The sequence below is a fragment of the Myripristis murdjan genome, chromosome 14, assembly GCF_902150065.1.
Source record: "Myripristis murdjan chromosome 14, fMyrMur1.1, whole genome shotgun sequence".
In the NCBI taxonomy this organism is placed as follows: domain Eukaryota; kingdom Metazoa; phylum Chordata; class Actinopteri; order Holocentriformes; family Holocentridae; genus Myripristis; species Myripristis murdjan.
In genome coordinates, this window is record NC_043993.1 from 15082672 (window position 1) to 15212855 (window position 130184).

Genomic DNA, 130184 nt, shown 5'->3' on the forward strand with positions numbered 1-130184 from the left:
ACTTTCTTTCATTTTCTGTCCGTCTTTTTGTTTGTTTGTGTTGTTTTGTTTTGTTATTATATTGCATTGGCTTCATCCATGAATGATGGATGCAAACTAACTAAAAACTACTATTTTGTTGAGATTATCTTGGTTCGAGGGGAAAAATAACTCTCAAGAATGATGACCAAAGTTGAGTAGAGGCCGTTCTAAGCAAACGAGTGACTCATCTTCACCAACATAGACGATCTTCGGTTACAAAAAAAAAATGGCAGCGCACATGTGAAAGTCATGCCATTCCAATGTATCGCATGAACACGCTGACAATTGAGTGAGTAAATAACTAGATCTTGTAGCTGGTATGTAAATGACACGATTATGTTTACGTACAGCTCAGACAGAAGGCGGTAAAGAGCTGTGTACTCCTCTTCTCTGACAGCTTAGCAGAAAGTGCTAACGTTACTCTTAATATTAGCCTGTTAGCTAACCTTGGACTGCTCACTTGTGATGGAGCCCGACCAACAACTGCGAAATGTAAGTACACTTCACCACGCTAACTTACACACAAAGACGATACTTACAGCCCCCTGTGGTTCTGTTGTTTGGGTTTTAATGCAATGATCGTTTCTCGTAGCTGCGGGATTTTCTCCTGGTTTACAACCGCATGACGGAAATTTGCTTCCAGAGATGCACCAGCAACTTCAATTACAGAAACCTCACCATGGACGAGGTGAGAGAAACTGCAAATCATGGTCTCCTGACGTGTATAGCTGTAGGATAGAAACATTTGAGGGTTGTTGATAACCGTCTCCTATTGTTCTGAATGCTACATCTATCATTTCTCATTCAGTCTCATAATCTGTCGTTCAATTTTTTGTGCCATGAGTGTATTAGACGTTATTAACTCGTTATGATCAATGTTATTTCCCCCCAGGAGCGCTGTGTGGATAGCTGTGCTGGGAAGCTGATTCGCTCCAATCACCGCCTGATGGGAACTTATGTGCAGCTGATGCCTCGAATGGTGCAGCGTCGAATGGAGGAGATGGAGAGCAAAGCGGCAGAGAGCGCTAAGGCAGCTGAGGCCGCAGCGTCTGCGCCCGTGGGGTCTGCTACCTCCACCGAGGGTTTACCAGTAGCTCAGCCTCCCATCAATCCACCTGCGCTCTTACCTCCAGCAGGGACTGATGTCGGATTAGATCAGACACCCACCGTGGCTGGTCAGTCAGCTGATAAACTTGTAGCATCCACCTTTCCCCCTGTCTCAGGTGAAGCCACTGTGATGCCAGAAGTGCATGGCTCAGTCTTAAAGCCAGCAGTGTTAGGTGGTCCACTTGAGCCAGATGCTGCAGCCACATCAGTCTCAGGAATCAAAATGGCAGCTGCCACGTCATTCACGCCCTCAACAGAAACAGCAAGTCCGTTGTTGCTTGACAAAGCTGCCAATGGACCATCTTATCCAGCAGTCTTACCTGAGTCACCCGTAGCTGGTGCCCAAATTGAGTTAGCAAACTCTATACCGGTATCTGCTCAGCCTCTGTCTGCACCATCAAGACCAGTTACACTATCAGAAGACATGCCTGTGTCAACAGTAGCAGCTCCTGCTGTGTCTAAAGCCACAGAGAGCCTACCAGGCCAACAGAAAGCACCAGAGGTTCCTCCGCTGTCAAGCCAGTAATGAAGCTTAGTCTTGGTCTGTCAGAGGCAGTCAGGCTCTTCACTGATCTCGCCCCGACTTCCCTGTTATGCCTTTTCCACCAAAAAAGTTCTGGTTCGGCTCAGGATTCATGGAACCAGGGTGCAAACTAAGGAACTGGCCCGCATTTCGGCTGGTTTTTGGAGTGGAGCCACTAAATCATTGATCGTGGGCGTGCACAACAGAAGTAAATACTGCAGTGCAGAGTCTGTCCCATCATATGTGTTGGAATAATTAGCCTACATAATCTGTGCCTGATAGGGTTCAGATTGAGAATTATAAAAAGTGAATAATTTGTTTTGTTTTTTATGTCATGTTTATATTAGCAGTTGTGTACAAAGTGTCAGGAAACCTGGAAAGGAAATCACAAAGTTTTCTTGGTTGTTGTTTCAATCTTTCCTTGTAGAATAATACACCCCCCCTCAGTTCCCTGCTATTCTCTGGTTCCAGCTGAGAGAACCAAATTTGCCGTTTGGAAACTAGTCTGTATATGGTGGAAAAGGCATATGAGAGTACAGACCATCAGTAGCTCAGCTCCAAACAGCGGTAATAACCCATCACTGGGTAGTCCTAAATGTGGCACCATCCAGTGTGACTCACATGGAAATCCTGTTAAAATGAGATAGCCTGCTGTGCCAAGAAATCAGGGTTTATCATACGTTTCAGTCGTATTAAGAGCAGCAATCTTCATTTACATAGCAATTTTCGACACAATGTTGTTTCAACACAAAGTGTTTAAGAAATGATAATAACAAACCCAATAAATGGATCATTAAAAACCTCATTTGTAAAACTGAAAACACGATTATGTGATAATAAGGGAGTCTAAAACAAGAACGAAAATGTTAAAACGTTACATAAACAAGCCTGTCTGTTATATGGCATTTGAGAAGTGATGCCAGCCCAAGCTCCACAGGGATGTTTCCAAAGCCTGCAGGCCTGGATGGCAGCAGCCTGATCCCATTTGGACTGGAGCCTGCACTTTGCAATAGCCAGGAGGGCTCTGTCTGATGATGTCCTTGATGCCTCAGCAGAATCAATCCAGATTCTTGGCTTGTATTGATGTGTGGTGTCACCTTGTATAAGATTATCTTTAACAATAAAGATGAGAATGTTAATTTCTTTGTTAATGCTTTCCTTCATTGGCTGTGGTTTAGCACCAACATGGCGTTCCGTGCTCATTTTGAAAATCAAAGGCTATCGTGCCGAGGGTCCCATCCTTGAAATGTTGTGGGAACAAATCCAGTCTGTGATTTTTGTTTCCCAGTCATTTCCTCTCATTCCACTGTGCTTGAGCAAAGCCATAACAAGCGAACATATTAAACACATTAACATTCCTAGTGGCTTTATGCCACAATATTTGTTATCCTGATGGGAGGTGCTGCTTGTTCAATTTTCACCTCAGCTGACTATATATTAAGCCAGCAGCTAAGGGTTGTGAAAGAAATACCCAATCCGTGTTAGGCTGAATACCAAAGTGTATGGGTTAACTCAAACCACTGGTGTTGCCATTTGAATATTATGGTCATGTTATTGTCAGGCATATTTAACCATTCTGTGGCGGTGGAGCCAGAGCCAAATCTATCAATCAGCTTTACAGTCCCTGTCAGAGAGGAACATAACTCGAGCTATGAAAATGTCAGTGGAGGCTCCCTGGGATATATTTATCTATCCTCAAGGTGTCAAAAAGGCAGTGGAGTGTGATTTTGCTTATAATAATGCCACATAGACTATGGCAGGGTGATCATTCTTCTAGAAATCATTTTGCAAAGTTACCGCAAAGTGTTCCTAATGGAATGACTGATCTGTGTGTTGTCTGAAGTAGTGGAGAAAAAACAGTAACCTTTGAGCTTTCAGTAAACAATTTTACAATTAGTATTTAGTTATTTAGTCATTTGTTTGTTTGTTTGTTTCTCTGTGAGCTCAAAGGTTAGTCTTCTAAGTGTCCAGATTAAATCACAATTACATTAAGGGAAGAAAAAAACCTAAAAAAAAAAAAAAAAATGAATAATACATTTTAGCACCTATACCCACGCTCATATGTGCATGATCATATAGACACATATCTACATATATGTATAAAATATATACTATAATTGCTATAATAATATTCTTATAAAAGCCACATTAAAGGGTGTGATTAAAAATCGAATGAATGAGTTGATTTTTAGAGCATTATTGTAATGAATTCCATAGTTGAAATGTGATAACATAATAATTATAATTATAATAAAATAGTTTTACAACATTTAAAAGTAGGAGGAAAAGTTAATTGATTTTTTTGTTAGGTTTTTCATTGATGTACACTTTTTCCCCCTGGACAAACACTAGCAATTATGCAATTTACTATGATGTGCACTGTAAATTTACCTCAGGTAAAATGTCAAGCCCATAAAGGCAGGTAAACTGCGATCTCGAAATAAAAATGTGGATAAAGTGGGCTGATACTGATTCACCTTCCAATTAATATTAACCCCAGTGGCTGATTTACAGAGAAACTTGTCAGGTCCATCTTTCCCCTGAAGGAGTTGGACTGGCGAAGAAGTAGCTGCAGTAACAAATGTGTCCATCAGGTGTCAGTATTGTGCCAACGTCCCGGGCCACATATGGCTGCTAGTGGGCTCCTAACAGAGCTCCAAACTTCTCAGCAGTAGCCTTCATCAAACCAGAGGAGCGGGGCGTGGACACAGACCGGCCTCTCTGCTCTTATGAGGAAAAATTCAGGAGACGGACGACTGATCGGGAAGGGGGAAAAAACGGACCTTTATCGCTTTGCAACTGGTAAGATTTTTTCAGAAAGGGTTAATGTATTGAATTGTTCTGGGTTTGTCCCGGTGCGCTTTTGCTGTGGAAGTCCCACTTGATGGCTTCTTGACAATAGATTTCAAAGAGCGGTCGATAGGCCAACCCATCCGAGTTCACCAACTGGGAAAATGTGGGAATGTGCTGAACTATTTATAGTATTCAACTTGATAAACGCATTTCACTGCGCTCTTTTGGAAGTTTGTTTCTTCATGTAACACCCAGTGGAAACGCAACTTGACTTTCTAACGAGGAGGAAGAATTACAGTAATGCTGCAATTAAGTTTAGGGTGGTAAATAAATATTACAGTTCTACATGAATTTTATAGGAATACTATACCTTACTGATAGAGAAGCCAAAAAACAAACTAACAAACACAAAAAAGTATTTTTTTTTCATTAATTCACACAGTACCACAGTCTTACTATAATTCTCAATAGTGAAAATTATAGGGTGTGTATTTGTTTGTTTGTTTGTTTGTTTGTTTGTTTATCAAGAGCAGCAAATATTGATCCCACTCAGTTTAATAGTTCAAATGACTGAGTGAGGCAGGCTTACCCAGACCCATTGGGCCCTTGTATAGACTATACAGTGCCAAAATGAAAGCATTAAAATTAATTACTTTTGGTAGGGAAAAAAAATAAAAGAAATAAAAAGCTGGTGTGTGAGGATGACAAGAAACTGTCTTCCTTTGATACTTGAATAAGGAGTCTTTGTTCAACTCTTTCTCTAGGCTACTCGTCCCTGATTTCATAAGGGACAGGGGGGTAGATTGAGTAAAAAGAAAAAAAAAAATAAACCTGAAAGAGGACTACAACCATGGATGACATCTTCACTCAGTGTCGTGAGGGCAACTCTGTGGCTGTTCGTCTGTGGTTAGACAACACAGAGAATGACCTCAACCTGGGGTAAGTGGACTTCCTGTCCAACACACAAACACAGACACACACACACACACACTCGCTGCAATGTGCACTTCATCCAACTATTCAAACATTGGACGTCCCTTTAAAGGAGAAGATGCTGAGCTGTATCCAACAGAATGTGAAGACTGCATTAGCAGATGTGTGACTCAGTGGCTCCACTTTTTCCCAAGTCTGTAGTGATGAGGGTTGACTTCATTGCATCTGGTGTGGTAGGTGAGCAGTTCTGAGTGTGTGTGTGTGTGTGTGTGTGTGTGTGTGTATACAGAGAGATCCCTGGCACATCAGAGGTGATCAAATAGTTTCCATATTGTGCATTCCCTGGATCTCCAGGTTCTGCTGAGGATCAGCCGGCTTTTGTAAATGCAGTCCAACTCCTTTCCTTTTCCCCCCTCCCTATTCTATTCAGTTTTTTCTCCATATGATGTCATCCCCCAAACATTTATGTGTGTGCATGTAAAAGCAGTGACGTATTTGGAGCAGGTTATGCGACGCTCAAACCAGAATATAACTCAAGATTCATTTGACAGCAGAAAAGGCAGATCCATGTTATCTCTGTAGATTTATAAATCAGAGCCATGCTGTTGGCTATATGAAGCAGTTCTGCTGGTTGAGATCAGTTCTTAGAAAGAACAGTTTCCACTACTTCAGACAGTGGTTACCTCATTCTTGGGCCAGACCATATATGTGCAATTTGTTGACTTTTGTTGACGTTGAGGCGCGCAGAGCTCCCAGCCAACCACGCAACAGCCAGGGCCATTTCCTCTGTTCAGCTCCTTACAGGGCTGGGCCCAGGCTGACTGAGCTTCACAGGCCACTAGCTGCAGTCCCACATAAACATCTGAGAGACCAGTCATTATGCTACAGGCCTGGTGCTTTGGCTGCTTCCCTAAACAACCTTAAGTTTGCAGATCAGCCCTTTCCTCCTCATTCTGAATGTCTAATAATGTGTAATAAGTGAAAAACTGTGTTTTTAACTTAGAGATTAAATGCTTTTCCTGTGCAAAAGTGCTGGAGACCAAGTCCAATGAGACAAACACAAATGCCATTCCAGATCTCCCCATGGAATTGTGCATACACAAGCAAGTGACATAGAGACACAGAGAGAGAGAGAGAGAGAGAGAGAGAGAGAGAGAGAGAGAGAGAATGTTTGGCTGAGGATTCCACTGTGTATTTTCCTCTCTGTCATTCCTGAGTTTTTTTTCCCCTGACTACTTTTTTTAGCACCCGGAGCTGGTCAGAGGAAGAGCTGTCTGTCTGTCTGTCCGTCCGTCCATATATTAGACACAGAATGCAGCAGCTATTTTACTACAATGTGAGCTAACACCGTAGCTATTGCCTGCATTATTAGAAATACGTGCAGTCCTCTTGAGTTTTATTGTCCGACAATGTGTAGTTTGCGGCTTGGCAGAGGATTGTGAGAAGCACCAACAGCTGCCTCGGGATCAACTAAAGTAATTGACTTTTGGGTGAAGGGGGCAGTCACATGTAGGTGATAGGTCTGGCTCTTGGTAGGCTGTAGTAGTGCCATGTGAACTGTCTATGTTTGAGCCTTTGCATGTGGCCCTAACTGCATTCACAAGCATATTTAACACTTGATCGGAAATCAGATGGAAAATAGGTGACAGGCCGCACGAGGACTACATGCTTATGTCTAAATAAAGATAAGTAGGAAGGGGCAGCAGGACTGTGTGTGTGTGCGTGTGTGTGTGTGTGTGTGTGTGTGTGTGAGCAAGAGAGACAGCGGGAACTACACTGTTAGTATTTTGTCAGCGGATATATGCACTGGGTTGTTAGATGAAACTGAAACTGGGGGTCTCAGCTCGATGACCCAGACAGGCAGCCGGCCACCATCACTAACCCGAGCGCACCCTCCACATTTCAGAGGACGCTGCCAGGTTCCTAAATTATCTCCAGCTCCTACTGTTTGCCCCCAAAAACATCATCACTGTAGACATTCCATATACTTTTGCATATGGAATGTGTTACAAACTAAGTTTTTCTCTGTGTGAATATGAGATGATCTTATTTTTTTCAGATTTTTTTCTCTTTAATTTCTAATTATCTGTTACAAAATACAGTTTACGCCAGTCTTAGCTCTTAGGCTTGGCAATACCAACAGAATCAAACATCACAATATATTTGATATCAATATTGTGACAATGTTGTGGGGATGACTATTGGTGCTTTAATGAGATATTTACACTCAAGAGATTTTGATCAGCAATCATGAGTAATGTGAATATGATGATTTAACAGCTAGGAAATGACTACTTTAATGCTAAATCAGAATATTATGATATCCAAAATCCCAGAAGATATTTAGCTTCATATCATGGCATTGATATAATATTGATAAATCACCCAGGGCTACTCAGTATATGAAGATACTGGACTGAGAGACATCATAACTGGGTTGTTGAGGTTCTTGTACTGTAGTATTTCTGATAAAGAGAAGATATCCATATAATGGAAGTGGGGTGCCAGATCATTAAAAAACTCATATTTATTTTTCAGAATTCATCTAATCTTCTCAAGAGGAATACATGCATTCATCTCTGACAACCATTCTATAAAGAGGATGAGGAGTCTGACTTTTATATCATTACTATACACTTTCTAGCCAGACCAAGAACCACTGTGAACTTTATTATTTTTGGCTTCTTTACAAATAAACTAATACTAGTGAGGGTTCCTGAAAACATCAGCAAAAACAGTGGCACTTCAACAATAATAGAAATGGTGAACCCGTGTTTTGATCATTTTGTGATCATTTTATTTTCAGCCACGAGCTTGAGTGTGTCAGCATAAAGATTTCATTAAAGCAGGAGGTTTTCTAAGGTGCAAATTTCTGGATCTAGAGGAGAATGATTGCAAATATCATGTCAGCATGTGTATACCTTTATACATTGCTATGTACAATGTAGAAATGAACCTTAATTTGTACCGCATGAAAAGTACATGTCTGACTTTTCAGGTTTATGTTTGTGTAACCCCTGAGGTGTAAGGTAGAGCAGGTGGAGAATATAATAATAAGCCAATCTAAATCTGGAGTCAATTTTAGCAGAGAGACTATACAAAACTGATCACAGCCTTTCCTTAACTGTGACATCAGACTTTCACCTCTCTCCCTAGATTTTTGTATATTTGGTTTTGGATACAGCTTCAGTTAATGTGCATCAGTCTGTCCCATCTTGCACAGCTGTGCATAGCTAGAAGGCTTGTGAGCATCTTAAGTTTATTTTGAATTTGACCTTCCTCACCCTGTCTTCCTTTCTCCTCTTTCTGTTTCTCTATGTGATTTAGTGATGACCATGGCTTCAGCCCCCTTCACTGGGCATGCAGAGAAGGGAGGAGTGGTGTTGTCGACATGCTCATCATGAGAGGTGCTCGTATTAATGTGATGAACAGGGGGGATGATACCCCCTTACATCTTGCTGCCAGTCATGGACACAGAGACATAGTGGCTAAGGTATGCAGGTATACTCTGTGCTGTTTGATGGTGGGGAGTTTTTAAATTCTTTTTAATTGATGCTTTTTGTTTTTTAACTTATTCTGAATGTCAGTCTGCTAACAAATTTTTCTTCATGCTGAATGCCAGCTCATCCAGTGCAAAGCAGACCCCAACACAGTCAACGAGCACGGAAACACGCCACTCCACTATGCCTGCTTCTGGGGACAGGACCAAGTAGCAGAGGTAGAAAATACACCCACAGACACTCCAGTTACCAGTGCTGGGGAGTAAAATCACTACACGTACTGAAACTATTAGTTGAACTACATTTTGCAGTACTTTGGTGGCAAGTAGTGCAATTGCTCCTTGCCATTTTTGGTGTGGTACTGAAACTACAAAGAATTTTGGTTGATAAAATATTGGCGAAAAAAATCCAGATGTTGAAAAAAACCCAGATTTGTTTTAAGTTTACATACAAGAAAAATACAACCTTTCCTACCGCCCCACCCTCCTTCCGGGAAGAACCCAGATGGGATTGTTTGGTTTGGGACAAGTTTAGTTTTTCATGTGTTGAATCTGAATTTGTAAAGCTGAAATTATGAGATGTTAGTTAGTCCTATTTGTTGATAATTTTTTATCAATTAACAAGTATTAATGATATCTTTTGACATACGTGGCTAACTCTGTCATCCACCTTGTGACTTAATTTTGTATGATATGTTGTTATAATTTGTCAAAATAGTTTCAGCTATTTTTTCTCAGTTGGTCAAGTTCAGCAAGCTATATTTCTCCTGGTGGTAGTTTTGTTCTGGTTCAACTTCTTCTGGTGTAAAGTAAGAGACAGCCTGGAAAAACGTGCTTTCAGAGTAGCTTTCCCTCCACTGAGCTGTGATCTGTTGGCTGAAATGGCCCTCTTCTGGGCAGAAACAGTTACTACAGAGGACTCTCTTTCTTAGCTGGAAGTCTGACTGCATCCAGTGTCCTTCCCCTTTAATCCTAAATAAATCCTGTTTAAAGATAATCAAGTTTTCTGATTGGCTGATCTGTAAATGATTTTGTATTGCCTCGTCTTCAGGACCTGGTAACCAGTGGTGCCCAGGTGTGTATATGTAACAGGTATGGGCAGACACCTCTGGACAAGGCCAAGCCTCACCTCAGCCAGCTGCTTCAAGGTCAGGGGTCATTTTAAGGCTGTCGTTATCATCCTCTTAATCATCACACCTTTTGCACACTCACAGGTTACATCATGTTTTTCATTTTTCATTCATTCTTGTTGTCATTATCACTCTGATGTTAGAAAAAGCAGAGAAAATGGGCCAGAGTATGACCAAAGTCCCCTATAAAGAAACCTTCTGGAAGGGCACCATGCGAACGCGGCCTCGTGAGTAAAATTCATTCATTAAAACAAGAAAACATTTTAAATCTGTAGAATTTTATGACTAATTATATATATATTTTTTTCTCTCCCAGGTAATGGTACTCTCAACAAGCAGGCTGGTATTGATTATAAGCAGCTGTCTCTCCTCGCCAAGATCAATGACAACCATTCTGGAGAGGTTAGTGCCACTTGGTGTTCACTGCTCTGCTGATTTTTTCAATAATCAATGCCGCTCGTCATCTTCTACACTTCGCACTCTTGTCTGTAGTTATGGCAGGGTCGCTGGCAGGGGGATGAGATTGTAGTGAAGGTGCTGCAGGTGAGAGACTGGACCACCAGGAAGAGCAGAGACTTCAATGAGGAGCATCCCAAACTCAGGTGATTTACACATGAGCATTCGGTGTAAATTAATCCATCTGCAAGCTGTTGGAAGGTAGATGTAAAAGACATAGCACAAAAGAAAATCAAATACACAATTAAAAACACAGAATTCAACACATGCAATCGCATCCATGACTACCCACACAGCAACCAAACATCCCATTGAAAAACAGCAGTAAACAATTTGATTTTCAGTTTCACTGTTATTTCCGCATTCCTGAGATGAATACTCCTATTAATGCACTCATTATATTATGTTCCGCTGACTGTCAATCACCTGACAGTCACAGGAAGAAATCAAAGTGTCTGCCTGAAAATTATCCCTCAAAACATATTATCCACAAACATCACTGTTACATTCATGTCCTTTTATTTATTGCATCTTTGTTAGCTGGAGCAGCAACAACAGCTATTGACAGCTATTTTCTAAAAGACACCGGTATTCTCCTTTAACAGATCCCCAGACACTGACATAATCACTTATTTGCCAAACTGTCTCACAACATGCTCCACTATCAACATATTAACTCCGATCATGCACTGATAAAGAGGAAATGTAAAGTAGATGCAGGCAGAATCAAGTGGGATAGTTTCTAAACGGCACTGGTGTTCCCCTTTAACAGATCTCCAGTTACACATGCAGTTTTTTTACCACGGTCTCTGGCCACATAGTACTGTCTACTCATGGACTACTTTGAACTCAAACAACGACTAGCTCTGATAACACAACAGTTAAAGAGTGTGCTGTACCGCTGTTGGAAATGACATGCACAACAAAAAGTGTGTGTTTAGAGCAGCTAAATCAAGCAAATCAAGCATCAAGACAGGGTCATGAAGGAATACACTGAGCCTCATTCACAAAACATTTGTCCTTGAAAAGTGTCTACAATAAACCAACATAGGTTCATGCGATATGTGTAGCCCCTCGATTTTGTGCATGCCCTCAAGCATGTCTGATGATGAATGCTACTTCTTTGTAAAGCGGATGCACAAGCCTTTTGACGATGATTAACTTAGGTAGCTGCCCTGGCAACCTCATAAAGGCATGTTGACCCAAAAAAATTGCTTTTGGTCATCTAAAGCAGACCATGACCCATTCATTGCTCTCAGGTGTTTGCACATGGTTTCTTAAAATGTACTCTCTCCACAAGGCTGCTCCTGTAGCAGCCAAAAATGTGTTTGTTTTGTGAATGTGGTCGTATATTCTCAGTGGCCCTTTTAGGCTTACAAATGCATTGATACTCCTTTTGTGATGTTACTACGAGGCCTACAACTGCTTAGAGTGCATAAGGTCGAATATTTTTAGAAAACTCTTCTTCCGCCCTCACATGTTCCCAAATATGCATCTTAACAAAGAACAAATTCAGATGAGAAAAAAAAAGATCAAATCTGATTATACACGCATTTCATGAATGAGGCACTGACTTTTTTTTTTTTTTTTTTTTTTTTTTTTTTTGCAGATAATGAAGTTTTCCATTCTATGATGAGCTTTTCATCATGTCTAAGTTTTCACAATTTGGTGTGCTGCAGTGCTTTTTAGTCATTTTTTTTGTTTGTTTGTTTTTTTAGATTACTTGTATTATCCTCTGTACAATGTGTTAAATGTGAACATGCACACAGTGAACTAAATGAAGAGCAGGCACATAGGGGTCAGTCAGGCTCCACTCTTCTCATTGCACAACATTTATCTGAAAAGGCTTCATTATCACAGCGTCAGTTTATTTCTCTTATCAGTCTGAAATTGTGCTGCATGGCTGAAGGATCTCTCTCTCTCTCTCTCTCTCTCTCTCTCTCTCTCTCTCTCTCTCTCTCTCTCTCTCTCTCTCTCTCTCTCTCCTCTGTAGGATCTTTTCCCACCCAAACATTCTGCCTGTTCTTGGTGCCTGTCAGTCACCTCCCTCCCCTCACCCCATTATCATTACTCACTACATGCCATACGGATCTCTCTACAACATCCTGCACCAGGGCACCAGTGAGTACGCTCTGTATGTTTGCATTAAGGACTTGCATCCCAAAACATTATCAGCAAATATAATTCTGTTTGATGATTCATGCACATGAACAAGTCTTTCTCAAGGCTCAAAGTGAGAGGTAGCATCTAACTCCCATCTTTACTCCTCCGCTCCTCTCCTCTCTTCTTCCTTAGCTTTGGTGGTGGACCAGACCCAAGCAGTAAAGTTTGCCCTGGACATTGCCAGTGGCATGGCTTTCCTCCACACTCTCGAGCCAATGGTTTCGCGGCTTTTCCTCAACAGTAAGCACATCATGGTAAGACACTATGCCGCAGCTTTTGGAATCAATATTGCTATCAGTAGGCCTATAGTAACTCAAAATCAGTTTCATGTCCCCTTCTTTTCCTGGGGATACATTCACTTACCTGGTCTTGGATCACTAACCAGCTGATGTGATTAACTGGCAGATAGATGAAGACATGACAGCCAGGATAAGCATGGCAGATGCCAAGTTCTCCTTCCAGTGTCCTGGTCGTATGTACTCTCCAGCATGGATGGCCCCTGAAGGTATTTTTCTCCCCTCGCCTCCTCCCATCTCCCACTTGCTGCCAGCCTATCATTTTGCCTCCTCTTTAGACTTCATGAGTCAGACTCCAGTCATTCCGTGACAAACACGCCATACTGTCTGTTTTACTTCCAGCAGTTCGGAAGTAGTCACACTTTGTTCATCTTGTGTCTCACTCATGTTGGCACAACCAAGACAAAGCCACTGTGTAATTCTTTCTATTTTTGCTCTTGCTTTCCCCTCTTACTTTTTTTTTTTTTTTTTTAAAACCGTCTCCCCTTATCTCTCAGCCCTCCAGAAGAGACCTGAGGACATCAACAGGAGATCAGCTGATATGTGGAGCTTTGCCGTGTTACTGTGGGAGCTGGTTACCAGAGAGGTCCCCTTTGCTGACCTCTCACACATGGAAATAGGCATGAAAGTGAGTGTGTGTGAGGGTGCAAGTATTCATGTGTATTCACCTATCTATCCATAGATCGATATGTTCCCATGCGCATATCCTTTGGAAATGTCCCACCAAATACACTCATAATACCTTGGAAATGTCCCAAGGCATTTGCACATTAATGTTTATACGTGGACTGCAATGACAAATTTATACCTACACTCATCATCTCCAACTTTTCCCATTGTTCAGGTGGCTCTTGAGGGTCTTCGGCCCACCATTCCACCAGGGATCTCGCCTCATATTTGTAAGCTAATGAGGCTCTGCATGAATGAGGACCCAGCCAAGAGGCCCAAGTTTGACATGATCGTCCCCATCCTGGAGAAGATGCAAGACAAATGAATCCCACCGCAGCAGTCCATCCAGCTCTGCCTGTTGTTTTTTTTTTTTTTTTTTACCGTCAAGATTATCATCCAACCACTTTTTCTGTATGTTTCTGTAACTTCACTTAAATCATTTATCTGCTAAGCCACTGTAAATATTGTCAGAGAAACCACTTCAGCCACTTGTTTCAAACAACAACAGGTATAATATTACTTTTGTCGCTTAATTTAAACTGGCTTCTTTTTTGGCCTGTGTTGCTCTATTATTATGGTTGAAATTGTTCAGAGTATCGGCAGACTTCCTAATCTGATGTAATTCATGTTGGGATATACTGAGTGAAGACTTGGACAGAAATGCTGACAAACAAATCCAAAGAAATGTGTATGAAAAAACAAAAAACAAAAAACAAATACCAATGCAATAAATGTTTTATATTTATGACAAATCCCTGTTCTTATTTTTCAGACAGACACCATCTGACTTCTGCAGAACAATTATTGCTCAGTTGTGGTTAAAGATTTCTCAGAGCACCACTTATTTTATGTCTTTATAACATAAAGACTTTTTACTGACACATCACTGGCCTATTTTACATCAGGAAGTTAGATGTTTTTTTTTTTTTTAGCCTCTTTCCTTACACCTTGCATTTAGGCTTTATTTTTAATCAACCTCACAGCAAAGTGGAAATTTACACTTCTGACGTTAAACCATTTATGCATTTTATGGCAGCCTTAATATTGTTTACAGAAATGAAAAGCTCAAACTATTTTCTAGATTGGGTGTGATTTTTACATACATGAGTCAATATCAGTATAGAGTGCCATTGAGACTTCCCAATGACACAAAAAAAAAGATGAGATTTTCCACTGAACTCCATATCCATTGTATAAAGTAGACCTTAAGCTGTTAGAAATGCATGTTGGTCAAGCTCCTGCACCTTTTATAAATTGACTGCAAGAATAGAAAGTACAAGCGAATTGCAAAATGTGTCCACCCTGTCATGGGACAATTTCTAAATACAGTAAATATGTTCTAATCATATTGATTACAAAATGTACATTTTCAGAAAGGTATTTGGTCCCTCGTTCAGGAATATATTTTAGTTTCTGGAAAACATCTCTCAAAAATACAGAAATTATGGAAAAATATGTTTGTATATGTAAAATCTGTGAAAGTTGTACTTTCTTTTCTGAATAAACTCTATAAATAAAGGTATCTGGTCAAACTTTGAAATAATACTGTTTGGCCCTAATCTCTTCAGAGCAAAATCACACAAAAGGTTTTGATAACTTGTGAAAATAATTATTTATTCACATAAAACATGAACATGACAGGGTGGACAATGACATGACGGGGTGGACAATGTTATGGTTTTGTCAACAATGTTTTTTTTATCAAAACATGACTTTTTTCACCTACTGTATTTTGAATTGTGCACAGGTAGGCTACATTTGGAAATGACACTCAACAACAGCAAATTAAATAAATAAAACCTTCAACTAGAGGAACAAACAAGATTGATATAAACAAAACAAAAACATGTTGGTCCCTAAATGTAGGCCTAACACAAAAAGTATAAACATAGGTATCCTTTCAAATGGTTTCTTTCTCTGCATATGTTTTGTCCTCCACTTGACTTCTGAAACACTGAAAAACTTATAAAACTGTTATAAAACTAGACTTGATGACGGGGTGGACAATGACAGGGTGGACGTTTTTGGCTGAAGTTTGCATTTAATGAGCACATGGTGGGCCATTAGCTATCAACATGTATCAGTTAGGAAGGGGACTCTGTATACTTTAACAAACATATTTTGAATTTCTGAAAAGCATTTATATAGATTCATATTTTGCAATGACAGGGTGGACACATTAAGATTGAACACATTCAAGTTCAATCATAAAATGATGAAAATGTCAAAATATAAATGTTGATATGTACTCTCTCTGCAGGAGCTATTCTTCACTCTATTTGAAAAGACAAAGCAGTGGTAGTGATGTCACTGATTACAGCAGGTGGTTTCTTACAGTGGCAGTAACCACCTAATGACGGGGTGGACAGCAAATCCAGGGACACATGCAAAACGTTTATTATTATTATGAAATTAGACCATAAATGATCCAATTGACTCATTTTATTCAAGTACTTGATGAGAGCAACAAGAGCATGTAAAAGGTTTGTACATTGTATATCATTTATCTACTTATTATACTCAGTGAAGTTAGTAGAGAGGAGTTTGGGACATGGCAAAATCACATGCATCTAATCATAGAAAATTTTTTTAAATATGAAAAACACCCTTTTAAAGATGTATCTCTGTACCAATGTGTGTTTAAATGTTTGGCCATTTATAATAAACCCTCAGAGTTTTGTTATTTTGCAAATTTTTCATGAAAAGTGAGTGATTTCTGCCTGGGACACCAAATGGTACCCTATATGATATTGACTCACATGTGAAATCAGTATAATCTAAGTGTTGGTTGTAATCTAAGGGGGGGGTCGAGAGACTAATAGGGGTCCTTGAAATAGTGCCATGAGGTGCCAAAAAAAAAAAAAAAAAAAAAAAAAAAAAAAAAAATTAGGAGGACTTCAGATTCACAAAATCACTTCTTAATATTAATTCAATTCCTGTGTGGGAACTGAAAGTGCAGACATTATGATTCTGTGGTGAAATAACATCAATCCCCAGTGATTGTGAGACTGTTTGTCACGCACGTTTATCATAACTTAGGGGAATTTTGATATGAGGAGTTGTGAGAACAATACCGGGAGGGCGGTGGGGTGGGGGTCACCATGCAGTTGCCATCAGTCAGCTGCAAAGTTTTCATAACAATCAGCAGGGAGTAAAAGGACACCCCCTGCACGTGACTAGTCAGCTGACCTCCAGTTACATTTACAAGACTCGAGCCGTCTGCGAGACACAGCGGCCAGTGCGGCACTGCGGCTGGCTGAAGCGCGGCGGGCAAGGAAGGAAGGAAGAAGACGACTTCGGCCTGATAAACAGTGTCAAAGGGGAACTAGCTGTCTCGGTTGTCCTGCGCTTGTTTACCACACACACACACTCAGTGAAGGCGACATCCTTCCGGCATTTTTTGGTGAAGGTACAGTGACGGACTCATTGCTAGCGGCTAACGTTAGCTGCTTGTAATGTGTTTTTAATAGACACGCATGTGCACCACTGACACTTTTTCCATGTTTGTTTGTGTTTGTATGTGAGTGTGTGTGTGTGTGTTAGCCATTACACGTTACTTTGAACAAAGTTTATAAGCCGACCGCACTTGCTCCATTTTCCTGACGTCCGCTTTTGTCTATTTTTGTTTATGTGCTGTGTATAGGCTTGCAAAAGGGTCCTGGAGGACACCTGTTATCAGGACAATGGGACTCCCCGCGGTGTCGTCCACCTTCAGGCTGTTAACCCTCGCCCTGTTCCTGGTGCTGCCTCTGTTTGGGACGTCGCACCCCGTCCAGACCAAAGAGCGGCCCAGCCTGGTGTTTATGGAGCAGTTTAGCCGGCAAGCGGTCGGATTGAACTGGAAAAACATCACATGTCCCGTGTGCAAAGCAGTTTTCGCCATCCTTGATATCGCCCTGCTGGTAACTGTTTTGATCTCTCTTTGATAGCCTATCTAAGATACACAGAAGGCCTCTTAATGCGCATGTAGTGTGTAGCCTTTAGCAGACTGGCCCCAGCGGTCTACAGCCTAATAGCTTCCTCCTCCATCCTAATAACTTTACAAATTGGCAACACTGCACGAGGCATTTAAAACCCATTTCAAAAGCAGATGTGTGAATGTGCATACTGTGGTAATCATTCTGAGTATGGCTTAACACTCATTTGGACCTAATTTAATCAGTGTGCTACGGTTACTTCTGTTCATGAACATTTTAAAAGTTAAGTTTTTATGAACTTACAACAGACCTTTTTTCTCCCTTTTCCATTGTTTTTAATGGTGATTTGGCACAAAAGCTTCAAGTGAGGTGGTTGAAATGTATGGTCTTTTGTTGGTACGATTGAGCAATAGCTATATCAGCTGTATTTCAAAACAACACTGTCTTGTCACTGCTCAGCTTCCTTATATGACCAATTTAATTTACTAAAAACTCTTGCTTGTGCAATTTGTGCTTTCCCAGCTTTTAAATTACAACTGGTTTTGTAGTTGTGTAGGTAGTGTTGCATTCATATGATGTACACTAGTACAATTTGTTCCTTTCTCGTGGAGTTTATGGCTTTTATGTGAGCCACTTCAATATTAGTCACAAAATTTATTCAACATTTCTTCACAAAATGCCTTTCAACATCCTAGGCTAAGATTTTTATTATGTGTTCATTTGTCCCAAATCTCATCCCCTTCTACTCTTCTTTTATTCTTTCACAGAGTGATGCAAATGAAGAGCGAGTAGCCTATATGGTAGGGGAGGCATGCATCCGTCTCCATCTGGCTGATGAGCGAGTATGTCGGGAGATAACGGAGCTGTTCAGGTCTGACTTCATCCGAGCCCTCCAGGAGTCGCTGCTGTGGCCCTCTGAAGCATGCGCTGTGTTGGTGGGCTCCTCCTGTGGAAAATTTGACATCTACGCTCCCTGGAACATCACCTTGCCCAAGGTCCCTAAGCCCCCAGTCACTCCTCCTTCTCCACCCAAACCTGGCATGCCACAGAGCCGGGTCTTGTTTCTCACAGACGTCCACTGGGATCAGGTGAGTGGTGTCTGGCAGTGCTGGTGAGCTTCTTAATTATGCTTAATTATGGGCAGGCTAGCGTTGGTAAAGTTTGGTTAAGTTACTCAAACTGAAAACTTTTTTTTGGTTTAAGTTAATATGCTATTTTTTAATAATAAAAATAAAGTGGACATCATCAATGTAAGGAAAATGGTATTTTATTTAAGGTTCTATGTTCTGACGAAACATCAGTTTAAAATTATTTACTTACTATGAATCGACAAATTTTCCCAGGAAACTGGAAAACGGTATGGACACTTTAGTCCTTCAAGTTGGATCTGTATCAGTTCCTGCTTTTGACATAATCTTTTTCCACTAACAGGAGTACACAGTGGGCAGCAGCGCAGATTGTAAGGACCCTCTTTGTTGTCGTAATGACTCAGGCTCTCCCATCTGGCGGCGGAGGGAGGCTGGCTACTGGGGAACCTACAGTAAGTGTGACCTGCCACTGTGGACCGTGGAAAACCTCCTTGAGCATGCTGCCAGATCTGGACCATGGGACTGGGTCTACTGGACTGGAGACATACCAGCGCACAATGTTTGGTCTCAAACAAGGAAACAACAGCTGTCTGAGCTTACAGTCATCTCCAGGCTCATCCACAAGTAATTTTTTCTCAGTTATTTATTCATTCATTCATTCATTCATTTATTTGGCATAAGACAAACATTTTAAACATAACAAACTCACAAAAAACAGAAAAAAACCTAACCATAATTTGAAGATTAGAACAGTGATTGAATCAGTTTTATCCAGTAAATACATGTGTACTTTTTGCACAAAAATGTTGATCCACAAGTAAAAAGATGATGAGCTCTTTATTTACTAAGAGGGGGGGATGTTCTGCTTTACTAGACAGGCACAGTGGAAAAAGGGTAGACAGGGTAGAGAGTAGAGAGAGGTGATGACAGGCAGCAAAGGGCCTAGACCTGACTGGAACCCAGGCCCCTGCAGCTAAGTTAGTCTCAGCAGTACATGGTACATGCTCTGCATGGTGAACTCACTGAGGTTATGAAACTTGGTCAAGCCACCAGGGAATTGTGCTTTCAAATTCAGTTCTTTCTTTATAGTAGTCAGAGTAGCTTTTCAAATGCAGTCAGACATGGGGAAATAAAACAATAAGAAACCAAAAAAACATGGGGAAATGGCTCCAGAAGTTGAAATGAAAATGACAGACATGCCACCCACAGACAAAATGTACAAGCAAGTTACTCATAACAGCTGAAATTGGATTTCCTGAATTTCTCCAATTTATCCTCAAAATGTTGGTCTCTGGCTCGAAATATGTGGATGAAGTTAAAAATGTTTTTGCTCTCTCTTTCTTGGATGTGAGTCACGTGTTTCCTGTAATTGATCTACACAGATATTGATTCCTTGTATTTTCTGTTGTTTGCAGGCATCTGGGACCTAATGTGACGGTGTACCCTGCTGTAGGGAACCATGAGAGTACACCTGTGAATAGCTTCCCTCCACCCTTTGTTCGCGGTAACAGGTCCTCAGCCTGGCTCTATAATACTATGGCAAAGGAATGGGCGCCATGGTTACCGGAGCAAGCCCTGAACACTCTGAGGTTATTGATTTTATTTTATTATCATTATTAGTAACATTATTGATATTATTTAAGTCTAAATGTAAAATGTTTGACGTTTTGTGTGTGTGTGTTTGCAGACTGTTTACTTTTTTCTTAAAGATAAAGGTGTTGATGCTAAACAAAATCATTTTAAAAATCGGCCTGGGTTTAAATGAATATTAGAAGCTGTTTGATCTTGCAGTTTTGCTTTGACATTGATGTCACATTGTTTGCAAGTAATCACGCTTCAGGAATTATTGTCTCTGCAAACTCCTCTTGGGATTTTAATTGCCTCAGAGTGGGTTCTTTTTCTGACCACAATTTATTATTCAGTTCCTCTCTAATGTTTTTGTGTGCAATTCCAGATATGGAGGATTTTACACTGTGGAGATTCAGCCTGGCTTGAGAGTGGTCTCTCTCAACATGAACTTTTGTGCTCGAGAAAACTTCTGGCTGATGGTGAACTCTACTGATCCTGCCAACCAGCTACAGTGGCTGGTTCACATTCTCCAGGCCAGTGAGGACAAGGGGGAGAAGGTGAGTAGAGGAGCATGATTAGTGAACAAGACAGAAAATCACAATGAGAGAGGTAAAACCAATATGGACAAAATGGTAGGGGATTTTTTTAAATTTGATGTCATGAAACTGATAGAATGCTATTTTAGACTCTTTGCCTTAGTTGGGTTCATGCTCTCTGTCTTTGTGCAGCCACACTAGTTTCATACCGGATGTGGGCAATGACCTCCCCCTGTACTTCCCAGCAGTCACTTGTCTTAGAGGCTCAAGATTAATGCTGCATTCATGAGACTTTGGTCATCAGTGTAATATGTAATCTGTCCTCTTGTTTGTTTTGTTTTTCCTCCTTTGTGTCAGGTACACATCATTGGTCACATCCCACCTGGCCTATGTCTTGGCAGCTGGAGCTGGAACTACTATCACATTGTCAACAGGTAGCCAGCTACAAAACAGTGGTTAAAGGCACAGTCTGCCTGAACACTATAATTGTAGAATAAGAGGATTCAGATGCCCCACTGTTTCAGTTGAGAAGAATTTATAGAGAAAAAGTTAAAAAAAATGCTGAACAAGGGAGAAGGTCAAACCTGTCAGCTGATCGACTCTAAAGACATCACAAATGGTGCTTGTCATGTTTACTTGAGGTCACTGAGGACGCTGCACAAAGTTCTGTACACTTAAGAGATTGTGCCTGGTTTATGTTTTGATAAGTTTCTGTGGCATTGCTCCTTTCATATAGTCAGACTTTGGTTGTGAAAACTTAATGTACCCACAAATTTAGTTTACTCTCACCGCTGCTGTGTCTGCCATCTACTTTAACCAAGGGCTGATGTGATCATTCAAGGTGTTAGAGTTCAGCTTGTTGGCACTGCTCACACTGCAGTTATCTGATGCCATTTATTTAGCTAACTTCAGTTAATTGAACGTTCAGTTGACTTATCTTAACCTTATCTTATTTCACTTCTCTATTTTACTTCTTTTTTGTTTTGAAATTGGCCTGTGCCCTCATTACATGTCCCCTGTGGCTGCAAGTCTGCTTTAGAAAATGAAGTAGTTGGGCATTTGGGAGTTCAGTGTCCAATGGCTGATCTTTGTTAATGATTTCAAGTAGCATCATGTGATGGCTCCCTGTTTACACACCAAGGATTATCATTCTTCTTCTTTTTTTTTTTTTTAAATAGATCCTTGTGCCTTGTTTTTTTTCCTGCAGATATGAAAGCACTATTACTGGACAGTTTTTTGGCCACACACACTTGGATGAGTTCCAGGTGTTTTACGATGAGGCGACAATGACCCGCCCACTGGGAGTTGCCTTCATTGCTCCCAGTGTCACCACCTACATCAACCTCAACCCAGGTGAGGGCATGAGCTAGTTAAGGAATCAAATCTGACCTGAAAGAGGACAGTATTACTTGAATAGTGATGCACAGGGTGTATTTTACATTGATGTAACTGTGGTGATACCCCCACCACTCACACACGCATAGTTGGAAAATTTCCCCAACATGAAGAACATTTTTAAATAGACTGAGAATTCATCATTTTTCATCGTCAAGGTAATTTTATTTGTCCTGAGGGAAAGTTGTCTGGGATATAAAGGCTACCACATAAGACATACAGACAGTGCATTCATAGACATAAGTGAACAAACAGAACATTAATACATAATGTTACAAAGCATCCATACATAAAGTGCATCAGTAATGGAGTGTGTGATACGACACCCACATATCCTATTCTACTTTTCTGAGTTTAGCAATTTATGGACAGTAGGACAAAAGAGTTCTTGATGGCTCATACTACATTTGAATGTTTATTCTCTCTCCAGGCTACCGCGTGTACTTGGTTGATGGGGATTATCGGGGCAGCTCTCGGCTGGTGCTTGATCACGAAACCTACATCCTTAACCTCACCGAGGCCAACCACAGTCCAGAGGCTCGGGGTCATCCAGAACCAAATCCTAAGTGGACCCTTCTGTACCGCGCCACTGAGGCCTACGGTGTGTCCAGTGTGTTCCCCTCCGACTGGGATGGGCTGATCCGTACCTTCCTTAGTGATGACCGGGTCTTCCAGAAGTTCTGGTACTTGAGACATAAAGGACACGTGTCGGAGCCCTGCAAAGAGACCTGCAAAACCTCTTTGTTGTGCTTCTTGCGCAGTGGGCGCTACAGTGAGTTGGAGCAGTGTGACCTCCTCAATGGTTTTGATGGAAACTTGGCCAGAGCTGCCAGGAAGACCCTCTGTTGATCTAATTTCCTTAAGACTGAATGTGACCAAACATCATCTGAAAATCATCCAAAAATTGTGAAAATGTTGAACAGCTGTCATGTTACTTTTTAGGGAGGGATGGGAGCCTTTTGTCTTGTCCGGTCAGGGTACTAGCTGGATTTTCAGTTCAACAAGAATTGTATTATAACATGAATCCACCTCAGGGCCCTTACTCCAAGAGAAAGGTTATGTGGATTTCTTAAACCTTACATTGAGGTCAAATTCAAAGTGTTGTAGTACAGTGACTTCTCTTATCACTGATAAAAGAAATCAACCACATCTTTGGAAAAAACATTACTGATTAAAGAAGTTTGCTGTGTTGTGTGTAGCAATAAGACATGGATTTGTCAACTGCTGTTTTGAAATAGCCGTTATGTGTCAAAACTATTGACCTGATTTGCCTGAAATGCGTCCTCTGGTAACTTGAGATACGCAGAAGGGCAGGAGTTAGAAGGTAGAACTGATTGAGAATTGTCCGTGAGCTGGGCAGCAGAATGATGTGTAGAGGCAGTTCTACCATACTGGAGGCATTTTATTGTTAAAAAAAAATCCCATGTGTCTGTAAGACTCCTGGAAACATTTTTAAAGCATACATTTTTCCTCCTACGCATAAAGTGCATCAGCTTCATGTTGGTATTTCTCTAAATCTCCAGGGAATGACTCAATTTATGTAAATATCACATTAAGACCTGCTCAAAGACCTGTATAGCTTAATCTTAGTATTACTACTCTACAGTCAGCGAGGATAGCTGGGGATCCAATTTTGAGATTTTCTTTATTCCTTTTTCATGAATAACATAAGAGTAGGTAGTGATCAGAACGATAGGCCTCTGTAAATCCTAAAGAGTTACTGTAAAGCATTTTGGTCTTGGATTAGAATGACAATATCTTCATCTGCCATCTTTGTGGACAATTGTGACATGAATCGAATTTGGATGAAAAACGGTGGCCTTATTGATTTGACCCCCCCCTTTATTTATTTTTTTTTTTTTTAAATATATATAGATTTGTCCTTGACCATTCCCACAATGGAGTATGAGAACTTGTAGTATTTGCTGCACTGTTTCTTTGCAGTTGAAACAGATTAGCAGATGTTGTGTTTGAGACACTTTGCACTTTGCTGTAGAAGATAGTATCATTGATGTGGTCATTTATCACTTGTGGACATCATGATTTTGTGTGTTTGTGTGTGCTCAGTTATGAGCTTTGCTTGATTGCCTCGCAGGAAGAATTTTGATTGTAGTTTTGCGTATCTTGACTCAGTGCATGACATACGTCCCCCTAGCACCACTGTGGGGATTTACCAGTTTGTGAAGCAACTAACTTGTATAGCACCGTCTGCCTCAGCCAAAGAAGTGCTCAGACCTAAATGAGGAAAAATCTTTCACGTCAAGGTTTACTTCTTTCTTTGTCTGCACTTTAATTCCTGTTACATGGTTAATTTAGAGGAATAGAATGAGTTTGACAAGCATGAGTGGAAGCTGTGACATTTTGATCTCAGATCTTGGTCTATAGTGTGTGTGTGTGTGTGTGTGTGTGTGTGTGTGTGTGTGTGTGTGATGTTTAAAAAAAAAAAAAAAACGTGAAAGCAATGCACACTGTAAAATAAGCAATAATAAAAAAGATTAAATCATGAACAAAATCAAGTCTAATACTCCTGTCCACATGTTTTGTTTTCTGTGAAAGAATAACACTGAATACAATCTTGAGGATCACTTTATTTTTTTGGCAATACACTGGTTGCTCAAAACTGAAAGTGAAATGTATTTGCATTTATTTCATTTCATTTATAATCAGAATTATCAAGCTCATTCACTGCCAGGCCAGCAATTTCTTTAGTGTCAGCATCCTTCATATTAAGCTGTTCCCTTTTTATTAAAGAAAAATAGCATACACCTGATATAAAAAAGAAATGTAGGACATACAAGTTTACAACTCAGTGCAACATGTACATTATAGAATGGCAATACTTAAGAGGAGTGTCGCATGATTTACAATCAACTGGAGTACGATGTGTTGGAGGCACAGAACTGGGTTTTCCAAAATTCATAATATTTAGTAAAGGCATGAGTCAGAGTGAACTTCACTGATCTCCCAGTTTCTGTGGTTTTTACCTTTTTGTGTGTGTGTGTGTGTGTGTGTATGGGTGGAGGTAATATTACACAATAACTGGCCTCATTCAGGACATTTAAATTCTGAACCGATACTCTTTGCTCATACATAGTTCAGTACTTGGAGCAGTATCTAGAGGCAGTACATGAAAATAGGCAGTTTCACATTGACTTCAAAAGGAATGCATTCATAATGATCTTTGAGCAGTTTTTGACTCAAGAAATGGATGAGGTCTGACCACACACACAAAAAAAAAAAAAAAATACAAAATCCAAATTTCTCAATAGCACCAAGCTAGAACATGGCTCAACCTTCCATTATAATGCTTTCATCAAGGGCAACTGGTTGTTTATCGGACATGTTAATCTCTTCAGGCATACAACGGAGTCACCAATCACACTTGCATCCCGTGGTTAATTGGCAGTAGTTAACAATTTTGGAAAGTCATTCTTCCAATTTTTCTACTTCTCTAATTTTTCCTCTTCTCTACTGTGTCATTTCTCAGTGCATATTGACACAGTTTCATTTTTAATTCATTTTAATTTGTTTTCATAAACAATTTTTTTTTCTTACTTCTGAAATGATACCATTAGGTTCTGCAGAGTGAAATGTGCATGTATAGATACACTACATAATTTGTCAATGATTCCCTGAATCAATAGCGTGGTTACATACTACGAAGTATCTAGCTATAGAAAAATTAATGCCCGTATTCATTTTCTTACAGATTTCGTATGGATTTGCCTGTGTAGGATAATCACACAGATGCTGTCCTACTGACTCCTTTTGTTGTGATGTGGTCTTTCAATTTCAGCATCTACCATCCACACCTAACTAATTTTCAAGTTCCTTTCCCTTTTAGGCACAAAAAGCAGTGGTTCTTCTAAATATGTACCAACTGAAATGACAGTTAAACGCTGGGCTATTTCCAGCGTCACACTGTTAGAGAAAACATTTATTATATCCATATATATAGATATAGATTTAGATAGATAGATATAAGTATGCAGCCCTTGTTCATTTCTTGAGTTCTTCATCTACAAGCTTCCTTTCATTGGCCATCATTAAATTTAGAACTGTAACAAGCCATTTTACCTTGTGAAGATGTGTACTTTGATAATAATTTTTATATTTCTAAAGGATTTTATTTATTCGGGGTCTGAGAAGAACATGGTGATGCCAAAATCCTGCTTGTAGATGTCCCAGGTCTTGGCTTTGTGTGGGTTGTCCAGCTCCTCCCTGGGTAGAAACAGCCTGCAGAGAGTTTGGAGAGGATTCAGAGAGAAAAATAAGTACACTTTACAATCAATATAATGAAATCTCTTAGAGTTGTATACAAAATAACAACACAGCTTTGACAGTGGAGAGAGAGAAATATCTATTTTAAGTCTACAACTGAGAAAACAGTGGTGATGCTGTACTAGACACATACTTGTTATCCTGTATGAAGGAGGTGTTAAACCAGAAGTAAAAGGGACAGTCCTCATATCCTTTTGGCAGACCCTGGTCATGATCAAAACACACGACAGACAGAATCACGTAAGAGGGGCAATCACGCTGAATACAAGCTTCCTCTTCCGTAAGTCAGGCGTGTGAATGCAAATGCAAGAGCTCACCGCACTCGACTCAAACATGACTTTCACATCCCCTTGAACAACAGGCCCATTCTGTAGGCTGATCACTGCTGCATTACTGCCAACATCAGGAAATACCTGTGCAACAATCAATCAATCAATCAGCCAACCAACCAGAGCCTCAACCAACACATGAGAAACGAGTGTGTGCACCTGTATATCTAACACCTACTGTGCAATTCTCTTGTTTGGCACACACGCATTGAAATACCAGCTCTTTCCTGACTATTATCTTCACTTTGAGGTCACTGCCATCACCTCTGCCCACTCCTGAGAAGCAAGAAAAAGAAACAATTAACAACAGCACAAGTGAACTCTACAGAGAAAAAGCTGCATGGCAGAGTCTACAGCAGTGTTTACCTGCTATAGAGTGGATGCGGATGCTTTTGATCCTGAGGCTCTGAGGAGGAGGCAGCTGCCTGTTGAACTTAGTCTTCATGATCTCGTAGTACCCCACGTACCTGCTCTGGGGTTCGCACAGACACAACGGACATGAAACGCTCTCATATACACTATATTGCCAAAAGTATTCGCTCGGCTGCCTTCACACACATATGAACATGAGTGACATCCCATTCTTAAACCATAGGATTTAATATGATGTGGGCCCATCCTTTGCAGCTATAACAGCTTCAACTCTTCTAGGAAGGCTTTCCACAAGGTTTAGGAGTGTGTTTATGGGAATTTTTGACCATTCTTCCAGAAGTGCATTTGTGAGGTCAAACACTGATGTTGGACAAGAAGGCCTGGCTCGCAGTCTCCGCTCTAATTCATCCCAAAGGTGTTCTCTCGGGTTGAGGTCAGGACTCTGTGCAGGCCAGTCAAGTTCTTCCACACCAAACTCGCTCATCCATGTCTTTATGGACCTTGCTTTGTGCACTGGTGCGCAGTCGTGTTGGAACAGGAAGGGCCATCTCCAAACTGTTCCCACAAAGTTGGGAGCATGAAATTGTCCAAAATGTCTTTGTATGCTGAAGCATTAAGAATTCCTTTCACTGGAACTAAGGGGCCGAGCCCAACGTCCGAAAAACAACCCCACACCATAATCCCCCCTCCACCAAACTTTACACTTGGCACAATGCAGTCAGACAAGTACCGTTCTCTTGGCAACCACCAAACCCAGACTCGTCCATCAGATTGCCAGACGGAGAAGCGTGACTCGTCACTGCAGAGAACACGTGTCCACTGCTCTAGAGTCCAGTGGCGGTGTGCTTTACACCATTGCATCCGACGCTTTGCATTGTGCTTGGTGATGTAAGGCTTGGATGCAGCTACTCGGCCATGGAAACCCATTCCATGAAGCTCTCTACGCACTGCTCTTGAGCTAATCTGAAGATCACATGAAGTTTGGAGGTCTGTAGCTATTGACTCTGCAGAAAGTTGGCGTCCTCTGCGCACTATGCGTCTCAGCATCCGCTGACCCCGCTCTGTGATTTTATGTGGCCTACCACTCCGTGGCTGAGTTGCTGTCGTTCCCAATCGCTTCTACTTTGTTATAGTACCACTAACAGTTGATTGTGGAATATTTAGTAGCGAGGAAGTTTCACGACTGGACTTACTGCACAGGTGGCATCCTATTACATTACTATTACAGCACCATGCTGGAATTCACTGAGCTCCTGAGAGCGACCCATTCTTTCACAAATGTTTGTAGAAGTAGTCTGCATGCCTAGGTGCTTGATTTTATACACCTGTGGTCATGGAAGTGATTGGAACACCTGAATTCAATGATTTGGATAGATGAGCGAATACTTTTGGCAATATAGTGTATTTGTGTGTGTGTGTGTTTGTGTGTGTGTACTCACATCTCGAGAGAGAGAGAGGGGTAGATACAGATATAGATATGTATAAAGGCAAGTGTACACAACTGTGTATGGGAATGAAAAAAGAATGAAAAATTGCACAACTGATTGCTTTGCCCTCATTACCAACAGTAACACTACATAATATGCCAATTTTGATTGATTAACTGATCTGTAATCCATAAAAAATACTCATTTTGACAGTGAAATCAAAATAGGGCAGCATCAATCCCAGGTAAACAAACAATTTTGGAGCGGGTGACATTTCTGTGGTAACAGCCACCTCACTAAATGGTGGGGGAACTCATTAATGTTAGTAGGAAAGTGTATTTTGAAGAAAAACAACAACAACAACAACAACAACAACAACAACAACAACAACCTCAGAAATAAAACATGATTTCTTAGCAGTGGAGCTTAATTTAAACGGAATGATGACCTCTACTGGAGCATAGTCAGTTTACAGCCTGATAGCTCATGGAAAGTGGCAAATCAAATGTAAACATATGGACAAATGGAAGATGTACTTTCTGAGGCTCAATTCAGCATTTCACTTGTGTCAAAATGGGATAATTTGTAATTAAATACTGCTCTTAAAAATGTCTTATGTGTAAAATTTGCCTCCTTAGAACTTGTTTTTACCTGAGAGGGGGTCTCCACTCCCTGAAACTTGGAGCTACGACTCTTGTCTGTCCTCCTCTCACCAAAATATTCCAGACTGTCCTGGTAGACAAATGGAAATGAACACACAACCAAATTCAAAAGGTTTTACTTAATAATTAAAACCTTTATTACCCCTATCAGAATTCCTCTTGCAATAGCAACATTAAAATATTAGAACAACAAACATCTATAACTCAATGTGTTGTGGTTGAACATTGCTTGAAGTGAGTCATGGACCAACTGAGAGACTTACCTGTGCACTCTCAAACTGGTCACTGTCAATCAGCCATGTGCACACCAGAGTACCTGTACGTCCTGTCAAACAGAGCAGCAGCATTGTGCAACTGGTGAGTTATTAAGTATATTATTCAGCCAGTAGAGGGCAAACTGAGCCTTAAAATCATACCACTTTGAAAAGTGGGCGTGATCAAGCTGCAGTAGTTTTCTCAATAGCCATGACACATTTATAAGATGTTAGACATTACCTTTGCCTCCTTTACAGTGAATGGCAATGATGTTTTTAGGATCGGCAGACATCCACTCCCTCACGCTGGCTGTGTACTTCAGCATGTCCCTGAGGCAGATCGTCCAGTATAGAAATACACAATGAGACAGAAACAGTGCACAACCAACTGTACAAAAGCCATAGTGCCTTTGAGGACCTGTATTGTGATTATGGATTATGCCAACTAGGGCCAAACTGAAATTTTTACTGAAATCACACGTGGCCAAGTGCAACATCAGCATCACAGAAGCTGTATTTCTTTTTTTCTCTTTTCTTTTTTTTTGAGAGATGTAAAATATGTGACAAAATGACATTTTTTGATGTACTGTGGTGACACAGAGATGCCTTGGCCTTCAAATTGTATGATTCACAGCAAAAATCAAACCATCATTTTGGTTTTTTTCAGTGAAAAGGAAAACAATGAGGCAAAAATTAGTCTATTCACAGAAATTGAGAATCACATCACGATCACAGTATCTGTCAAAATAACTGCACTACAATTTGGACTTATTATAGTCCCCATTACTCTAGTGATGAACACCTTGTCACATATTATGTTAATCTCAGAGGTGCTTCAGTCCCTTTTCAAGCAACAAGAATCAGCCTCACAGGAAATGACACGTCATGACAGTCAATGTTACTCACTCTAAGGAAGGCACGTTGTGGTCGTCTATAAACACTCGTTCCACCCTGTAGTGGAAAAACTTAGGGTCATAGCCTTTCTCACCTGGGAACAAAAGATGACAGAGAGTTGTTGTGTGCACTCATATTGAGAGGAAAAAATACATATATATGATGAGAGGGAGAGCCAACTTACTGCAGAGGTTGTAAACTTTATAGCGGCCTTCATGTTTAGTGTCTAAGAACCTCGCCACCTCCTAAACAGAGAGAAGAAAGATAAGCAAAAGCTGCTGTGGAGGTGTGTGTGTGCGTGTGTGCGTGCGTGCATTTGTGTATTTTCGTTGTTTTTCACCTAACTGCTGGCTTATTTGTGAAAACTGCCAATAAACATCATTATAAGGATTGTGATTGCTATATAATTGGTTTGCAAACAGCTGCAAAAGTGATGAGCTACTGCATACTGTGACAGGGAACCATCGTTTGTTCGTGTGTGTGTGTGTGTGTCCAAGTTGTGCTCTGCTTACCCTGATTGGATTCCTGTAGAAAGACTGCTTCCCGGATGAGGGGAAAGACATGGCGATGACACGGTCTAGAGTTGTAATGAAGACGCAGTCGCTTGTTTATCACTTGTTTTATTATTCTCAGTACTATGTTCTCGCTGAACATTTACATCTAGTGTGCTTGTTGTGTGGTGCAGGTAACTTTGCTTACCTACCTGTGACATAGGTGAGGTCCAGGTCAAATCCATCCCTCTGATAACGCCGCTTATTCTCAGAGACCTGACAAAAGTCAAGAGGCAGTGATTAGGAAGTGGTATGAGTCTCGAATCCTGCACTGAAGGTGACCATTGTCCTAGACAGGATCAGTAATGTTACATCTGATTTTACTGAATTAGCTATTCAGTTTTATGGATTTCCATGGGAATGACCTCACCATTCGCCTTGTGACCTTCTCCAACTCTTTCTTCTGCGATGCCAGTCTGAAGACTCTCACCAGGATTATTATTCTCAGAAAACGCAGAAATGACACCAGCCTGGTGATGAATGAATTAACAAACATATGAATGAATTATTTACTGAAAAATAATGCACATACATATCAAGAGGGATAGGCACACTACAAAGGAGACAGCTAAAATATACTTGAATGCCAGGCGACATGTTTATGTAAGCACAACTCTGATGGAAAAGGAATCTCTAACCATGTAATTTTAACAAAGTGGATCCCAAAATCTGGGGGTGTACTAACAGGACTTTAGGCCACATGCTATTTGCTTAACCCTCCTATTCTGTTCATTTTGGGCTAACACTCATGAGGTTCCCGGTCACATGTGACCGGTAACATTGTATTTGATTATAAATCCACTATGATATGTATTATCACCTGATGTTGTGTTAGATCTTTTTATCAACTTCTGCTCTTGTGAAAATGACAAGTTTTGAACTTCTATTTGCTATGTATGTGCTGTAGGCCTAATTTACCTGAGATCATACCATTCGTTTTTTAGGGAAAAAAACATTATATAGATATTATTTTGACTATAACAAATACTCAGATGAAACATATTGTAGTATTTATCACAGAGTACTTCATTTCAATGTTTTCCAAGGACACTGTTTGAAGACATTTCAATTTTCTAAATAGTGGCAAAAAAATATCATCTTTTGTGTTCCCGTCAGCATTGACCACTATGATTTAGCTAGTCATCCTCATGACATTTTCACATGGAAGCTGACCGTTCCTCTCAGGTGGGGATGAGGTCCAGGAAAAATGACCATTTTTGGACCGAAAGGTGACCACAACTTCAGCTGGGTCTTCTTCCTGACACCTGTCAGATGTCAGGTGTCAGGTGTCAGGTGACAGGTGTTGGCAGTTCCCGTGGTAGGTTCCCGTGAGGGTTGCCATGGAAGCCAAAAAGGGGCAAAGTTGTGTGTGTCTGTGTGTGTCTGTGTCCATGTGTGTGTGTGTGTGTGTGTTTGTGTGTGTGTGTGCCTGCTCAAAGACACCTACATGTTGGGGCGTGGGAAAGAAGTCTGAGAGATACTTGCCCGTGGGGGTTGCCATGGAAGCCAGAAAGGGGTATAAGGTGTGTGTGTGTGTGTGTGTGTGTGTGTGTGTGTGTGTGTGTGTGTGTGTGTGTGTGTGCGTGCCTGCTCAAAGACACCTACATGTTGGGGTGTGGGAAAGAAATCTGAGAGATACTTTCCCGTGGGGGTTGCCATGGAAGCCAGAAAGGGGTATAAGGTGTGTGTGTGTGTGTGTGTGTGTGTGTGTGCCTGCTCATTACTTTTTTCACGTGTACATTTTTGATGGTTTGAACTCCACAAAACAATGCCCATTCAGCCCTGTGGAAAAGAGGTGCAGGGAGACTGCACAGACTGGAAACCCCGTCAAATCACACGGAAACTATCTGGATGGGCAGGGGTGTCAAACTGGTGCCATGGAGGGCCGAGAGGCTGCAGGTTTTCACTCCAACCGAAACTCTGCCAGGTCATTTCACTGATCACCCCACCTCCAAACAGAGAGAAGGAACTAATCATTGAAACCACCTGGTGGAGTTTTCGGTTGAAATGAAAACCTGCAGCCTCTTGGCCCTCCATGGCACCAGTTTGACACCCCTGCTCTAAGGTGTACTTGCATTTGGGGTGAACTGTTCCTTTAACAATAGACCTGGGTATCCTGCACACACATTTGAAGGTAATCTGTACAACCTGTGGATTTAGATATCAACTTAATGTCATGCCCAAATGCAAATCTCCCTCTAGACTCCACACAGCTCTCTGTTTACCTCTGCTGTGCATTCACTGCAAAAGAAACTCCATGTATTCTGTGATTGTATGAATTATTATTAGTAACACCGTGCGGTTAATAGTAGAGAAGGCAGTTGAAGCCAGTACCTGGGAAAGAGGACGGGTCCTGACATGTCAGAGAAGGTGTAGATCATGGTGACCACCAGCGTGAGAACCACAACACTGGCATCTACGATGTTCAGTTTGGAGCTGAAATACACCTTGAATCTGAAAGGCAGTCAAGACAGGACATTTACATCCTGCAGCTAGCAGCATGTACCCAGACCTCTGCCAGCATGGGGGAATTATGTATCAGGATTGTAGTAACATTAGCTGAAGGCACAATAGATAGGACTGTTCAAAATAATTAGTAAAGGCGAGCTACAGTTATCTGGTGACAAAAGTGCCATGCAGCAAGTGAGTCAGTGCGGCTTTTCGGGGACGAGCCCGATACATACCACACCATTTCCTGTCCAACATCCTGTTCATGTCCTGTTCAACAGCTAATCACAGCTGAAAACTCTCTTTCTGCTGACATGGCTTTCTGGGAGTGTTTGCATCACTCTTTCACACATCTCTTGCTTTCCCTCTCAAGTTAGCCCATCCTTTCCACTCACCCCTCCACATAGACCCGCAGGAGAACGTCGACGAGGAAGAAGAAGGAGATGGTGAGGGACACGGCCTCTAAGGTGTTTCCGACCTCTCGGTTCTTCTCTGCCAGAGCTAGGTCCACGATCACCAGCACAAAGTCCACGATGATGAGCACCACACCAAAGATGCTGGAGATAAAAAACAGAGATTTGCTCCATCTTCATCAGCATCAACGCTTGCACCAGGCAAGGAAAGAGTCTCTGTTGGTAAGAGTTCCCCAAGAATACTCACCGAAACCCGAAGGACATAACAAAAGGTGTTATTTTCCTCCGGACCTTACTACAGAAGAGAAAGAAGGGACATGTTAGTCAGTAAGTGGGCCTCAAAGTAAAATAGGCTGAATGCAAATATGAGCTCTGTAATGCAAGCCATATGAACTTACTAGTACAGAGTATCTGGTTCATCATCCTCCACCTTCCCATCGTCAATCTCCACTGTAGCATCCTCCATCTTATCAATATTTCTTTGGTTCAGATAGGTAGATATACAGATAGATAAATACCACATGCCATCTTCAAAAGAGCACTGCAGTATTTGTGCACATGATTTAGCAAATGCAGACACATTTATAGATGCTGCAGTAAAAAACTATAGAATTCACATAAAAGTCCACAAAGAGTAAAGGTTGACGGTCTCATCCTTGTTAGTCATGTTGCTGGTAATATTTATTTATTTATTTATTTATTTTTTACTCACCCATTAACACCTGTGGAATCCGACCCTGGAGTGAAATGGATAGTGGTCATGGTCGCCTCACTTTGGTCTTACTGTCTTTTCTCTGGATTTAAAAAATAGAATGAGTAAAAAAAAATGCTTATCTTCCCTCTTAGGCACGCTGCTGGTTACAATGTAAAAAGGAAGACGGAGGACACCAACAACAACAGTGTATCATGCCCTGTTGAGGATATTTGAGGAAGTCCATTTCTCTCAGAAACTCTCTCAGAAAGAGAGACACATACTTATAATCAGCTTCCTTATCAGCATGCAGGAGTTTATGTTCAGCAGCAGCTGATAAAGCAACTACACAGCAATCAGAGCTCTGATAACGAAGCTGAGCATGAACTGATTTTTTTCGGGGGGTTTGGTGGTGGAGGGGTGCAAACAGCTGAGGCAGGCTAGAAAATTAGAAAGCACCATCAGAAAGAAAGAAACAATCAAACAAGACAGAGAGAAAGAGACCACGAGGGGAGAAAAGTAAAGTATCCAGTTGTAAAGAAAGAAAGTTATGACCCAGAAATGAAGTATGCACGATTCATCACTGCAAGCAAACATGCAGACGACAAATCGGATTAAATAATACTAACCGTGCAATGTTGAGCTCATCTGGGCCACGCACAGCTCCTCGGTCCGCTCCTCGCCTGGGTCTGTTTGTTTGGTTTATTCAGTTGAGACGCTGTTGATTGCCCCAAAAACTCAATGAATCGCCTCTCGTACCGCCTGCCCACTGTTACGATTGTCATCCGTGATATTATACGAGGGACTGTCTTGTGACTCTTTCTTGTGAAGACAGAGGGAACACGGTTCAAGGTTAACTGGGTAGTGTTTTTTTTTTTTTTTTTTTTTTTTAATCCATCCACTATTCCTCCTCTGTTTTGCAAACGTAGCGGTTTCGGACTTCCTGGACCGCAAGAAAAAAGCTCAGCCCTTTCCTCTTGCATTACTTTCCCTCAGTTTGCTTTCACATCAAGCCGAAGCCAGCACGGCCAGCTTGTTCCCTGTTTCTCGCCGAGAATTAAAAAGATAAAAAAAAAAAAAATAATAATAATAATAATAATACAAAACTTGTTTTTAAAATACCACACCAAAAGCACATCTCACTCCTCCTCCTCCTTGGTGACATCTGGTTTTAATAACTGTGCCTGCATTCCCAAGTTGAACGCGGGATGGTCCCATCTTTGTAAACTGCATAACTTTTTTAAGACTGTTTTGAGAGTACACCATCTCTTTTGAATGATCTGGAATTATGTGAGATTACGGTAATTAGGGCAACATGAGTCCAGGTTTGTACTAACCTCTGATTAAAACAAAGAAAAAAAAAGTTTTTAATTCTAACAATCTCACAGGATCCTTGAGAAAATGGAAATTCATGAACATGTCCTGCAGCTAATACAGTGTTTACAAGCAGGACAAATGGTTGGAAAAGGGTCTTTTGGCTCAACCTGGTGTAAGGTGGGGGTGGGCTGTGCATAAAGGTCAAGTTGATCATGCCCTAAGGTGTGAAATGTTACACAGCATTAGGGTTAAAGTGTCATCTCAGCTACATAGTAGTTATGGTGAAAGTTTTGGTGAAAGGATGGTGAAAGTTTTTATTGTGCTGCACTGGCAGGTCTATTACACTGACACAGAAGAAAACAGTGTTAAGATCTTAGTACTTTAATGCCAACAAACCACTGATTAAAAAGGAAGCAACTGTGGGATAATGGGATTCCTGACTTATCTTAATTACTTCTTAAAGATTGTAACTCTAATTAGATTGAAATAAGTTGAGCCACTGCTTAGCTTGCCCTGGGGCAAGTAACACATTTTACTCCAACCACAACTTATCAGGCCTGCAATTATGTTAACACACCATATCACAATATGACCTCATGTTTCACTCTCCCACCACTTCATTCATAATCTCTCTTCATCACCAACTTTTGTAAATTTGTTATGTGTTATCTAAATTGGCAATCCCATGATTATTTTTGATTAATTTTAGGTATGGTCAAGATAGGCTAACAAGGCGTGACTCCTGTCATCCAGCATTTCAACCTATCCCTGTCTCCCATATTATAGTATATATTTAAACTGATAATGGTTACATGAATTTTAGGATAGGTTCTGGTAGAGAAAAACAAAAGTGTAAAACAAAATACACATCAATGCCTACTTTTAGCAAAATGTGATAAATCTTTGCTCAGACTGGTTATATTAATAAACAACCAAAAAAGCACCACTTTATGGTTGATTATGATTGATTTTCCAATGGACAATGCCTCTGGTATGTTAAGAATGGGGTGAACTTAACACTCTCCGCAGAAAACATGGTCTGCAGGGGCTGTGCAGCTCAGGCATCAGCTACCCTTTCCATATCCTTGTAAGTGAAACAGCGGGGGAAAGCGTAAAACTGGCCTGAGTTCAGTGTTGGCATCACTGGATCCAGTGAATCATACCTGGCTCTAATGTGGACATGCAGAACCATCCAAACCTATAAATATACCACCGATTTTTACGGGAGAGAAACACACTGAACCTGGACAAAACAAGAGGAAGAGCCATGAAATGAAGGTAGGAATGTGGCGCAGAGATATTTAAAATAAGGATTTTTTCCCATATACTGTACAATATTGAATATAGTTTTTGTACTTTCAGACTGATATAGCACAAGAGAGACTCTGTAACAGTCATGGGATTGTTGCTGTATGCTGGCACTGGTGTGCAGCCTGACATAACTTCATTTACACAGCTCCCCGTATGGTATTCTTCTTTCTTATGGGCCTTGGATTTTTTTTTTTTCTTCTTTTTTTTTCTTTGTAATGTGGACTAAAATTTGTAACTCAGGTGAAAAATGCGTCCTGATTTGTTTTATTCTGTGGTTATTTCAAGGATACATTTTCATGTGATTGGCAACCATTAGCATGATATTGGATCCATGAATGCTAAGTAGAAATAACACAATTCTTTTGACTTTGGTTTAACTTGCATAAGGCTGTGTACTCGTGCGGAGCGGAGCATGCAGCCCTCAAGCGCAGCATTAGGAGCCTGGAGAACAAACTCTTGATTGGGGCTTGGCAGATTGATTACTTGCAAAGGCATAAATACTTCCGTCCTTTGCAATCCACTGTGTCTGACCCGGACACGGACCCTGACATAACCCCAAACAGCAATATAACTGACAGCTCTAATACGGCATTGGTGAATCCTCTTCCACCGGCAGGCAACGTCATTGTACATGACAAAGGTAAGGTCTTTTTTGAAGCCTCAACATGACAACAACATGAGCTATAACATGATTTACAGTGCATTCAGAAAGTATTCAAACCCCCTTCACTTTTTTTCACTTTTGTTATGTTGCAGCCTGATGCTAAAATCATTTAAATTCATTTTTTCTCATTAATCTGCACTCAGTACCCCATAATGACAAAGTGAAAATAGAATTGTAGATTTTTTTTGTAAATTTATTAAAAAGAAAACAAAATGAAATATCACATTGACATAAGTATTCAGACCTTTTACTCAATACGTAGTTGAAGCATCTTTGGCAGCAATTTCAGCTTCGAGTCTTTTTGGGTATGACGCAACAAGCTTGGCACACCTGGATTGGAGGATTTTTTGCCATTCTTCTTTGCAAATCCTCTCAAGCTCAGTCAGGTTGGATGGGGACCATCGGTGGACAGCCATTTTCAGGTCTCTCGAGAGATGTTGGATAGGGTTCAAGTCAGGGCTCTGGCTGGGCCACTTTAGGACATTCACAGAGCTGTCACTAAGCCACTCCTATGTTGTCTTGGCTGTGTGCTTAGGGTCACTGTCATGTTGGAAGGTGAACCTTCGGCCCAGTCTCAGGTCCTGTGCAATGTGGAACAGGTTTTCATTGAGGATATCTCTGCTCCATTCAGCTTTCCCTCAACCCTGACCAATCTCCCAGTCCCTGCTGCTGAAAAACTCCCCACACCATGATGCTGCCAGTGTGATATTTCAGTTTTTCCTTTTTAATAAATTTACAAAAATTTCTACAATTCTTTTTTTACTTTGTCATTATGGGGTACTGAGTGTAGATTAATGAGAGAAAAAAAATAATTTAAATGATTGTAGCATCAGGCTGCAACATAACAAAAGTGGAAAAAAATGAAGGGGGTCTGAATACTTCCTGAATGCACTGTAGATTTTGCTGAGCGATCTTTAATGCCTCTACTTTTAAATACCATCTTTCTAGATTGCTCTGAGCTGTATGACAGACTGAGACCACCCAGTGGTTTCTACCGGATCAAACCCAGACCAGACCAGGAGCCATTTTTGGTCTACTGTGATATGGAGGACGGGGGAGGCTGGACGGTGTTTCAGAGACGACGACATGGAAGGGTGGACTTTTACAGGTGATTTATTATACTCCCATACAAAAGGTAGCAAAAGTATGAAATAAAATTAGTAGATGTCACACAGCCCTTGCACAAAGGCAAGCATCAGGCTGTACTGTAGAGGCTGATAGAGATTACATTATGTGAGGTAATATGATGTCTACCTAATAGCTTATCTCATTTTATTTTAGGGACTGGGTGGACTACAGAGACGGCTTCGGTGACTTTAAAATGTGGAATGATGAGTTTTGGTTGGGGAATGAGCACATTCATTCTCTACTCTTAGAAGGTCGGGTTCACATTCCCAGCAAATCCAAATCTTTGTCACCTAGAATTAATTTAATCATTAAATCCTACATTTATAATAAGTTAACAAACCCCTCTTTCATGTGTGGTTTAATATACCACAGTCAGATCCAGGTCAAATGGTACTATTTTAACCTGCTAGGATACTAGGAATTGACAACATTATGACAAATCATATCGTGTCAGGTAATATTATCAAACACAGAAAGATACACAAAAAAGTTTTTCCTGGTCTAAACCTTCTGTCAGCACATTGCATGCATTATGCCCACCCTCCAAAGTAGGACATAACAAACCACTCAAAGTATTTTCAGACACTATTTGACCTGAATCTGACCACAACACAATACAACAGATCCCTCACTCTGTGTCTGGTTTTGTCTGAAGGTAAGAATTTGGTGAAGATAGATCTAATGGACTGGAATGGCCAGAGAACTCATGCATTTTATGAGAACTTCAGAATCACTGATGAGCAGGTCAGAAAAAATAGTTTTACAAAACTCATCTAAGTCTCTAGAAATAACTGTGATCCCCCACAAACATTGCCTGTTCTAACGTTATTTTCAGGATAAGTATCGTCTCCAATATGGACAGTACAGTGGGCAAGCCGGTGACGCTCTGACTGGAGGCGGGGGCATGGTGGAGCAGTGGTCTACCTGCCTCAGTGGCATGCAGTTCAGCACCAGGGATCAGGTGAGTCCCCCCTGACATTATATAATGTTTTCATGTAGTCTATGGTTGTAACATTAAGGAAAACATTATTGATGGTGATAGTCCAATTGATGACAAGGATAGCTCTAATGATTATGCTGGAAATTGACAGGACAATGACCGCTACCTTCAGGGCAACTGTGCTCAGGAGAATAAAGCAGGCTGGTGGTTCAACAGGTGAGTCACTTCAACTGGAGTCTAGTGTAAGAGTAGCAGTGCTGTTTCTGTGATGCCCTCATCCTGCTTTGAGGTGGTGTATTTTTTTATTGTATTAAAATGTTGGCAAGACCTTTGGTGCTAAGCAGTTTTAGCTACTGTTGCACTGCACATCCCAGAGATCACTTGGAAACTGCTATTATTTGACATATTCTTTCCTTTCATGTGATATAAATAAAGCTTGCATCTCTGCAGGTACAAATCTTATTTGTCTGTTCAACCACAGTGACTAATGCTGTTCATGCTGACTAGCAAGTTCTATCCATTATGAAAAAAAAAATGCATTTGCTGCTGCTGAAGACACATCACTGTTTGTATGGCCACAAAAAATCCCCAGTAAATAGTTACTCATCTATTTAGAGCAGCAAGTGTAACCAATGTAAACGTTTCCATGACCTGTCTGCTGGTGGAATCATGACTGTTATTTCAATCAGCAATAGATAGTAGTAAAACATATTTATTTTAAAACTATGAAAATGTGCCACATCATTACAAGAACTATGACACCTGAGTGCTGTGCCAACTTTCAGATGTCATGCAGCCAACCTGAATGGAAAGTTCTACCGTCGAGGGAAGTACACGGCCCAGAATGACAACGGTGTGGTATGGGGGACCTGGAAAGGCCTTTGGTATTCCCTTAGACACACAACCATGAAGGTTCGGCCCCTGCTTTTCTTGGACAGCATGGGCAGTGGAGCAGGGGTAAATTGATAACACAAGGGTCCAGATTCCTTAATGTAATATGAACAAAAAGAGCAATGAGTGAGCAAAAGAAATAATAGCCAACAAAGGAGGAAATCATACTTTTGTGCCATGTTTTAAGTCTTTTTGTTATCCTTGCCCTGCTTGCTTCGTTATTTTAAGATGATATTAAAAGTAGATGGCTTGTAATCTTGTATTTCATTGTAAGCATGTGCTATCCATAAATGGTTAGGATTTATATCAAACAATAAAACAAACAGCATTTTAATAATGATGTCTCCCTGCTATTCATATTTGATTGCCCTCAAAAATGATTACAGATGGATACTGTAGCTCTGTCTCATAACTTATGTGCTCTGCAGGAAAAAAAAATGTGAAAAATGTTTGAAATTGTTTATGATTCAAAGTAAAAGGTGGAGGATTTTATAGTCCAAACTACACATTCAAAATGTCCCTTAACAGTAAACCACATCAAAATGAGAACAGCGGTCATCATAGTACAGCACTGTACAGTAGTACTGCACGGCATGGTAAAAATAACATATTCAACAGTGTAGGACAATCACACAATCTTCCCTTTTGTTTGTTTGCTCATCTAAACATACAGAAATAATATTGTCTTCACTGACACAAAACCATTGTTATAAGTAGTGCTGATTTTTGTAGGCCCATGATGTCACAACACATACAGATACAGAACACCATATTAAATATGACTTAAAGCATATGATGCGCGATGTCAACCAGTAATCAATATGCAAAGAAACTTGGACTTGGATTTCCAAAAGTGTCTGAGGTGTAAGAGCATTTTGGCTTCAGCATGAAGCAGTGGCCAAGTGGCCAAGTGGCCAAGTGCTGAGATAATTTTAGAAAATTAAAAGAAGCCTTATTCTGCACACTGGTATACCAGTGAACTGATATGGCAAGTAAACATGTTCATTCGGTAATGTCTTACAAACCCTGAAATACAAAACATAATTGCAATAGAAAAAAAAAAAAAAATAGGTATAGTTAGGAATATAAATCTGTGTGTTTGTGACCTATTTCTCCTCCACTACATATGCTGGGGACAGGTCTAAGTCCAGCATCCTCTGCTCTGCCTCACTCAGCCTGTAGGCAGAGCCGTCACTGCTACTATAGTCTCCAGACATTGGCAGAGAGCGGCAGCGACCTTTCCTCTGCTCTGAGCTGGAAGCACTAAAGGTTGAGCTGCGCTGCCGCGCCTTGTGGCCAGAGGAAGACTGTGCCTCCTTTAATTTCCGGGCCAACATGTTCCTCTGGATAGGCGACGGACCACGGCGGTTCCAATTTTGTTCTGCCCGTTCTAAACCCAGGCGATCCCCACTATTAGAACTGACAGACCCCTGTGCTGGTCCACCAATCCCTGAGATTCCTCTTCCTCCTCCTGTCCCACCACTCCTCTGCCTCTCTCTTTCCCCTGTGCCATTGACATCTGTTTTACTGGACATGTCAGGTGCTGAAATGGCATTAGTGTTGGTCCCTGTGTGTTTGAGCTCACTTTTGTTAGAAGAAACAGCTGTCTCTATCCAGGGTGTCCTCTGGTCACTTCCATAGGGTCGGGACTTGGTCCAGTCTGACGCCCCATGCTCTGGAATGGGGTAAGAGGAGAAAGAGGGGTATGGCTGACTCTCCCTGGCAACTTTGGTCCAACAGCTTCCCTCAGGAAGGGTGCGGGAGCCCACCTGGAAACAACAACATAGATGAATTTATTTTGTAGTAATTCTTAAACTTGCTAAAGTTCTTAACAGACCCACACTGATGCAAACTGTCATATACAGTTTAAGGCATTAATAAAATCGGATAGGTAACCTGGGTCATGCTTCTTTCTCTGAAGTGTCCAGAGTGTGTGGCAGGTGGAGGCTGGGGTTTGGTGTCATTAAAACTGGAAGTCCGGCGGAAATGGGGATTCTTCTGATATGAGTTTCCTCCTCCTGCGTCCCCTCCATTTCGGAGTCCTGCCAACCCACTCCTCTCGACCATCTCAACCCAGTCAGCAGTGCGGTCACGCCATTTTGAGCTGCCCCCACCTGCATAACCAGAAACAGGAGGCCCTAGGACCAGCTCCACTCTGGGACTCAGTCTGTCTGGCATGGTCTTAGAAGTCTGCAGCTGGGGTCTGGGCTCAGAAAAGGGAGCTGCGATACGGAAGTGGCTGAGGTTCGCCTCCTCCTGGAGGCCAAGAGGGACAGAGCCGGTGGTAAGCCCAGATTGAATGAACCCTGTGGGTGTAGGAGTGGGTGAGTTCGTAGGTGAAGCAGATGTCTCCAGCAAGGTATCATGGACTGGGCTTGAGGAGACATGGTATAGCTGAGTGGCCTCCTTCAGCCCTTTCTTTTTCATTTCTTTCAACTGCTGCTGAGCCAGGCGATACCTGAAAAGACATCAACATTTTTTTTAACACAACAACTGACAGAACGAGTCCAACATAATTTATTTGAATGTACAGAATGCTCTATGCTAGCTGAAAGTAAAACTAAGGATATGTCTCATTTGTAAGGAAGCAATCAAGCCTCTTAGCTATTCTAGGCACATTATGTTATGATATAACCAACGTTTTTGGCTTAGCCTAATGCAAAGGCCTTGTGGAATATTCTGTGCAGTAAATGAATCTCTTTCCTGTTTCCCCATAACAAAGGGATGTATCCTGTACTTCCTACTTTAATGAGCCTGTAATGAGATGGGAGGCAGCCATATTTCCCCCAAAATGCTACTTAACCATTAAGCTTCCTTGCAAATGAGAAATACACAATGTTTTATTCATACCCAAATATAGGCGGCAGCATCTTTTGACCTGATGGAGACAGCCTCTCTGGATCCTGTGGCAGAGGAACCACCAGGGGCTGTGAAAGAGGCTGACTGCCCAAGGGAGGCCTGTCTTTCTGGCCAACACCCATCCCAAGGCCCCCTGGTGGGCCCTGGCTCTCTGACAAGCTGGGCCTTTGGAGGCTGTGCCCACATATGGAGGCCTCATCAGAGAGCTTGCGTCCCCCAGGGGAATGCATGGAGCCTCGCCGCACAGAGCTGCACTGAGGGGCCCGGCAAAGCTTTCTCCACACAGTGACTACAACAGTTGCCAAAATAACAGCCAGGCAAAGGCAGATACCAGCCACCACAACAAGGTTACCACCTAGAGGTGCAACTCCTACTGGTGCAGGGGGGAGGGATGGGGATGGGGCAGGCAATGCTGAGGAAGGAAAGAAGACAATAATGTAAAAAGCATGCAATAGTGCTCATTCTGCACTGCTACTCCATCTGTAAGAACATTTTCTAGAAAGAGGAGTGAACTTCTTCCAAACATCCAAATGCTCTTTCATTTTTGAATGGGGGAAACAAAACAGGTATTAGAGTGATAATGACGGAGCGAAAAGAGTGCAATGCTAGAAATAGAATAAACTAGGCAAGGACTTGGATGATAGAAGAATAAAGTAGAAATGATGGACAATGAACAGAAAAGAGAAAGGAGAGAAGGCAGCAAGGAAACTGACCGACACAGTCCTCCAGTGAGCAGAGGGACTGTTCCTTCACCATGCCGGTGCACTGCAGCCCTCCCGCACTGGATGGCAGCAGACAATCACGGACACGTTCCCTCACCCCCTCTCCACAGCTCACACTGCACACACTCCATGGCTGCCAGGGACCCCATGACTCTGCAGCAAGACACATGACAAAAGCATGTCATATCCAAGATCAATAAGTGACTTTATAAGCCGTGCCTAGATTCTTCCTAGCTTCTTTCCAAATACAGCACAGTGTTGACTTTGTAATATAGGTTGTAATCTCCATATGTCTGGTCTTGCAATAACTATATGGAATACAGTAATATTTGAGGGGAACAAAAGGGCAGTGTACACGAGACGATGGTAAAGACAGAAGAAACCGAAAATACCCTTCAAAATTATGCATTTCTGTAATAATAACAGAAGACATTTGAAAAGTAATTTCTGTAAATAACATGATCCATTTCCACAAACCACTATCAAATTGCATATCCATCCTGTCATGTGGCATCAACCACTTACTTGTTTATTCCCAAAGTAGCTGTCATCTTAAAAAAAAAAAAAAAGCCAGGATAAAGCATAATGATTATCTCAAGTATGATGATTATCTCAGTTGTGACTAATATAAATCCACTCTGGTCAAACATTACTATAACTGGTTAAGTACTGAGGGTGTCAAAATTATGAACTTTATTTGCATGTAATTTGGTAAGCATGCTTCTTACTGAGATTATAATAACTGTAATCATCTAGTATGCTATTATGAATTTGACATGCCAGCACACCAGTACAGTAACCCATCTATCAAATTATATGAGACAAATTAGGCCATTTATGCATCACAGTCCTAAAATGCGCGGTGCTGCTGGAATTTTAACTGAGTAAGATGACTATCAAATAAGTGGTAGTTTATTGGACATATTGTGGCCTATTTATGTAATATCTATGATGATCTAGTATGCTTTTATTAATTTGAACATGCCAGTAACCTATGTATCATACTATATGAGACAAATTAGGTTATTAATGTATCTCAGTCCTAAAATGCTTGGTGCTGCTGCTATTTGTACCATGACTATCAGATAAGTGATAGTTACTGGATATATCATGGCCTACGTATGTATGTATGTATGTATGTATGTGTATGTATGAGTTTGACTTTTGATTACAATGCCACCATTAGGCCAGTTAGGATAACCTTCAATGTGGGTCTGTGAAACTGACAAGGCTGCTATCCTTATTCTTGATGCAAAGTTTGTTCTTACCAGCATATTAAATTTCACAAGAGTTTGCACCACAGTATCTGACTGACACTGCATCCCAACCAGAGGGCAAAATGATAATTTTCCCCTTGGGAGAACAAAGTACATCCAAACAAAATTCAATCAACCTAGCTTGGATCTACTGGAGAGGATAAGTGGCCTGTTTATGTGCATACAAATTCTGTAGGTGTGTTCAACAGTCTGGGAAAATCTGGCAGGGAAAGTGAGTGAGTCTTTTCCCTAACTCAAAAATCAGCATCAATGTTGTTTGCAAAAAAGGCACTTCAGGCCTACTCCAGTGAAGCCACCAAGTGTGTATGTGTGTAACTCCATAAATGTGAAGCAGGGAGGTGCAGGGAGGGCATGTATGCAAACCCTCCTTGGGTTTGGATGAATGTAAGTTTGAGAAATTTTAAGAAAAACAGAAATCATTAGATTGCATTATACTGCAAATCTATCATATGGTACATCTCACCTGTACTTCTGTGAACCACCAAGCAGGTCTGTGCTGGACTCGGGGAGCGACTGAAGTTGAACACAAAGCGAAAGCAATATTTATTCCTCCCTGGGTAAAACACAGAACAGTTGAATTCGGTCTCATTCTCTCCCTGAGTCAGCCAGTTGAAGGCCAGTGGAGGAGACGATGGCTCCTCTGGTCCAAACCCCATCAACGCTGTTCCCCCTGCCCCTATCCCAGAACCAGCAACACTGCTCCCAACCCCTCCATCCTTATACAGCAATACTTTCCCATTGATGTGAGCACAGGGTGGGGTAACCAACTTAACAGTCATAGCTCCCTCACAACCAGTCCTGTAGGCATTGGCATTGTCCACCAGTAGCTTATAAGAGAAGATCCGGGACAAGTAGAGTGGCCCAGAGCTCTTGACTTCCTGCGTTGTATGAGGAGAACGCACAGCCACCCGTATGAAGTCTTTGTCTGTGAAGGGGAAGGCACATGGCAACTCGACGCTCTGGGAACGCAGTGCTTGGATTGGGTGGCGTGTACGGGCTCGGACCTTGTCGATACTGTTTCGCCCAATCTGATTGTACTCCATGTAGCTAACTTCCAGAGAGAGGGCAGAGCTGAGGCTGCTGGAGCAGGCCTGGAAGTATTCATTTGTGGATATCCCTACCTGGTGAGAGACCAAGAAGACAGAAGACGAGTGAAGCTCTTGATCAGGATGAGGATGATGATGATGATGAAGAAGGCTTCAAAACACACCTCTTCATCATTCTATTTTACAATGAACGGCCTTGTTATGTAAAGCACGACATCATATTTGTCTTACCAAGAAAGATCCTGAGTGGTTACCGGCCCTCTCCACAGCGATGTGAAAGGTGGGCCACTGCACCTGCAGTTCAGAGCTCCACCACCAGGTCGTGCCCTCCATGATACAGCCATCCGTTCCATTTGCACGAGAACCGGCGATGATGCTGGTCTGCCTCAACAGGAACCGGAACGTCCCAGCATACAGGAAGCAAGAGCAGTTGAACTCTATCCTCCCTTCCGATTGGCCGTTGGGAAGGGTTCTGGTCAGAAGGGTAGTGTTGGTTTCCATGTCAACCAGAGAGAGGGTGGTGTTGCGAGTGGTGCTACAGTTGGATTCGGTGCTGAAGTCCACAAACACACTGGCGTTGCTAAGGGCCACATGGAGGGAGGGCCAGAGGTGGAGCCCCGCCATCGCTACAAGAGAGGAGGCAGAGGGGTGAAAGATAACAGAAATAAAGATATCATCAAAAAGATGACAGTAGAAATAACAATTCAGCTCTTCGCCATGTACCTTGTAAAACAAATTGTCTAAATTTAGCCTTAATGGATAAAAACATGTCTATTACTACTTATTCAATTTTGCTCCAGCCTGTTTTTGCTTAAAATAAATGACCTAGTCTGGTATGAGATCTTAATATTTCAGTCTGCTCTAACTTTGCAAGCTGTCAATTATAGGCTATGTATTCACCTGCAGCATTAAGCCCACATTTATGATCATTTCTTTTTATTGTTCCCAAAACACTGTTTAAGACAATATTTTATGGACCAGTGTACTTTTATTGATGTGCACTTTGAAAGTATGGCTGCCACACAAATGAAAGGAAAACATAAATGAGTTAAGTGATGTTAGAAGAGACTCCGAATGTTAGTGGTCTGACTGCTCCGGAACACCTTCTAAAAATGTTTTTTTTCAAACGTTCTCCCACAGTGGCATATCGTTTTAAGAGCTATTGTGCTGTGTAGATCCTGTTGTGCATAGCTCACATCCTTACAAAGCAATGCTCGCAAAGGAAGGAGGGTGTGGGGAGAGGAAGAAACTGACCCTCCATTTACCCCCCTCCTTCTCCTTTCCTTTGACGACTTAGCTTCTCTCACCCGTTGCTTGATTAATTGTCGTGAAAATGAATTACCCTGCTAGACATTTGAAACTTGCATTTAGGTTAGTATGAGTGGGTGACAGATGTTTGGCTTTGCTCACCATATCCCAAGAGTGCCAGCAGAAATGGCAACAGTGAGACAGAAGCCTGTGGCATTCCGATGGCCGTGCCTCTGTTTCCTCCTACACAACATGACCGTCCTCTTTCACCATCCCGAACCTCTACAAATGAAAATCCAAGAAAGATACCAAGAAAGTAATCAGCAACCAAGTGTTTGCGGAGGTGACCAGACAGTCGTGGGCATGGTAAAAGTGTGCACTCATCTGAGATAAGAAAACTAGAAGGAAACAGGAAAATGAGAACACCAAGTTTTGAGACTTTGAGGCTGTGGAGATTTCTGATTTACAGTGGCATCTTCCTCTGCCTTTCATCTTCACCGTGGGAATGGGAACAGTTGCACCAGTGTTAGAAGCTACAAGAGGTCTTTTGTCCATCATATGCAGGACAACCTAGAGCAAAACCCTTGATTTAATTGTTTGACTCTTGTTGCAAAAGCACGAGATGGAAAAGTTTTTTTCAAACTTTTTTTTTTTTTTTTTTTTTTTTTTAAATAAAAAATAAAAGTCAGAAACTACATACTGTAACCATCTGCCAGTTCCTGAGCTTCTCTATTTTCTCCTCACAAACTAGCTCATCTTTTACATGTTTTCAGAAAAATCAAGGGAATTAACCACCTTGGGATTTTGGACACCAGCCTGGTGCTTTGGAATCAAATGTCCCACACTGGTTTCATGTTTTTCCACGTGAAAAACAAAAACACACTGCCTCTTTCATTAAAGTGACATGATGACAGACCGGAGCCTATATTACAGATCCAATCATGATTCCAAGTTCCCAAACGTATTAAACTGGAATAAAAAATATTATGTCCTGATTTTTTTTTTAACCTCTCTGTAATGACCCTTTCATAAAACATTTATTCATTTCTTAATTAACATTTATTAAGTGTGAAACTTTTCAAATGTGTGGTATCATTCTAAACTCAAGCCTACGCTGCGTTGTTTTCAATCACATTGCCAGCTAATGGTCAAAATCCTTCATTTTCTCATAGGCGAAAAAAAAAAAAAAAACACTTACTTGTATCCTACTCACATCTTGTGTTGACTCAGTAGCATTAATCCACTTTTACACCGCAACGGCATCACCCCTCTCTTATCATGATGACCGACTGATAAAACGCACGAGATCTTCTTATTAATTTCTATGACATTTAAAGCTTGAAGGACCTCGCGGCTGCGTCCGCAGGAGGAGCGTCCCTAGTAGAGCGCGCGTCAAAGTAGCGGGAACGCGCATTTTCGGGATCCGCTCCCTTCGACCGTCAATTTGTGAAGTGGCACGCGGATTTATCTGCCTGCCAGCTGCTTCCAAAATAAAGACACACACAAATAAACAGCGATTGTAGCTAACAAGATAAGTAAACTGTTGTGATCATGAGGCAAATGTCGACAACTATGACATTCAATTAAGTTTTGAGAGGTTTTTAGTGTATTGAGTCTTACCATGATACAATTTTAATTTCAATAATTTTATATACAATTTTGCAGCATTAAAATGTGGGTCAGATGAGATAGCAACTGCATCATAAATGAAATTCAACTTTACTGCTGAATAAAAGAGGAAAGAGGAAACAAAAGAAAGCATTCTTATTGCTGACAAAGGTTTTTGATTCTTATAGGCTTCCTCATTAAAGCTCTGTGCGAAGGAGGTGATCATTTTGTAATTCATAATAACTTGTTGAATGACGGGGTTTCTCAAATTGTCAGCCCTGCTCTTTGAGGTCAAGTGCAGGTTCATGAAGGCAAAGTAATGTATGAAGTCTGGATACAAGCAAAGGGCTGTTCATTTCAACAGAATGGCACAAATGAAAGAGCCACTTGAAGTGCTGCATTATAGTGTGGTGAATCACTGAGAAGAATACGTTTACTATCTGTTTGAGGAGCAGTAACAGGCACCTGGTTCATCAAAAGGTTACAGCACAGGTGCCTGGGGAAAGTGACTACATAGGGAAACATTTGAGGTACAACAGATGGCCCTATAATTCACTGCGGCAAGTGGCAGACGTGCAGAAATCATAACTCTTTAGAGTGGTCGTTAAAAGATTACATACAAGCAGAAAGTCATGATAGATTAATGAAGAGGCTAGAAAGAATAGCATGCAACTCAATTGGCCTACACAGACAGGAGGGGGACTCGGGCAAAAAGGCACATCAAGATGGGAAGTGTTAACATTGGAGGTTAAAAAGACTGCACTTATCTCACACACTCAAATTACCTCTCACATATATAACCTGACTGACAAGTCATTCTTCTATAATCCACTAATGAAAACAAACATTCTCAAGATTTAAACAGATGACACTCAGCTATCCAGGGCATGAATTAACTTGAAATGCACCGTTGAGTAAATCTGTCCATCTCAGCATGCAAGAACAGGACCCATTTTGTGTGGAAAACGTTCACCAGAAGTTCAGTGTTGTGCGTGAATCCCTAACTGTTATCAGCAGGCCTGCCTCAGCTCAGTTCTCTAGGTTTCCAGGACAAATTCGAGTTCATCCACAATTAATGAGTGGGCCACATGTTAGGGTAATCTAATCAGACACAGAGCTCTGCACATGCTCATGTTTTATCCGGAGGGGGCCTGCAGAAAACAGGAAGCCGCTCTGAGGCAATGGAGTCAAGACAGTTTACTGACTCTCAATAGGAACAAAGACCTCTGCTAATTGTAGGTTAAATCTGAGATAAATGATAACACTTCCAGTAAGCACAGAGTCGGGATGAAATGATTGAGACCACATGGTGTTCATTCTAAAATTTGCTTATATTTTACTTATTACTGTAATTTACATTATTACATTATTACTAGATATGGTAACTTGATAGCATTTGCTTGATTGGATAATTTTTTTTGTACCACTGCAGTAATTATTGTGGGGGCCTCATTTTAGAGCCCTTGAAGACAGACATTTTATACATGTTGTCATCAAGACTGACACTGGGTTTGAGTTCTTCCTTGGGTCAGGCTCATTATACTTGCCTTGTATAGCATAAATTCATACAAGATAAGATGTCTATTTGGTTGGAGAGTAGACATGTTTCTTAAACTTAGTTATTAATGGCAAGTCTGAAAGACAATCAATGGGGCAAAGAGCAGAACATGTTCTTGTTTTTCTTTTATTACACAAATTTATACTTTATTTTGGGAAAAAACAATATGTTTTATAATGCATATGAACCTGTTATCAGTGGCTATGGTTATCTCAGCAATAGAGCACACTACTGGTGACAACTGATGTTTAAGCTGTGTGACTTGAGGATGTCATAGGTGAAATAAAAAAAAAAAAAAAACGAGTAGTTCAAAAAAGGGGAAAAAAAAAAAAAAAGTATGTTCCCTCACATGAATTTCTAAAACCCATTGATCAATTAACATGCAAAATGTACTCCCTTGCAGTATATTGAAGAATCTTTGGAAAATTCTCTGCACAAAATACTTTGAAGACACAGACCAGCTCTTGCATCAACACAGAGGAGCAGGTGCTGCAGAACCTACCCAGGATTTGTGGTGTCCTGCCACCACCAGGACACCAATTATTCGGTTACCATAATTGTTACCAGATACAAAATTGGATGAGTACATTGTTATGCAGGAAGTACAGGAGGCAATCTGTAGCGCCGCATGAGCAGACAGAGCTGTAGCACAACTATACGACATCAGTCTATCAACGCAAAGTTTATCTCGACCAAGATGAGTGTCAACAGGTCAGAAGAGGTTGGGGTAGAATCTCAGACCCTCAACAGAGTCGTCTCTACACAGGTGGCCCATTTTCTCAGCGAGCAGCAACCTGGAGATGAGGAGGGAAGAGACAGATGGAGACAGTAAGTAAACATGAGGGAATATCATGTGCAGCAACAGAGGAGCTGAAAAAACTGAGATACGGCAAAGGAGCATGTGCTTTTCATATCGTCTTTCTCACAATAATGAGCACTAACATGTTATGGCATTTCAACGGTATACTGTTTGTTTAATTGTCCTTCAGTAGTAACTACAGACAATATTAAAAATCTTTTTTTTTTTTTTTTATAAAAGGAACGACAGAATAACCTCCTTTATACTGGAAGGAAGACATGAACAGGCCAAAATCCAGTATTCAAAAAAAGGCACATATTGGCCAATTTATCAATAAAGCAATAAACTGGTCTAATCCTACAACATACCGCTCTTTGGATAGAAGGACAGAGAGACCCAATAGCTTTGCAAACTCCTCCGCCGTCAATGAGCCTTTCTCTGATACCTGTAGAAAGAGACAGATAGAAAGAGAGAGAGAAACTAAGACCTCAGGCACCACCTGTGGCTCATCTTTTCGAATTTTCCGGAGATATGTGTCCAAGATAACCAAATATGTTGTTTGATCAAACCGAGGCATGACCACATGACTGTCAGTGTAATGTTTGTAATGTTAGAGCTTACATTGTCCAAGGCTGAGGCTATCATTTCCTCCTCACTGTGAGACTGCAGCTGGACCACCATCACACCGCTGTCAAACACACGCAACCTGCGAAGACAACAAGACAAATGGAGAGGGAGTGAGGGGGTGGTGGTGGGAATGATAGAGGCCAAAAAGTGGGGGGATTTAAAATGGAGTGACAACTTTTTTGTTCGATTGGAATTGATTTTACCCTGGACAGCCTGGTTTGAAAAGATATTTTGGAATGTATTAGGAATGTATTATGTACTAAATGACATACCTGAACACTGACACATAGATTCAGAGAGATGAGATTAAAATATAATTTTAAAATAATCACTCATGCATTTTTGTATTATCATGTCTAGTAAATCAACTGTAGTGAAATTAAACTATTCTTTGTTTTGCTGTGGAATAAGACCCTCAAAGACCCCTGGAAGTCACCGGAGCCCACTTTGAAAACTGCACTTGACTACGCCGGCACAGTAAGGACAGTAACCAGTTTAGGGGGGGTAACAGGACCAGCTTGGTAGGGAAACAGGGAAGCAGGCCAGTGTTTCTTTTGAAACTCTGGAAAGTGACAGGAAATGACACAGCTGCAGCGGGTTAGACACCACCTCCAACAACAGGAAGTCAGGCAGGAAGCGCCTGACCGATTCCTCTGTAAAGCAGTCGCCAACCCGGCCCTTAACTGTATTCCTCTAAAATCCGCACATACACTGGCCTACACGCAAACGCACGCATATAAGCATTTATCCGCATGCACAGCAAAATCAAAGGTGCACCCACCTCAGTGGCAGCTTCAGTGACTCAAACATCTTGCACGCGTTCACCAAATCTTCTGGAGATAATAGCTGAGGAGGGGGAGAGGGTGGGGAAATGATTAGAAAATGCTAGACTAACAGCATCTGTATGAAAAAAAAAGCAACCTCAGTATCTGACAGGACACTAAAAACACTCATGTGCAATGTGATTACACAAATGGCAGACACTTTGTGCTGAGTTCCATGCCAGTTTGAATAAACACGCAGAGACATGCTCATTAAAGCATGTGTGTTTGTGTGTGTGTGTGTGTGTGTGTGTGTGTGTGTGTGTGTGTGTGTGTGCCTTACTTCCATCCCTCTGGCTCGGTTGACAAGACAGTACACTTCTGTGAGAGCCATCATGCCCCCACGCTCCTGACAGACAATAACAGAAAGTGAGAATACAAAAAAAGAAAATTAGGTGGTGACTGAGAGGAGTGTATTATCTTTGTGAGTATAAATTTAACAGCTGAGTAGATGAAGAGATACTCAAAATCATGTACTCAAAGCAGACATAATACACACAATTTCTTTCTTTTGTTTTTAAAGATTTCTTTTGGGGGTAATTTCTGCTTTTTGCTTGACATTGATAATTTCAATCATGAAAACATACACTGACACAGGCACACACACACACACACACACCTCCAGAGGGGCCTGTAGCATATCTCCCAGTTGTTTGGCCAGTTGCATGTGGTAGTGTGTGCCGGAGCCATGTGTTTCCCTGGTCACAGGGTTAGCAATACCCATGCTCAGCAGGTAGGACTTAAACCGGATTGTCTATAAGGGAGGATGATCTTGTTAATAATAAAAACAAACAAACAAACAAAAACACATGAAAACCAAGATATGGGGATTTGAGGGGAGAGATTACATTGCCTAAGGGCAGCACTGTCGTCTACTTTGTAATGTTTCTTTCAGCAGTAAACCAAATATGTGCTCAGGACGTTAGCTAGTCACATCCAACATTATTCCATTCTAATGTGGACCGAAATAGGAGGCAGCGTGCAGATACTAAAACAGACCATCCTCTACTCTGCAAAGACCTTTATATGGAGTCTTGTTCTGGAAATCACATGAACCAAGTGTGGAGAAACAGCATTGACAGCCTGTGAAGTAGTCGCTACTTTGGTCACAGATTAGTCACAGATTATGCTGTTTGGAGTAATTTCATGGTCATTTGCCCTATTTGGAATTTAAAAACAAACAAACAACAAAAAAAACAGTTGCAGGTCACCTCAAGTCTTTTGGAAAAGAGTAATATGACACAGTGCAAGCAAACTGGCCATAAGAATGGGCAGATAATGACCAAATTTTCATTTCTGGGTGAATTAACTAATGACCCTTGACCCTGGATGTGAAAGGTGGTAGGTGATGGTCCAGTGGGGCTGAAGAGGATTACTTGGGTTTTTTTTACCATTAAGTGCAGGTATTGTTATGTGTAATGGCAAAGTTTGCTCACTGCTTTCCTGATAACACAGACAAAGTTCTTACCTCATCCTCTGTGATGTCCCCCTGCTTGTCTTTGATCTTGTTCGCTATGGATCTGGACAGCTCCACCATCTCTTTAGCCTGTTGGAGAGGACACTCACTCAGAGGACTTCAGGGTAAGAGGAACCCAGAGAGGTCATTCAGTGCTTTGTAAATCAACAATTATGCCAAAATGTTAAAAGATGACAGAGCAAGTGTTTTTTTTTTTACCTTCACCATCAGCTTACTGAGGTCCTCAAAGGCCTAAAGAAGAGAAACCAAATGAGAAATAGAGCAAATATTTTCAAAATCAAAATAACCCACAAAAACTTCTGTCATTCCATAAACTCCCTGCTCCTCCCTCTTTTCTGTGGCTTATGTCAAAATTACACATTTTCCCCTCTCCTCCCCTTTTTGCTATTCATGAAGCCAAATATGTGGAGAATTTGATTCAATTTCACTGATATTACAGACAGACAATAAATTATCTACTAATTACTATCTCATAAGACAACCTTGTTATTCCTTTTATGGTGTTTTCATGTGTTTTCATGTTTTCACGTGTCTTGTATTATATAAGCTCATAGACAACTTTAAGTTCAACACAACATTTATCTAAACGTTTACTAACTACTTTTATTGAGAGTGTTATGTTTTATGAAGTAATTTACTCTTTACGCATAACCTTGCAGACATCCCTGACCCCATATGGAAATGAAATGACACTGAGTGATTATTTGTTGGTATATTTCCATTGTAATAAGCAGTTACTAAACTATGGCACAACTGACATCACAAGATTCTGTATTCTCACTGAGACAGTCTCTTCCCAATTAATTTTAGTTATAAGAGCTCTGGAGCAAAAGAAATAGCTTGCCATTTTCTTAAGAGTGGTAAAAAAATAAATAAATATTCATCACAGGTCCAACACACACACAAAACCAGGAAGCCTTTGAATGGCACATCACTCAGATGTCTACAAACAGAGCCTCCCATGGAGCAGAAAGGGAAAAAAACAGGTTCTGTGGAGGCTGAGGTAAGGGTTGGAACACAGCCGTGTTTTTAATTTACTTGCTATAATAATTCATAACATGCTGTGTTAAAACATTACCGCCCAAACTGACCGCTCCATCAATATCAAACTGACCACCCAAACTGACCGCTCTCATTTTCAGGCATTGTCTGTTTGCATTACCTCAGAAATGTTTTTGTCTGTTTCTTTCCTCCTCTCTTCTATCTTCCTCTCAATGCCGACAATCCCAACTGCACGTGTCCTTCCTGCCTGTATGACCACGGAGGGAGGGAAAACATGTATTTCAAGTACAGCTCTATTGAAGCAACACAAAAGATATACAAACATGACTCTGTCCTAGCACACACACACACACATAAACATAAGTCAGAAAAATTACACTGACTCAAACATATACAAAAGTTTGAATAGGGTAAGAAGGGCAAGGAAAGACAAACAGGATGGAAGGAAAAAATATGGTCAACTGTGGCCAAGCTGCACATAAACTGATAACCATCTTAGCAACCATCAACAAAACAGAGTTGTAAGCTATTTGGAGGCATACAATCTAACCTGGGTGAATTATCTATGCAGAAAAAAGACTACACAGTGACTTGTAATGTCTTAGCTGCAGATTATTTTACACTTGGTGTGAGTGTTGTACTCCACCAATTGAGCTGAACATGTTTGTGGAATTAGATATCAAGGACTGCGGTGGAAAGACAAACAATACATGTACTGATGTTGTATCTTTTTTGAGAAACCCTGGGGGGAAAAAATCACAATGGAGGCTTATATATAGGTCTATTATCCTGTTAACTGCTAAGTTTGATTATACAGTAGCAATACTGCCATCGTGTGGACACAACTCACAAAACTTGCTGAAAACAGAATCTACTGATTCCCCATGAAGCAGTGGAACGGCAAAAGTTTGAGCTGGATGTGGATGATGTGCTTCTAACCTGAGCTCCTGTTGCTGTGGGAATGGGCTGTGACACCGGTGTGTTCTCCCATCTCTTCTGTGTCATCTCCTCTGTTAGCCTCCTGAAGAACTGCAAACATATGACGCCACATTGGCTCCGGGCAAAAAAAGACACAAAGGCAATACTCTATCTGGATTCATTATAGTCTACACAACACTATACAAAAGTTAATGATGCACTACTGTTAGTACAAAAGAGGAATGGAAAAAGTTTATTTGTCTATGAAAGTGATTACCTCAATCTGCCCATGTTCTTTGAAGGATAGTTTGATGTAGGAGAACTTGCTCTGCTGGTATGGACCTGGCTCCTTGTTGGCAGGTGCTGGGTGCAGGTGAATAACTATCTTTGCGCTAAAGAGTGACAAATGGTAACAATGAGTTTATTTTTTCCCTCTGCAGCCAGCAAAATTATGTCTATCATGGGAGATTTAATACAAGTGTAGGGCAGGAATGTACTCCAAGGTTAGTGAGGTGCCTATTCCAAAAGAAACACAGTGTATTGTAGGCCTACTCGCTGACACTGACCTCTTTCCTATTCCTGCAGCCTGCTCCTCGAAGAAGATGATCTGTGACAGCGGTATGGCAATGCAGCATTCCTACAGACAGCAGGAGAAACACAGAAAAGCGCAGAGAGTTTACCAGTTTAGCAGAGTTATTGCATTTGGTTTAAAGACTTTGTGTAAATGTTCTTGGTTGCTGCAGCGGCTCTGTAGCGTCTTCTCGAGGACAGGTTTATGAATTCTTTCAAGAGGGGATGAACAGGATCGGCCAAAACTTGTCTGGCTTTTTGTTTCACCAGCATTTGATATATACAACCCAAGTGTCTCTGCTCTTTCCCAATAATTTTACCGACCATGTTTCCTGATTAGATACAAACGCTGCAAGGCTTTTTGAAAGATGTGTTTTGCGTTGGCTATAAAACTTAAAATGCCATCAAAAAAGGTTCATAGACATTTAAACTCCTCTACTGCTTCAACAAAATTTACCAATCATATATCAAATTAGTAAACTAAGACGCCACCTCTCATAATCAGAATCAGACTCAGAAATTGATCTCCATGGGGAAACTGGATCAGCTGCAGTTGCTGTAATTCTCAAAAGAAGAGTTAAACTCATACTAGAAAAAGAAATAAGAAATATAAACATATGTGCCTTAGAAATTAGTTTAAAAAAAGAAAGAAAGAAAGAAAGAAAAGAAGAACTATAAGAATGTGCATTATACATAAATATGTGCATTAGTACTCCTTGTGCATTAATCATAGTCATAAAAAAATGTGCATTATGTTTAAATATGTGCATTACTGCTAAAAATGATGACAACAAATACTGCAGAAATAAGAAACTAAGCATCACGGTCGCTGCCTCTTACATGATTCTTGAGGTCCCTCCAGATGAGCCGGTGTGTGCTCAGCAAAGCGACTCCAACGTCCAGCTTGGCCTGGTGCAGGGACACAAACTTCTGTTATGTTTTACATCTCCAAACCTGCAAGGCACTCTACACTTCCTGTGTTGTTGTTGTTTTAGCTTACGCTTTACCTTTAGCGCCACAGTCTGTTGGTGGAGATTCTCTATTTGAATTTTACTTTATAGTTGGCATACAGTGGAGTGGTTTTGTTGTTAATATGTCTACAGTGACAGTGTAGTGCTAGCTTAGCTGTTAGCAAACACAGTTGTACCTTATCGTCGCCGTCATACAGTTTGACACCTCGCTGCTGGATCACTAATGTTTCGTTTATCTCCAGGAGTCCGTTTGACCATGAAAACCGGTCCATTTTTTACTGTTCCGAGGATTTACTCCTTATTCTCATTTCCTCCTCCTCCTTCTCCTACTTCTTCCTCTTCTTCTTTAGTGTTTATTGGCGGTTGGCGAGCATTATTCCCATTTCCTGCTGCGGTGACACATTTTATGTTTACTTCCTGTACAGTGTCCAAATATGAGCCTGATGCTGCCTGCAGAAAAATACCAAAATGGAATGGTAAAGAATGAAAACAGAGACAAATCAATTAATCGTTCAGTTTAATAAAATGAATGGTCTGAACTATAACATTCACCCAAGCAAACTGTAATTTAGTCATAGCAAGAATGGTGGTGTTTTTTTGTTTGTTTTTTGTTAACCAGCAGCCCCGGTGGGGTCCTGTCCACCAGTGTTGACGTTACCAGCGCCAGCTGTCAGTGGAAGCTAGCCGCCTTGCTATTTTTCCTCGCGTGTTATTTTTCGACTTTCATGTAGTTTTACATTTTTCGATTTTCTGTAGTAATCTTCACTAGTATTGAATGTGCTCTCTGCTCAAATGAACCGATTTCCAAATATTTCCGCGTTTATTCCAGTCTCCCTTTGTTAGGATGGATGTCAAACTTAGCTAACTTAGCTGTAGCTCGCTAGCTTGTTGTTAGCTGCACACAGCAATCTGGTGCAGCCACTTTTTGCATTGCAGTCTAACAGCCTCTCTTGTGTGGAAGTCCTTGTTCACGGAAGTAAAAGTTTTAAACTGCAGATACAAAGGGCTCAAACACAGAACATGCTGCTTTTTTGTCCACATGACCGTGTACTGCCAACAAGCCGGTTTACAACGTTATGCCTCTGCAGCATTATAACGTTAGAGCAGTAGGTCTCTGTCCGCTTTAGAGCAACCTGCATGAAGTGTGTCTCAAACATCTAGCTAATTCATTGTACTAACAAGATATTTACCAAGTACACTCTATTATAGTTGTATTATTTGCCGGAGGGCAGCGTTAGCTCAGAGCTAGTCTTCAAACATGGATAAGAAATCATTTGACATCGTCTTGGACGAAATCAGAAAGGTGAGAAATGTGTCATTCTGGATTTTGACTTAGCTTCCTGTTTGCTTCAGCCTCAACCATTTTGGTGATCATTCTGAGGTGATATTTGTTTTGTGTTGCAGTGTGTGCTGACCGATCAGCGGATCAAAGCCATAGAGCAGGTGCACGGCTATTTCTCCAGCGAGCAGGTAAACCTGAACATCAGCACCCTAATGTACTGTTTTGATATGTATTAGATTCTTAAGTATTGTGATTGTAAAGGTATCGTGATCTGATATTACAATTTATTGCAATTTTTGTTTTTTGAATTATTCTCCAGTTTGTGGATATAAAGTTTCAAGAAGCTCTGATTATCCGAAAAGTCACAGTGGGTCATTTTACACAGTGATGTCAAGTTAAGACAATGGTCTCACTACAATTAATGAAATGGGAAATATCAGGGCTGGGCAATAAATGATCTGATAAGTTTAACAATAAAATATTCCACGATAACGATGATATCCTTAGGAGATTTATTTTTGCTATAGTGAGCCTGTTTCCCCCCACGACACGAACAGCCAATTGTACAGCAGAGAAACCAAAATATGGTGTGACTGGTTGAAGTGTGTTTACAGGCCCTCCCCCACTACCTGTATGGAGTAGCCTAACATTACTCAGCAAAAAATGAGCTGCAGGAGCGAATCTGAGTCCAGGGAAACTGACACCAAAGATGAAGGAATTGTACCAAAGGAAGGACATTCCACTTTGGTTATTTGGAAATGGTGCGGCTGCAGAACACAGGCCAGCATTAGGTGCAGATTATGTCGGCGACCAGAACTGCATGGGATTAGCATGAGGTGGGCATGTCTGCAAAGAGGAGACCCCTGGGTGTCAGAGGTCAAGGGACCCCGATGAAAATGGCAGTTTTTCCCTTATTTTTCCTTTGGTACCAACAGAAATGCGATACTGAAGTGAATCATTTTTTATCCCACCCAAGGAGTTTGCCAGTCTGAGTGTTTTCTGAGAACAATTGCAAACCCTTCAACTGTAATACATCAGCGGACACCTTGGACAATGCATGAATGCATGGCCTTGAAAGTATTATTTATTAAAAAAGAAAAAACAAATCCAGATTAAGCAGTACATCTTGGAATGTCTTATGTCAATACTTCATATCCTGAAGAAAATTAGGATGGAAACAGATTTAAAATGTGCTGATTTCACCATGACACCATGACTTGCCATGATTGTGCATAAAGTTAGACATCAAGTTATACCAGTGTCATGTTTTACCCGACAACATGACAATTAATATCGTGAAATGTTAATCAGAGTTCTCTGTGACTAATGAGTGAACACATTTTTAATGATGTAATTCTCTGGATTTTTTTTGTTTGTTTGTTTGTTTTTTCCTTGTTAATAGTGTTGTCAAGCCAGACAAAGGTGTGCTTATAAAATTTCAAGGAGCGAGATCAAATGGTGCAGGGGGTGCTTTTTAAAATTTGGCTGAAAACAAGTTTCACTCCTCAAGATCTTACATCTTGAGATCAGTGCCTCTGTGTAGTGTGACTGTGAGGTGTAACCCCATATCTGATGTCTGCAGGTGATAGAAATACTCAAGTACTTCTCATGGGCAGAGCCTCAAATCAAAGCAGTAAAGGCGCTTCAACATGTGAGTAACAGCTGCTCCCATTATTGGTGGATGAATCTCTCTATTTTACATTGTTTTATTTATCTATGTTGTGTTTCAAAATCAGTAAAATAAATAGAAGCTATAAAAACAGAATAAAGCTACTGAATAATAACTTAATGTTTGCAATCTAACATACCATTGGCAACAAAACTGTCCAAAATACAGTAATGGGCTAATTTATTAATATCTCCTTAATGCTTTTTCTTCTTTTACCCAAGAAAATGGTTGCAATCCCTACAACCAAAGTTGCCAATATCCTGAACTGCTTCACCTTCTCGAAGGACAGACTGGTTGTCTTGGAATTAATAGCTCTGTAAGTAAATTTTACAACTTGTCTTAGCTCACTGGAATATTCTCCAGATGTTTGAACTCAAAATCTCTACACTTGGATCTTGACTCATTCAGTTAGCAGATTTTTGGAGTAATTGGTTGCCTGATGATTGATGGATCTTCTTTTTTTTTTTTTTTTTTTTTTTAAACAAACAGCAATATCTCAGATGCTCAAAATTACCGTCCTGTGGAGGATCTGTTCCGCATTCACTTGTCTGAGAAGAAGCGAGCCCGTCGGATACTGGAGCAGGTAAATAAAATGCACACAGGCACAAGTCAGGTTATCAGTTATTTGTTACAACCCCCTTAACCCTCCTATTATGTTTGGGGTCAATTTGACCCCAGCCAATGTTTGACGTCTCTAAATGAATGATTAACATATTTTTTTTTTGCTTCATATTTAATGAGTGTTCCTAATGTAATGGGCACTACCTGGTAAAGATGAAATTGACATGATGATATGTTTTCAATGTCCTGTTCACACTTTGTAACGCATTGGTTATAAATAACAAAAATCTGTACTTAGAAATAATATAAAGCCACTAAAACACCAAAAATCAATATTTCTTTCCAATTTCAGATCAATCAGTGAGATTTTATGGTGATTTGCATATTTTTCCATCGTTGCATAATAGGAATTCTGGGTGTATAAATGGGGGTGGTGGGGAGTTATGTTTTATTCAAAGGGCTATTTAGGTCGTCAACAAAGAAACAAAGTACCTGACACATAAACTTTGGTAACAATTTTAGTTATAATAATTTTGTGGAAGTTTAAACTGCAGGGGTCAAATTGACCCCAAACATTAAAGATGTTCAAAAATGTGAACATAACAGGAGGGTTAATGCAAACCTGATTTAAATAATGAATGGATGAATGATAACTTAAACATTTCTCAGTTTGCCGTTATTGGCATTTTCAATTATTACTGTCTAACAAAGGTTATTTGTTATTATAAGTGATCAATAGACTGCACCTCTTCTTATTTATCAGTGCATGGACAGAATAAACCATTATCAATCAATAATCATTTGAATAAAAGTTATACAGCAACAGAGTGGAAACTGGGTGTCATCCAAAAATATTGAACCTATACCTGTATACATTGTGAAATACAGCTAAACATTTGATGTTTTTTTTTTTATTATTATTTTTAGTATTCAAAGTTGTTGCATTACATTTCTGTAGCTCACAGCATGTTTCCATTTTGAATTGCTTGTTTTTTTTAGGGAATTTGTGTTGGTGTGCATTTATTTGCATTGATAGAATAATGCTGATCATGAAAAAGTGAATTTTGAATTGCTGAATGCAGATATTTTCTAATTAGTAGCACAGGGCAACAGATTTAAAATGTGTGCTATTGTTAACAGTGTCTCTATATCTTAAATTCTGATGACATTTCAGATTTGTGTCCTCAGCCTGAATTGTGAATACTCTGAACATGCATGCATACATACACTCACACACACACAAACACACCTATCTACATACAGCGTTTCTTAAACCATACTACTGATGGCCACTGTGTTTGTCTCACCAGGTGTGTAAGGTTGGCTGCAAGGCTCCTGTAGCTATGATCTCCTCCTGTGGTATGATACCAGGGAATCCTTACCCCAAAGGCAGACCCAGCCTGGTTACTGGCACATTCCCTGTAAGTGTGTGTTTGTGCACAGACCTTTTTTCAAAGTATTGCAATCTAAAACTGCAGGATCTAACATTAGGGGCACACGTCAGAATGAAAGACCCCAATAAGTGAAAAAAAAAAAAAAAAAAAAAGAAAGAAAACTTTGATCTCGTTCAGTAAGTAGTATCTTAGATCAATGTCCCATCATGTAGATCTAGAACTGAATATTTCAAGAACAAAATCCATATCACACTGAGTAATGTTTATAGAAAAGTATGCTCAAGAGGAATTCAGGGACACATCAAAACGAATCATAAAGACTGGAACTTTAGGTTTACATGTAAAGGTATGTATATATTTTTGACATTTTCAGTCATTGACAGGCCATTGCAATCAGTAATGTAACAGATTCAGTTTTGTGCACAAATAGTAGGTACAGTAGAGTCATCAGTTAAAGTAAGCCCTTAAGCTAGCTGCACGGAAACAGATGTAATTGAATTGTAATTTGAAAAGGTATTTGATCAACATTTGTATTAAATTTTCAAACTGAATGTACAAGTGCATACAAGAAAAGTAGACTGGATTGTAATAGACACAGTTAGTACTTGTGGGTCCCTTGGAGTTTCATTGGAAAGGATTGTCAACCAACAATGAGATTTGCAATTGAGCTCCTGAATTTTGGATTTCACATATTCCCAATAAGGATGACCAACAAAGAACATGTTTTGTTTGTGATCAAAGGGAATCTTTCCTGTAAAGAAAGAAGGAGAGAAGAAAGATGACAATCCGAACAATATGGACGGGAAAGGAATTGCTGCCCGGATCATTGGACCGTTCAAACCCGTAAGCACTACAGTGGGCACCATTTGAATGGTCGAGGAGGTAGTTGTGGCAGGATGGCCGGGAGGATTCTCATGACCGAGTGGCAGTGACGTGGTCTCACCTGACTAATTACTTCACACCCACATAACTAAAGCTCCAACCTATATGTTGTGAAACATCATATAAGCTTATGATAAGCCACACGTAGAGCAGTAGTTGGTGGTAAGATAAGTACAATATAGGTGGTGCACACTGTTATGTAAACACTGTAAAATATATCATACCTAGTAAGGTTTGGGGACACCCTTTGCCCTCAGATATTGCCCTTTGCCCTCAGGATATTGAACCAGGACAAAAATCTGTACTTGCCACCTCTCACTTGGCTGTTTGTGTTCCAGTCCTCCCAACCCCCACAAGGCTCCAAAAATGTTTATGTTTGGTAGCTTTTTTAAGCAGAATTGATTGTTTGATCAACAAATAAAGTGTTTGATATCTTCTTTTTTCATATTGTTTCTCTAGTTTCCTTCAAGCTACAACCCTCATCGGCCAGTGCCCTACCCTATACCACCGTGCCGACCCCATGCTACCATCGCACCAAGTAAGAAACAATATAAACACACACACACACACACACTCAGGCACACTTTAAAGACAAATGAGGATTTAATACCACTCAAATTCATTCGTGTAATGCCACTGAATGTTAGTATTGATGTTTTGAGTGGCACTAGGTAGAGTGAGGAGTGTTTATGACAATGTTTTTATCTCCACTGCCATCTGAGCCTGGTTAAGGTACGGTTAGTGCTGGGGTGTATAGTGTGTGCATGTGTGTGGAGGGATCTGTTAATATCTGCGACTGCTACTCAGGTGCGTACAACAACGCAGGCCTTGTATCTGTGGGAGGGGTGATAACGGCCAGCGTGCCCCCACCCCCCTACTGCGCCACCCACAAAGTAGCAGGTATGATATGTTGGCAATATCTGTGTGTGTGTGCTGTGTGACAGCAAATCGACACTTCTTGAAGCTTGCTGCCTAACTACCTGGCATGTCGCTTAACTGCGCTTCTCCACTGTGATGCCTTAATGAGGTGAAGAATGCCCAAATGCTTTTCAGTACTGTTTGAGTAGAAGTAGGTTTTGGTGGGCTGTGCAAACATAGCTCTTTGTTTGCTTGGACTGGGAATAATTTCAAACTAATGTCATTAATCTTTTTCTCTGTCTCTGGAATCATGCTTGAAGCCATATATGCTCTGTAGCTGTTTTATTGGCCCTGTGCAGTCATTTAACATGCATTGCTTGGAATAACTTATTGATTGGAAGTGCTATCTTGCCAGTTTTCACAATTGAAATACATCTTTTAGGACCTTTGGGGAGATCTGTTGTCATAAGCTTTAAAAAATATGGCCAAAAATGTCCTGAGTCCAAATAAGAACATTGTGATTTGTAGACAAGCTGGAAGTTGATTTGAGCTTTCCCAAAGATTTTTTTTTTTTCAACGTTTCCCCAAAGGTAAGAGGAAGACATATTCCAATCTTGAAAATTGTCAGAATTTTTGTTGTAATATTGTGCACGCAGGGAAGCTCTCTGGCTATTCCTCCTCGCTCTGTCTCTCATCCTTTTTAGATGTGATGGATTGCTCTCTTTCACTCTGTTGGGGCCTATTCCACCCTCTGTCTTGGAATGTACTTTGGTTTTAACAATAACACTGTTGATCTGCAAAACCAAACATCAGAATTTCGCAATTATTTTGATATCTTTTTTTTTTCTTTCTTTTTTTTTTTTTAAATGCATTTCACATTTTCTTCTGACTTGATTCTCACCACATCGGATTTTTATCATCACCAGGTTAGATTTATTTCACCGACTCTGATCTTTCTCTCCCTTCAGGCTACACCAAACCTGGAAACACACAGAACACCACGCCTGGAGTCAACAGTGGGCCGCTCCTGATTCCTCATGGATCCACACCTTCTACACCCATCCCTCCCCAAGCTTCTCCTGCTCAGCCCCCTTCTTCCACCCCCATCACACCCGTTTTCCCTGGCATGGTGCCCTCACAGAACCCGAGTGCCCCCTCTCCATCTCCTGCTCCATCCCCGTCCGTCATCAAAGCAGGCCCGCCAACCCCAAGTGGCCACGCTACGCCTATACCCTCATCTGTTATCAAAGCCCACACACCCTCAGGCACCCCTTGTGGAACTCCTGCCCCGAATGCTGGGGCCTTCTCTTCTTCCCCCTTCCACGCTGCCCTATCCCGGCCAGGCACCCCTGCTACCTCACGGAGCGGCCCAGACCCACTACCTCAGACGAACTCCATGGGCCCAATTCAGCAGAAGGGTTTCTCCCAATCCACAGATCCCCACTCGGGACCTGCCTTCCCTGGCATGCCCCCACAGCCAGGTAACCCCTCTGGGTCTGTGATCCGCAGTTACACCCCCTCTGGACCGTCATCTCTCACCCCTGGAGCCTCTACTCCTGTATTTCCAACCTCGTCAACCCCAGGCCCTAGCCCCAAACCCTCCCCAGCCCTTTCTACTCCGGGTCAGGCTGCCATGGGGCCTGCTGGAGCCCTCTATGCTGATCAGCAGCGTGCTGCCCTGAACAGGCACACAGGGGGTAGCAGCAGTGGCAGCAATAGCCCTGTGCCCTCTGCTTTCAAGGGCACTTCTCGCTCTGGCACACCCTCCGTCAGCTCTCTAGTGGTTTCAGGTTCCGCTCAGGCTGCTCTGGCACGTTCCTTGGGTCTTTCTCATCCTTCAGGTTCCCCTCAAGGCTCCCTCCCAAGTCCTGCTGCGATTGCAGGCCTCCAAGCTCTGTCCTCCAGCCCTGCTCCCTCTCATTACCCAGGCCTCGCCCCTTTCCCCTCACTTTCTTCCTCCACCATCCCGTCAACCATGCCCGCTATGGCTTCTACCACCAACATGTCTAACCACCCATCGACAACTATCTACCCAGGCCTGCCTCCCAGCGCAGCCCCCACTGCAGGCTCTCCATTCTTGGGTCTCACCTCTGCCCCCTCTATATTCCCAGGCCTGCCCCCTGGCCCTAGCCCTGCTGCCTTCCCAGGGTTGGGGGTTTCAGGAGGGCCTGGTGCTGCGAGCCCTGTGCTTTCCTCATTCATGGGACTACCAGGTGCCACTGCATCTACGGTAGCATCGGTTGCACCTCTGCAGGCAGCAGCAGCGGCTGCAGCTGCAGCAGCAGCTGGGGTGCCGTCATCGTCACCAGTTCTACCAGGGTTTGCATCTGCCTTCAGCTCCAACTTCCAGCCTGGGTATGTGCTCCAGTTGTGTTAGCTGTTTTATTATTGCACCATCTCTCTTATCAATTTCCCACATGCTCGTTAAGTAGCTTTGTAAGATTTTCCACATTGAGCTTTAAGTGGATCTATTGCACCTACAGTGCAAAGTTCACTTGCACTTCTGAACAGCAGTGACTAAATTGTGGTTTGTATAGTCCCATTAACAATAATTATATATATAAAAATCCAAGTGAGGTGAATGTTGTTGGTTTGTCTGTCTAAAAGTTTGAAGTCATATGTCTCAGAGGGAGAATTTTTTTGCCAGCTGTAGCGATTTATGACCGCTATATATTTACTGTGTTATCTTATCAAAGACTAGGTGTTACAAGCATTAGCTTCACCTCCTGTTGACTTTTCCTATACTTAAGAGGTTGGAACATGGTGCCTTTAGTACAGGAAGTGTTTAAGGTACCAGGAATTTAAATTTGTAGAATATTGTAATATGATGGAGAAATTAAGATGGAAATGGTTGGGAATCGGTACAGTATCAGCAGAATATTGTATGTTTGTCTAGTCTGACAGTGTGCTGTGCTTTATGTTCCAGGTTGAGCAGTGGACTCCAGCCTCCAGGAAGTGGTGGGTTCCCCAGCTTGCTTTCCTTTCCTGCAGTGCCAGGCTTCTCTCCCTCTGCCTCCCCTGCGACCCTCAGTGGCCTCCACAACCCCGCCATGCAGTCTGCCCTGCTCCAGGTTGATACACACACACACACACATACACATTCAGGCAGAGGGACAGCATTTGAATGCCTTTTTGATAAGCGTTTGGCTATCACAGAAACACTCATGCTTTGTCTTGTTCCAGGCTCACCCTGCATCTGCCTTGGAGAACTTCCCTCCTCAGCCCAATGGGTTCACCAACTACCCTCCAGGCCCAGGAAACCCCTTCCCCTTACAGCCCGGCTTGCACTCTCAGCTGGGCTGGCAGTGAAAATATCCGCACACAGATAGCGTGTTCTCCAGCCATTAAGGCTTTGAAACATTAACATAAACGTTTAGCCCTATCTTACTCTCCGCTCTGTCCCCCTCAGCAGCACTCAGCACACATTTGCTTGACCTAAACTTAACCCATGCAGGAAACAGGACAGTGGGGTGAAGAGTTTTAATTCTCTGTCTATCACAGACAGAATATGTATACTATGAGGAACACTACAGTGAAAACAGCAAGAAAATGTGCGTTTTTAGTGTGGTACATGTTAGTTATAATGCCCATAGTGTACAATTATTAGTTTTAGTTGTTGTTAGGTTCAGTTTTGGAGGTAGACATTTACTTTTTAACATTAGCCGTACTTGGCTGTTTTTAATCACGTGAATAATTGTATATTAGTGAATTAAGTGACTATGCTAATTTTAATAGAAAATACATGAACTTGTGATGAATTGACCACATTTAGCGTCCCTTATCTAATCCCATTGGAAATGACATATTTATCATGTTGATTGACCTGTTGATGCAAATCAAATGTTATATTTTTTTTTCTCCTGACTCATGACATATTGAGCTTCATGGGGCAGTTACATTCTGACGTGGGTATACAGTATATGCTTTTTAATACTTGCTGTGGAGTGGGAGGGGATGTTTTCGACAAAGCTTGTATTTGGCAGTTACACTCATGTCTGTGTCATTTTAACTGATTATATATGTGACTCAGAAATTTACTGTGACTTTTTTTGTATGTTTACAAAGTTATTTTGACGACTGTGACACTGCTAGTACTGTAATTGCAGTATTTGAGTATACATATGCTGGCTTATATGTTTATGGGAACAACTCACAGCATTGTGTGTCAGTCAGTGTACTGACTTCAGATGCCATACGGCTGTATCCTTGAATGATGCTCAGCAGCATGGTTAAAAAAACAAAACAAAACAAAAAAAAAAACTCCAAATTTACTTTAAATAATGTGCACTCCAATATTTACTCTGTCTTACACGGGTTCACTTGCAGTTGCTTTATTGTTTGAGAATAATAGACATTTTGTTTTGTTAGACTGTCTTGTGTTGGTCTTTATTTCCACTTGCACCTTCATCTATCACGGTGTCAACCCTAACCGGTTGATGATTCTTTTGGCTGTGTGAGTGAGGCCAGGGAAGTACACAATTGCTCCTCTAATATGCTCTGTCTAAAGTGATTTATTGGGTCGGATATCATTTGTGTCAGGTGTGTGTGTCTCAAGTAAAGGTACAAGGGTTGGACAAAACAGCAAAAGGGTCACATGAAAATGTACTTAGATGGATTTAATGCACAATTACAAAGGCAGGTGAATTAAAAGTTAACAAAAAAAAAAAAATATTAATCACTGATGGTTATCGAACAGGTCTGTCTGACAATCCCTTTTGTAATGTGAGTTGTTAAAACTGAGTTGAAGAGGAAGTGATAAAATGCTCTGACAGACAAATGCTTAACTGGGTGTTAAATATTACAAAAATATAACCTCAGAAACTGGAAGATGATTGAAGCTGTTGTGAATGCAAATGATGACCCTCCTTCTTATTAGGTGCTTAATATTCATGTACTGTCAGGTATTTCTTTTTGTCCACCTGGAGTATTCCAGTTTTACAACCTACTGGCAATCCTTTTAGCACTCTACCTGATGTTTTCCATGAAATTGTGCAACACATTTGATCTTGTTATCTGACAGCGGTTGTCATGTGAGGGTTAGTCAGCCTGGCACAATAACATTTTCCTTCCATATGTGTCGTAACTTATTCCATTACCTGCCTGTCTAAATCTATAAAATAATGTGTGTAATGCACTGATGATTGATTTCACTTGATGTTCAAAATGGAAAAAGTTGATAAACCTGAGCAAGTCACCAGGTGCACTACAGTACCAAAGGGTGACTGAAGAGGAAAACAAAACAAAACAAAACAAAACAAAACAAAAAAAAATTAGTTGTTCCACATTAAGTGAGTTTTGATATATTGTTCCAGCTTTGAAACAACCGTTCCTCATTCTGGAGAGAAATGAAATATGGGAAAGCACGCAGTTACGTTGTGTCAATGTGGTGTAATCATTTAACTGTTCGCTTTTTGGAACAATGCTTAACAGCTTAGAAAATGGCAAGATTACCATCTGCAAAGGCCACAGTGGCAATCAGTGAGTGCTTTTAATCCTATTGAAAAAAAAACTAAAACAATCATTCACATGCATACAAAACAAAACAAAAACAATTTTGAGTAAACAGGTTTCTCTTGTGGAAGCTGACTGTCTTATTTACATGTCATTTGAGAAATCTGAGAAATGTCAATATGTGGTGAATAACCTGATTACTGAAGTGCATTAACAGACAGTACCAAGGTGAACTGTGGCATCATGAGCAGCTGCTTACTAGGATTGTGTTGCTAGGTCTCATTTATTGCAAGGGAAATGTATGTGGGATGATTGGAAAGCAAATAGTCAGTGCTATAATCAGAGATATAAGTAGCTGTACGCAGCACATGATCACAAACTTATCACATTGAATGTGAAACAAAAATGGCCCAATATTCAGTATTTAACATAATATAATTGAATATAACTGAGGAAGCTAAAGGTTTTTGGACTTAAGACTAACTATATACAAAAAGTAGTCATTATTATTGTGCTGACACAAATAACCGCTACATTGTCATCACATGAACATCACCACAGCCTAATAGTTTGTGTTTCTGACTGTCATATTTTATAGCATGTTTAACATTTTTTTACTGTTTCTTCTTTTCAAGTTTTATTTCTGGTGGAAAGAAGAGTTCCTGTTCCCCTCAACAGTTGCAACAATTAGAACTGACAAGCAGTTTTACATGTATTTGTATAGGCCATGGAAAATATATACCTTAAATCTTTTCATAGTATATATTTTCCTTCACAAAGGCACCATTGGACAGGGAAAAAAATCCACAAATTACATATCATAAAAAAGCACATGGTTATTCAGTGACCTCTTATTATCAGAAGTACAACACTTTGTTCATGATTAACTCAAGAGTCCAAGCCACACCCTTCGTGAGCCATATTGTGAAAGAAGTGATGCTACTTTAAAAAGGCAGGGTGACTCCCTCTTCAGTTTGTCACTCCTACACATAATAAACCATTCTCGCACAGCCTTCCCCTTTCAGTTTTAGAGGGTACACTCGTCTTCAACCAGCATATGGAAATGGAAGATCAAATGGAAAGCCAGAAGAGGAGGGGACAGAGCAGAGAGGACTTAATATGTAAGCAACACGCCAACACACAAACTTTTTCATTTATCCTTCTGTGTATCTTCCTGCTGAGCTATACAAAGATAGATAGATAGATAGATAGATAGATAGATAGATATACTTTATTGATCCCAACCAGGGAAATTCTGTTTTTTTTTTTTTTTTTTTTTTTTTTTTTTTAGATAGATAAAAGACACAAGACTGGTTTTGTTGCCTTCGAGGAGTAACTCACTAATTTGGATGAAACTCACAGAGCAGTTGTTTACATGCTCCTGGGCTCTGTGTTCCATGTTGTAGTAGCTTACAGTGTCATAACCGTCCTTTGAGTCAGGTGTGCTGTGCAGGACCTCATCTGCACAGGTAGATAACAGCTACAGAGGCAACAGAATAGTATACCTTCATTGTCATAGAAACAGGAGTCACATGTCACTGGGACGAAAAGCCCTAAAGCATGTGACAGTGTGTGTGTGTATCCCTGCGTCCTTGTATGTATCCATGGCGTGGCCGGTTATTGTCTGTGTGATTGGAATCTGATGTAGATGGATGAGGAGAAGTGTCATGTTACACAGTCCGGTTTGGCCTTTGTAAATTTTCTCCGAGTTATTAACAAGAGCTTGATAACAAATAGGATCCTCTGTGGCATGGACAATTGTTTTCCAGTTATCTCTCTATTCACATGCATAGCCTTTGCTATCACTAACCTGTTGGACTGGATCATGTGACATAGGTAGCTGTGTAAATATAATTTACGTACACACATCCACTTCACATTACATTGAACCAGGGTGGATCTGTGCTAACTTGCTATGACACAGACAAAGTCAATAACTTATTAATTATGGACAGAGATACACACACCCCACACACACACACACACACACACACACCCCTTTGTTGTGGAAATCTTCATGTAGTGATCCCTGTTACTGATTTACCAGCTGACTTAGTTTTATACTCAAAACTTGGCATTGTTGATGTTGTATTCTGTATCTCCTGTATTGATATCTAAGGTGGAGAAGGAATCCAAAAAGAGAGGGGAAATAATAACTGTATAAGTTCTAATTACAATTTTATAGTTTAAAAGAACTATCAGCACAGGGATAAAGTTACAATCAGGATCACCGGAGGTGTAAATGGAGGGTTAGAAATTATTTACAATAGATTGGCACTGTTGTAGTTTGTTGTATAACATAGATATTAAGTATGATGGCCCATGAAAAATGACATTGTGTAAACAATAATTACATTGACACAGTTTTTGCCAGCTGTTTCATCAATTAAAATGCACATTACCTTTTGCAGCAACTATTACAGTACATGTGGAAGTCCCATTAGTTTTCCCAGTAATGTGCAATAATGCTCTATCAGACAGTGGAAAAACCTTTGTTGGTAGTGCACTTCCAGAGCTGTCAGCAGTGCCACGAAGATGCATTTCCTCTGGTTAAAAGCTGTGAGAGAAAGTGTTTTCATGTTTAGTCTTCTCATGTTTGTGCAGGTGACAGTTTGGCACAATGTGGCCATAACCTCACGTTACAGGTGAAAAGTGATTGAAGTGTAAGTGAAAACTAAACTGTTTTCGTGTCAAAACTTTAATCTGTCTGATTTTCTTTTTGGTTTTGACACTTAAATGTCAATATACAGTATGTTCACCACCAATGCAAGAGTGTAGATGACTCACGTTTTGTAAAGCTGTGGTTTGAAGACTCAATAAAAAAAAAAAAAAAAAAAAAAAATCATTGTGTTACCACTGCACATTCACATAACTGTCAGCACCACCATGAAGGGGCTGCATCCCCCCAAGTTGAGCTGCGGTTTGATAAGAGATAGAGACAAGTCACCTGCACAGCTAGTCTCATGTTTGTGTGGGTGACAACAGGAGACCTAAGCCCTGCACCAAATTTCACTGCAATGGCAGTGAAAACTGATGTGTTGGTGTTGAAACCTCAACCTTTCTTTTTAAATGTCAGTTTCCTGTCTATTCACTGGCAAAACAAGAATGGAGATTATTTGAGATTGGTGGTTAGAAGATGCTATTAAGAATGAAAAAAGAAAAAGGCCGCTGTTTGTTCTTATGTTTGCACAAAGGCAGTGATAAACAAAGTTGTCCACTGACAATCATCTTGAAGCAGTTAAAAGATGCACAATAATTGCACACTTGCAGGGATGTAAGTTGGTTGCACGGGAGTTGCCCATAAATTCACATGTACTCAATATGAGCTTGAGTTTTTCTTATGTACTTTAATCCTGACCACTTAAAAAACAAAAAAAAAAAAAAAAAAAAAACGACAGCACAAGGTCACTTCCAATTCACTTCTGAGATGAGATAAGGCTCTATTGTGAAACACAACTGAAGTTCACTGAAATACAGTCATTTCAGATGGGAAAAAGACATGTGACAAAAGAGACACACAGACCACTCCTATCCTTATGATTCCCTTTATCAGCGAAGTGGCACCATATGCATTGTTTGTGTATGTGTGTAATTAGGCCAAAGGTTCTCCTGCCATTGATCAGCGATTAGTTGTGATAATTACAGATATGAGGACAGCTATGCTATCGATTATTATTGTTTAACCTTGATCCATCCAAGGCAGTTCAACTGAGCCATGACACTCCATTGCTTGTCAGGATTGTGCACAATGGTGCACAATGCCAAAGTGCTGAGGGTTGATTGAGATGAGGGCCCTCTAAACCAGGGGTGTCAGACTCGTGCCATGGAGGGCCAAGAGGCTGCAGGTTTTCATTCCAACCAAAAAACTCCACCAGGTGATTTCACTGATCACCCTACCTCCAAATAGAGAGGCGGGGCTAATCAGTGAAATCACCTGGTGGAGTTGTTGGTTGGAATGAAAACCTGCAGCCTCTTGGCCCTCCATGGCACGAGTTTGACACCTGTGCTCTAAACTCAACTAACAAAAATGTAGAATACTCATGTAATCTATCAGTGAATTGGTTTGACAGTAGAAACTACTGCAGTAGACTCCATACAATTACATGCCTTACTTTTTTGTCAGTTAAGTGCAGAGCCTTTAAAGGCACTTATTTATGGTGGGCCGCCAATTTCATGATAAGCAGGTGATAATTAGCAAGTAATATATCTGAAATTTCTTTGAAATTACCCCCAAATTATATTAACATTTACCACAAAATTTATTAGAAACTGAAACTATTACTCTGTCACCAAACTGATCCAAATTTTGACCTTGCAAGCCAAATTAATTTAATTTTTTTATTTGTTTATTGATTTTTTGATTGATTTTTTTTTTTTTTTTTTTTTTTTTTTATCAAATAGTATTTCCAATACGGCTAAGTTGCAATCAAGGTCTCTCAAATAAAGGCAGTATCAAGATGTCATGGTATTCCAGAAAATCCATGATCAGTGGCTACCCTGGTTTCATTTTTTATGATCTAATGCATTTGCAAATGCTCACTTAACCTACTTAACCATGAAATTTGTGGCCCTCTAAAATTAAGTATTACAGTGCCTTGCGTAGTCACTGAGGTTTGGAGACCATCACTTATTCATGTTCTCCACCCACATTGTCCCACCCAAGAATTTGACATGCATGTGAACTGGGTGGTTTCTGGTCACAAGCTTTCAAATTCATCTGTGTTATATCTGAATGAATTATGTTGTGGTGAACTAAAAAGTCTGTTCATTTCTAATTTAAGGAACTTTAATTCAGAATGAATCCTCTCTCTTTCCGTAGCTGAACAGACAGGATCTTTGGGATGCGTGGGTTGGATAATAGTCATACTTTCTGCCATCTTTAACGTCTGCCTCTTCCCACTCACCATTTGGTTTTCTCTCAAGGTGAGTTCGCTCAGTAAATGAACAGAATTTTGTCCGGCAGAAAATCCCATCACCTTAGCTGTTCTACCTGATCTTTCTACAAGGAAAGGTTTGGACGGTTAAACTTGTGCTCTGGACATCTTCTGTGTTACAGATTGTTCAAGAGTATGAGCGCGCTGTCATCTTCAGACTGGGCCGCATCACCGATAGGAAGGCTAAAGGACCAGGTAGGAAATTGATTTATTTTATTGATCAGCTGACCAGTAAAATAGCTGGATTATGCACATAATTTGTGCACAAATGAACACACAACCACAGTAAATTTAGACCAGTTTCTTTAATAATTCATGTTCTCTCTGTTTTTCTCGTGTCTTAAGGAATTTTCTTTGTTCTGCCTTGCACTGATTCCTTTGTGAAAGTGGACCTGAGAACTGTCTCATTTGACATCCCACCACAAGAGGTAGTTTCAGTACCAACAAAAAGGGAAAAAAAAAAATGATTGGAAAAAAAATTGCAGCATTATGGCATTATACCAGGATAAAGATACACAGATCAATCAATCAATAATTCATCAGTAAAAAGCTGTGGATTCTCCTCTGATTCTGAGAGAATCTCATATAAACTATTGGTATCATTTTAACTGGCAGACTGTGTGTGACCTTTTCCCTCTCTGCCTCCTAGATCCTTACCAAGGACTCAGTCACAGTGAGTGTGGATGGAGTGGTGTATTTCCGGGTCAGCGACCCCATCTCCTCCGTGGCCAACGTGACTAATGCTGACTTCTCCACCCGTTTGCTGGCCCAAACCACCCTGAGGAACGTCCTGGGAACCAAGAACCTGTCTGAGGTCTTGTCTGACCGTGAAGGCATCTCCCACAGCATGCAGGTACACTACCTAAAGTTAATTTAGACGTAAAGCCACTGATCTTAGACCAAATTTTACCCACAGAAGCAGACAGCAAAAAGGAAACAAATCAATGATGATGAATACACAGTTGATTATTTAAACAGAACTTACAAATAGAAGTTGTAATCAGTTCTGAATACAATTTAAATATGTGCAATCTAGTTACTTTCACTTTCTCAGAACCTATAATTATAATTCAAATGACTGTGTATAAACTGGAGTGGCTTACACAGAATAGGGATGTGAAAGTATGAGCTCAATGATGTATCAGCTCCTCCCAAAAGAGCAGTACACCATTTCGTAAGTATTATGAACTGTGTTCAGTGTTTCTCTTTGAGAAATGCACTGTATCGCTGGCAAAGGTCACTGACAACACATTTTTTGGTCACTTGTAGTAAAGAGGCATTGCCACATTTATTATAACCATAAATCCACCACATGACACAACTATAGCTACTGTGAGAACACTAATGGCTAACCTTTGTCATCAAAAAAGTTAGTGTTTTTTTTTTTTTTTTTTTTATTGAAAGTGACTATGGACTAAGTGACTAAGTGAAGTGATTATGAAGAAGTACTCAATAATTGATAATTGGTCAGGATTGTCTTTACAGTGGTATCAATAAAACAGTTATTTGCATTATCGCACATTATCTGAAATGCCTGTTGGTGTTTATTCTCATTTCCCCATAATATCTGGTCACATGTGGTTGTAGGTCGAGATGACTATACTTATGTTTATGTCAGTAGAGCAGTCACTTGTTTACATTTGAAATACACTGACATTTGAGTCCAGTTGTGTCTGTAAACATGACAATTTGTCATGTTGTCATGTCATGTGGTTTGTCATTACCTAGCACCTGAGCTTTGTTCAAACCCACAGAACTTTATTTTAAAATCTATGCTGAATTACAGCAGGAAAGGTGTATAAAATGATGTTCAAGACATCCAGATATTTTCCATTTGATGTAATGTTGCAGCCATAAAACAGTAGCATCTCCATCTTGGCTTTGAATATTTCTCTAAATTTAAGTGTGACATACTGTAGCTTCAGTGAAGAACATGGATGTGACATTGTTGTGCAATACGGAAAACAAAATGTTTTTAATAACTTTTCAGCAACTCTATGGGAAATCTGAAGGTAAAGCAGAGTTAAGAGGTTAAGGCAGATGAGCTGTGACAGAATAATATGAGTGAAGAGGTGAGAAGAGAGTGAGAAAACAAGGTGAGCAGAAAAATCAAGATGAAGATGAGAGGATGAAGGGAGTTTGGTTTCGTTTAAGCTTTCATTTCCGGAGAACTGAGCTTGGCCTATTCAGTTCTCCGAAACAGGTCAACCACACACCTTGTGGTTTGATGAACAGCTTTTGAAAATATTTCCTGCTCTCACAGCCCCTATGTCTTAATTGGTTGTAGCTTAGTTGTGGGTTTATAGCACTGTTTCTCTTTGAATGCACCACAATCTCATCCCACCATATAACAGTAAACTATAATGTTATTTCTCTCACAAAGATCTGGCAGTTTACAGTTGTGCTTACAGTGTATTCTGCAAGCATAAACTCGTCCTGTCTTTTGCAGGTGAGCTTGGATGAGGCCACAGACAACTGGGGCATCAAGGTGGAACGTGTGGAGATTAAGGATGTGAAGCTGCCCATTCAGATGCAGAGAGCCATGGCTGCTGAGGCAGAGGCTGCGCGAGAGGCCAGAGCCAAGGTCAAGACATGCAACATGTACACACACACACACACACGCTCGCACGCACGCACACACACACACACACACACACACACACACACACACACACACACACACACACACACACACACACATTTGTATACACACAAAAGCATGCAAATGACAACATAACACAAAAGGGCTGTGCAAAAAAAAAAAAAAAAAAAAAAAATCAAGTGCAGGGGTGTCTCAATAAATTTCTGATCAAGAGGCTGGAGATTAGCATCTCATCCTGTCCCCTCCTTATTTTTTGACCATTTTCCACAACACTGTTCATGCAGCTACAATCTTAAATCGTTTTCTTACTCTCCTTACAGGTAATTGCAGCTGAGGGTGAGATGAACGCATCCCGTGCTTTGAAGGAGGCCTCCCTGGTGATTGCAGAGTCTCCATCAGCCCTGCAGCTTCGCTACCTGCAGACCCTTAACACCATCGCAGCAGAGAAGAACTCCACCATCATCTTCCCCTTGCCCATGGATGTCATGAGCCACTTCATGAAGAAGTGAAACCATCAACCTGTCCTGGCTTGTGGGCTCATCAGTGACATCTCAAATAGTCGATTTTCTAAAGTCTCCGTTAAGTAAAACAGTAAAACGCTGAGACTAAAGTCAGGATGATCCGAATATCTATGGCATAGATATTTAGCAATGCAATACATAATGATACATGCATGCAATGCATGTTTACGATTTATTTAGTAAGACAGTGATCAGGCCAGGTCTGCTAACCAACCCCTGTGATTTGAATTACTGCAGGTTGATGCTTAAAGAATTTGAATATCTGAGTCATAACAGTGTTTACAACAACAGTTTGTAATGAAAACGGTTATTTTTACAATTATCAGAACATATTGAAATTAGTGTTAGAATTAATTTATTATACATAAAATGTTTGATATTATACAATATAAAGTTCATCAAATATATCTTTTGATACTCTGACTCTATATTAAATGTGAAAGAGCTGAGCTGTGTTGCAGAGTTGAACTGTGCTGAATATTGATCCTGTGATGCAAAGCAGACACACTGTCTGATGCTTCTTGTCTCTTGTTTCGCCAAGCATTAATGTATTTTGGTAATAGTTTATCACAATTACTGATGGACTGTGCTATCCCGCTGCCTTTGACCAGATCCTGATTCATTTTTCAGCTTTATGGATCCACTTGGTCTGATGATATCCATAAAGATGATATAACATGGCTCACAGACTTGATCCTCTTCCAGGCCACTTGTGACCACATCACACTCCAGAAGACCCAGCCTGTCTTAATAATGTTGCAATAATGTCAGGTCATTGGTACAGAATGGTGTTTGTTATTATCTCTTCTCTTTACCCACATTGATCGGTGAAATAAAGCAGTATTCTGGTTTTCAGGCAGATCGGCAGGTCCCTATTTCAGGCATTTTCAAGATTTTCAAGGTATTAATTGGCGTTTTGTATTGGTATTGGTATGGTATGTCATTTCAGAAAGTGCGGGGATGGCTCAGGTCTGGTATGTAGTTGTATTTTCAGCCAGGTTCCCAGACACAGAGCTGTTGTTCAGTCTTCAGTTTGCATAACAAAGTTAAACAAACTGGATTATTTTTAGACAAGATATGTATGAAGATGTATGACATTATAGAGTTCTCCACAGTGTCAACAGAGTTATAAGTAGTCCATCTGAGGGGGTATTCAAGAAGAAACAAGGCGGGATGTTCAGCACAGTCTAGTCACACTCCCACTGGGTCAGGTTTAGTGACCCTCTGCTGCAGTCTGTGTCTATATCATCCTCCTCGGCTGTGAGCCTGCTCATATCCTCCTCCTCCTCATCCAGACTGAAATACATAAGAACTCTGGAGAGAACATGACACACAAACACAGAGTGCAGCTGTCGATATAGTAATATTGTTATGAACTCATGTAACATTCGAAAAATCATGAGAGATCTGTCTACTTCCCCCTTGGCAGAGTAAAAATAATAGCCTGCACAGTAGCTGCCCATCTTTTGTCAATAGCAACTTCCTCACCCATATTTTGCGTGGTTTAGTGACTGAAAAACAGCTTTCTTACATTGATTTTACAGACTAATTAAGCAGAGGAGGTACAGTTGCAGTCACGTTTCAAGGGTTCATTATGCAAAATTGCAAGGGATCAATTTAAGTGAAGACTCCTTAGACTCAAGTGACAAAAAGGAATAATGTAATTTGATGGTTAAGTCTACATGGTTTTCACCATGAGCCAAACTCAGTGATAAATTACGTGCTTAAGTCAGCCATTTTCAGTTTTGCACAAAGGGTATGATCTACTTTAAAACCTCACTCAAAACCACAGATGAATAACAAATCTAAACCGAAACAAAAGAACCTGCCTCTGCTCCTTAACCCAAGGCCTCCACCCCACTTACAAACAGCTGCATACACCCAGAGTAACAAATGTAGCCGATTCTCAAACACTCAACTGTATATAGTATAATTAGGAAAGAATCTGCAGAAATGTCTAAAGCTTGACCTCTATAATTTACGATTACTGCTCTACTACTGTACACTAAACTCTAGGACTTGTGAACTTAGATCTTATATAGACTGCATTTAAGCATCAAATCAGAACCTTATAGTCTGCCTGTTTCTTTATCAAATGAGAGTGGGTGTAACTTGACTCACCCAATCAGAGCAGCAGCAATGATAGAAAGGCACAAAGCTAACAGGAAGCTGAACCCAGAGAACCAGGAGACGGTGGTGGCATAAATGCTGTTGAACACCATCAGGGCCACACCCATACTCAGCATCTCCACAAATGCAATACCTGCAAACAGCGCACCTACAAAAAGAACCCAGACTCAGAATCAGGATCATTTTAACTCTTTGTACACAACAGATGCACAAGGACGTCCAACATGTTTCTTTATGAAAGGAAGTGTGCATTTCTCATTAAACAAAATAATAATAGTCCCCATTCTTTGATTCTTATTTGCAACTGAGAAAAGCAGTCAAAATTCCTGGGATATTAAAATCATCATTCATTCATTCATTTTTCAGTTTATCCCAATTAGGTTTGCCAGGTGCTGGAGCATAGCCCAGCACTCACTGGATGGAAGGCAGGGAAACACACTGGACAGGTCGCCAGTTCACGTGTCTTACAATCTTGTTTTTCTTGACACAAGTGAAAAACAAAACCTGCCAGTGTTTTTGGTGCAGTTTCACTTGTTTGTTGAATTTTTCCGTTGCTGTTAAATATGTAGAAACAAGGCACAATAAGGCAGATCAGCCCACAACTATCACAGAAAAATGGCACTTAACACAGGAGAGCTCTAGAAACAAGTTGATAAGCATTGGTAATGATTATGTCATTCCACTGCAAGTTTTTTATCACTTGTTTTAAGAAATTGAGATTTTAGCACCGAGACAATGACAATGTAAATGGCGTGCATGTTAGATGTCTTTGCTATGATGGATGGGGCTCTGATGCAGCTCCAAACCTTACCTTGTTCTGAGCTCAGTGCTGCTTTTGACATCATGGACCTAAGCACAGCAGACGGCATGGCAGACAGGATCAAAGGTAACCTCACTGTGGACCAGAGAGGAAACAGAGTGCTGTAAACTAACCGTTTGCATCGTAGCATCTATAGATGGTGCTGAATTTGTTTCCTTTTCCTTGGCAAGACAAGCACACATAGACAAGCCGGCACAGACGTTCACACCTTCACAGACGCATTCACACACTCACCGAGGAACATGACCAGTGTGGTCTTTGCAAACGCAGCTATCAGCAGGCCTGTGCTGACAGACAGCAGACCCAGCAGGATGATGTGTGTGTCTCTGAGACAGTGGGAGAGGACGGAGACGCCTGCAAAGCTGCCCACATGGATGACTGTAGTCAGAGCTGAACTGCAGCCAATTAACACCTCGTTCCAACAGAGAGGTTTATTCAGCTCATACAGGATGAAGACGGACATACCACCCAGTTGAGAGATCTGACAGATAGATAGATAGATAGATAGATAGATAGATAGATAGATAGATAGATAGATGGGTCTAAAACAGCAGCTCTTTAGAATAGATACATGGATATGGACCATATTTCTTGATGTACCTTATACAGAGCAAAGGCTGCCATCATCAAGCCCACAGCAGCTTTTTTTCTACGTGTCCCAGATGCAAAAATCAGATAAACTCCCTGCAGTCGACTGATCAGCACCTTTCCTTTTGGACATCTGGAGATTAAAACCTTTGGTGAAAAGCCTGATGATGATGAGAGTGTCGTAGAGGGAGGATTCAGGGACTCACGCAGCACAAAGAGCACGTAGCCCAAGTTGAGGAGGTGTAGCAGGGCGGCGGTGAGGCCGGGCCAGGTAAACCCTGCAGCGTGGATGAAGAAACCAGTCGAGAGAGACGCCAGGCCAGACAGCAGTCCCAGGATCATGTCCAGGCTGGCCATACGCACTGTCTTAGCCCTCGTGTAAACATAGGTACCAGTATCTTGACTTTCATCTGTACCGGTCTCTCCTCTCTCCTCACACCTGTCACGCACCCTGTCATGACTTCCATCCTCTCCAACTTGCCTCTCCTCATAGCCACTGTCACTCTCTTCATAATTATCGCCTCTCCTCATTCTATCCTGTGAAATACCCCTTGCCACACCCCCATCCCCACTGCCTTGTTCACATCGGTCAGCAACATAGGCAAAGCAACCTCCAGTCAGTGCTGCGGAGCCGCCCAGGATCCCAGTGATAAAAGCAGCTCCGAGCAGGTAGCTCAGGCTGAGAGAGAAGCCACTGACAACAAAGTAGCACAAGGTGAAAAGCAAGTTTCCAACCAGAGGGGGCACTATGGCGGCCTTTCTGCCCCAGACGTCACTGTATGAGACCAAGAGAGGGGAGGAGAGCAGGCTGGGGAAGAGGAAGCACAGCTCAGTGTACAGAAAGAAGAGAGATGCCTCCTTCTGGACCTCCTGGAGAGAGTGCAAGAGAAAGGGGTAGAGGCAAGTATGAGGGTGTTTAAAGCAAGGCAATTGTGTTAAAAATGTATAGCTTAGAATTTCAATTTGTTAGATGAGCCAACAAGAAAACAAAACACAGCTGATATTCAGTGCAGGGTCTCATTAAATGTCAACACTCCCCTAGAAATTCAGAACAAATAACATTTCACCCTTTTTGGTCTCTTGCGTACCGCATGTATGAGGGTTAGGTTGTCTGCACAGTGGATGTTATTCCAGTCTGTGGGGAAAGGGCTGCCGCTGAGCTGCATCCACAGTCTCCTGTGAACATACTGCTGCAGCAGAGGGTAGGTCATAAACATAGAGAAGGCATTTATCCCAACCACAGGCTCTATCAGGTCAACACAACCCATGAGGCACCTGGACAGAAAGACAGAGGCAGAGATTCATTTCCTCATTACTGACAAAACATCAAGCTTCCTTTTTGAATGTATTTCCAGAAACATGTGAAACGTCTTGACTGGCTGCAAAGTCCACTTTTTTTTTTTTTTTTTTTTCTCCAGGAAAGACCCTTAAAACTCCCAAACACAATCAGCTCTTAATATCTGCATAATATCAAGAGTGCAATAGCCTGGAACCAATAAAGGAAAGAGTGATAAAATATCTTACCAAAGAACTGATACTTTGCTAAACTTTACATGAGAATAGTTGCAATTTGAGTGTTAACCTCTATTTGAATAAATGTAATTTGCTGCTGATTCAAAATGTTCTCAGAATAAATGTTTATTTGTGTAAATATATAATAAAGGAAATGAAGTTCAAGGAAGTAATTAAACAGTGGTATTTACCTTTAAATGGAAGAACATTTCTTATTTCATCCACCTCAGTGCTGCAGAAAATAAGCGTCTTTGGTGCTGCCCTTGGAGCCACTAGGGAACACTGATATCCAGGGTGAAAGTGGGAGTGTGTTTCCATGTCACCCCCCAGAGCCACAAACACAAACACACCCAGCAGGTATCTCATGCGCCTGTGCATGCTCAGGTAACAACACACAAACTAACTGCACAAACTAATTACATTATTATGTCGTGATTCTCAGTGTGTGGGCAAGAGAATGAACATAGGGTGAAAGAAAGGAAGCAAGAGGCACACGCAGAGAGAAACACACACACATGCTGAGAGAAAGAGAGGGAGAAGGAGAGAGAGAGAGAGGGGGAGAGAGAGAGAGAGAGAGAGAGAGAGAGAGAGAGGGAGGGAGAAAGAGAGGAGACTATTACAGAATATTACAGTTGTTCCAGCAAGTGAAGGGTAAATATAAACAAACTATTGGTCACTATCATACAGGTCAGATTATTTAATATCAGCTTTGAAAAAAAAAAAAAAAAAAAAAACAGTATCATTTTTTTCTACTGTCAGTATCTGGTTGGTTGTCAAAATGGCACCTGTGTGTCTTAACCTGTTTTATACATGCATTTGTATTACGATTTTTGCAAAAACACATATTAACATTGGTACTAGGATGGTACTTGGGAAGACACTGAATATTAATCTCAATAAATAAATAAATAAATAAATAAAAATCCAAGGGTATAGTTCAGTTTTGGGGATTTTACATAGGATTTATATGATGATCTATACTTATGAGAATCAGTTAGATATGGTATATCCCTCCTTTTGATATAGATAAACCTGATATAGCTTTACCAAGACTTTACCAAGGCTTTACCAAGAGAAATCCTAATATTAACATGCTGTTTATTTGATATCTGTGATCAGAATATGGAGATGTATATAAATCTCTGTGCCTAAATATGACCTTAGGTATACACAAGTATCTATTAAATGAAAACACTCACAATGTGACAGCTGAATGGACCTCACAGGCAAACATGAGCAGAGTTTTCTTTAATAATTTTTAATACTGTATGCTCTCCAAAGTGCAAATAAAAGCATCAACATACTGTGTACATTACATGTTTAACTACTTCATTTGTCATCTTCCAGATCTCCTATGTTACAGTTACATGTTGACCATCTCAACGCGGAGGGGCAAGAGGAAGAGAAAGAGAAAGGGAGAGCAAGAAACAGCAAAGACAGAAAAACATGCTTCTACTACTCTGTCGGTGCACTAACGACAAGACTCATGTTGTAAATGTATTTACACTCAAACGTACAATCAGTGCCAGAACAAACAAATTCAGCAGACCTTGTCTCTGGGACAAATCCACAAAGGGTAACTGTATAGCTTACCTCCACAAGTTTAAATAATCATGGTGAAGGTGACAAAAGATCCATGAAAACTGTTGCTACACCACCAGCATTTATGTAATATGAACATGAGTGTTTCAGTCCCTAATGAATTAGATAAACCACCCATGTTTCTAATGTGGAGACTCAACCAAATGCTACATATTATCATATGGGTGCTACATACTGGTCAGACAAGAGGCCCCTCTATATTTAACAAAATTACATGAATGACTTATATAAAATGCAATCATTACATTTTTTGACATTCAGCATATAGTCAGACAGGGATGTCCACAGGACACATTGAAGGATCATTGCAATACCAGTTACTGGCTTAGAAGTCAAAGTTCATTCACTGGTGAGACATTATTTTGAGATGATTTTTTTTTTTAACTTTATGCTTGCACTTGTAAACAACGGTTTGTTTTGCATCTTTGTAGTCTTGTACTTTTTTTTGCACCTGAAGTGACCGTAAGGAATCATTCAGTGACTGGAATGAGCTGTATTTCTAAACATTGGAAATCACAGTGACTTTTTGACTGGTATATTCTGACATTGATAATATGCAAAGACATTCTTAAAATCATCATTGTGGTATAAAATCAGATAGGAATGAGACACATCACTCAAATCCTTAACTGTATTTGACATTCTTTTGTTTAAGAGCATTAAACCCTGTGTAGGTATCATAAAAAATCTCGAAGATCCACGAAAAGAATCAGTTTTACTTTTTGCACTAACCTTCAAAAGTGCTGGTATAGCAATTACATATCTGCTTATAAGTCCTTACACTGAACACCTGGCAACCTAGAAACTTCATCCTTTACCTCTATACAACATGTTGGTAAAAATTTACCTTAATTTAACCGTCAACTTAACAGAACAAGTGACCAGGGCCGCTGCTGGGGAAATCCAGGGCCCTTTGACATGCTGTGACACTGGGCCCCCCAGTCTAAAGCATCTAACTACAGTATGTACAGTGTTACCTTCCCTCTTTGAAGGTGTCCTTAGAAACTGAGGCTCCCTGAAATTACAGTACTGTCACTGTCACTGCAAGTAACAGTAGTCAGCACAGTCTAATTTTACCCTCATCCCTTCTTTCTGGGCTTTCAGCAGACCATATCCATTCATGAGACATTTGAACATTACAAGAGTTACTTTATATTACAATGGTGTGTGTGTGTGTGTGTGTGTGTGTGTGTGTGTGTGTGTATGTGTGTATATATATATATATATATATATATATATATATACCAATTTAGTATAACTCAATAAATATGCTTATTCAATAGCTTTTAGTAGCTTTGTAAAGGGAGCCAGTGAAAGGTGTAAGAGAGCAAATGACTGATATTACACTGTATTGTAGCTTTTAAATGGTGACTTATTCAGAGCAGCTCCAGATAAATCATTAGGACCCTGAGGGTAAGTTCGTCAGTACAGCACATTACAGTACAGGCAGCTATGACATGTGTTATAAAATAATTTAGCTTTTTTTTTTTTTTAAATATACCAAATGTTGGTTTCTCTGTTGCATTTTATATGAATGGAAATTTTATACTGAGAAATCTCTTGGGTGTGTAATAGTGTCCTGCAGAGAAGCTATACAAAAGAAAGTTGAAAGTATGACTAATCTAAATTTAGAAAATAATTTCCCTGAACAATATATTCTTGCACGCTGAGCATTCAGCATGTCATTAATTTCCAAAAGTTTAGAACGTAATACTCAAAAGATAAAAAAAAAAAAAAAAAAAAAAAAAAATGCATCATTCAGATAAACAATCAGAAGCATTATGAACAATGCTTCTGTGTATTTTATGCAATTTGCTTTTCAAGAGGTTAATATAGGTTTGGAAAGGGCTACACTAATCTAGTACATCACAAAGAGGTAATTAGAGGGTTTTATGTATTTATTTTTTACCTATATAGCTTAGAGACCCATATCCTCCATAAGACAGTCACCTGAATACCACCTGTCAGGACAAAAAGTGAAAACATCTACAGTATATCTCCTTTCTTCTGGTGTAAGTGACTTATTCAACTCTTGTCCAAAAGGCGATATTTTGCAAAGTTATAAATATCATTCATTCCCCCTTGTTTAATAAAGAGACAAATCACAGCAATAATAAGTTACACATTAAGACTGGAAGACTTTCACAGTACATGCTTGCTTAAGTAGCAAAAAATGTCTGATAAATTATATATAAATATCACATTATAAAGAAAATCACAACAACATTTACAACAACAATTCTCATGATAGGTTTTCCCCTTAGCTCTGAGCTCCCTGGTAGCTGTGTGTTATTATCGTCGTTGCAGAGCTACAGACACAGTAGACTGCACATTTCCACTGAGGTAAATACAAAATGGTAGACATAGTTTTTGCAAGTTGACCTGAGGGATCCAAAAAAGTGAAGACTGTTCATGTGGAGAGATGCGGTAGGAAGACCTAGCAAGGTTTGAAAAGACATTGAACATCGGAGGTGCTCTTTTATTGTTGCTGGTAAAACGGCTGGGATCTGGGTGGGCTTTGTTTCATCGCCCCACACAACTACAACTATCAGCATCAAACTAATTACGAATGTTTTAAGCTGACAAACACAAATTGTTCTGACTTACAAACCAATTGAATACGTAAGTAGACAGTCTTACATGCTATAAAATGTTGGTCATCGTCTGCTGGTGAGAGGGCAGGACTGAGTATAAGGCGCTTCATTTGGGACTTTTCCAGAAGGAAAAAGAAATTTCAGTTGAAAGCTGATTCCAGTTCATGACTTGAAGTTGCATTTTAGTTTTTGAACAAACTGAATTGAATATGAGAACTAATCCTAATGAGATAGAGTACAGCTTGTTTTATTGAGGACACGACCGTGTTTTCAAAACCCCAGAGTAAGAGCTATTGTGTTGTATATATTAAAAAAAAATGTCACTGGTGGCATGAGTGTGCCACTTTCTGTCTGTTGATCTGTTTGTTTCTGTCTGTGTGGGAGTCAGCACAATCCATGCAGGGGAGGTTTAACTACATCTCAACACTGTCTGTGTTTAAATATGTACAGTCTACATTTCAACACTGTCTATTGCTACAGGTTGGTAGGGGGGGATGAGAGCATGACAAGCATCAGCATCCATTTCTCCATCAAGGATCCCGGTGTACAAAGTTGTGTTGTCATTTCACACCACGATGGAGACCCACACTGCGCTGTGTGTGCAGTTTGTCTTGAGATGACACACACCAACATCCCAACTTGTACTACAACGCCGTTCACATTCAAAAAAGGAGAAAGAAGAAGCTCAAATGGAAATACAAAAGAAGAAACGAGAAAGAGGAAAAGAGATAGATACAGGCAGAGACAACCAGAAGCTCATCTCTGCAGGGGGTTGACACAAGCAGCTGAGTTGCAGAGATTGGACGAAGCCCTGTGTGTGGGTGTGGCCGGGCCCGGCGAGTAATTCTGATTGCTTGCTGCCCTGTGAGTGGGTGTGGCCGGTCCTGGGGACAGATTTTGATTCATGGTGGCTCTGTGAGAGGGTGAGGAGTAGTGAGTGGGGGTGGCCTGCTGGGGACAGCTGTTGCAATGCGTGGGGGAGCTGCACCCTGCCACAGGTGAGGAGGAGAAGAACGGGGACGAGGGGATCGGTGAGGTCGAGAAGCAGCGGTGGAGGGGCGAGGAGGAGGGGGACATGAGCGGGCTGGTCTGGAGACGCCACAGAAGCTCCTCGTTGTTGCGACTCAGCCGTTTCTTCTCGGTGCTTTCCTTCTCCACTGACTCCTGGAGGTTAGCGTTCTCCTCCGACAGTTGTCTTTGGAGAGAGCATCAAAGAAATAATATCAGTATCAAGCAGAGGGTGTTCTGTGTGCATTACGCTATTTTTAGACCATCAGTGTTCAACCAGCCAGACAGCACTTTTAAATTGGTTAATGTTAGATGTAAATAGACTAAAAAGTTAAAGATGACTATGATAAGGTGTTAGTTTAATGTTCTATAAATGGTTTGGGTTAAGCATAGGTTTGCTCTCTGGTGAAAGGGTAAATATCTGAGTCTGTAATAATTTGCCTTCTTCAGAGCCATTTTCAGCTCTGTCAAAGAATGAGCTGAAACCATTACAGTGATTCTCTGTGTCTGAAGTTTGATGTCTTTCAGAGCAATCATGTTTGTTGTAAACTAGGTGGTCAAACATTTTTGAGTTTATCCAGTGGGTCTGCCAAAGGAGAAGACCATGTGATGCTCCTCCTGAAACTGAACATGAAGATCACATACATTAGAATGAGTGATGTTAGGCATCCCTTTGAACTGAAAAACAGTGTAAATTGGAGTGTAAATTTTGTTGTTGTGGTGGAAGTGATGATGATGATGATGATGATGATGATGATGATGATGAGCACAATTTGGTGTCTGCATGTGGTTGAAAGATATAACTGATTTTATCCTCACAATGTGTCCAATGATGATAGCTATGAAGCTATGACGATGATGATGATGATGATGATGATGAGTTTTACCTGGACAACGCTAGGTTCATTTCGATCCGGGCCTTCAGATCTTCGTTCTGCTGCTGTAGAACCTGGATCTTCTCCTCCAGGAAAACATTCTTTTGGGCCTGCTCATGAACAGAATAGAAGCAAAGCGCAAACTTTAATTCACCAAACACACACAAGTGAATCTAGACCAACGTGAGTGAGTGTGTGTGTGTGTGTGTGTGTGTGTGTGTGTGTGTGTGTGTGTGTGTGTGTGTGCATGCACGTGTGTATGTATGTGATGGCTTATTGAGCCTACCACTTTCTCCAAGTCAGAGATCTTCTTCTCCTGTTGGTGTATCTGCTGGTTTTTCATTTCCACAACCTCCTTCAGGCTCTTCAGATCCTGCTCAATGTGCTGGTAAGGAGCCAGGGCATCCTATTATAGACATACACACACAGACATGCACACACACACACACACACACACACCAAAAGAGAAACATACAGAGAATATTAAAGGCAGACAAAGAAATTTATGTTGTTTTGTTGCTGCAGCACTGTCATGGTTTTAATTTTGATTCTAATGATAAAAGTGTATGCACTCATGATAACCTATTGCAAAGCGCTTTGGATAAAAGTCTGTAACAAATGGTGTGTATTGTATTAGTACTACACTGTATGGATGTCTGCATTTGTATCAAATATTTTCCAGGTACATACAGTTGCAATCAGAAGTATTCAATCCCCTCACCTCAAAAGACATTATAGTGATGTGAAATGAGGTTAATGAAAATATATGGCAACAAGCCTCATTAAACAACAAAAGATATTTATTGATACATAAGTTATTGTGAAAACATAAATTGACGAAAACAAACTGAGTTAAAATGAAAAATGTGACTCTTCAAAAATGTGCATGTGCACTATTATTCAACCCCCAGCTTCAGTACTTCAATAAGTGCTGACAAGCTTCTTACACCTCTCTATTGGAATCTTGAAGCTTATTGAATCTCATTGATGTTTGATGGCCTCTGTGCTGCAACTGCCTTGTTTAAATCCCACCAAAGATTTTCAATCAAATTTAAATCCGGGGACTAAGAGGGCCACTCATTCCAGGATCTATTTCTCAACCAAGCTTTGGTTGACTTGGAGCTGTGCTTGGGATCATCATCGTGCTGGAGAGTCCAGTGATCACCAAGGTTCAATTTCCCAACAGAGGGCATCATTTTCCTCTTAAAAATGGCCTGGTATTTCTGGGAATCCATGATGCCAGGTACATGGTCCAGATTGCCAGTTCCTGCACCAGAAAAACATCCCCACATCATCAATGACCCACCTCCAGCCTTGATGGTGTGGATGGTCTTCTTCTGGTCATAAACCTGGTCTTTCTCATGCCAGACATACCGCTGGTCCATGTGACCAAACAGGTCCAGTTTACTTTCATCAGTCTATAGAACTGTCTCCTAAAACTCTGCAAATATCCAAATTCCTCCTGGCATATTCAAGTTGACCTTTGATGTTCCTCGTGTTCCTCAAGAGTGGAGGGCATCTCTGAGTCTGGCCATGAAGTCCTGGTTTATTCAGTGCTCATTTTACAGTTGCCAATGAAGCACTTGCCCTGGCCTTCATCAGGTTATCCTGTAGGCATTTAAGTTTTAAACTTTCTTATAATGCTCCCAATGGTGTCTCTCGGAATGTCACATTTTTGGGAAATCTTTTTATACCTAAAGCCCTTCAGGTGCAACGAAATAATGTCCTCTCTCAGCTTTTGCAGAAGCTCCTTATTCTTACCCATGATTGGAACTCGCCTTGAACACCTTTGCGGGTGGGGTTTATATATGCATCACAGCTGAAGCAAATTAAAGATCATTATTGAGTTAACAAAGGCTTAATTATGTTTTAACTCCACTTTGGGCCATAAAAACTAGCAGAGGGTTTTAAAAACAGCAATATTATATAGGGTTGAATAATTGTGACCTGGCTATATTAACAAAATACACTGTGGCATGCAAATACTACATCATGCATTTTCTTTGTTGATTTTATGTATCACTCAACTGAAAAAGAAGTCATCCAAAACAAAATCTAAACAGAAAAAACTTTCATTGGCAAATCTTAACAATCCTTGGGAGATTGAATATTTCTGACTAACTGTACTTGTGTAACTGTACATGTACTCCTGTGTATGTACAGGTTATCTTACCACTATCTGTTCATCCGTACTTCTCCTTAAAGCCTCCTCAAAGCGCTTGGCTTTGTCTCTCAGAGTCTGGTTCTGAAAGGTCAAGGTGTCCACTTGATCCTGAACAGACCGCATCCACACACACACATGCACGCACAAAAAGGAACAAATAAAGAATAAAGGAATGCATCACCTCAGTATAAGCTATTATACATCGACCAAATTCTAAATGATGGATGCTAGCTCATTTTTCATGAAACTTTACCTGAAGAGAAAGCTTGAGTTTCTCAAAATCCTCTTCTATCATCGTCTTCTGCTGCTCATGGGCTTTCCTCAAGTCTACAGAGGGATTCAGGGAAGCTTGTTAATTTATAGCAGTGCTGGTGTCATCAAAGTGTGGTTTGCAGTTTTTCAGAGTGGGTCTACACTCCGACATGTACCTCTCATGGTGCGGGCGTGCTCCTCATGCAGCGTTGCCATGGTGATGTTATGCATGTCTCTGAGCTCCTGAATGGCTGCCTGGTGGTTGACTGTCATCTCCTCCATCTAACACACACAGAAATACACACATTTGTTGTTTCCCTTTGTGATTAGCCAATTGGTATTCAAAAAGTTGCAGAACTAACAGAATTCACAAATTTCCCACACTGCCCTTCTCTCTCACCTGTTCCTGTTGCTGAGTCCTCAGCTCTTCCACCTCTGACCGGTGCTCTGTCCTCAGGTGTTCGGTCTCTGCTGAGTGACACTTCCTAAGCCCCTCCTCCACAGCGGCGAGCTCCGCCTCCTGCTGCAGCTGCAGCTCCTGTAGCTCTCGTTCAAATGCCACCTCCAGTGCCGTCTTTTCCCGATGAAGTTTCTCCCATCGCACTGAGTTGGATGCTGGGCAGGAAGTTGAGAGTGTCTTATGATTAAGTCTCATTAAAGCGTGTAGAACAGTCAGTGATCATTATTACTATTCATTGAATCTGGGGTGGAGTTAATTCCTTTTCACTTTAGCCAAGTCAAATTTTATAATCAATCTCCAATTTAATATGTATTAATGTTGCATTAGATGTAATTTAAAAGCAAATCTCTTATGGTTGAATTGAATTTTCATCATTTAACCATGTTGATTTTCACTCACCCAGTTCATCTCTGATCCTTTCTATTTCCACAGACAGTTGCCTCTCCTTCTCTTCACTGTTTTTATTCTGAAATTTGATACAGCACACATGAAAAAATGATACATAATATGGAAGCCTTGTAGAGTAACATGTTGCCCCTGACAGTCTACCGTGTGTTATGAAGACAGGGGCAATTCATAGAACGTTTACTGTTTAGAGCAAGAATAACAAAGAGTGATGATGCTTTGTTAATCACTACATCAAATTGTGATAAAGTGTAGATTCAAAGAACAATTTCCTCTCTTCAAATAAATATGAAGTAGGGATAATGTACCAGTACTAGTTGGAGAAATTTTCAAATCAACTCTAACCCATTTGTTTCAGTGTGTTCAATGATTTGTTGAATCAGGGTTCTCTCCAACTAACAGCTTGTACTCCCTCAGACTGCAGATTGCTCCCTCAGACTGCTGGAGATGTGCAAGTTTTTTAAATGGGTAATATCCTGGCTTATTGTCTGGATCATTACCTGCTGGGTATAACTCCTCTGACCAAGTTGCATTCAGTAAAGCACAGCAGTGACCAATTTTTATTCAGCAATTATGGAACATTGTACTTTCTCCCTTGGCATCACTGTATAGTGAAATGAATGAAGAGAAAGCTTTTGAGGAAGTGTTGTCATTTCATTGTTTTTATCTTAGAATCGGTGCTGGTGGGATGTTAATTGAGATGGATGTTGGGTGGGTTTGACTTTGTGTTTTAACTTGCATTAGCTACCAGAGCAAACTACTCAATATCCATCGCTGGGTTGCACATTGTTTGACTGTACAATTTGCTTTGTTAAACCTTTGATTAATTAGCAGTGAATGTACAACTCTCCATAACTCCACTATATTGTCTGCTTATTACTCAGGCATTTCAAAGATGGCCTGAAACAAACGAATGTGTATCACAAGTGCTTTGCTGCTCAATTAGCCAACTATTACATCACAACTTGGTACACAAGAGGCATTTTCATTAGAGACAAATCAGCTTCAAAGTACACACCAATAAGTGTGCTTGCTTCCATTACAGGCAGTAAGAGCTGTTATGTAGGACTAGTGGCAGTAGGGGGAGCTCAGCTATACTAAAACAGGCACAGTCAGCACCCATTCCGCCACTCCACATCTACACCATTTGCCGGTGACTGCAGCGCCCAGACACTGACCATGAATCAGTCTGACAGTCGCGCGACGGTCTGGCAGTGAGACAGCAGTGGCATTACACCTACAGCACCTCTCCTTACGCAGCCCTGCAGGAGCTAAATTATTCCATTAGACGCAGCAAGCTCTTCCAGTGGCACAGTGAACTCTCAGGGACCCTCACCATGGTGGCAATCACTCTCCTACTAGGACCACTGCTCATTGACCATACTGTGAACCTCAACTTATGCCCTCTGAATACATGTATGTTCATGTCCATGTGTGAGTTTGAGCATATGTGTGTCACATAAGAGGCCCAGTGCTACCTATTACTGAACCAATGTAAATGGTTCCAGTAAATGAAAAAAAAAAAAAGAGTAGAGGAATTAGTAAAATGTAACTGCATAGAGGGAGCTGGCAGCCATCTGTGCCTGCAGGCTAAAAGATTTTACTGTGTTTGAAAGAATTTACGATTATTCGGATGCTACAGAGTCAGGGATTGGTGCTCTGAATGTGTGTATGTATTGCCATTAATTCGAGCAATTAGTTACTGGGACCAGCATCGCAGCTATCCTGACCTCATGTAAAACAATGGAGCGGAAATCAAATTGACGGCAGTGCATACAGCAATAGCATGGTTCATTACTCAGCCTTCGTTTGATCAGTCTTGCTAATAAAGAGGAAATGGGTAGCAGGAAAATGACATTATGATAGTGTATAATGTGTAGTAAGAGTATGACGATATTCCAATTGGCTACCTTGAGACAGTAGTGCTGGGTGGTGATGATAAAGGCTTCTAGACCCAAGTTAGTCTTCCTCAGTTCCTCTCTTAGAGCTCTCAGCTGCCTCTCTTGCTGTTCACACCGTCCCTGCAGCCTCTGAACCTACAGTGATGAAGAATAGTAAGAACAGAATAGAGCAGAATAAGGCAACCTTCAAGTGGTGCAACATATTGCCTCAATAACTCACCTCCTCCCTTTGCTCCTCCCTCTCTCTCTCCTTGGCTTCCCTTTCTCTCTCCCTCTGCTGAGCCTCCTCTTTTTCTCTCTGCAGGCTCTGCTGTTCCTGCTGTGGCCTGAAGGGGGCCACGCGGCGAGGGGAGCCAGGGGGAACTGACCCTCGCACTGCTGCTGCGGGGCGCTGCCGAGACTGGACTGCAGGGAGACAAAACACAGGCAGCTTGAAAGAAACGTCAGAAATGAATCTGAGTGCAAATGGGCTTTACCGGCTGGAACAAGGTGATTCTGGAAACACTCAATATCGCATATGGAAGTATACCATGCATGTATGTGCCATTAATTAGGCACACACCAATTCTTAGATATAAGTAAGACATATGCAGCTCTAATGATTAAATTGATGAGGCATTTCGACCTGACCTATTGCTAATGACTGTGTTCACCTGATGGATGATGGGAAGAGCTAATTGAATCTGGTTTTGAGAGGAAGCCTTGGGGTAATTCCCGCTCTGGTGTTCCTTATGATGGACCATCTAATCTCCTGATGAATGTGGTCAACAAGCAGCTATGACTGAGCTCTGGCGGGCAACATGGTGATATATAGACGTCATTACAGTGTAAAATAATAGTGTGAGAGCACTCCCTTGTATTTCTGTGCATTCTAAGTAAAGGCAGTTGGCTTGCTGCTGCAATGATGAAGGTAATTTAAAGACCAGACAATCACAACATCTGAAAGCCATTCCTCCTGAGAGAGGGCAACCATTAGGCTGCTGGTGAGAGACAGGCAGGCCGATTAACCTCTCTATGAGTCACCTTGTCGTGTGATGTGACCAAATACTAGCCTGGGGAGATACACAGCATCGCTGCTCAGCATCATCAGGGGCAAACACATTTCTCTAGATCTGATACAAGCTCTATAGCTGACCAACAACTGCCAAACAAGCCAGCATGTACAGAGACACGCTACGACAAAAGCACTGTGCACCACCAGTATCAGCCCGCCTCAGCTATCATTCATGCCCACTGAAGCATGTGGAGTGGTCGCCATGACAACGTGAGGCTGGGGTTGGGGTCCCAGGTAATAAGTGAGGGATTGGTTAGAGGGAGGGAGGGTTAAGATGAGGGGAGAGCTGCTGGCCACGGGTAATCGAGAGCAGAGAGAGGTGAGACAAAGAGCAGAGTTTCAGTGAGGATGTGAGCGAAGAAGGGGGGATGGTGTCCGAGGGTTGAGAGGGTTGGAGACGAGAAAGATGGAGAGGCGGAGGAATGTCACAGAGGCAGATCTGTGAGACAAATTTAGAGAGAAGAGACGAGCAGGACTCAATTAGGAACCCAAACACAAACACACACATAAATACCAACTACCCACACACATCCTGAAATCCCTGTCTGCAATGCACAACAGAAAAAGGAAGGAACTAAACATCAAAAAGGCAAAACAAGTATTTTCTATTTATTATTCTATGCTCTGCTCCCAAAAATGTAAAGAAGAGCAAAAAGTGTGTATATCAGCAAATGTTGCGACTACATCTTCATCAGTGTCTTTGCCCTCGAGACACACAAGGATTTCCCTTCTCTGAGAAGGACTTCGGGAAGCCTTATGTAAATGATACCTCCCTCTCTCTCTCTCTCTTTCACACATATGCAGACAACACACACACACACACACACACACACACACACACACACACACACACACACATAGGTCCTACCAGAAAGGTTATAGAGAGAATGGTGAATATTAAATGAGTTTAGAGCATGAATGCAGCATATAAATGACAGGAATGGGGGTGCTGGAGGTGCAGAGGTGTCAGGGAATAATGATGTGAGAGACAATGAGAAAAGGTGATGACAGGATTTGTGGGGTGAAGGGGCTCATGATCGGGCTAGAGTGTGTGCTTGTGTCTGTGTGTCAGAGTGTGTCAGAAGGGGCAAGGGTAGGGGACAAGCTCGGTTCATAAGGTAAACTTTAGTTTCAGTTTCACTTTGCACTCTTATCCAGGTCGACTTAAAATAGAAGAAACACACAAGAATGTCCATATGTGTAAATCCCAGAAAAGTGCACTACATTGCTGAGAATTGTAAGGGGGAAAAATGTCTTTATGCATGTGTGTGGGAGGGTATAAGATACAGCAAAGTGCAAATAAGGTGCAGTAACGATACAACAAAGAGTGAGGATAAACAATAATAGCACCACTTATGTCAGTCGACTAGGAAAGTTGGGGAGGCAATCATGAAGGGGTGGGAAGACTGTTCCATCATTTGGGAGTCAAGAGAAAGAGGAGCACAAGCCATGCCATGTCAACTTGGAAGGAAGCAGCAAGTATCTAATATTTAGAGAGCACTGAGCAGGAATTGGGGTCTAGGGCTGGGTCACTAAGGGGAAGTAGGATAAAATAGTTCTCTTTGTGGCTGCGTACAGCCATGAATGCAAGCTGTTACTGGGTGCAACTGGAGTAAGAGGAGGAGGGGAAAAAAGGGCAATTTTCGGGAAAGTTCATGCGTCGGTCCAAGCCAGAATTTGGGTTGTACTAGTCTATTAAGGAGAGGACTAGGACAAGAAACACAGAACCGAGAGAGGAAAAGCCACAGCGTGCATTACAAATCAAATGGTTGTCTAGGCTCACACTGAAACTGTTGCCGTTCTGTGAATCATGGCTCTTGTGCTCTGGAGGTCTTGGTTGATGGTGAGGTCTTCAAGTTGGAAGGATTTATCAAGCTCCGACTTGTAAAGGTTAATTTTTAAGTAGAGATCAGATGTCAGGTCATCATGGTATGTAGAGATATACGCCTTAGCCTGTGTATCAAAGGGGGAGGGGAAATAAAGTGGAGAATTATGTGAGAAGTGATATCAGTGACAGTGATTTAGGGCGTTTTCATACTTACTGTATAGTCTATTTGCCGTGTTTAGAATTAGTGGAGAATAGTTGATACTTGATTCAATTTGGATTGACACAGCAAAAAAATTCAAACAAACAAAAATGTACAAAGACGATGTGGGAGCTGTCAGCGTGCTCATTGATCAGTATCAGACAAATATTGCTGGTTTGAAAGGCAGAGAAAGGAAATGTTTACCTCCAGGATGTTTTTCCCTCTCTCACTTTATTCTACAAACACATTTGGTCAATGCAAGACCCAACATGGACATGGAGTGCCACCAGCATGTTTGGCATCTCTTGATTATGGCAGTGCTTGTTTGGGCTAAATACCAAGAAAGCAATGTATTTCCTTGTTGCTTCATGTCAGCCCTGGCTTCATTTCTTCCTATGTTATGTTAATGCGTTAATGTTAATGCTATGTTAATCACTAGTTTCTAGCACTACACATTAGCTTCTTTGTGTTATTACATTTACACTGTAAATAGACTGCTGAAGAGTTTGTTTGTAACAGTGCTAAGACCATGTCCTAAACAGGGTCTCGGTCCAGTTGTTTTGGCCTGCATCCGAGTGCATTGCTGCTTTCACACCTGCCCAAATGAACTGCGCCAAGAGGGTAAATGCACCGGAGTCCAAGTCAATAAGACTAAACAAGGCAGGTGTGAAAACATCCTTAGTGTTAAGACGAAAAGGACAAACACTGAGCTCCATAGAATTTGGTTGGAGTGAGTGAGATCATTTCCATAATTACTGGTAGCACTGATCTTTTAGGCAACGAATACAAAAGGCTGATGTCAGAGCACTAACACTGACCAAGGCCGACACTCAGATCGCTTTGTGCTACCTCTTGTCGCCTGATAAAAAATTGCCCTTGAACACACTTCAAAGACTACAGCTTATGGCTCCCATGCACTAACGTTGTTTGAGAGGAAATATCTCTCCATGACAGGAGGCTTTTGGAAGACGGTTTGATTGCAACAGCTAAGTAGCAGCTTGATTTCCAACAACACAACACAAATTTCCATTTCTTTTCTCATTGGCTTGAACAAACTGTTGACCGCTGAGGGTTAATGAGTGCCTAAGGTACAGGACACACCTGAAAAACTATGGACACTCAGTATGATGGCCAAGGACCATTGGTCAGCTTGATGAGTTACAGGCTTTTGTTTGGGGGTGGGGAGAGGGGGGGTTAAATCAGAAGAGCACAGACTTATCAAGGTAAGGACAAAACTAACAAGGGTGACCCTTTGCTCTGACCAGGTATGAAACATAGCAGAAGCGTGTAGTGGCTGTTGTGTAGAGTGTTTCTGTGACAACAAGTCATGCAGTCACGGCTGTAGGATACATCAAAGTGGGACTATTAAGGGTACATGCAGTTGTTGTGTAAGGTTCTGAAAAAGCTAATTAAAAACACCTTCAAGTGGTGTGGAAAGACATAAAAGGAAAGAGACCAGTCTGTGGTTACTGATGTTAGATGGTAGGCCTCTTGAGGGGTGGGGTAACCCCAGCTGACTTGAATGCAGATGGAACACAGCCTGGAGTCACAGAGGTGTTAATGATGGTAGCGCTTACAGGGAAACAGGTCTGGGTTAAAGACAGAATAGCAGGGGGGAACAGCACGTTGGGAAGTGATAAAGGAAGAGTTCTGGGCTGATAGGCAAAAGGCAGATACATGCTATTGGCTGGAGGGAATACTTGGAGGATCAAAGATGAACCCCCAAAGCACCAAAAGGGTGAGAGAGAGAGAGAGAGAGAGAGAGAGAGAGAGAGAGAGAGAGAGAGAGAGAGAGAGAGAGAGAGAGAGGGGGAGATTATTAGAGATTATCACAGTAGATCCAGGAAGAGATGGGCAAACGGATACACTCACCTGGGGACTGTGGTTTGGGGGGAACCACTGCCAGCCTCTTGGGGGAGGAGGGAAGAGAGCGTGTGACCTCTGAACTCCGCTGAAACTCCTTCCTGACAACTGTCAATCAACAAAGATATCATACAACCAATTAGACAACTTCAATCACTGAAACAAAACAATGGGATTTAGATAAATAATACAGCAGTAATCCATCAAGAATCTATATATGCCATATTTATGTTCATCAAACCGTCACACATCTAAATACAAGCATCAAGCCATTACCATCCTTCTGTGTTCACTGCACTGTCATTCCTTCCTCCCTTTGCTGATTTTTCCAGCTTCTCACTTTTTTTTCAATCTTTCTATTACCTATGTCTCTCTCCCCAGCTCCATCCGTCTAACTATTTCTCATGGGACTGAGGGTCAAAGAGAAGCAGAACATGTCAGGGGAATTGTGCCCATCATTACCCCCCTCTCTCTGTGACATTACACCCCTTGCAGCCAAAATACCAGCTAGGGGGAATTCAGAATGATTTATAATATTGTTACTGTGCTCACCCACTCGTCTCCTCATGTGTGACACATTTAAATCTGTCGCAGAGCGGTGGGGTGTGTGGGCGTAAGGAGTGAAGCTGAATTTGAAAACAATGAATCTGAATTATATTACCTTGGGGCTCAGGATTATGGATGGTGAGATAAAGTGGGGAAAAAAAACACTGGAGAAAAACAGAAGATGGCGAATGAAGAACTGGGTTTGTGGAAGTTAGAAGGTTTGGAGTTGCTGGTGAAGCAGAGAGGAGAGGGGCCTTGAAAAGAAACTAATTAGATCGGTAATGGAAAAGAAGCCTCTGATCCTGAACAAATCCCCATATAACCCTTGAGAGATACTGCAGTCCCACAGAGATACAGTGTGTGTGTGCATGCGTGTGTGAGAAGCAGTTGTTGAAGCAAACATGGCTTTCACACAGACTCATTACCGTTAACTGAACCCCAGACAGTACAGAACGCCTCCACAAACACCCCCAGCCCAACCCACACACACCAAAGCACCCAAATCCACTTTCTGTAATCATCCCCCTTCACACTGCCACACATTCACCCTAAATACCCAGGAAGACTCTTCCATACAACAGCAGTCTCGACACCCCCTCCTTTTCTATTTATCCTTACCCCCCTAGCTGTCCAACATCCCATTTATCTCCCCTAACCACATGCCACTTAGGTCAACTTATGTCCACGCCAAGCCAGGCAAATTTGAAAATGCATCTTTTTTTTCCTCTGTTTTTTAGCCTTCCACCCACACTAAGCTGCTGTTTTCCACCTGTGAAAATGGGGCTTTTTTGGAAACACTCCAAAATATGTGAATCAGGTGTTGTAATTTGGATTGGGAAAACAGAGCTTTTTGGAAATGCTGACATAGGACTGATGTGATCTAGGTCACAGTCTAGTATCAAGCATGCACAGGCCATGCATATACACGCTCGACAGGGGGCTTTTTTGCATTTCTGGGGCATTTCATTGTGGATTGCAGGATTTAGGAAAATGGTGTGGGAATGCCAGTGTGCTGTAGAGTGGATGCAGCACCAAAATGGCATTTTCACATTCACCTGGCCTAGTGTGGACATGACGTTACTCCCTGACTTCCCTTACTAACCATTCCCTACATGAAACTTGTCTGTCTAGCAGATCTTCCTAGACCTGCCTCATGCTTTATTTGGAGATTAAGGTGTTGCAGCAGTCAAAATAATGTTTGGAAACAAAATATGTGAATCTGAAAATTCTGATTGGGTGTGAAAATAGAGCTTCTTGTAAATGCTGATATAAGATTGATGCTGACATAAGATTGATGTGGTCTATAATGTTGTAATATATGTTTTGCTTATGTTATAATGATGGCTCAAAAGTTTATCACCTGAAATTTGAGACAATGTGGATGGCAACACATTTAACAAGCCGAAGTCCCATTAAGGATTGCTTGAACACAGAGGAACTGATGTCACACTTCTGATATTTTTTATATTCTTGTTGGGAATTTCAACAACTGAGTTTTCCTACTCTGCTATTTAAGTACTGCAACCTGTTGCACCAGAATTGAACTTGTTTTTGCTTGTATATTTAAGTGTAAGGAATGTTTGTTGAAATTTGATAGTCTGACACAAAAGTCTATGACTGCTTGCACAACGGAGAGTTAGCTGCAGTATTTTTTACTCTGCGCTATATTTTTTGTTAAAGGGCAGTTTAATGATCTGATAGCCACCACAATATCTTGAATCAGTGTGGACATTCTTCTGAGGCTATAATTGCCTCAAAACATTAAACTGCAGCTTGTTACACAGTGGTTGGCTAAGGCCAGTGCACCAATTAAAAATATTTTGGTACATTGCACTCCCCAGTAACAAAAGTAAGGGCTTAGAGAAAAAAAAAAAAAAATCAAAGTTGTCCTTTAACATCTTAACTTTTAGCCTGCAGGCACTATAACCCAAAACACTGCTGAAGAAGGAGAGGCTTTCACCTTCCGTAGCCAATGACATGGAAGCCAAAACCAATTTATCATGCCCCAGTTACCAGTAGCCTGAGATAATATTAGCTATCCTGCACATTTTTGAGAGAAAAAGAGGATAAGCCTAGCTTAATTAACGTTATCAAATGCATGCATCAAGCATTTGTATTGTGTTATAGTTTTGTTTTCTAAACCCAGTACAACCACGGACATAAATCTACAAGTCTAATACACGAAGTGTGGGGTAGGTTTAACTTAACTTACCATGTGTGTCCCACATTTTAAGTTTATCTGGTACAATAGGTGGCTGGAGTTTTCAGGCACATTGTTATCATAAAAGTATGACTGCCAAGGTAAGCAGATGGCATGTCTGCTTTCAAATGGAGCTTCACAGAGGGCAAGAACCAGGCTTTAGGCTCCAAGCCACTATCCTATTCCGCTCTATTATCATAATAACCTCCTAAAGTTCCTCTGCCTTACTGCCCTCCCTTTCAATTAGCTTGGATGAACAACATCTCTGAAAAGTTGGTTTAGGTCCCTGTCCTCTACTGATAGATTATGTATATATTAGGAAAGAGAATGGGTATGTGTGTGAGGTGTGTGTGTGTGTGTGTGTGTGTGTGTGTGTGTGTGTGTGTGTGTGCACTTGTAAATAGTGAGGACCAGAATTAATTTTTATTGGTTTATTGGCTTATTGGTTAAGGTTAGAATTATGTTTATGTAGAGGTAAGGGTAAGGGTTTGGGTTAGGCATTCGTTAGTTAACATTAGGGGAAGGCTGTAGAAGGCTGTAAAAAATGAATGGAAGTCGATATAATGTCCTCACAAAGGTAGAAGTACAAGTCTGTATATATATATATATATATATATATATATATATAGATATATGTGTGTGTGTGTGTGTGTGTGTGTGTGTGCTACTTGCTGCTGGTGACTTTGTCTGAAGCTTTCAGGGCCTCAGCAGGACAGGAGTGATAACACCAGAGACATGTACAGTATGTGTGTGTGTGTGTGTGTGTGTGTGTGTGTGTGTGTTTGTGAGAGAGAGAGAGAGAGAGAGAGAGAGAGAGAGAGAGAGAGAGAGAGAGAGAGAGAGAGAGAGAATGCATGTCTGTTCTGTATGAGCAAGAAAGACAAAAATGAAAAACTTTCTTGTATGTACACGACTTGCACACTGGCAGGGACTCCAGTATTCCCTTATCAATAATTTACAGACACTGCATATAAAATCTGCTCAGGTCTGCAGCCAGACAAGGTGATAGAAGTTTTCTCACAGTCACTACACTGTCTGCACACCTGAGTCATAGATCTGGTGGGTTAAAATAAAATAAATAAATAATTTAAAAAAAATGTCTGCAGTGTTTCACTATCTATGAATGGCAACTATAATAACTATAGTTGTTATCTGTTACTATAGCAAGACATTTGATTAACAAATTTAACTGCTTAGATAATATTGCTGTGATAGGGAGTTTCTAATTGTCCTACAGATCATATTTTAAAGCTACATCGGGTAGTTTTAAGATCTTTGATTGTGGCATTTGATAGTACAAACCACATCTCATAACAATCTCTTTGGGCAAACTGAATCGTAGGCAACTGGACTTGTATTTGTCTTAGGAAGACGTTTCGCCTCTTGTTCAAGGGGCTTCATCAGTTCATGCGCATTGGCCTTTCTAGTCCACACTAGTCTGACTGAGGTCAGACTGAGGTCTGACTGAGGTCTGACTGAGGTCAGACTAGTGCCCAAAGAGAACGATGACCTGGATAAATGAGAATATCCATGGACATCTCATAAGAATATATTGGATCACTAGTGTATCTGCATAATATTGTTGCTTTCCAAAGCATTTAAAGGATTGATTTGGATAATCTCAAATTGTCATGACCAATGTTTTTTCATCATGGTTAAATAAGAATTTTTTTTTTTTTTTTTTTTTTTTTTTAGCATGAATTAGAAATTGAACCCAGTGTTACAGACAGATGTACACACCTATCTAGTACCCTGACCTTAGTTTGCTATTTCAGTGTCAAATGTCCTCCTGTTTCTAGCTGTGTCTCCTCATGTCACCCTTTCCTGATGGAAAGCCATCTTACTTTTCACGTATGGAGCACATAGTTGCATTTTAAGATGTTACTGTGAAGTAGTGAAGTCCTCTGCCTCTGGTATCACATATGTTTCAATGGCCTACCACAATTTTCTCTCTTGTGCATTTTCTTGCTGTGTGATTTGAATAGAATGGTGAATATACTAAAGGGCATGTGTACTGCTTGTCTTTAAAAACAAACAAATTTGTGTTTACAAATTACACAGTGCCTATAACTTTTATAATACACTTAACACAGCTCTTCATCTTGCAGTTACTGATTTTTGATTTTGTCCAGTTAGAAACTATGTTAACTGTGATGGGGAAAATGAAATGACATGGAAATTTCAAATACGAGTATTTTTGACAGTCTAACATTCGAGTGACAACTCTGTTCTACGGAAACAATGTACTTTTTGGGCAAATGAAGCTACATGAAAACCAGAAATGAGTCCTGCTTTGCTCTTTTTGTAAGAACTTCCACTGACCTCCAGGTGAGTTTCTGGGCTGGGCCGGCAGGTAGCGTCTGGGCAGGGCCGGAGTGGAGGGTGGCTGGAGGCTACCGCTGTGGCACAGTGCCCCCCTCTGCTGGTCTGTGGACGGAGGGGTGGTGGTCACCCTGTGTGGAGGAGGCTCCTCACTCACACTCAGACCTGGAACACATAATTAGATGACTGATTTATACAACTGTAGGCTAAAATGGTTTCATTTATAGTTAGGATAGAGGATTTGTCAGTGCTGATTAGCCAGCAGTCTAATGAGAAAATATGCTGGGCTTCATACATTACCTACCATTAGCAGAGATCGGTTGTGTTTCAAGAATTGAGTCACTCCTGGATTAGCCTATATGTGGTATGAGGATAAATCAGGACTCATTCCATGTTTCAACAGTTTGAAAAATGTAATGTTGTAGAAACGTAGTCCTGTTTGTGGTCCATTTTCATTAAATTAATATCCCTTTGAGCAGTGTGAAAGTTGCTCGGACAAATAAGATGGGGTGTAGACTGCTCACTTGGACATCTGACCAAGTTGCTGATCTGACTCTCAAAACAACAAAATTCCTCCACATGGCTAAGCACGTAATGATTTTCACCCCTTTGAGGAGGATATGAGATGCCATGGTTATAGGGTGAAATAGCTTGGCATACACACTAGAGTGCAGATCAGGCTGCATATTTTTGTCTGAACCCAACCTGAGATGGGAGAATTGTAACTTATATGTGATATGGCAATTACACTTATCCTTGCAATCGCGCACATCAACGGTTAAACACATCAACTGATTAAAAGCGGTGTTCCCCACAGCTTTTAATCAGTCCCAGGTTACTCTGCTACTAAAGAAACCTACACTCAACCCATCTCTGGTTGAAAATTACAGGCTGGCTTAACTCCTGTCCTTTCTATCCAAAACACCTGAGTGCACAGTCTTTAACCAAGTCCCTGAATTTCAAGTTGAGAATAACCTACATGATCCGAACCAATCCAGCCTCAAAAGTGGACACTCCACTGAGACTGGACTCCTGTCTGTAGTGGAAAAACTGCGATCAGCTAAAGCTGCTGGTCAGTCGTCTGCTCTACTCCTGCTTGACCTTGACCGCTGCCTTTGACACAATTAACCACCAAATCCTGCTCTCTGCACAACCAAGCTCTGCCCTCCGCTGTTTTGAGAGATCCTTTAGAGTATCATGGACAGGGGATATGTCTACAAGTGTTTGCTAAATGTGAATTGATTATTACCGAACACGACCTGGACCCGACAGGCGTTCTTTTTTTGTGTCCGAATCCTGAGACAAGATTTTGCCTGGCCTCCATTGCTAGGTGACATTTACTGCCTGAAAAAGCCTTTGTGTTGCCAGTGCAAATGTTGCCATGTAAACTCCAACACTATACAAGAAGTTGGCTAGAACAGACAGTAGGACCACCATTTTTTGGTGAAATAATGGCTAAATAACTGAACCCGACCCAAACCTGAACATAATTTCTAAATTTTTGTCCAAACCCAGCCCAACCTGTCACGTCACTGGTTGGGATCCACACTCGAATACACTCACATCAACCATACCCTATAAAGTGAAATACAGCCATCTTATCTCTCAATCCAGTTTCACTGATCTGAAAAATAGTCTCTGGGGCAGTAACTGCTGCACTCAATCCTTCCTTCGTTAACCCTGGAGCACAGCTCACATCCTACACACACACACACACACACACACACACACACACACACAGTCTGATGCACATGTTTACACAAGAACACTGTAACACTTCCATATGACATACACACACACACTCACACACACACACACACACACAGACAAAGAGATCATCACTCACCCTGGCTTATACTGCAGCTATAATCTATCAAATTACTATGGGGTGGTTTACACTCTCACACACACACACACAATATCCTGCTCATCTCCCCCTCTCCAATCAATAAGAGCAGATCGCTTTCATTTCTCTACTTTGCTCAATATGTGTGAACAGCAAGAATAAACAATCTATATTATAAAACTGCCACTGATACAGTGATTAAGCTATTCAGTACTAACTGAAACAGTTTTAGAAATATAATGACAGACTACACAGCTGCTGTGAAGAATGAGAAATCAGGAGTTTATTTTGGCCCGCATTGTGTTATGTTGGTGCCAACTCCCTGAAGCCCTCAGGATTTGGGTGGTACTCTGCAGGAGGCCGCCTCTGATAGGCAGACAGTTGAAGGAGAAGCTTTCCCATTGGTGGAGGACTGGACTGTTTCTGTGAGCAGTGAACTCCGTTATTATGTGGAATTGGGTTAGCTGCTAGGAGAAAATTCAATCCTCCCATGCACACACACTGACACTCACACTCACTCACACACACACACACACACACACGCACAGAGCTCCTTATAAACACACCATTTGATAACTGTTCATACTTCACTCCCCACTCCAACTTTTAAGCTTCTGAGTTACAGCATGTGCACCCACTGACCACGGTATCAGTTGATAGTGATTTGGTTTTTAATGACTTCAAATTAACATTTGAAAAGTAAGTAAATATACCCAGTTAGAGACATGCTTACAAACATATGATGATGCATATATGTATGAGCTCTGACTCATGTTTGTGCATGCGCTGCTTGCATTTCTACACCATCTTAGCAGTGATATATGTTCGTTATATTCCTAAAGCATTTAATTTGGCACCTAAGTGAAGATTTCATTAGTGATCACAGAGCTCCCTGGCGATTTGGTTGGCAAGGTTGTTTGCAGTATTTCCTCTTCATTAACCAGTCAAGGACGTGGATAGTGTGTCCAGGCCAGATATGATCTTGAACAGAACATTACTCTAATACAGTCTATAACCAAGGTCTACAATTACTGCCGTCACGTCAGTCTAATACAGTTATTGTTTCTGATCCTCTAAATTGGGGAGTGCTGTTTACTAATTCCCAAGAGCACGCCTTTAACCAAACAACAAACCACGTTTCTATTAGTTAATGATGTTGAAAATCTTGAACATGTCTGACCAGCGCTTATTTAAAAAAAAAAAAAAATTGTTCTGACATGTATAGAAAGTCGTTGAACCAAAAAAATCAGCTTGCAAAATACTTGTTAAAACAGTCATCTATTACCTCTTAACATGATATAAAAAATACCATGTCACAGAGTCATCAGGCAGTTCAGCTAATGTTGCTTATATTTTCATTTCTTTATGTAGCAAGGCCTTCAATTGGCCCTCCATATGCTATAAATCTATGGCATCGAAATGCATCACTTGTTGATAAATTTAACAGAGTGTTTTACCTTTACCATGCTCCAAAATATATATGGGTGCTTACATACCATGTAATCAACTCTACATAAAGAAATGCAAATATAAGGAACAGCAAAAAATTCTGCTTGAACACATATTTTTATACTGTGTTAAGAGGGAATAAATTACTGTGTTGACTGTGCTCAGGTATTCAGCAGGATGGCTTTTGCCCAGTTGGCCTTACAAAAAAACTGTGCCTTATCATCTGATGACACAAATCACTTGGTGGATAGCTACACTTCAGGTATATAAGAACCGACTCTCACAGCACGGAACAGGGAGGTGGAGAAGGAGAATAAAGGACGAAGCGGGGGAGTCGGGGAGATATCTGGGAACAGACAGAGGAACGCTGTGAATAATAAAAGCAGAGCGTGATTCAGGGGCTTTGGAGAAGGCGAGAAAAAAGGGGATGTATTTCATTAACTGGGTGATATGCATCATTGATTGGCAAAGTGCCAACTGATGATAGATAGCAGACTGTGAGGATAGGAAGTCTAGAGTGGCTATATGGTATCATCCATAAAAGAGAGGGGAGAAAAGACGAGATAAAAGAGCTAAGGAATAAAACAGATAATGCAGAGGTACAGCTAGTGGCAAGTGCACAGCATTCTGGAGCCTTAAGAAAAACAAATAAAATTGGATACGGATGGTAAGCAAGGGAGAAAGCTTAGGACAATAAAGAATAGTGCCTTTTCCATGACCCCAGGGGAGGTATTTTATTGGAGCAGCCTGAAAATAGTGTTTCATAGCAGAACTAATGCCAACAGAATAATGCTGGCCTTCCCATCAATGCCTTCTTACACTGAACAGGAACAGATATGAACACAACAACAAGATCAAACAGCACCGTTCTTCAGGCTCAGTGGACCTCCTCAGATGTTTCTGCTGGTAAACGGGTGGGAGTGTATCCAAACTGACAGCATTGGTACAGGTTTGATTTCACAGTTATGTAGCTAAATTCAGACCTGAAGTTAAACTGGAGTCTTTAATAGGCCTGGGTAAAAGATAGTCCTTCATTTGACTGCGGCAGAACCCGTTCTGTGCGTTGCCTTCAGCTACATCAGCAAATTCACATTCTGGGAAAGAAACTCTCTTGTCCTAAAGGAATTGGTTATGTTTATGGCAATCCTTGTAGCTGACAGATAGCAGCAGCAACATACACACAGGTGCAGGCACACATGTGTGCTTCGGTGAATTGAGACCCACAACACAGGTTGTAGTGCTGACATGCCACGGAAATAGCTCTTATTCTTCAAAAACTCAGCAGTAGGAAATGAGTAAACACTTTAAATTTGATGACAGCTTAAAAAACCCCAAACAAAACAGTTACCTCCCTCGCTCCATCCTTTCCATTCTATTCTTACACTGCAAAAATGTGATAAAAATAAATAAATAAACGAGTTATTTATCTAGTATTTAGACCGAAAAAAAAATAGTTCTCATATCAAAGGTGAAATATGCAGCAACAATATGAGATCGTTTTTAATGTAAACTAATTTGCTTCACGAATTTACATGCATCAGTTGTCATTTTCTGGATACAAGAGGAAATTTATTTGCCTTTAAATGCTTGTGTCCAGAAAGTTCTACAAAGTGCGTTTGAATAGAACTAGAAGATGAAATTCATTGTAAAGAACTAAAATTGTCACATGCCATCTTAAGTTTTTTTGTGCTTTAAGAGAAAAAAAGTATATATTTATAATTTAGTCATAGGATATAGAGAACAAAAGGTGCAGAACAAAAGGTCTCACCATCACTCTGCCACTTCAATTAGACTGCTCTCATGAACACGTGACACATACAGACAGCGTTGTTCAATAAAAAGATAGACAGTGTGCATAATTTAGCTTGAACATTGCATTCATCAGAGCCAATGGTTCGCTCAGCTTATTAATCATTTCTTCCGAACTGTCACTCCTTAGAAGCAGATTCAAACTGACAGTCACTTTTCATCCATCAATGAAAAAAAATATGACGGGGCATTGTTTTCCTTATGAGCTGAGAGACAAAACTACTGGGAAATTTGAGATGTTTGATATAGAAACCAACATGGCAATATATTCCGCCAAGCTATTTCTCCAAGCAGACTTTGGGTCAAATAATATTTACAAGTATTGCTTACTGTTTTTTAATCACTTAGCATATAGTATGTCTTTATACAGTATTCCAAAGTTTCAATGTGGGTTAGAACAACATTTAAATAAGTAAACATGTCCCTTACAATGATGCAGGCATGCCTTGGGTTAGCTTGTAACAAGATGCATCATCTTACGATTTTTCTCAAAATCAGACCAGTGGTATCTGAGATATCACGGCTGAGTTTGAATTTTGACCTTCAATTAGACCAATATAATTTGTAAGGATAGCTGAAATTTGTGTGTTTATTGGACCAACTGGATTTGTGATACGAGTTCAAGCCTTTCAGATTTTGAAATTTTTACCTTTTAACTCTTAGTGCCTCCATCAGGGCAATCAGTGCATGTTTTAAACAGCAGAACACACTGCTAAAAGCTTGCCAGGGTGAGAGGTCTTGTTTTGAGTTTAAAATTTTGACCTTGACTTACGGGCAAATGAGTGTAAATTGTGAGGACAGCTGCATTTTGTGTAGCAAGTTTTGTGTCATTCGAATTCATGATGTAGGAGTCAATGATTAAACTTTTGAAATTTGGACTTTGGACTTTGGAACTAATTTTAGCATCACTATCTTACTAATTAGTATACATTTTCAGGCACTATTTTGGTCGTAATTTGAACCAGTAATGTGGGAAATATCAGTTTTTGACAAAAACAAACAAACAAACAAAAAAAAAAAACACATTGACCCAAATAATAAGCCGACTGGTCTATTTTTTTTTTCTTACAGCTGGAGCACAATGTGAAGATGCATCACCCCTCTAGGTTTCAGTGAAATCAGATCCCCCTCCACCCCGGGCCCCCCAAGCCTCCCTGGCTCTCTCTCTCTCTCTCTCTCTCTCTCTCTCTCTCTCTCTCTCACACACACACACACACACACACACACACACACACACACACACACACACACACACACACACACACACAAACCACACTCAAGGGATGAAAAGTAGACAATGTGCATTCACGGGGATATGTGTGACAGTCAAGGTTAAAGCTGCATATATAAAGCAGAAAGTAATGGTCCTGCAGAGTCAGAGCGGGGCTGCAAAAGCAGGCGGAGTGAGAGATAGATTAGATGATAACAGTGAAGCTGACAGCAGCAGCCAACAGGCCTCCTGTCCCCTGTCAGGACCCAGATGTCAGCAGATTAAAGGTGCACTTCAACCAGCAAGAAGTGTTACATTTCTCCTTGTATGGTCAAGCAGAGACTGATAGGAATTTACCCAAAGGCATCCATACAGTTTAACTGGACTGAATCAGACTTTTTTTTTTTCCGGATTTAGTGTGTTATTCTGGGGCCTATAGAATAATTCCAAAAGCAGACCGGGAGATAATGCTTTTCACTGGCTGGAGATCCAGTAATGCCTTCAGCTGCTGGATCTTCTGAGCGCAGCAGTAAAATACCCCTAACAAGAAATGGCTTAGGACATGGAGAAAAGTTGTGAGGGGATTAAGCCAGATCACTGCCAAGCTCTGAATGGAAGGAGGAGAGAACGAGAGAAGTACCATCAGGCGGAAGCTCGAGTTTGATGGGGAACACAGTCCTGTCCTCACAGCGAAGGGGCATCCTTTAGCGTCTTTTAACCAGAGGGCTGGTCAAAGTTGGTCCAAGCTGCCATGACAGCAAGCATTCACCCTGCTGAAGTGTCCTTGAGCAAGACACTGAATCTACCTCTGCTCTGTAACTGACCCTGACCTCTTACCTCCATGTTCGGGGGGGCAAACAAAAAGATTATTTCTTCTTCAGGAATCAATGGCGTGCCACACAAGACAGGGTCAGGTGTCAGGCAAAGAGCTGCCTTGAAGATAAATGAACGGCCTCCAGTCTGAGCACAGAAGCCCATAATGAATCTAGTGTATAGAACCTGAAAATTAGATTATAGATTTGGATAACAGAGACGCCAAGGACCTTAAAGTTAAATTAAAATTTCGTAAGGTTGATTTAAGTGAAGCCCCTTTAGACTCAACTGACAAAAAAATTGCAATGAGCACCATTCACTCTTCATTTGAGAAATAGAGAGGGACGAAAGCAAACAAAAATAAGAATAAAAGGTAATTTTCATGATTGGAAGCTCCCCACACTGGCTGATAGCAAGTCACTTTTCAGGAAATTGCAAATATAATGCAGCAAATACAACATAAGGTGCCAAACATCTGTGCCGCATAATTCAGTTTTTTTAGAGTGCCATGCCTTGACATGATGGTTTTGTTAAATCCTCATTTTGCATCAAGCCGGCAGTGCCGCAGCACACTGTGCACAGCATTATTGATGAAGCTCTGTTGTGATGTTCCCCTGAGAGGGATATTTACAAAAGTTATTCATTTGTTTTGAAGCAGAAGGCAGGGTGTTGGACTCAACCAAAGTAAAAGAAAAAGGGAAAAATCGGAGCTAGCTGTCGACAGGATGGAAATAGACGCTGAACTGCTGAACAGTGTTAGTTTGATAAAGTTAGAGAGGGTAAGCGTACACCTCCTGTGGCGTAAGGTGATTTATGGGCAATGCAGATTGTAATGAGGCTTGCCCAGTGGGAGAGAGGAGGAGGAACGGGGTTTCTATCCTGAGAATTCTTCAAAGACAAAGGAGAGAGGAAATGAGAGAACCAAGTGTTTTCTTTTCCTCTGATCAGTGTTGGGGAGTAACTACTTGCAAGGAGCAGCGTTACTTATTTAAATTACAAAATGAATGTTACTGTAATCCATTAGAGAATCTGGGAGAAAAATGTTATGAAATTAAAGTTACTAATCAAAATGTTGGTGATTACAAAAGGGTTACATCCAAATGTATTCTTGGCATGTATGTAGCTTGTATGCAGAATATAGCCTTGCTCTCATACTACTTGATATTCTATGCAGGATAATGTTCCTCTGAATTTTGAAAAAGTAATAATAGATAGCTAACCATAAAACAGGATAAGTGAAAATGAAAATAATATCGTATAATAGAGTAATAATAGAATAGTTGCACTTCCCAAATTGTTGAACACATGTTGATTTGATTAAAATTACTATTATCTTGCACGTCCCACAATCTGGCGATTCACAAATTCCACTGTTTAGTGCAATGTGGAAAATAGGAAGCTCAAATCATGCAATCTGATTGGTTGACAGCTGTGTTATAACAGTATACCAGTATGCTTCAGCTGTTTTGTCCATTTCTGTATCACTCCGCCAAGGCAAAACAGTTCCTTAACAAAATGACATTTGGGAGCACCACTTTTGGTTCATAAAGTGCTTCATAAATCCTGCTGTACAGCGCAATTGAAAGTATAAAAAAAGTCTGGTCTGTAAATGTAAACAGGAATGCCGCATAGCATCCACCATGCACATGATGCCTGTAGCCAGAAGGGCCTATTTTCATCTTAAATGGATTCCTATAACTGTGTTGATTGGAATGTGCCTGAATGAGTCTGATTTTTATATATATTCAGTAAGCGTTCAGCTAAGGGGGTTGACAGACCTCCGCTTTGCATCAGGTCGTCACCCCCCTTAGCTGTGACATAATCACAATACACCACTGCCTGGAGGGAGTTATTGTTTAAATAATTAGCGTCTTTTAGCTGAGAGTGACTTGCATAGCCGGGCTTGGGGATGAGCATGTGCATGTTTACTTGACTTCACTGCGCCTATCTCAACATTCCCATTGTTTTCATCAGTCTGGAGCATCAGCATAAGCCCATAAACAATGTTTAACAAGCAGGTGGATGAAATACGCTGGGCTTTTATCAGTTAATGAACAGGCCGATTCAGCCCATCCACACTGTCACAGCTCTAATGCTTCGGTAAGCCCCTGCCATGTTTTTTTCTTCCTCAACCGCAGAACGGCAGCCTAATCTAATTGGCCCATCTAATTTGCTGCTCGACTAGTGTGTGTATATGTGTGTGTGTGTTTGTGTGTGTGTATACACCATAGAAACCATCTGTTCACAGTGAGCTAGCATGAGTCACAGGCCAGATCTGAGCCATGGCATCTGGGCTATGACATCCCATCGTCCTGCCCGCCAACCACTCCAAACCTTTCCCTCTCCTCTCCTTCTCCTCTCTCTTCTCACATTTGACAGCAACCTCTCCTTCTTTCCCTTGCCTCTCTTCCCTGTCTCTCTCTCTCTCCCCTTTATTCTCAACTTATTTCATTTGCTTTTATCACAGAATTTCCCCTCAGTTTTTCCTCCGCTACGCTGTCTACTCAGCTTTGCCTCACGTTCATTTGATTTCCAGCATTATTTAATTATCAGCCCAAAGAGAGGAGAGATAGGGGTGATAATACACTGTTTGTTTTGGTGATCGAGTTTCTATCACTGAGGCGGTGTGGCTCAACAGCACAGGCTTCATCAGCCTTCCCTCTCTGGATTCAGCTCCCAGCTATGTAATAGAGTCTGTCAATCACAGTGGAATTAGCAGCCTATCCCCTCCATCTATCTTGTATGCATAGACGCTCTCAGTCTCTCTCACAATAACAAAAAATCCACACACACACACACACACGCACGCATGCATGCACGCACGCATACACAGGGTTAGGCATATATCCTTGAATGCTTTTATGGATGTTAGTGATAGGGCTAAAGGCAGGATTGGGTTAATGACTAATCAATGCCATCTAGAATGACCTACAGCTCCCAAAGGCACATGCACACATATCCATACAAACATTTAAAAGATATGTAGTTATGCATGCACGCATGTGCGCACACACACACACACACACACACACACACACACACACACACACACACACACATGGGCGATCAGATTCAAGTAAAGCTATACCAGGCAGGTCTATGTGGGGCTCCATTAGTGCCAGAATGATGCTGTTGCATATGGTGTTTGTTCTGTTGCTGTTGAATATGATGGTGTTACTATATATTGCTCATTTTACATTGTTAGTATGTTATTTACTGACATCTGAAATGGTAGATACATTATTACCTTTTGTATGATTTTTTTTCCCCATTGCTCTTATCCTTTGTTTAACATGCATTGCACATCTGTTTGCATCTGTATTCCTTGTGTTGAATATTGTAAATAATTATCATTGTCACTTATCCTGTTTTCTGGTTAGCTAGCTAAAGATCACAAAATGCAGGGATATATTTAGTCAAAGCCATCTCCCTGAAATGTGGCCATGACAGTAGACACAGATCAATGAAAACAATAGACAGACAAATGCAAACAACATTAAAAATAAAGAAACACATAAGACAGTACACACAGATGAACAGAAATGACAGCAGACAAAAACAAACAACAGGAGACACAGACAACAGGAGTCAACCATGTACCAAAACAAAGATAAAGCAACACCACCACAATAAATAGCATTGTTTTGGCACTAATGGACCCCTGTAGACTCAAAGTCACCTTCTTTGCCTTACTGTGTGCATGCAAGTATATATGTGTGTGTTTCCATTTGATCCTGTCTAGACTGATTACTGTCTCCTCTATGTGACAGTTGATCCTCTGTATATTCTACCTATTGAACGCTCCTGCAGTGGGTGTTACTTGCAGATAAACTGCAGCAGGAAGAACAGTTTCACCACTGTGACCACATGACCAAATCATAATGAACCATGCATGAGCAATGCATATATCTTATTGTTTTACCCCCCCCCCCTTCACGAAATAACATAGGCACACAATTGCATGTGTGCACACAAACACACACATGCACCCTCTCTCTCTCTCACACGCTTCCCATTGATCAGAGTGAGGTTGACGAGCTACGACAGTGGGGAGCTTAAACTCCAGGGATCTTACTCTAACCCACTTTACCAGAGCCTAGCAATCCTTCCCTCCTCACTGCTCTATTCCTTAATGATTTCTCCTATCCACATCATCCAGAGCCCTAATGGAGTCCGCTTTGCTCGCTGATCAATGGGGAAAACGTGCAACTGAGCCTGGCCTTTCTTCTTTTCTCTGTTATGGAAAAAGGTGCTGGGTTGCGGTGTCTCCCCTGACATACTTGATGGAAGGTTGTGTGAAAGCTCATCTGTCAATCTGTCTGCACTTTGATCTGAGTTGGAGCACCGCGAGATGAGCAAAGATTCCCGAGTGGTGGAGGAAAGGCAGGTGCGAGAGCGTGCAAACAAAAATTCTCATCCAGGTGCACGCAAGCTCATGAAACACAACCACTGACACTGACACATACCTATCAGTACCAACGCAAACACATTCAAATGAGTAGATACACATAAAGACAAAAAAAAGCTCCTAAATACTCACAATCAGGAAAGGAAACTTTTTGTCCTCTCACTGACTTTTCAGTTTCTAGAACAAGACAGAGGAATAATGAACTAAAATAACCCACTGTAAAAAGAGAGAGGCGGGGGGAGAGAGAGAGAGAGAGAGAGAGAGAGAGAGAGAGAAAGTGAACCATTGTGATGTTGGCAAAGTGTTACATATGTCTGACATGTTTCCTATTCCAGTGATTCCTATTCCAGAGCCATTCAGTGTTACTGTATGGCTCAGTATTACATCATTTTGCTGTGAACTGAAACATCATTATCTATGTCATACAGTCAATCAGAAAAGCATTGGCCCTTGACTTTTTGCACATGTCCTTGGGCTACAAGTAAATTTAAAGAGCAATCATTTTTGTAAAATTGACATATATCAAGAATTAATATGGGGAAAGATCTAATCATAAACAAAATATCAAACTCTTTTGTCATCCGGGCTAAATTATCTAAAAATTGTAATGCATTATCCAAACTTCTTTGTTAGACTGCAGCATGGGGCACGGATGACAAGAATGGTTCCCTTTCAGAGTAATTATGATTTTTTTTGCCATAGCAGCTGTCTGATATCATACTCCTTTAATACATATTAATGCGATTATAGGATGTGTGTTGCATGACATTTCAGTATAATGAAGAGCAGCAGTTAATGAAAGGCATTTGGGTCCAGGTCTGGAGGCCTTTTATCAGCTGCTTGCAACTACACTGAAAACACATCATGGGTTCACTTTGCAGTGATTTTTTTTTTTTTTTCCCAAATTCCCCATAGAAAAAATTAGACAGTGAGTTAAGCCTGTACTAGTGCTCACTCAGTGAGTCAGACAGCGAGAGATCAGCAGTTATGCCAGACAGAATCTGGAAGGTCAAATGGAGCGCAGGAGTTCAAATGCCTCACAGCTAAAGGTCGTGGGCACCACACAGAGTCAAAGCTCAAAGTAAACCATACTACCACTTCCTCCCTCGCTCTCTGTTGCTCCAGAAACACACACACACACACACACACACACACACACACACACACACACACACGTGCATGTGGAAAAGAACATCAAAGGGCCTTGATCTTTTCCCTCTCATGTCGATCCTGCACACTTGATTCAATTTTGGTCACAACATGCTCTGAGGTGCAGCGGCTCAACAGTAGTAAAGGGAACATTCTGCTTTAGGCGATACTTTTAAAACAGTCACTTCCCCGTTCTCCTGGCTGGCATTTCTATCAGTGTTTTGTGAGTATGTGCATGTGTTTACGTGTGTGTGAGTCTGTAAACAGACATGGACAAATGACAAACTACATGTCATAAAATATTGCACCAAAACTGACCAGGAACTCTTCATGCTACTTTAAAGCCATGGCCACTCAAAACCAGATACATTTGAAAAAAAAAAAATTCTCCCCCATCTGCACTACAATTCCAGATCAATGTTTTCATATTGAAACACTCTGGAGAGCGTTTTTGAAGAACACCAGTTTTGTCACTGGAAAATACCAGCATTGTATGGACAGAAAGCCATAATGAAGAAAAATAAGTGTGCAATTTTGGCCAGCTTAATCTGGACATAGCCTAATTGTCACTACTGTAACATGCAAGAGATTAAACTAATATTAATGACAAAAAAAATGTACAATTAGCGAGAACTATCTTGTTCAGAGAAACTACAAAAGGACCTGTTGCTGCTGATGGACGCCTTTGCAGAGACTAAGCTTGTGACTTTACGGTTACAGGACCGTCTTATTCTCCGGCTTGAGATTCTCTCTGCTCTCATTTCATTGATTCATGTCATATTCTCGGCGTAGTTTTGAGAAGCTATTCAATATTGAAGATTCTGCCTACTTTATCTGTAAGTCACTTAGCCTCTGATGAATGGCAAGACGCAATATTAATATACTATACTGCCTCCTTCAACAAACCACATCACAAAAAGAATAGAGTGTCAGAAAACAGTCAGCTTTCATTTTGTTAATGATGTATTTGGTCATTTTTCATGTCTAGTCAAAACCCCTTACTCTGCTATTACTTGCACAGTGGCAGTCACCAATTCATGACCATCAAGTTGTCATATGCTATTGTCAGGTTCTGCCAGATTCATCACTTTTTCTTGCCTACGACTCAAATTTACTGTTGACCCATTCATCAAACACATCTCTAACCATCACACTGTCTGTCTCTCAGTATTTAACTAATTAAAAGGAAAATTGCCTCTTTTCAAATCTACCACATCAGTGAATGAATTCTCAAAAAGACCCTTGCCTCTTCAGGCACACACACACACACACACACGCACACACACACAATACCCATGGTCAATGCTTACAGCACAATTAGAGCACTACTCATTGATATTTGAGGAAAGCAGCATGTTGTGTTAATTTTGAAGGTATCTGAATTTGAATTTTAGTCTTAGTCATCTCTTGAAAGATCTTTTTTGTTTGTTTTAGTCAGGTTTATTTAATAAGTCACATTAAATTAATTTTCCGTTTGTTAGGTTTTGGTCAGAAGTACGCCAAATAATTTTAGTCAATTTAGTCAAATGACAGGACACTATTCTCAACATACTATAGCATTTACTGAGCTTTCTTGTTGTTCTGGACAGTCCCCTTGCTTGTGTTAATATTTTAGAATAAGTGAGCGTGATTTTAACACTGTATTAATTTTACCTGACACAATACAAAGGATGCCAACATTAAAGTTTATAAATAAAGACTCTGGTTGAATGTCTGGTTTGCAACATTCTGCCAGTACACCAATGAGGCGAAACGACTCTCTTTACTTCACTTCAGTATTTATGTCAGCTTTCTGTAGCTGGATAGTTGTAGTGTATCTCCATGCTGCCTTCACAGGAACGGGATGTCGCAGTATAATCTATAAAATGTAACCAATCTTAGTTGACACTTAGGAAGATGTACAGTCTCTTCCTGGGTATTCCCTGCGGAGGAAATGAAGAGCTTTTTCCTCTTCGTCATTTCTCCTACGCTTCCAACATCAATGCTGTGTTATTGCTGTGGTTACAAATTTACAAGAGAGTATTCTGCTGTCGGACTTCCCATGAAAGCAGCTCAGCTGTTTGTTAGGTTGTTCATCTTGTTGACAAAAGGGAGGCAAATATATGTTTATTTGTGTCTGTCTGTTATTCTACCACTGGTGTTTTTGTGTGGCTGATTTTTGTCAGGGGTAATTTAAACAAAAAATATCTCATCTTAACTTTTGTTTTCATGGAGCAACTTGTTAACATCATCATTTTGTCACCATCATTGGTCATGAATGACTCATTTTTGTAGACAAAATTAAAACAATTTTCACCAAAAGAGAATGACGATTGTAATGCCAAAAGCTGGATGAAACATTAGCATAGCCGTATCTATAGCTATTCAAAAATGGAAACCTTGCCATTTTTTGCACTTCATGGGCAGACTCTGCCCATTTCACAGCTGCTAAATAGATGCCACCCCCACATTTCTATCAGTTTTTATTAATTTCTTACCAATGGGAGAGGGATGAAAAAGTAGAACTACAAAGGTGGGAAATGAGGAAAAGGAGTGATGACATAACAGTGGTGCTGACGTGTGTGGGAGCGGGTGTACCGATGTCAACTGTAACCGGGAGAAGAGCAGTGAGCAATACCTATGTAGGTCACATTAAAAACACATGCAGCTACCACATATTCAGCCAGCCAGCTACCCAACCTGCCAAGCAGCATTGGAGGCACAGTTGCAAGATCACTTCCAGAGCTCCAAGACTGAGAAAATAAAGCCATCCACGGGGTTTTATCAACAGCATTAAAAAGTAAAATATAACTTCACTCATGCAGAATGGGGTCCTTGAGGCTGAGATGAGAGTCTTAATAAATTAGCCATTAGGCCACTGAGAAATGACATGAGAGTATTTTGTTGCTTTGTGTTTCTTTGGCATACTTTTGAAACAGAAAATGGAAAAACTGATCCATAGTCCTCCCTCTAAATTTACTGTGGGGGACAAGGATTGGAAAGGTGAATTTGATAGCTCCCAAAGGAATTCCTCAAGGTTAAGTGTATAATTTAAGGGTCAGATTCCTTACCATTACCCTAAACAGAGATTATTATGGTGTACTGTCTCAGCTGCTCATGTCTCTTTATCAGTGGTTCATAAACTGTGAGGTCATTTTTTGGGGTTGCAAGATGATTGAGACATAAGGGAAAGGAAAAAAAAAAAATGAATTTTTAAAAAATATTTTATTCTTTGTTCTGCTTTCTTGTGACATACTATGTAGTTTGAAAATATGATACCTCCTCTCATAATTAAGCAAATGAAACAATCTGAACAGGTGGTAATTTTTTTTAGCTGGACTGTTTATCACTGTGCATATGCAGCCTGTGACAGGAGGTTGTGATTAGCCATTAATTTGTTTTACGGGGTCACAAGTCAAAAAAGACTGGGAGCTATTGCTTTATATGAATGCTTAATTTGTACTGGGTTAAACATATAATAAACATCAGTATCTAAACAAAACGTAAACTTCTAAAACCAACTTTCTCTTTAGTGATATAAAACAAGAAGTGCCCTTACATGCTGACTGCTTACAAAACAGATGACTTTCCTATGTATACGCTACGACGATAATAAGAATGGCTACGTTTATTGCTTGGCTGGTTCATGAAAGAAACCCCCCTTACATTGCATGCCGATGTTCTTCGGGAAATGTGCGTCACTAAACTGCAAGTCTACATTTAAGTGAAGATGCTACCTATTATGGAGGCTTGTGTATGAAAATACATGGGGAAGAATACATCTTATAGAGGGTGGAGCTCAACAGATAAAGCAAACTGCACTATAATGAATGCAGGAAAAATGGGGTGGGGGTTGTTTATGCAAACTATACTCACAAGGGGAATACATGTAAGAAGGTAATAAAAACAGTATGTAGAGTGAATGGTGATAATGCTCATGATGTAATCAGAACAAAGTAGATAGAGAATAAAGGACATGGGTAATCATGTGGTGTGAACAAAGAGAGCAGGAGCACAAAAAACAGCCCAAATACAGGAAACAGCTGTCACCATGAATGTTACATACAGCAGAATGGCAGCCTTGTAATAAGAAGACTCAGACTCACGGTGTGTTGTCCTGCAGGGGTCGCTTTGCGTACTGTCAGCAGAGTGCGCCGAGGAGACAGACGACACGCTGGAGCTCCTGACAAAGCCAAAGGCTGCCAGGCGTCCTGGGGGGAGACGACTGGAGCTGAAGCCTGGTGGGCGCAGGCCTGACTGACTTGCTTTGGGAAGCAGAGACCTGGACGCTGAGGTTTGGGCTGGGGCTGCAGCTGCAGCTGTAGTTGGGGCAGAAGGAGGAGCAGGAGCAGGAGAAGGAGGGGTGCAAATCTGGTCGTCTGTTGAAGGAGTAGAGAAAGAAGAAACCTTTTTTGCCAGGATTGAAAATGTGTCATTATGGGAACAGTTGACCCAATAATAAAAGTTCTGTAATTATCTCCCTTGTCCTTTTTGCTTCTAAGTCGCCTTCTCCAAAGCATCCAACAAGGGGCAAAAAATGGCAACATTCCTCCAAGTCTTCTGAAGTAAACTATATTTCATCCTCTGTGGAAAAGCCCTGTATTTTGCACAAATCTTCACTATAGCCTTTGATAGCAAAACAGTTTATGCTAAAATGCACCCAAGCCTTATGTATCCAAGAGAGAGAGTGGTAATTGCAACCTCTTGCGAGTTCACAATGAGTTTTTGAAAGCAGAATTTCGAGAAGAACACGGATGTGCAAGGCTTGGATGCGTGTTAGCATGAAGAACTGTTTTCCTATCAAATGCCATGGTAAAGACTTAAGTGTCAGAAGAAGATCCCACTCATGATATGAATGCTTGGTTTTGAAGCTGTATGGAGTAGCTTAATTATTTTGTCATTTTGTGGCAGTTTGGAAGCCTAAAAAGTGGTACTCATTTGCTTCAGCTGTTTTGGAACAGGCTGCTGACTTGTGCTAGCTACCTCCCTGTGTGTTGCATGGACATAAAAACTTCACCTGCATTTCAAACTGTTACACGGATGAGTAGATAATACAAAACTTTCATTTTGGGTGAACTTTTCCTTTAACTGAAAACAGTGAGTTATTGGGACAAGGGGGCTGCATTTAGTTCAAAATGTGCAATAATATTGATAGAGAGGCCACATGGGGTGTCCTCAGCTGAACCAGTATCAGCCAAACAGAATATATTGTTGGGAGCCAAATGATATACAATCTACAGACACTGTAAACAAACCCTTTCACCATTTGTTGCTATTCATCTTGTCTGGTGATCAGCTGCATTAATGCTTAGTTTATGGGAGCTGTTATACTGCAGCATGTGGTACTGAAGGAACAGCAACACAAATATAAAAAGTATGGCTGTTGGGTACTGATATACTGATGCACACGCATGTGTGTGTGTGTGTTTGTGTGTGTGTGTGTGTGTGTGTGTGTGAGACAACAAGAAAACTCATTACACACCACTCATATACCAGAGGAATGTCGGTGGTTCAGCATAACCATAATGTTTATTTCCCCAGTGAATCATTTAGCTTCCTGTGTTGACTAAGCTCTCGGTGGGCAGCAACTTCTCTGTATTATGACGCCAACTGCTACAGCGATGAACTACAACAACTATACACAGACGACGACTTGCAAACAACTGCTTTTGGCTCTGTCTGGTCACACATACAGGCTGGGCTTGCAGCCAGCTGTTTCTCTGTTGCCAGCACTATTATGACACTGAGTATTACAGCCACAATTGAGGTCAAGGGACTATAGGTATAGGCATTTATGATATCTGCTTAAATTTCCTGTGCAGGCATTGTCTTTGTAGCACAACAAATAGTCTTCCTGCAGAGTTTCTACAGTGCACTACATTATTGGCATTTCTTTAGTAAACATAACATCTATTACTTTTGCATTGGTGTATATGTGGTAGCAGCTAACACCTTAAAAGTTCTAAACCTGATGCTGCCTAGGTACCATAACTGCAAGGATTAGTTAGAAAGGGAAAGACTGGAAATTGGAGGGCAGAAAGAAAAAAAAATGTACAAAGAGAATTAGAGAATGAGGGAGAAAGTGAGAAAGAGACAGAGAGCAAAAGAGAGTCGGTGAGCAGAGGGCAGAAATCCTCCTTACTCACAAACTGTTTCTAACAGCCAAACAGAGGAACTGTGCAGGCATGAACAACCAGTGTGGCACATAAGCACATATGCACTGGGCAGTGGGCAAATCCCCATGCCTGTGGCTTGGGTAGACCCCCGCCAGCTTGGATACCCAAGCCTTGAGCACAAGGCTGTGATCCTGGGCAGAGGAAGAGCATTATCCCCTGCTGGCTGGAGAGATAAGGTAGGCAGCCTTTCTTTCCTCTCCATTTGGCATTGCTATGTGCTCCAGTGCACGCTATAGGGTAACCACAGCACCCATACTGGGGGGAAACAGAATCAGAATCATCCTAGTTTGAGGCAGACGAAGGCAGATGATAGAGAGCAGAGGAATAGATAGAGGTCTCTCTCAAATGATGTCTCCAGTGAAATGCCCCTTCAGCGTCAAAGCCCATCACCAGTGCCCTTGTCCGCACTTATCACATCTTTCCCCCTTCCTCCATCTCTACCTCTGTGCCATGTGGTCCGTTTATTAAATTGGAGCTCGCTCCTCTTGAGTGAGAAGGTCAGGATCATTAAAGATAAATGTCCTCAGTTCCCTCCCTACTCGACTCCATTCATTCCCACTGAGATATGAGAGAGAGAAGTGAACCTGACAAACATCCGCTCTAGCCTAGATGCCATGGTCCCTTGCTCCTGCTAAATGAAAAAAAAAAAAAAAACACATTATTTATAACAACCTAGAAAGCAAATAGGCAGGAGATAAAATATATAATAAAGATCTGCCTTTGTCTGACTTCCTTTTCCCCTCGTTTCCCTGTTTTCTCTTTCGACCTTATTCCTCTGTGACCTTTAGTTTTTGCCTACCTCTTCCTTTTTAGTCACACACTTTCTCCCTCTATTCTTATTTGTCATTTTCTTAGTCCACCCAGCCCTGGTAGAGCATATGTAACACTCAAAAAACAGCAAATGGGACAGAAATGTCTAAAATGCTGAATTTGGAAATGCACCATTAAACACAAAAATCTAGGTGTTTTAGTGGGCATGCAGTTTCCTCCTCTCTGAAAGCCATCCAAGGCACTGAGTGAGACTGCCTCACTTTGCCTGTAGGTCTGTAGCACTTGGACCGTTTTCTTAACAGACCCTGAGAACAGAATAGATCCTCGTCCACTGGCTTCCAATGACAGTAAGAGCATCCTAATTTTGAGATGCATTAGGTAAATTGGGCCCAGAACAGTCAGTGGGACTGCTGGGATGTACAATAATGAGAAATAAAAAGTCTAACCCATTTTAATTACAGACCAAGGCAGCTTGCGACAACCTGCATTGATTTCTCCCATAAAGCGTTAAATTGCATGTTATTAAATCTGCTACTTCAGTGCATTGCAATCCTTGCAGAGCCACTCAACCACAAGCATAGGCTTCACTGCAGTGAAGAAGGGAGGACCAGAGTATCAACAAGGATAATTTATGAAAGTGGTAGGTAGCTTCAAGATGAGTGAAGAAAAAATGTGTGTAAAAGACTAAGAAAATACCGGTCCTGTCCTGTAAGTGATACTCTTTATCATAACCATACAATGATAAAACCTACTGTACATGGTAATTATACAAGTAGTTTCAGTACTTGGACTGCTATACGATTGCTATACAATTACTATAATATGTGAAGGAATTTCTGCTAATAAAGGGTTACAAGATGTTCACACTGACAAAGGAACCGAGAAAAGAAAGGAGAATAAAGACACACTTACCAGAAGCTCAGATTTTCCCATCAGTTGACAAGAAAAACGCAACACAAGTCCTTCGATCACACCAACATGCACAGACACACATGCCACACACACTGCTGACCAATGCTACATGTAATATGTTTATTTGTGGTGATGACTGCGTGTGTTTACCCATGCAATGTGTGCAATGCAGACCACAACGGGGATGAGAGAAGATGCCTTCAGGAAGATACTGACATTACTTAAGTGTTAATTGCTTTGCACTTCAAAGGCTGGAGCTCCCTGAAGGCCAAGCAGCACGGAGACACCATACATATGTATTAATAGGGATTATGATAAGGAAGCCTGGCACATAATAACACTATGCTCAATTCTGTATGTGCAGTTGGGGTCTGCATGCGCGCATGCGTGTGTGTGTGTGTGTGTGTGTGTGTGTGTGTGTGTGTGTGTGTGTGTGTGTGTGTGTATGTGTGTGTGTGTGTGTGTGTGTGTGTGTGTGTGTGTGTGTGTGTGTGTGTGTGTGCACTCTTATGTCCGGGTTATCATACCCTGGGAGAGTGCACAGATCAAATATGCATGGAAGTGATTAATGGCATTGCCTTGGAGCAGTGTGCAGACTGATGAGTGAATTTTACTCTTCAATATTCCAGTGACAGTCGAGCTGTGAGTCTGACTTCAGCAGTCACAAGTGGCATCTGCGTGTTTTGTGATGCGTTTTTCAGCATCATTCTCGGAAATGTGATATGTGTGTGAATGGGTTGATAGCTTCTGCAGAGGAGCAGCAGAGAATGTTGTATGTTTACCAATTCGAGCATCCTTCTCACTCTCAATCCTCCTTCCCTCCATCTCTCTCTTTGTGTTAGATGCAGTTTTCCGGAGCAGGAAAAGCCCCCTTGGAGTGTTTCTTAAAGCCTCTCAACCAGATCAGCCAAAATTAATTTCAGAGACATGCATTTTAATGAGCTGCCTTCATCTCAGGCCAATTTGAACAGGAAAACAGTCCCACAACTGCTTGCTGCTGCAAAGGAGCAGAAAGATAAGGCAGTCTTCTAATGTGTCAAATGTTGGCCCGTTGAAATAAAATCTGATGCTGAGTTCAAAAGAAGTCAGCCTCAATCTGGTGCTTTACATGTTTCCTGCTGAGGAAATTAAAGAAGAAACTTAAACCTGCTCCATAATACTGTGTATGGTCAGATTAAAGTCTCTAAAATCAAAGGTATACAATTCAGAGGTCATCAGGGTGTCAGATTTAATATGATTAACAGTTATGTACCTGTATTGCCCTGGTTTTTCTGGTTGGTTGCTGGGCTGACAGGCTGGACTGGCTGGCTAAAGACCAGTGTTGACCTCTGACCTTGACCAGGTCCTCTGGCCTTGGCTGAGCTTGTGGCTGTCCTGGTCACAGCTCCCAAACCAAGTCGGAGCCCCCTGCCAGAGCGCAGCAGGCTGCCACTGCCTCCAGCCTGGGCAGCCAACCTGGGGTGCAACGGGTCCTCAGCAGAGCCCCCTCCAAAGCTGGAAGCTCGTCCCACCTAGGATTCAAAATAGTTGGCTAAAGTGTCTAATTGATGTGATATTAGCTTTGTTTTCAAAGATATACCTGTACAGCTCACCTAAATTAACTAAGGTATCAGAGCATGACTATTCCTAAATTGATATGGTTAATAAAAAAAAGGAAATCAAGTTCAACATATGTTATAACTATTTCAACCAAACAGTTGAAGTTAGTACGACATATTTGATTTGTTTTATCTGAGTATTTCAGTCTAAGAAAATGCCATTTTTTACTATTTTAATAAAATTGCTTCATTTTCTAAAGCTCCACTATACCTGGTTTTGACATAGCAATTTAACACTTTTTAGCATAACACTGTGTTTTCATTCACATCTTTGCATGTTGGCTACACTATGTGGTGGATGATTTCATATCCAGATTTTCTGCTGGCATGTGTTTCACTAGCAAAGAAAAATTGAACATACTGGAAATCTCAGATCCAGAGATTTAAACTCTTTCTTATTACCAACACGCTTTCTTACCACTCACTCACTTAGTCATGTCTTGGTGTTTCAAGGCAGTATGAACATGAATGTCAAATGAAGCTAGTTAATGAGGGTCAATAAAGAACCATTTTAAAGCAATGATGAGCAATTCTGTTAAGAGTGGAGATAAATGAAAAAATATGTTTAATCAGTTAAACATAGTTTCATGTGGGAGAGAATTTATTGACATTCAGAGTAATTCAATTTAGTTGGGGAAGTTGACAGGCAGCGTTACCAAAATTACTAGGAGACAACAAAGAGACCACAAAGACAGATCTCACACCAAAGTCTTCTGAGAGGAAGACATTGGTGTGAGATCTGTCTTTGTGCTGAACATATGTTATTAAGTAATTCTATGCTGAGGACAGCCACTGCTAATTTCTACAGAAACTGTACCATGACTGTGTCAACTTTCTATGAATGTGCCATGATCATGCACAGAGCTGAATCTCTGCAAGACAACTAATCCTTTATTCTAGCAGGTGAGGATCAGTGTAATACCAAACTATAGTAGCGATCAAAATGCAAGCTTATTCCCTGCATAAAAGACAGATGATAAAAAACAATCCCATTATAAAAGGTGGACACATAAACTAGGAATCAGACTTGTATAGTAAAAATACAGAATAAAACAAAACACTTACCTCAGGTTGGGAATACTTGTCATTAAGTGTCCTGTAAAAGTTGTCTGCCTTGCTGCCCAGTTTTGGGGGTGCTGTGTGGCTGTGGGTATGTGTATGTGGAGCAACATGGGTGTGTGCAGGGGGAACAGTGTGTGTGTGTCCAGGGGGCCTGATACTCCTGCTCAGCATCCCTGATGGGAACATGTTTGTCTGCATCTCTTGGCGGTACTTGTCATAAAGAAGGTTGGAGGCACTCAGTACTGGGGCGTCTCTGGGCTCCACCCCAGGTTTGGAGGGGTCTTTGGGTGTGTATTTGAAGGAGCTGGGTGAGTTTGCTTGGCTGTGGGTGTAGGCTGAGAGCCGGGACGGCAGAGAGGACACCTGATAAGGCCCGTCAACAGCCTGGGGCTTGAACTGAGGATTCTTCCTGACACAGGTAATGATTTTGGGGCGAACCCCTTTAGGTTTCGGGGTGTATTTAGGTGAAGGGGATCCATCTTTGGGGCTGGAGTTACGGTTAGAGTTGGGGGGGCTCTGGTGGTTGTTAATAGGCGCTTTGGGGATTCCAGTTGTGCTTATATTAGTTTTGACTGGTGGTTTCAAGCCACTGTTGCTGTAGCCCTGAGGCAATGTCTGTACTGCAGGGCTGCATCCTGGCTGGGGGTTTCTAACCATCCCAGCAACATTCCTGGAAGTGAGGTACATGGAGGGTTGCCTTCGTGGAGAGCCCTGGGGTGTCCTGAGAGGGGACTGGGGAGGAGTAGATGCCCTGGATCCAACCCCAGTTCTATTAGGACTGGAGCAGTTCCTTCTATATGTGAGTTGGGTTTGGGGTCTCTTCTCAAATGTGGACGGGTTGGAGGGACTGGAAGTATGCCGTGCAGTCGTTGGCTGCTTATCCAGGGGTGAAGCCTCTCTGTGGGCTGCCTGGCTGGCCTGAGGGACTTCAGGTGTGCTGTACAAGTGGGACACATCTGATGGCTCACGTAAGGACGATCTTATAAACCTTCTGTTGGTCCCATGACTCTGTACATCTGGAGAGGGTGCAGGTGAAGGGGGTTGCCCTGTTTCTGTTTGATGAGGATTGCCAATTGGCTCTGCTAAGCTTCTTCCTCTTCCTATCTCAGTCTGACACAGGGGTCGGACTAGTTGTTGACGTCGAGGTGGCAGCACCCTCTCCTCAAATCCAGCCTTTCGCCTTTGGCCTAGCCCCCCATCAGAGGAGGACAATCCGTTTCTGTGGTGACCTCCATGCTCCTGTCTTTGATCCTGGTTGTTGCATTGCAGTTGCCCTTCTAGGTCATGTTTCTCCTGAGGATGCAAAGGTGGCGAGTTCTGGTTAGCATCTACAGTGGGTGCCCTTCTTCTGGTCTGGGCTGAGGTAGTGGTGTTGGCATTGGAGTATGGGTTACTTTTGGGGTTGGATAGAGAAATGAGGGACTGGGCCTCTCCACTACTATCCAAAGCACTGGCTAGGCTCCCGCTCAGGGAAATGGCTGTCAGACTGGAGACAAAAACATTTGTTTCAGACTTTGACTCCTTCAGACCTCCTCTCCGTCTCTCCCTGTCTCTTCCTCTGCCTAACCTGGTGTCCCCCTTCTCCACTGAACTTGTCACAGATGTGTCTAGGTCTTCAGAGCTATGACAGGCCATCCTTCTCTGCATCTCTTTGTCCCTCTGTACTCTACACTCCACTTTGTTGCTGTCATTATCATTTCTCCTCACGCCAACTGAAGCAGAGCTGGCAGTTGAACTGGACGATATCGACATGGGACCCTCATCTTTTCCATCTCTTACACTACCTCCATCCTCCTCCTCGTCCTCTGCTGCCTCTTGATCCTGATCCCTCTTTCCCAGGAAGGTATGTATCTCCTGACGCTCCAGCAGTTCAAACTCCTGCAGCTCAGGGTCCATGCATTGCTGCTCAGAACCCCAGATCAATAGCTTGTCCTGTGCATCATTCTGACAGACCAAGGGTGGGATGGAGCTGGTGCTGTACCCAGTGTCCCCCACCAATCCTCTCTCTCCTTGATCACCCAGTGGAACCAGCTGATTGGCATTATCATCCCCAGGTTGGGGCAGCTGGATATGAGTTTTGTTTGTCTTCATCTCTCCACTGGAAACACTGACCCCCAGCCCCTGGAAACTAGTTGGGACACTCATGTTAAACAAATTATTCTGGCACACTCAAAGACACCTGTGGAGTCCTGAGGCCATTTATGGAGTTACAACTGTCTTCTTCTTCTGTTTTTTCTCTCCGTGCTTCTCCGCCTCAGGATCTCTGTGATGATGGTGCTTCAGCTGACTAGTCCAAGGGTGAAATGTCATCTCATGTACTCTTTTTCACTCCACTGTCCCTATCTGGTGTGATA

At 41.2% G+C, this 130184-nt stretch overlaps 11 protein-coding genes across 12 annotated transcripts; 6 read left to right on the forward strand and 5 right to left on the reverse strand.

Annotated features, from left to right (window-relative positions):
• The first annotated feature begins 219 nt into the window (after positions 1 to 219).
• Positions 220 to 2790, forward strand: timm10b (translocase of inner mitochondrial membrane 10 homolog B (yeast)). The gene is made up of 3 exons (XM_030068310.1): positions 220 to 513; positions 614 to 709; positions 914 to 2790. The coding sequence occupies exons 1-3, from the start codon at positions 487 to 489 to the stop codon at positions 1652 to 1654; spliced, it is 864 nt and encodes a 287-aa protein (XP_029924170.1). The 5' UTR covers positions 220 to 486; the 3' UTR covers positions 1655 to 2790.
• Positions 2791 to 4317: 1527 nt separating this feature from the next.
• ilk (integrin-linked kinase) lies at positions 4318 to 14336 on the forward strand. The gene is made up of 13 exons (XM_030068309.1): positions 4318 to 4453; positions 5209 to 5383; positions 8705 to 8870; positions 9000 to 9095; positions 9928 to 10024; positions 10150 to 10233; positions 10323 to 10408; positions 10499 to 10608; positions 12456 to 12583; positions 12758 to 12879; positions 13031 to 13130; positions 13419 to 13549; positions 13766 to 14336. The coding sequence occupies exons 2-13, from the start codon at positions 5295 to 5297 to the stop codon at positions 13913 to 13915; spliced, it is 1359 nt and encodes a 452-aa protein (XP_029924169.1). The 5' UTR covers positions 4318 to 4453; positions 5209 to 5294; the 3' UTR covers positions 13916 to 14336.
• Positions 14337 to 16794: 2458 nt separating this feature from the next.
• smpd1 (sphingomyelin phosphodiesterase 1) lies at positions 16795 to 24565 on the forward strand. Its single transcript, XM_030068307.1, has 9 exons — positions 16795 to 16999; positions 17234 to 17492; positions 18275 to 18595; positions 18939 to 19219; positions 20011 to 20184; positions 20550 to 20721; positions 21058 to 21134; positions 21908 to 22053; positions 22526 to 24565. The coding sequence occupies exons 2-9, from the start codon at positions 17274 to 17276 to the stop codon at positions 22942 to 22944; spliced, it is 1809 nt and encodes a 602-aa protein (XP_029924167.1). The 5' UTR covers positions 16795 to 16999; positions 17234 to 17273; the 3' UTR covers positions 22945 to 24565.
• A 1653-nt stretch (positions 24566 to 26218) lies between these two features.
• tpte (transmembrane phosphatase with tensin homology) lies at positions 26219 to 35383 on the reverse strand. The gene is made up of 19 exons (XM_030068308.1): positions 35047 to 35383; positions 34439 to 34520; positions 34125 to 34205; positions 33974 to 34021; positions 33709 to 33870; positions 33200 to 33319; positions 31236 to 31335; positions 31018 to 31081; positions 30827 to 30891; positions 30499 to 30559; positions 30327 to 30408; positions 29662 to 29750; positions 29430 to 29491; positions 29156 to 29236; positions 27072 to 27177; positions 26884 to 26981; positions 26694 to 26789; positions 26510 to 26580; positions 26219 to 26331 (listed from the first exon to the last, which is right to left on the reverse strand). Exons 2-19 carry the CDS (start codon positions 34486 to 34488, stop codon positions 26226 to 26228), a joined length of 1542 nt encoding a protein of 513 aa, XP_029924168.1. The 5' UTR covers positions 34489 to 34520; positions 35047 to 35383; the 3' UTR covers positions 26219 to 26225.
• Positions 35384 to 36716: 1333 nt separating this feature from the next.
• Positions 36717 to 40955, forward strand: fgl1b (fibrinogen like 1B). Its single transcript, XM_030069125.1, has 8 exons — positions 36717 to 36725; positions 37433 to 37685; positions 38658 to 38817; positions 38991 to 39088; positions 39493 to 39581; positions 39673 to 39798; positions 39929 to 39993; positions 40563 to 40955. The coding sequence occupies exons 1-8, from the start codon at positions 36717 to 36719 to the stop codon at positions 40741 to 40743; spliced, it is 981 nt and encodes a 326-aa protein (XP_029924985.1). The 3' UTR covers positions 40744 to 40955.
• Positions 40956 to 41774: 819 nt separating this feature from the next.
• Positions 41775 to 48082, reverse strand: thsd1 (thrombospondin, type I, domain containing 1). Its single transcript, XM_030069103.1, has 7 exons — positions 47983 to 48082; positions 46804 to 47198; positions 45990 to 46647; positions 44241 to 44402; positions 43519 to 43939; positions 42565 to 43126; positions 41775 to 42437 (listed from the first exon to the last, which is right to left on the reverse strand). Exons 1-7 carry the CDS (start codon positions 48035 to 48037, stop codon positions 41775 to 41777), a joined length of 2916 nt encoding a protein of 971 aa, XP_029924963.1. The 5' UTR covers positions 48038 to 48082.
• A 3016-nt stretch (positions 48083 to 51098) lies between these two features.
• Positions 51099 to 58560, reverse strand: vps36 (vacuolar protein sorting 36 homolog). Its single transcript, XM_030068346.1, has 14 exons — positions 58348 to 58560; positions 58041 to 58109; positions 57197 to 57267; positions 56908 to 57022; positions 56652 to 56741; positions 55873 to 55959; positions 54909 to 54941; positions 54702 to 54779; positions 53853 to 53987; positions 53517 to 53582; positions 53194 to 53258; positions 52407 to 52491; positions 52154 to 52230; positions 51099 to 51780 (listed from the first exon to the last, which is right to left on the reverse strand). The coding sequence occupies exons 1-14, from the start codon at positions 58441 to 58443 to the stop codon at positions 51699 to 51701; spliced, it is 1149 nt and encodes a 382-aa protein (XP_029924206.1). The 5' UTR covers positions 58444 to 58560; the 3' UTR covers positions 51099 to 51698.
• A 264-nt stretch (positions 58561 to 58824) lies between these two features.
• Positions 58825 to 69186, forward strand: proser1 (proline and serine rich 1). Of its 2 annotated transcripts, XM_030068344.1 has the most exons (12): positions 58825 to 59474; positions 59576 to 59641; positions 61036 to 61104; positions 61344 to 61438; positions 61612 to 61705; positions 62994 to 63104; positions 63819 to 63920; positions 64419 to 64497; positions 64767 to 64859; positions 65786 to 67172; positions 67744 to 67888; positions 68001 to 69186. In XM_030068344.1, the coding sequence occupies exons 1-12, from the start codon at positions 59430 to 59432 to the stop codon at positions 68124 to 68126; spliced, it is 2412 nt and encodes an 803-aa protein (XP_029924204.1). In that variant the 5' UTR covers positions 58825 to 59429; the 3' UTR covers positions 68127 to 69186. The 2 variants fall into 2 exon arrangements, with proteins under 2 accessions (XP_029924204.1, XP_029924205.1); XM_030068345.1 differs by lacking the exon at positions 64767 to 64859.
• A 1583-nt stretch (positions 69187 to 70769) lies between these two features.
• On the forward strand, positions 70770 to 79156 carry stoml3b (stomatin (EPB72)-like 3b). Its single transcript, XM_030068347.1, has 7 exons — positions 70770 to 71389; positions 75088 to 75191; positions 75325 to 75397; positions 75548 to 75630; positions 75852 to 76055; positions 77652 to 77786; positions 78125 to 79156. Exons 1-7 carry the CDS (start codon positions 71326 to 71328, stop codon positions 78311 to 78313), a joined length of 852 nt encoding a protein of 283 aa, XP_029924207.1. The 5' UTR covers positions 70770 to 71325; the 3' UTR covers positions 78314 to 79156.
• A 356-nt stretch (positions 79157 to 79512) lies between these two features.
• slc46a3 (solute carrier family 46 member 3) lies at positions 79513 to 83131 on the reverse strand. Its single transcript, XM_030069126.1, has 6 exons — positions 82952 to 83131; positions 81876 to 82733; positions 81510 to 81756; positions 81267 to 81350; positions 80447 to 80603; positions 79513 to 79639 (listed from the first exon to the last, which is right to left on the reverse strand). Exons 1-6 carry the CDS (start codon positions 83129 to 83131, stop codon positions 79513 to 79515), a joined length of 1653 nt encoding a protein of 550 aa, XP_029924986.1.
• Positions 83132 to 86633: 3502 nt separating this feature from the next.
• Positions 86634 to 129975, reverse strand: mtus2a (microtubule associated tumor suppressor candidate 2a). Its single transcript, XM_030069127.1, has 15 exons — positions 127834 to 129975; positions 126423 to 126681; positions 121408 to 121690; positions 104649 to 104806; positions 99590 to 99688; positions 94857 to 95041; positions 94646 to 94771; positions 92730 to 92796; positions 92271 to 92485; positions 92047 to 92152; positions 91872 to 91945; positions 91628 to 91726; positions 89741 to 89860; positions 89467 to 89567; positions 86634 to 88766 (listed from the first exon to the last, which is right to left on the reverse strand). Exons 1-15 carry the CDS (start codon positions 129973 to 129975, stop codon positions 88328 to 88330), a joined length of 4473 nt encoding a protein of 1490 aa, XP_029924987.1. The 3' UTR covers positions 86634 to 88327.
• Positions 129976 to 130184: the final 209 nt, after the last annotated feature.

Coding starts and splice junctions, on each gene's coding strand:
- timm10b (XM_030068310.1), top strand. CDS start 487: ATGGAGCCCGACCAACAACTGCGAAAT. Junction 514..613: donor CCGACCAACAACTGCGAAAT/GTAAGTACACTT, acceptor CGTTTCTCGTAG/CTGCGGGATTTTCTCCTGGT. Junction 710..913: donor GAAACCTCACCATGGACGAG/GTGAGAGAAACT, acceptor ATTTCCCCCCAG/GAGCGCTGTGTGGATAGCTG.
- ilk (XM_030068309.1), top strand. CDS start 5,295: ATGGATGACATCTTCACTCAGTGTCGTGAGGGCAACTCTGTGGCTGTT. Junction 12,584..12,757: donor CATCCTGCACCAGGGCACCA/GTGAGTACGCTC, acceptor CTTCTTCCTTAG/CTTTGGTGGTGGACCAGACC. Junction 12,880..13,030: donor TCAACAGTAAGCACATCATG/GTAAGACACTAT, acceptor ATTAACTGGCAG/ATAGATGAAGACATGACAGC.
- smpd1 (XM_030068307.1), top strand. CDS start 17,274: ATGGGACTCCCCGCGGTGTCGTCCACCTTCAGGCTGTTAACCCTCGCC. Junction 18,596..18,938: donor CAGACGTCCACTGGGATCAG/GTGAGTGGTGTC, acceptor TTCCACTAACAG/GAGTACACAGTGGGCAGCAG. Junction 21,135..21,907: donor TACTATCACATTGTCAACAG/GTAGCCAGCTAC, acceptor TTTTTCCTGCAG/ATATGAAAGCACTATTACTG.
- tpte (XM_030068308.1), bottom strand. CDS start 34,488: ATGACCACTATCCATTTCACTCCAGGGTCGGATTCCACAGGTGTTAAT. Junction 30,560..30,826: donor TCTACAGGAATCCAATCAGG/GTAAGCAGAGCA, acceptor CTCTCTGTTTAG/GAGGTGGCGAGGTTCTTAGA. Junction 26,332..26,509: donor TCCTTCATACAGGATAACAA/GTATGTGTCTAG, acceptor AACTCTCTGCAG/GCTGTTTCTACCCAGGGAGG.
- fgl1b (XM_030069125.1), top strand. Junction 37,686..38,657: donor CGTCATTGTACATGACAAAG/GTAAGGTCTTTT, acceptor CCATCTTTCTAG/ATTGCTCTGAGCTGTATGAC. Junction 39,089..39,492: donor TCATTCTCTACTCTTAGAAG/GTCGGGTTCACA, acceptor TTTTGTCTGAAG/GTAAGAATTTGGTGAAGATA.
- thsd1 (XM_030069103.1), bottom strand. CDS start 48,037: ATGCCACAGGCTTCTGTCTCACTGTTGCCATTTCTGCTGGCACTCTTG. Junction 47,199..47,982: donor GCTGGCACTCTTGGGATATG/GTGAGCAAAGCC, acceptor CCTCTCTTGTAG/CGATGGCGGGGCTCCACCTC. Junction 43,127..43,518: donor ATGCTGCCGCCTATATTTGG/GTATGAATAAAA, acceptor ATGTCTTTTCAG/GTATCGCCTGGCTCAGCAGC.
- vps36 (XM_030068346.1), bottom strand. CDS start 58,443: ATGGACCGGTTTTCATGGTCAAACGGACTCCTGGAGATAAACGAAACA. Junction 57,268..58,040: donor GGAGGGACCTCAAGAATCAT/GTAAGAGGCAGC, acceptor TGCTGTCTGTAG/GAATGCTGCATTGCCATACC. Junction 53,988..54,701: donor GGGACATCACAGAGGATGAG/GTAAGAACTTTG, acceptor CCTCCCTTATAG/ACAATCCGGTTTAAGTCCTA.
- proser1 (XM_030068344.1), top strand. CDS start 59,430: ATGGATAAGAAATCATTTGACATCGTCTTGGACGAAATCAGAAAG. Junction 59,475..59,575: donor TCTTGGACGAAATCAGAAAG/GTGAGAAATGTG, acceptor TTTGTGTTGCAG/TGTGTGCTGACCGATCAGCG. Junction 67,173..67,743: donor AGCTCCAACTTCCAGCCTGG/GTATGTGCTCCA, acceptor TTTATGTTCCAG/GTTGAGCAGTGGACTCCAGC.
- stoml3b (XM_030068347.1), top strand. CDS start 71,326: ATGGAAATGGAAGATCAAATGGAAAGCCAGAAGAGGAGGGGACAGAGC. Junction 75,398..75,547: donor TAGGAAGGCTAAAGGACCAG/GTAGGAAATTGA, acceptor TCGTGTCTTAAG/GAATTTTCTTTGTTCTGCCT. Junction 75,631..75,851: donor TTGACATCCCACCACAAGAG/GTAGTTTCAGTA, acceptor TCTGCCTCCTAG/ATCCTTACCAAGGACTCAGT.
- slc46a3 (XM_030069126.1), bottom strand. CDS start 83,131: ATGGGTTGTGTTGACCTGATAGAGCCTGTGGTTGGGATAAATGCCTTC. Junction 81,351..81,509: donor CACACTGGTCATGTTCCTCG/GTGAGTGTGTGA, acceptor TCTGGTCCACAG/TGAGGTTACCTTTGATCCTG. Junction 79,640..80,446: donor ATTGCTGCTGCTCTGATTGG/GTGAGTCAAGTT, acceptor TGTTCTCTCCAG/AGTTCTTATGTATTTCAGTC.
- mtus2a (XM_030069127.1), bottom strand. CDS start 129,975: ATGAGTGTCCCAACTAGTTTCCAGGGGCTGGGGGTCAGTGTTTCCAGT. Junction 92,486..92,729: donor AAGGATCAGAGATGAACTGG/GTGAGTGAAAAT, acceptor CTTCCTGCCCAG/CATCCAACTCAGTGCGATGG. Junction 91,946..92,046: donor GCACGCCCGCACCATGAGAG/GTACATGTCGGA, acceptor ATCCCTCTGTAG/ACTTGAGGAAAGCCCATGAG.